Source organism: Hippopotamus amphibius, chromosome 6 (genome assembly GCF_030028045.1).
Source record: "Hippopotamus amphibius kiboko isolate mHipAmp2 chromosome 6, mHipAmp2.hap2, whole genome shotgun sequence".
NCBI lineage: Eukaryota > Metazoa > Chordata > Mammalia > Artiodactyla > Hippopotamidae > Hippopotamus > Hippopotamus amphibius.
Window position 1 is genome coordinate 4,333,768 of NC_080191.1, and position 144,179 is coordinate 4,477,946.

The window sequence follows — 144,179 nt, forward strand, 5'->3', positions numbered from 1 at the left end:
AATGACATGAGTTCTGAAAAGAAAACCACTAGCCTACCCTTCTCTGACAATCAGACTGCATCTCTATCACTCCCAGGTACGGCTCTGGAGGGTTCTTCCAGATCAGTGAGTAACCCGAAATGACCTGCTACAAATTCTGCAGGCGCATTTATCTTCATGCTTTCCCTCCCCCACCACTGCTGCAGCTGGCCTTCATTTGCATCCAAAATTTACCTTCCTTTCTTTTTCTTAAGTCTAGCCCTGCTTCTCTTTAAGGACATGGTGGTTAAAAATTGAAATTGCCAGACATGTTGTATTTTAAATGTATACAGGAGCTCCTTAGGAAAATGCTCTCTGCTTGCCTGAGCGCTAGGAGGGCAGAGCTCTCTCATGGCTCCTTGTTCAGACCTTCTCCTTTGCTCCTGAGCTTTACGACAAGATCCCTGGTTTCTGTGGGAGCTGAGAAAATTCTGGTGTAAATGCCATCAGCCAGGAGAAGGTCTCCCTTAGTTATAAACCAGTCATATGAAGACAGAACCCCTCCTTGGCCAATGCTGTGGCTACATGATAGATGTGCCCCCTGCCCCACACTTTAACTTTCCATTCCAGATCTCTCTGCAGAAATAATAGCAGGTAAGGGCAGGACTCCCAGCTTCACCTGGCTTGTGCCTGTAAAGACTGGTCCTCCAAAGGATGCATCAGATAGTAAGGTACCAAAAGGGGTGAGTGGGGACTGCAGGAGGGAAAGGGGTCACTCAGCATATTCAGCGAAGAGCTTTGTGTCTTTTCAGCAGCTTTTCCATTGTGTCGGTTTATAAAGTCTTTCATTAACAAACAAAACAAAGCAAAACGAGAACCTAAATCACAATTAAAGACTATCTTCTCTGGTGCAGGCAGCCAGAAAATGAAATAGTTGGGCACTTCAGCTTCTCAAAGAGAAGTACTTCCAATTGGAAACCGCCTTATTTATTTACTGTTTACAGAGACCTCTTGCTCCTCTGCTGACATTAATCTGAGTTAATTCCATGTATGAGTCATTGGCAGGTTCAGGATGCCACACAGATGCACATGGTCTGTGGAATATCTACAAAGAAGCTCGCCCATGCTGCACAGTCTTAAAGACAGGCTGCTTTTTCCAATGAGCTCAGAGTATTCAAAGCAAGCTGTAAAATTGTCACAGTTTATAAATCAGTGAAATTAGTGTTGCAGCTCATTGAATCTATATGAAAGCAGCATCTGTAACTGACACACATATATTCTATAAGGGGCAATATGGAGTTATTTGTGTGACCAAATGGTATGCCGCAGCTTGATTCCAACAACAATTCACTGTGTAAAGACCACCCAACTTTACATGAGTGCTTTAGCCGGACAACCAATGTTTTCATTGGAATTTAAATTAGAATTTAACCAGATGTGGAGCTGTAGGTACCTAAATGTATTAACTCTAATACAAAGAGATATAAGCAAATTTAACATATTAAAAAGTAGATATAGTTTCCATTTTTTCTTATTTTTTTCATATTTCTATAATTTTAAATTTAAATTTATAATTTCTTGATTTTTTTTGTGATTTCACCTTTATTTGCTTCTCACTTATATCTGGTTTGATCAGTATGTCAAATGGTGGGCCCCCTATCCTCTTAAATTTTACCTGTATTTAAAATCCAACTCAGATACTTAGATGCTTAAAAACTACGGTCTCTGGAGCAATCATGCAAGAAATCTTAGTGGAATCAAGCTGTCGACAAGGAGGAATCACAGATGTTGAATTGGTTGCATACAATTGACTAAACCACAGAAGTGTCTGATACGTGCCTGCTTCTCTGTATGGGACTGATTTAAGCTTAAAAAAGTTGTATGTCTCTAAATTTTATATTGACTACTTCAGTTTTTAGACTCGCAAAATAAAATTAGAAATAGTTTTACCATAAATTTTTTTGTCTGCATAAAATTCAAAAATGTTTAAAAATAATGCTTCATAAAATATCGACTTAAAGAAAGTGGATGTTGTTATTAAAAAAACATTGATAATTAAAACACATCATAAATGTAAATGTTGAGATGATCATTGTGTAAGGTGATACAATAGCAAGACATGAATCAATTTCTTACTGTTTTAGGCATAATCGTCAAGAGGGATGCAGGTGTGGGTAACAGGTGATATATTTTTGCTCTTCTATTGCTTTCAAGTGTATCAACAAGTTCTCTCTCTCTCTCTCTCTCTCTCTTTCTCTGTCTCCTTTTAAAGACATGGTTTCTATTTATTGCTCACTTTGTTTTGGTAAAATGTGCCTTAGCACATCATCGTTTATATACCATTTTATTGGTAAGTCACTAATATAGATTTTTCTATAATTTTAAATCAGTAGATTATAAAAATCTAGAAAATGAATCTGCTTCTTCACTCTGCTTACTATTCAGTCTTTTCTCCTATCATTGATTCATCACCCTAGGTATGGCCCATCTTATTGGTGTAGATTCTTCCTATGATACAGAGTTCTAAAAATTAACAAGTTTCTATGAAAATGTTTCAAGGTATTCTAGAACCAGCTTTTGTACATTTGAATGGTCTTGACATTTTTTCCTGCCCTAAACTACCTCTACATTGTGACAAATGTAAGTTGGGGGATTGTATGCATTATTAAAGATTAGGCAGAAGGAGATGTGCAAAGACCTAGAGTGAAAGCCTACATTGTAGTCACTTGGCAAGCCCCAACCCGCTTAAATGCAACTGCCATCCTGTGCCTGTGTGTACACATGGAGATGATTAACCTGGGGAAGAGCCTACAGCCCTTAGAACTGGCACCACGTTAAATTAAGAAACAATGACCTAACAGCATCCTTAATCTAGACTATTATTTTCACATATTTCTTTAGTTCATTCACGCTTCAATTCTCTCCAAACAATATTCCAGACCTTCTCTTCAAAATGTCAATACTGTCACCCTCTCATCCTCAGCTAATGACCTTACTTCCTGATTCACTGAAAAAAAGAAATAGGATGATTTCCACAGCCTCCCACTACCACATCCACCCATCTTTGCCCATCTATCCAACCTTCTCACCTCTTAGGGTGATTGACGTATCCGTGCTCCAGACTACAGTCAAATTCTCTCATTGTGCACTTGAGGCCATTCCTTCTCAAGTCCATCACTTCAGCTGATATTCTCAGCCTCTCCTGCATGGTTCATTTTCCTATGTTCATTGGATGTTTCCTATAGCATTCAAAAATTATTTCCTTCAAGTTAAAAGCAAATAAACAAAATCCTTACTTGACTCCATTACCTTAGTAACTTTCATTTCTTCCCTTCACTTTAGCTAAATTCCTCAAAACGGTTGCATATATGTGCTACCTCTAATTCTACACCTCTTTTAATCCTTGAAACTACTCCAACCCAGCTTTTACCAAAGTACTCCATCAACTGATGACTTGTACCTGTGTTAATCTTTTGTTTATACCAATAGTATAACTGTACCTATATTTAATATCTATCTTTAGAAGCCACATTTCTACATATGTATATATATATATAATATTGACCTTTTAATATTTTAATGTTTGACATTTTAATATTCCAAATAGTATTTGAATTATTTGAATCTAGTGTTCAATATTCACCTTCCTTAACGCCTTCTTCACTTGACAGTCATGACACCAAATTCTCCCAGTTTATTCTTATCTTGCTGGCTATTCTTTTTCAGCTACAAGTTTCTCCTCATCTTTCTAGCCATGTCATTGAAATTATCAAGGACTTGCTTCGTTCAACAATCTCTTCTCTACCAAATTGCGATGATATAATCTAATCTCATATCTCTGAATACCACCCAAATTTCTGTTTCCAACCTGAATCTCTCTACTGAAATCCAAACTGCAGCTGGCTTTTCAACCTTTCTATTTGAAATGTGAATATGATTTTCAAACTGAGCAAACCAAAAACTGAACTATTGATCTACCTTGTATCAAAATATTTCTCCCACAGTCTTCTCACATTCTGCCAGTATTTTTGGACTAAACACCTTAGTAATAATTTACTGATGTCTTTCTCTTACTGCCACCAATATTAGCACACAGGTCTGAACTGCCATCATTTCTCAGTTAAATTATGGAAGTCATCTTCTACCTGGATGCCTGGCTTTCCTCTTGCCCCTTTACAGTTTATTTTAATGACATTATCCAGATTATCATTTTAAAACATAAATTTGTACAGACCCTATGGGTATCATAAAGGTAGTAAAAGAATACATAACCTACTCTATGCCCCCAAATTTGATAACATAGATGACAAGTTCTTGGAAAGACACACACAAAAAGGCAATCTAAATAGGCCTATATCTATTAAGAAAATTGAATCAATAATTAATGACCTTTTAAAAAAGCACCATGCCCAAATGGATTCACTAGTAAATTCTACCAAATATTTAAGGAAGAAATTATACCAATTTTCTACAATCTCTTTCAGAGGATAGAGGAAGAGGAAATATACCCCAGCTCATCTATGAGACCAGCATTAGGCAACTACCAAAATCTACAAAGATGTTACAAGAAAGAAAACTATAGCCCAGTATGTCTAATGAACATAAATGCAAAAATCCTAAAAATAGTAGGAAATTGAATCCAACAATGTTAAAAAGAATTATACACAATAACCAAGTAGGATTTATCCAGATATTCAAAGCTTGTTGAGCATTTGACAATCAAATAATGTGATGTACTTCATCACATCAACATAAAAAAGTTAATCATACCAATAGATGCAGAAAAATCATCTGAAAAAAATTCAACACTCATTTATGATAAAAACTCTCAATAAACTAGAAAGACGGGAATTTCCTCAATTTGATAAAGACTACCCACAAAAAATCTAGAGCTAACATCATTCTCAGTGGTGAGAAATTCAGAGCTTTCTCATGAAGATCAGATACAAGGCAAAAATACCCGTCATCATTCCTTTTCAACATTGTACTGGACATTCTAGCGAATAGTGCAAAAAAAACTTAAGGAAACAAAAGGTATACAGTTTGGGGAGGAAGAAATTAAACTATATTTGCAGATGACATTACCATCTATGCAGAAAATTTGAAAGAATTGACAAACAAACAAACAAGCAAACAAACAAAAAAACCCTCCTGGATCTAATAAGTGATTATAACAAGGTTGCAGGAAACAAGATTAATATATAAAAGTCAATTGTTTCTTATATAACAACAATGAACAAGTGGAATTTGAAATGAAAAATCCAACCATATACTTTATCACCTCCCAGAAGTGAAATATTTAGGTATAAACCAAAAAAAAATGTACAAGATCTATATGAGGAAAACTATAAGAATCAAACAAAATCAAAGAGCTAAAATAGAAAGAGAGTCCATTTTCATAGATAGGGAGACAATATTGTCAAGGTGTCAGTTCTTCCCATCTTCATCTATAACTTCACTGAAGTTCTAATAAAAATCCCAGCAAGTTATTTTTTGGACAAACTAATTTTAAACTTTATATGGAGAGGCAATGTTCCAGAATAGCCAAAATAATACTGGAAAAGAACAATGTTGGAGGACTGACTCTCTCGGACTTCAAGACTTACTACTGTAAAACAATAGTAAATAAGTCAGTGTGGTATTAGTGAAAGACCTTATACATAGACCCATATATATTTAGTCAGCTGATCTTTGACAAAGGAGCAAAGAGAACACAATAGAGCAAACATGGTCTTTTCAGCAAATGGTGCAGGAACAACTGGACATCTACATGCAAAAAATAAAATAAACATAGACACAGATGTTACATCCTTTACAAAAGTTAACTCAAAATGGATCACAGATTTAAATGTAAAAGGCAAAGCTATGGAACTCCAACATAGGGCAAAACCTACATGACCTTGGGTATGGCAATGACTTTTTAGATATAATGCCAAAGGTATGATCCATAAAAGAAATAACTGATAAGTTGAACTTCATTAAAATTAAAAACTTTTGCTCTGTGAAAGACAATACCAAGAAAATGAGAAGCCAAGTCTTATAATGGGAGAAAATATTTTCAAAAGACACATCTGATAACTACTGTTATCCAAAATATGCAAAGAACACTTAAAATGCAACAGGAAGAAAACGAATAACTTTTTTAAGTAAAAGGGGCCAAAGGCCTTAACAAACACATCACCAAAGAATATAGACAGATGGAAAATAAGTATATGAAAGGATGCTTCATATCCTATGTCATCAGGAAAATGCAAATAAAACAACAATGAGATACCACTAACACTTACTAGGATAGCTAACATTTGCAACAATGACACCATCAAATGCTGGTGAGGATGTGGAGCAAGGGGAACTCTCATTCACTGGCAGTGAGAATGCAAAATGGTACAGCCTCATGGAAGACAGTTTAGTGTCTTCTTACAAAATGAAACATATCCTTACTTTACAACCCTGCAATCATGCTCCTTGGTATTTATCCAAAGGAGTTGCATATTTATGTACACACAAAATCAGCACATAGATGTTTATTGCAGCTTTATTTATCAACATTATTGCCAAAACTTGAAGCAACTAAGATGTCCTGCAGCAGGTGAATGGGTAAATAAGCTGTGGTACATCCAGACAATGGAATATTATTCAGCCCTAAAAAGAAATCAAGCCATGAATAACATGGAGAAAAACAAATATTACCAAGTGAAAGGGAGCCAATCTGTAAAGGTTACATACTCTGCAACTCCATTTCTATGACATTCTGGAAAAGACAAAACTATAGAGACAGAAAAAAGATCACTGGTCACCAGGAGCTGGGGGTTGGAAGGAAGAATGAATAGACAGAACACAGAAGATTTTTAGGACACTGAAAATACTTTTTATGACATCATAATGATGGATGCTTATCATTATACATTTGTCCAAATGCATAGAATGTAAAACATCTAGAGTGAACCCTAATGCAAAGTGTAGATTTTCAGTAATGATGTTGTGTCAATGCAGATTCATCAGTTGTAACAAATGTACCACTGTGGTGGGGGGTGTTGATCATGGAGGAATCTGTGAACTTGTGAGGGCAGGGGCTGTATGGAAAGTCTCTCCACTTTTCTCTTAATTTTGCTGTGAATTTTAAACTTCTCTAAAAAATTCTTAACTAAAAGCAGAAACCATAAATTTAAGCATGGCATTTGATGATTACTGAAAATCTTCTATAGTTGTCCCATCTTATTTTACTTTATTTGAATTAAATAAAGATAAATAAATTGCCCTAAAGATGCCCATGTCCTACTTACTGGAATTTGTGAATATTTTACCTGCAGACTTGCAAAGGGACTTTGCAGATGTGTTTACATTAAACATTTTGAAATGGGGAGGTTATCCTGGCTTATCTAGATGGTCCTAACTTAATCACAAGGATCCTTACAGAGGGAGGTAGTTGGAGTCAGAGAAGGCTATGTGACAATGGAAGCAGATATCAGAGAGAGGTTTGAAGATGCTGTTATTGACCTTTAAGGTGGAGGAGGAGACCTCATGCCAGGGCATGCAGGCAGCCTCTAGAATCTGGAAAATGCAAGGAAATGGATTCTTTTCTGGAGCTTCCAGAAGGAACACAGCTTTCTGAAGCCTTGAAATTTTATCCCAGTGAAACTGATTTTGGACTGCTCACTTTAGAATTGTGAGATAATCAATTTGTGTTGTTTTAGGCTAAAACTCTGGTAACTTCTTTCAACAGCAGTAGGAAACTAATACAAATTATTTGTTGAAAAGTCATAAACTTCAGTCAAATTTTGTGACTACTCCATTTAAAACTACAAGTGCTTCTTCTTACCTTCCATGCCTTATTTTCATACCTTATTTTTCTCTTATCACTCTCTGACATTTTGTTGATTCTCTTATTCCCTCATCCCACTAGAATTTATGTATCCATGAGAGCAGAAATACTGTCTAGTTACTGCTCTTTTGTCAGCACCTAGGACAGTACCAGACTTGAACTTGCTCAGACCATGCTTCCTGTATGAATGACAAATACAGAAGAAGGAAATCGTGGACCATACGTGCATCAAGTGGAGAGATGTTGCTTTGCCCTCCTCTATGCTGCTCCGTCCCTTTATCACCACTGGTACCTTTCTGAGCTCTGCAACCTTTTGTCTGTGCCTTTATAATGGCACTTGGCACACCATTTTATATTTAGTTGTATTTTTTCTTCACATTAATTCTGGAAGAGCAGGGCCATGCTCATTTTTGTACTAAACATCCAAACACAATGCCAGGTACACAGTAGGGTCTCCAGGTGTGGCTAACTGGTACAAAGGTCAAGACTGTTACCACTCTTACAGAAAAGGCAATGCAGCTTATTGGAAACAGTCCTTCACCCTAGAAATCAACTATAGGTTCTACCAATTCCTAGTCATAATATCCTGGACAACTCACTAAACTTTTCTGGGCTAACCTTGCATTTAACTGTAACATGAACCCTACCCCACAAGTTTATTACAAAGTCCAATTGTAATAACTGAATAATAATTCAGTATATATATATATTCACAATTATTTATCTATGAATTATAAAGCATTATAACATTACAAGCTTATAGTATAATATCCCCAAATCAAGTGGGAAATAATTTAGTGTCTGGTGATGAATATCTAGTTTTTTTGAAACATTTCTAGATTCTTAACCAAACACATTACCATGGACTTATCTTTCACCTGTAAATTGATGACAGTCAAATCTAGATCTCCACCCTGTGTTTTCCCGTAAGTTCAGCCATAGACATGTAATTTCATTACTAAATGAAGCTATGAAGTTGGCACAATTGATATCTATTTACACCTAGCAGTTCAACACACTATTGAACAGATCTTTACTGTGTGACTTCAGTGTGCCAGGTAATCTGTTGTGGGCAATAGAATGTCTTAACAATGGAGTGCCACGGCCACTTGTGCTACGAAAGATGGCTCAATATCTTTGTGGAGGTTGAGTTTAAGGGCCAGGCCAAAGGTGTGAAGATCCACTAGGTGGCTCTCATAGTTGTCCAAGGAAGAGATGCTGGCCCTGCTAACTAAAGGCATCCTTAATATGGACTTAGCGGAGTTAACTGCACTTGAGAAACAGAAAATAAAATATACAGATTTATTGTTTAGTCATGTATGTGAGGCGAAGGGAGAAATTAAAAGTTGCTCCCAAGACTCCAGTGTGGGTGATTAGGGGTTAGCTATCTTAGTTATGACAGTGGTGGAGAAGGCATTGGTTTAGAGGGCAGATCATTCATTTAATATATGACACGCCACTTTGGCAGATTGACTTGAGGCATCTCAGGACTGTGTACAATGATCCATACATGTTTGGACTGTGGATAAATGGTAGGACTTTATTATTTTTTTGATGGACCATTGGGCTAACTTGTATCAGCAAGTCCCTAGTTTTGATGGGTGGAGTAGTTGTTTCCCTCTGTCATCACATTGAAACACCCAAGTGTTAGAGAATAAAAATGGAGCAGTGACCTTATCCTCTTGAATGATTTGTTAAAGTATGCTTAGTGCCTGGTGAAAGATTTTCATCTTTCTAGTTAATGAAGAAACTTAAGCACTAACACTCCCAAAGGGCCTTTCCAACAACTCTAGTAAGAACTAAAATAACTGTCCTCCATGAAACACTTCAAATAGAACCATCACAACACATCATAATGAAAAAGTGTGTCATATATTGACTTTTTTAGCTGCCACTGGATCTTCATTAACACACATCATAGATGCTTTTTCTGAAATTCCATGCCATTTTCCTAGGCTAAGTGTATTTTAGAGAGGAGCAGGGACAGATCTGATGTGACAAGCACTGTTTTGCAATTACTGTGTGTCTCTGACACTGACATCCTCTAATTCATGCTCATGACAGTCTTGTGCATGTAGGATTATTAGCAATTATTTTTTAGAGGAGAAAACTGAATCAATGAGTGAACTGACAATCATGTAAGAGTATTGGCTGTGAAGTCAGCAGACTTAAGTTCAGTTCTAGGCTTAAGCAAGTTGTTTAATATCTTTGAGCCACAATTTACTCATTGATAAAGTAGGACTATCTGTACAACAGAAATATCTTTTAAAATATTATTTTTTAGCTAATGCTCTTAATTAGTAACTGATATGTATCAAACGCTCGTCAACTTCTCTTCACACACTTATACTATGCTGCTTTATTTCACTTAAAAGCCATTAAAAATCAAAAATAAATTAAACAGGAAACCTGCTTCTGATTGTAACAAAACAGAGAAAAGTAGATCAATACAACTACTGAGAATAACAAAAAAGCTTGGAACACACATTCACACACACACACACGTACTGATATATGCAGTGGTTTTCATTGTTCATGGTAGGCAGGTTCTAGAATGTTATCACGAACACTGAAATAGTGACTACTGAACCATTTCTCCTAAGGGAAACATAGCATTATTATCTTTCAAGCCTCTGATCATAATATTTCTGTCAGCTGATCAATACATAACCTGTTGTATGTATATTTCTGCTGAAATATGCCTTATTTAATTGGTATTGTTGATGTATTGGCATTGAGCTCATGGTCAACAACACTACAACTATAACTGCAACTCATTTCTGAAAGAAGCTTCTAACATGTATTTTCTCTATGAGGCACCTCACAGTCTTATTGTGCTTAGAAATACTAGCTAACACTCCAACACTATTTTAAACAATGAATCATCAAAAAAGAGCATAAAAATGCAAAAACAGCAAGGTACTAAATGAACCACAAAAAGGCCACTTGTTTACAGTATGTGAGCTAAAAACGAAAAGGTAGATCATTTCCCTGTACATCTTCAGCTGGGAATATGTATGCCAACTGACTCACATTTTTTGCCATCCTATACATGTTTGTGAGTGATCTTGAAAGCACCATAAGTTTTAATTTTGAGTTACAAATTTTAGCAAGTAGGTGAGTTTGTAAATATTGAATCTACAAATACTGAGAATCAACTGTATATGTAAATATTTTATATCCAGAGAAAATGTTTTTCAAAACTGAAATAATAAAAGGCACTATCGGACAAACAAAAGCTGGAAGAATTTATTGATAGCAGAACTATACTGCAATAAATACCAAAGGGAATTCTTTAGGCTGTATATGAAGAATTACTTATGGAGTGTGTGAAGTATAGAATCACAAAGATAAAGCTAAAAGGATTAATATTTGATGACTTTAGAAGGACAGGCATGCTTATGCATAAAAAATATTTAACTTATCATCTGCCATATAGAACATGCTTAATTTTGATAAGTTATTATGTGGAATACAAAAAAATAATAGAACACAATCAGAAAAAAAGTTACCAGAAACATACACAAAAGTGGCACAAAATTAGAAATAGAAATTTAAAAAATAATTATGATTGTTACATTAAAGACTAATGGAAAAGGTAGGCAAAATGCAGGATCAGGTGGGTAATTTCAGCAGAGATTGAAACTAAAAATAAAATTAAATTGAAATTAGAAATCAAACACAGAGGCGCAGAGATGAAAGTCGTCCTCAACTGACTCTTCAGTAGATTCCACCCAGCCTAGGAAAGAACGAATGAACCTGAACATAGGCAAACAGAAGTTACCTAAATTGAAATTCACAAAGAAAAACAAAGGAAAAAGACAACAACTCTCAGGACTGTGAGGGAAAAATAGACTCACATACATGTACAGTTGACCCCTGAACAACAAGGGGTTGGGGTACCCACCTCCCACGCAGTTGAAAATTTGCATATAACTCTACCATTGGCCATATTCTCAGTTCTGGACCCACAGATTAACCAACCACAGGTCGTGTGCTGTGTATGCCAGTATTGAAAAAAATCCACAGATAAGTGGACTCCTGCAGTTCAAACCCATGTTTTTCAAGGGTCAACTATAATAGGAATCCCAGCAGAAGTAGAGAGAGAAAATATTTGAAAATATAATGGCCAAAATCTTCTTAAGTTAGTGACAAACCACAAACCATAGATCCAACAACTTAAGAGAATACAAAGCAAGGTCAATGGCAAAAGACTCACTAGCAGGCATTCCATAGTCACACTGCTGAAAACCAAGGAAAAGGAGAAAACCTTCAAGGAAACCAGAGGTTGGAGCAGCAGGAGGGGACACATTTTCTACACAGGACATAAGCAGACCTTTGGTGAGAAACTACACAAGAAAGACAACAATCGAAGGTATCTTTAAAGTGCTAACAGCAACAAAAGAAACTGTCAACTGAGAATTCTATGCTCAGAGAAGATATCCTTTAAAAATGGGGAAAGAAATACTTTGACAAAAATTGAAGATAGCAGACCTTATCTATAAGACATGTTAGCAGAAGTTTTCCAAGTAGGGGAAACATAATATATGGCAGAAACTTGCATCTTCACAAAGAAGAATATTATAAAGCAACTAAATGATGAAAAAATAATTTTTTATTTTAATTGCTTCAAAATATAAGAGCTACTTAAAACAATATTAATATAAAGTGTTGCTTGTTTACACCATATGTAAAACTGAAATATATAATGACAATGACATAAAGGATGAAAAGGGGATATAGGAAATATGTTATTATAAGGTCTTTGTATTACACATGAAATTGTATATTATTGTTTGACAGTGGACTCCATTTATTTAAAAATGTATGTGTTTTAAGTCCTAGGGCAAGTGCTAAAATTTTTTAAAAGATTTGTAAATAAGTCAATAAAATATATAAAATATATTCATAAAACTGCTCGATTAAAAACAAAAAAAGCCTGAAATAGAAAAAAAAATAAAGAAGAAATAAGAAGAGCTAAATAGATAGTAGATTGTAATCCAACTACATCCATCATAACTTTAAACGTGAATGGTCTAAATGCACCACTTAAGATACAGAGATTGCCAAATTGTATTAAAAAAGTAAAACCTACATGTAGTTTGTCTCCTATATAAAGAAAGCAACCTATTTTCCTTACGAAGTTAAAAGTAAAATAATAGATTAAGATATATCATGAAATCTTTAACCAAAGGATATTTCAAAGTAAAATTCAAGACAAGGAGGATTATTAGAGATCAAGAGGGATACTACATAATAGTAAAAGAGGCAATTCTCTAAGTAGTTGTTCTAATTACCACTGTGTTTGTACCTTATTACAGAGCTTTTCTTTTATGAAAGGTCATCACTGTTTGGATCTTAGTTTTATATTTTATTTTATTTTTATAAGTTTCTTTCATCCTAAGTTTTACAAATAGGTCCTTGATTAATTAGTATTGAGTTTTAATACTATTATTAATATTCTATATACACGTCCTTTATGAAAAATGTGACTTGCAGATATTTCTTCTTAGTCTTTTTATTCTCTTACCAGTGTCTTGAACACAGAAAGCATTTTTAATTTTGATACAGTCCAATATATTTTTTCCATTTATGGATTGTGCTTTTGTTCTAATATCTAAAAACTGCCCTCCAAAGCCAAGGTCATGAATATTTTTTGTGTGTTTTATATTTTCTTCTAGAGGTTGTATAGTTTTGCATTTCACATTTAATACTATGACTCACTTTGAATTAATTTTAACAAGATGTGAGTATGTGTCCTATTTCCTTTTCTGGCCTAGAGGTGCTTTGGGAGGGCAGTGGAAGGAGACAGACTCACCATACATGTTGGTAAAGAGAAACCATTCACGTTTCCAGTGGATGCTTCATGGCTGATGGAATATTGGGATCCAGAGGACCCACAGTCAGATTAGGGGAGCCTCTTCCTGTCAGTTATTTCTTGGGGGTGAGTGTGCTGAAGACTGAACACAGAGCAGGACAGCTAAGGGTGTTCCCCGCTAAGGGAAACACAACCTGTGTTATGTAAGAAGGCCCTTGGGAGGAAAGCTGGGAATTGAGGCAAGATTGCTGAGAGCCACATAGACATGCCCAAGGCCCTTATCAAATGGACGCTAGCATTCTGAAAAGGCTGCACACAGAAGCAGAGAACATAGTGAGATCCTTCCATTGCATCCTGGGGCTTCACCATGTGCAAGGGAACAGCTTACCAAATGCTGCTGGCAGGGCGATGGGCACAGAAGAGTCTGCAAGGCATCACAGGTCTTCCCTGAGTGCAGTGCAGCAGCCCTCCGCAGACAGAAGCGCACACAAATCCTTTGGGGCACACCAAGCCTTCACTGGGAGTGCAGCTGTGGCCCAGTGAAAAATAAGGGGGAGGGCAGGAAGTGGAGGAGATCTCCCAAGGCAGAGCCTTTGTTTGGGAAGAGGAAGGATGAGGAAAGGAGGAGTCCAAAACCTTGGACAGTAGCCGAACTCCCGTAGCATCTCCGGGTTGAAGTCGCTCAAGTGCTGAGATTACTTCATGGTAACATTTATATCAGGGGAACTTAGAAATGCTAAACTTAGAAATGGGGAAAATAGCTAAGTGATTAAAAAGGAAATTCAGAGAGGCTGGAAGTCAGTCAAGAACTCAGAACCTTGGCTACTTTGGCTGATTTAGTGAAAATGAAAGTAACTGAGAATGGCCCCAGTGCTGCCAGGTCCTGCAACTTATTGCTGGTGACGTTGTCTGTAAAAAGCATGGATGGGACATGAGCTGGGAGCTGGATGTTGGTTCGAATATGACCCCTGTCTGAGCAATAATCACAAAAAGAATACACATGTCTCTGAATCATTGGATATTCAGTCTGAGAGGAAAATCACTTAAAAAAATTAGGGGTATAATGGCTTTCCTATGTTATAGTCCTGTATGGGCTGGGAAAAAAGCTGATGGCTGCTGGAGATTCATTATAGACTCAAGAACAGAAAACATTGTGCCTTTAATAGTGAAAGCCATGACCATGATGGTTTTAAAAATTCACTTGGCAACTACCTAAGGAAGATTGGTATTCTGTGCTTTGAGTTGGCCAATGCTGAGTTAAGGAATGCTCTGTGGAGAAGTTACCTGGATGCAATGAACATAAAATATCTTCTTCATGTCCAACTTGTTATAGTACCTTAATCAAGGTAAAGAATATTTGGAATACAGAAAGCAATTTTAATTTGCAGATGACTTGGTGGGTTCACATATCCACCACTGATAGGGAATATATCTGCTAAATGTGTGCCTGTGAAAGGTCTTTGGCACACTCCAACTAAAATATTTTTGAGGATGACTGTGACCTATATGACACTAGCTTGGAGAACTCAAGGTTTTGGATCCAAATTATATTCTCAAGTTGCCTTCACACAATAAGCACTCAATTTCAACATATTTGTTGGATAAAGAAGCTTTGGCAGAAATGCTCTAAGAGACTTGGGGAAAATTCACCTAGATCTAGTAGTCCTAGGAAAGCTTAATTTCTCTTTAATGGGGAGAGAATGCTGAGGAAAACGACTTGCTTGTCCGTATTGTTTGCTTAGAAGAACTATTATTTCAGAAGCAAGGGAAAGAATGGTGAGTATCCCGGGAAAAAGACTTAGAAAAATAGATAAAGCAAACCCGGCAGATGCTTAGACAGCATGACATGGAGAAAAGATGATAACGTCCATCCACCCGGACCCAGGAAAGGCCATTATGTTTGTTCTTCCAGACGAAAAGGGAGATCTTGGCATGAAAGGACTGGCATCGTGTGTGTGGTAGGCAAGATTATAGAGATGCCACTTCCTCTCACTTCACTCCCAGCGGTCTTCTCTCCTAGTTATTCTGTCAAGCACTAATCAGGGTACTTCTGTGAAGGGGTTTTGCAGATGTAATTAAAAGTCCCACATCAGTTGACCTTAAGACCCAGAAATTATCCAGGCGGGCCTGATCTAACAGTCTGAGCTCCTTATAAGGCGGACAGAGGCAGCTGACAGAGTCTTGCTGCCCTCCTGGAAGAGCAAACAGCTGTGCTGTGAACTGCTGGTGGACAGGGAGGCCTCTGGAGGCTGAGAACAGCCCCTGGCCAATGGCCAGCAAGAAAACAGGGACCCCAGCCCTACAACAGAGGAAATGAGTTGTGCCAGCACCAGTGAGCTGGCAGATGGGCCCAGAGCCTCAGGGGAAGACAGCTGGATTTCAGCCTCAGAGCCCAGCAGGTGATCCGGCTAACTTGAGATAAGACTTGTTCCTTGGCTCCCCTGAGACCAGGGATCTGGCATGAGGCCGGTGGCACAGATTTGAAGAAGAAACACGTGCTGTGCACTGGAAAAGGGCCCTAAGCTGGAAGATGGGGGCCTCTCTGATCTCTGCTTGTGCCTTCCTTCTCCTGCTGTTCTGCATCACCTATCTTTGTTAGAGCTGTACACAAATGTCCTCTGAACTCTTGTAGTCCTTTGAACGACCCGAGTCTGTATGATCGATAGAGTTCTGGTATTCGAGGTGGGGTGGCACAGGCTACAGGACAGATGTATCCATACGTGGAGCACAATTTACAGTCCAGAAACAGACCCACACGTATTAGGTCCTTGACTTATGGCATCACTATCACTATAATTCCATGGGAAAAGGATGTCGTTTTCAATAAACGATGCATGGCCAAATGCATTCATATGGAGAAAAAGGAGTATTGATTCATTCCTCACACTATATACAAACATAAAGTCTAAGTGGGTTGTTAATCCAAGGGTGAAAGTTAAGGACAAAAGCCGCTTCTAGAAAGTGACAGTCTTCACAGTCTTAGGTACGCATCTCTCTCAGGTAGAACCCCTACCTTTTAGAAAAGAGTTGATAAACTGGGCTACATTAAAATTAAGAACTTCCGTTCATCAAATGACACTGCTATCAAAGTACAAATACCAGGCACAAATTGGAAGATATTTGTAACACAAAAAATGAACACCATCCAGAGCTGAGTTCCTACAAATCAATAAAAAACAGACAGGCTACACAACAGAAAAATGAATCCAAATAATTAAATACACACTTTTCAAAATAGAATATGCAAATGGTAGTGCATGTAAGAATAAAAGGTTTCAATCTCACTAGTTACCAAAGAAAAGCAGATATATTATTGCCACACAGGCTTAAATTTTTATGAGACTATCAATAATATTAAACTTTGGAAAGGATGTGGACAATGTAGAATTATGTTATACTGTTGGTAGGAGGGTAAATAGGTAAAATCACTCTCGAAAACCATTTTGCTGCATCTAATTAAGCCAAGTATTTTAGTATCATATGTTTTCACATTTATACTTTTAGGTATATGCTCAAGATGGATGACCACGTATGAGCAGCAATGCAAAAATTACCCTAATAGCACTACCCATTAGATCCCCAAGCTAGAAATCACCCAATGTACATCACGTCTAGCAGAATATGTAAATATATTATGGAATTTCCACATAATATAACACAATATAACACCATACCATGCAACGTTATAACACCATACCATGCAACAGTGGCACAACATATAGATGGTTCTTGCAACTGTCATGTTGGATACAACACCAAACACCAAACACTGGCAAGTATGCCGTGCAATTCCAGATGTGTAAAGACTGAAAGAAGGCAAAACTAATCAGTGGTGGTAGAACTTAGGAAAATGGTTACTTCTGGAGAAGGTGAGGGGTGACTAGGAGGAGACATGACAGTGACCTCTGTAGTGCTGGTGTTTTCTTCCTTGATTAGGCTCTTGTGTTAATGTTTAAAAAAACATGTTTAACTGTACATGTAATTTTTGTACTTTTTGTTATGTACACATCAATTAAGGTGTCTTTAAAATATTCACAAACTACAGTCTGCAAATATGTAGCTCTTTAATGTTTCTAAAGTAAAACTTCATGTTTTTAACTTCTGAATAGGCTGCTTCTTCTACAAAGATCCTGATTATCTTTGAATCTATGTCTCTTACTGAAAAACAATTTCGGACTATTTTATTTGATTTTATTATGTATACAGTATATATTTCAATGAGTATTTAGAAACTTTAATAGCAAGTTGACAGCACTTTTGTGTCTGTTGAATCTAAGACAAAATATGGGCTTGCATTCTGTCTTTTAAAAATCAACCTTATTTACATAAAATGAAATGAGCTGTAAATTTACATGAAATGAAATGCACACACTATCAGGGTACAAGTTGATGATTTTGACAAATATTTATACCCACCACCACACATGGATGAACCTCAAAAACACTAAGCAGAGCAAAAGAAGACAGATGCAAAAGACTAGATTGTCTGATTCGATTTCAGATTATTTTAAAACCTAATTTATGAAGTCATCAAAAAAAAACTGTAGATCAAAGAACACATGGTTTGTTACCTGGGAGACTCCTGGCATCCTGGCTGGCCTTTGTCACTGAACAAGCAGCCCTGCGGCATGAGTAGGCGGACACTCCCTGACGCTACGTATGTCCCCCAGAACCTGCCTCAATACTGTTCTTTCCCAAGTTGCAAGGAAATAATGATAGAACCTAGAGGTTTAAAGAATCCCCAGGTTTATTGTAAGTGTCTCTCCCTGGAGCCATCAAAGCACATCTTGTACGCTATTACAGAACATAGGTTTTTTGTCTCTTCTGTAGAGAGTGAGCGGATGAAAGACTAGATACTGTCCTATATAACTGTGCTCACATCACCACGATAGCGCAATGCATGACGGACTGCGCAAGCCCCATCAGCGTCTGAGCTGAGGGCTAGGTAGATAAATGCAAAAATTTTCTGTGAAACAATCATGTCTAATGTTTGCTTCACAATTAACATGTCTGGGAACTCATCAATGCCAAGAATTGCCCAATTTGCGTATCTGTATTAAGTTTAAAAAAGTTTCCTGTATAGTGTGGCTTTCAGTTGTCTTTTAACACCTCCATATGTAATGTTACAGATGGCATTGTGCTCTTACAGGATTAGTTAGTTTTTCTGAACATAAAATGCAAATACTTTGTCATTGGAGAAAATGTTGAGGAAAAATTAAGAAATGAATAAAAAGTAAGATACAATTTACTTGTAATTCTCACACCCAGAAAGAAGTATCATTCACAGATTCCTAAGCCATGTCTCTTTCCCTTGAGTATAGATGTCTTCCTTTATGATTATATAATTTGATGTTTCAACCTATATTCAGGACAGCCATGTAGCCCATTTGATTTCTAGCTATTGTTTTGGCCTGTAAATCTCACTTCAAATCTTGACTCTGTCACCACCTTACAAGCCCAGCCTTTGCATCCTTCTCTGTGCTGCTGCTGAGTGTGGGCTGTTGGTGAGTCAAGGTCACAGAGGCTGCCCAGCTGCTCTCTTCAAAAGACTCTGCTCTTTTTTGCCCCAACCCCACCTACTCTTTTGGGCGTGATTCAGGTACTTGGAACGGGCTCAAACTTGCACTGCTGCAGCTCCTAGCAGCAGAGTCTCTAAAAGAGAGCAGAATATAGAACACAAGAGATGGGAAGAGACTCTTGAGGGCAGGAAGTTTGGGTCTAGGGAGAAAAGAGGGAGTGTAAAAGGGCAAAGACAAAGAAATGGGTGGTTTGGCGTGGTGGGTGGGTGGGTATGGGAAGAATGGCTGGAGGCACATGGCAAAAAGCCATGATGATGGGATGGGCTAGGAGGGCAGAGAAAACATTCACTGTTCACATTTCTGCAGACTTGCTCCACGTGGTAGGTTTCCAGGCATCAACCTAGACCAAGTACAGTGACTTAAAATGATATCCACAAAGTGTGGTATTTTGGTTATAAACATAGACTTGAAGCCACACTGTGGTTTGGATCCTGGTTTCATGTCTTGCTAGTCAGGTGACTTTAGGCAACTTCCTTGGTTTCTCTGCACTCGATTTTCTCATGAGTAAAATGGGAAAAATATCAGAATTGACCTTATGGTCATTACAAGGAATAGATAAGCTAATAGATGCAAAGGGCTTGTAAAAGTGTCCAGTATCTATAGTGAGAACTTTATAAGGGATTGCTGAATATTGTAAAAGAATGTTAATTTAGAAATGTACTTAACTTAGAAATTAACTAAATTAACAAAGAAACTGTAAAATAGAGGTTTAGCTGTTTAATAGGCTCTGCTAATCACAGTTCCTCTTCCACTCATTTCAACAAAGCACTGGTAGTTGAAGCATCATCTAAAGCAAGCATTTGCAGGAAAGGAAACCAGTTCTTTTGATGCTCAAGGCAAATAGACCACCTCAAGGAATCTGCTTGGTCTGTTATCAACACTTGCTAAGCCTGCGGTTGTGCCCTGGGACCCTTAGTCGGGGTTCTGCAGGTGGGGCCACCTGTAGACACCCATCAACGCTGCTTTCACTCGCTTCCTGGGCACCGACTGCCCAAAAGCAGAACATACTACACCAGGTCCCCTTGAAGCAAGTGCTGGGATGGAAGATCCGTTGTTAGAGCAGGCTCCACTAAGAAAAGAAAAGGTTAAATTTCTTGCAGGAAATTGTAGAAAATAGACTGGAATTTTAACAAATAAAACAAATTCTTATTGAAAGATTTCTGCAGTAAACCCTGTAGCTATTTGCAACATTATTTTTAAAGTTCATATTGCATGAAAAATAGATATTTGTGTTATCCTGGGAAATTGTCTTCTCTAATAGATCAGTCTGTGACTTGCAGGTACGCTGTCCCCGCACAGTGTACCAGGTTCTTGCACTAGTCGGTTTAATAAGGACCACAGAAGCTTGACTTGCCATCAACCCTTCAACATTTTAGTTCTCACAGATCCCAGTTTCAGGGTGATTTTTTTTTGAAACATAAACATGTTTTAAAATGCTATTTTAAAGGTCTTTCTATTGTATTTGCAATAGTCTCTATTTCATATGGCCATTAAAAGGTTGAATTCAAAAAGAAAATTAAAAGCATTAATTTTAAAAACGTGAAACTACTTTAGAATGAAAAAAAATCAATAATATTCAAGTGGCAAATTCCTCCCGTGCTGGTCTCCACCTGCCCCCCTCTTTGTTTCTATTGTGCCCCCTTTCTCTGGTCTGTGACTCTGCTGTACTGGAGCCATAATTCCCAGGCAGAATTAAACGTTTCACTACCAGTTCCTATTCAGGAATGAATAAGATTTAGAATTAAAAAGGAAAGTATTTTTTAACCTGTGTGAAAGAATCAGGATAGTTCCAGGGTTTTGACATTAAAAATGAAAGACATGAAATACAGGAGAGGATGAGACAGTTAAATATACGTAGAAATGGTTAATGAGAGAACATGTTCTGAAAGGACCTTATCAGAGGCAATGCAATATTCATATCTGTTCCTGTGAGTTTTCTCTGTATTTTCCTGTTCCCTTTCAATCCAGCTAAATGATGCTAAAAGAACTTTTTTTTTTTTTGCTCAGTTCAAAAGTCAGAATCCTATGAAGTTTTAAAACTGAGAAAATCTCGGGGGACAAAAAATTAAAAATTGCTCACATGTAAACTTTCTGAAGGGTGTCTTTTTGCAAAGGAGTTTGAAAATCATAGGCTCGAGACTTGAAATCAGAAGGCATCATCCTCAGACACGGGAAACAGGAGACAGTGATGGTGGACGGGTGGGAATTCACACCATGTGAGGTCCAGGCTGGGTGAATGGCCATCCAAACTCCCCATGGCCCTGAAGACTGGGAAACTCCATTTCGGCAATTCCCCTTTTCATTCACCTGCCTGCTCAAAACCCTTTTAGGGTTTCCAGCAGAAGGTCGGCCAGCTGTACTCTGCAGCCCCCATGCAAAAAGCAATTGTTTACCAGAGACAAAAGTGGGGGAAATGGTCTCTGTTGCTTCACCAACCCTGTTCACTCAGTGACCACCCAGGAGTGTCTGTGATCTCCCGGGTGAGGCCCCTGATGTGGGCACATGTAAAGGAACGTGGCACTGCTGGCTGCTCTGCCTGCCCCTTCCGCACTCTGCCACGGAGGGCCTGAAGGCAGAGTGGTGGGTAAGAAAGTTCCTGGCATGGCCATGAACTGGGGACATCCACTGCTAAGAGATTACAGTGAGTAAGCACATCCCAGCGCTCCGGGGCCTCGCGCTAACCCCTGCGCCCGGGGTGGGATTTGGTGAGAAGAGAAGGGTAAACCTAACCAGTCTTTACTATACCCGGTTCTTTTTTTACTGGGAAAAGAGAAGACCACCAGTTCCCGTGTAGTCGGACGGGGCGTGTTACTAACTCTTGCCAAAAATAATAAGTGGATGTGATGCTGGCTGTTCTTTCCTGAGGCAGAAAAGGCTCAACGTGATTCCCCCGCCTCTCTGTCCTCTGCCACATCGCTCGGTGACGCTCTAGGTGATGGAGGTCCACCTCCTACCTCCCCCTCTCCATGGCAACCTAGATTCCCAGAGTGAGAAAGTAAGTGCTGTGCTGAAAGACACGGAGCTGCAGGCTGTTCCCCACCGTCGCCTACACACGGACTTCCCCGATGGACACAAGTGATGAGAATAAAGTCCTCCCTCCTGCTGAGATCACGGCCAGGGTACAGACACTCACAGACAGGTGCGTGGCCCTCTGGGGAGCCCTGGCTTGGGGCCTTGGCACACAGCTTCCACCTATCCAGTAGGATTACTTGAAATCATCATTAGCTAATGTCAGAGATGAAATTCCATCCATGAGAGAGATTATAATAATCTTATAATGTGCAAAAATATGGCTGTGGAAAGACTGAGTGTCGCCCACACATCTGTGCCGGAGCAATCACAGCGTGAACCCCAATGGCTTAGAGTTTGTTTTCTCAGCTTTGCTGCTGCGGGGCTGGTGGGCGGGGCTGGAAGCGGCTGGGGTTGCAGAGGCAGACCGGGCGTCCGGTGCCTGGCAAAGCCTCCAGGGGCTGCTCGGCTGGTACCACGTGGGCCTTGGGAAAGCACCAGGGAAAGGATGTGCAGGAACCCACACACAGTAAACCGAGTCAGCACATATTTGCAGGGTGCAAAGCCTCCTGCTGGAGGCAGAGAGAACAGGGGTCTCTCAAAGGCAGGAAAATGGCACTGAAAAAAAACTCCACAGATGTGGACCTTCCCTAATTCTATGGTAAAGGGGCCTAACTGTTAGGCCATTTTGCAAAGAGCAGCGCGAGGTTCCTATGGATGTGGTGAGAGCAGGGAAACGTTAATGAACACACATGGTTTTTTTTTTTCAGAGATTTAGAATCAAGTCTTGCGTGTGCATGGTGTTTTAGCATGTACAAAGGGCTCCCAAGGTCACTATCATTATAACAGTCTGCAGTACGGGCATGAGAGATACTGTTGTTCTTCCCGTTCTATCAGTGATGTCACTGAGATGCTTAGATGTGAAATAGCTTTTGACACCCAGCCACTGAGATGTTACTTAAGTTGGGGTTTTTAAATTTCTAAGTCTGTCACTTCATTTACTAATTTATATCAACTTTTCCTAGTTAAAGATCCGTTCTGATTTTATGAAAAGAATTGCTTGCCTAGGAGTGATCAAAATAATTAGAAACTACGTCCCACAAATTTTTATTTACTGCCCCATAGGTATAATATTTAAGCTTAAAATGTTAAATCGTTTTCCTTGAAGTAAGTATTATGCTGTCTGGATTACCCAGGAACAATTTGTAAGCATTTTATAGATGATAATGGAACTTGGTATGCAATGCTGATTAAAGTGAAGCACAGAAAATTTCTCATGCATTACACTTCTCCATAACATATGATGAAGCACATGTTGTATTAATTTATTATGGGAAGAGTCGTCACAATTAATCAGATATTATAAAGTGAGTTTCCTTAATCTATGCTGTGGTGCTATTTTATTTTATGTAACATTACTCATGCAAATGGTATAAATCACCTTAGAGAGTTAAACAACAGCTATAGACCATAATGACAAATAATAGGAGAGGAAAATATTAATGAGTGGAAGGAAGTGAGAAAAGATACATTATCAAATGAGAAAGGAGAAGGGATTGGAAGTGTAATTTGAAGTCTTGTTGAAATGGATTGATTGTTTCCAGGAAGAACATTTACATCAGGCTCCCAGAACATTTACCAGCCAGCGGTCTGCATAATATTTCACTTTAGTAAGAATAACGAAGATGCGGCACAGAGTGCAGCTATTTTAAAGGCAGACTTGAGAAAATTCAAACTCTAGCAAAGAGAAAGAAACCTCGAGCTATTTTTCTCATGGAAAAATATTTGAGGTTCTGAAGTTCTGTAGCACATAGTAACCAACAACAAGTCCCCTTATCATCATATTAGGGCAAATCCCAGGATGCGTTTTTCTAAAACAGAAGGGGATGATTATTAAATTTCTTGAGAGGTATTGTTCAGAAAATGTTGAGCTGAAGGATAAAATGCTATGAACACACAGATTCCCTGCAAAGGGGACCATAACCACCATCTGTTTGTATTCCCGGATTGGTATTGGGCTAAACATTCACTAGATGCAGAAGGATGCCATCCAGACACCTGGACCACTGGAGGAAGCCCCACCACCAAGAATTAGCTAAAGACCAAGACTAGGGGCTTCTGTTTCACCAAAGGTAGGAATCAGAACTTTCTCCTTCTCAAGATGACGGTGACAGTCTGGGTAAACTTGAGTAACGCTGACTCTAAAAATGATATAGATTTTCCTATGTGACATTTGGAAAACTGTCTTAATAATTTGTAGTCAGAATCAGCAAGGATGTGAGCACGTATGAATCAGTGGATATTTCTACAAACTTAAAGGATAATTCTACCAAATCAATTAATTTTTGTCTTGAATAATCAATGGTCAGCCAGTAGGAAAATAGTAACTACCACCACCCAAGAGTAACAAAACAAAACAACAAAAATACAAACCCAACAAAGAAAGGAACACATGTTTAAATAAAAGGTAAAAATAAAGAATAAGAGAAAGTGTTTGTTGGAGATGCTCCCTTAGTCCAATAATCTCAAAAGTAGTTTTATAAATAGTGGATCACATAATATGAGACTTTTTTCCTCTTATTCATCGAGTTCTGTTTTTGTGAACTTATCAGCCAACCCATGGCTTTTCCAAAACATTTTTCTGTTTCTCGACCTTGCTGCTGGACAGTGACTCATTTCCCACAGGAAATAAAGACGTTGTAGAATTCACTGAGGACAAGAGTGTAGCTTCTGGGGGAAGTGGTGCTGAACCAAATCAGAAACTTTGCTGACCCTGGGGAAATGACGCATCAGATGAAGAGTCTGCAGAGCCCAAACTGAGGCCAATTCTAGATTAAAAAAAAATCAAGAAATTATATAGAAAAGAAATGACATTAGTTAAAAGCCCTGAAGTGAGTTTGCATTGTGCCACATTTCTGCATATCCGTTTATTCCAGCAAAGATGTGGATGGTATATAATTCACACGAAGATTTAATGATGTGCAAAGTCTACTGTAGAAATTCAAGAGGGCAGATTCCTTGAGCAATTTGTGCACTGGGGAGTTTAATAAGAATTAATAATCGTAAATTGAAGGACAACCTTAGTGAGGACGTCAATTGCCTTTTGACATCAGAAAACATATGTGGTCACCGTCACCTGGTAGAGTAATCAGAATACCAGAAAGATGCTCCAGCTGAGCACTGCACACCTGGACACCAGACAGTGGTTTCCAGTCCCCAGCGAATAACTTGCTGTTGAACTGCTTCTATTTTTATCAGCCAACTCAAACCAAGATACAATCACTTTGCATTACGCCCTCCTTAGTTACCGAAACTCCTTTTCCTTCCTAAGAGAGTTTTTTTTTTCTCCCCCAGGTATCTACCTCTTTTCCTTGCTCAGTGCCTCAGGGGAAGCTGACCCACCCTCCTCCAGGAATTGACTGAATTGGCTTCAGGATAATCCCATTCTTGAAGGCAATCGGTTCACAAAGTCACAAAGGACTGGAGTCTAGGCAAGGCTACCTGAGAAGAACTCTGCTGAAAACAAGACTCCATGCTTGAGAGAGGTTTACAAGAAGAGATGGGCTTCGCATTCCCTCTGCACGCATCGAATCCTTGACCTCAGGCACGGATGCAGCCCTCCTGCTACCAGCCTGAGGAGGAGCCCACCCTGAAGTATTCTTCAAGAACAGGGAAGTGAAGTCAACTGATGTTTTAGAAAACTAAGGAAACAGGATGAACAACCGGAAGTCAGAGGGCGGTCTGGGCAGCTGTTTCTGAGGTGGAGACCCCAGGGGCCGGCTGCCCGCGCCTCCTGCCTCCTGGGTGGGTGGTTCATTAGCAACAAAAAGAACTTGGGTCCTTGAGCCACCACTGATCCTGCATCATCTCTGAGCTTCTTCGTTGGAGACACAAATCCTTTCCTCCTTCAACCAGTTGAGCGGTGCTTGTGTTCTTTCAGCCAAATGCATTTTATTGAAAATTGAGGAAGAAAAAGTTGGACATGGAATAGGCATGCCTTACTGTGTTCAAAGTATTCCCTTCCACCTCTCCAATAGTTCACTACAGAGGTTAAAAAACAATGGTTTGACCCAAAATTCACTGAATTTTAACTAGTATTTTCGCTTGAAACATAGTTGTCATGCAAAAAAGGGACATTTATTTGAAAGTTACTCTTTGTATATCTTGCACTTTTGAAGGTGAACATTATACAGGCAAACATGAGTGTGTATAACACACAAATCTACATTCACTGATCCCCAGCTAGGTAGTACAGAGCACTCTGCTTAATGTGATACTGCAGAGGTAAAATTAAAATTAAAAAGAAATCTCTCCCAATGTATACAAAATTTAAAGGCTAGCCCATTTTTTGTCCCCTTCTAGATCTGCCCTTTTCCTGATCCCAGCTAAACTAATGATGCTAACTTTGATCGCTCGTTAACCGCAAGGACTGACTGCTTCACTGGAGAGTTGGGTGCACAGGAACATGTGTATCTTCTCCAGCTTTGCAGATTCAGCCTCTAGTGAGTGTTCACCATGAAGTGAGTGCTCAAAAATATGTGTGGTTAATGAATAAAACATCACCACCTTCGCTGGCTAAAATCAACTCAAAACCTGATCTCCAGCCCAGGTTTTCATGTAGCAGCTCAGAAACAGATATGGAGTCACGTGAATATCCAACAGCCAAGTAGTATAAATACAGGTCTCAGAGAAGAAGCACTAACTCCTGCAGAAGACCAGAGTTCACGTTCCTGGAAGTTGCCTCTCACTAGCAACCTGCTGCCTAATGTCTCTGGCAGAAACACACCATTCATGCGTGCCAGCCTGCCCTTCCATAATTTATCATTTGTAAATAATTTAGCGGATTCCTTTTTTAACCAGCATACTAACACATGTAATTAAAACCAAGTTTACAATCGCATTCTCTAAGGGTACACAAAGATTACTACTGGGCTTTCGAAATGCCAGCCAACACAAATCTGAATTAATTATCCGTTTTCCTCTATGCATGCAGTTCTGTGGCCTGTATTGTACTTTCTCTGTAATATTCAACTATTCTAGGCTGCATCAAGAAACTCATTATCCCAGCATTGGAAATTTGTAAGATGACTTCCTTTTCCAAGCTGGTCAGTTTGTATCGGGATTTCTATCAGCCGTGGATCTTTATTTAATAAGCACCCTAATTAGTTAACGATGGGAACATATTTTATTTCATGGTAAGATGCCAGCCCTGACAACCAAACAGGCACAGGGCGTCAATATGAACTATGCTAATGACCAGGGAGTATACCCAGGGCCCTGTGTTTGTCCTACTCAAGTTTCTCCTTTCCAGCTTCCCCCAAAAGCTCCACGTAGCATGGTGGTTCACAGGCATGGTCACACCCTGATTCAGACTGTGGGTTCCAGGAGCACAGGGGTAGCATCCTGGCTTTTTCTCTCACCAAGGGACCTTAGACCAGTCACTAAGTGTGTCTAAATTTCCGTGTATCACCTGTGGAATGGGGTTGATGGTAATATTCCATCACTGAGACAAGTATAGGGAACACGGGAAGCACAATATAAGTGTTTCCTGCTAGGAAAAGCAGAAGCTTGGGGCCCACAGAACGGATGGGTAGAATTAACACTTTCTGTCCATGCAATAGGAGAAAGTTACTTCGTCTGTTCAAGTTCCAGTCTTCTTGTCAATGAAATCGAGTAACTATACATATTTTATGTTTTGGAGCTAATTTAAATAATGTGTACAAAATAATCTGAATATGCTTCATGTTAAGTAAATGAAAACTGCTATTTTGGGATTTTAGCGCATTGTATTTTTTTTATATATGTACCATGTGTTAATTCTTCCTGCTTAATTGTTGTTACATTATTTCATCTTTCTCTACACTGACTACTTCAAAATATTGGGATTTTACTAAATGGAAACTAATGACTGTGTTATTACCTTTAAGCGATCTGTGGACTAGACTTCTGTATAAAGAAAGGACCATAGGAGCAATGGTATTATTTTTAACAAATCTGGCCAGTCTCCAAGGACTTTGCCTTCTTTTAGAAATGAACCTTCTCCTGATTGGAAATCTCTGGTGCTAAGATTAGCTGAGAGCCACATTCCACCGGCTCTCCAGGAGTCAGCAGTTCGAGGCTCTGACCTTTCGTCTCCCCTCCTGGAAAGAGTGAATAAGTAACAGGGGCAGGTTATTCTTTCCACCAACCACCGACAGAGGCAAACACCTAGGAGAGTGTGCAAAGTGCTGCCAGCTGCTCAGACAAAAATGCACACAGAAAGCATTTTGTTGCTCACTTCACATTAAGCCACATAAATTTTAGCCAGGCTGATTTGCCTAAATGATGTAAATTGAGACTTCTGTCTCTTTAAAAAAAAAAAATTGTACCTCAGGTACACAGAATTTGATGAATCATAACTCGTACTTCACATTGTATTTTCATAATTCACCTGTGCATTAATCACATTTTAAATTTACTTTTAAAATATACTCAACACCAATGAAACCACCGCTAAAAACAGCTATTAAAATAGTTGCCACCGATATTAAGGAAACTTTTAAAACTACACAGTAAATGTACCAAAAAGAAGAGGAGTGTTTTTCAAAAGAATCCCTGACATCATGGAGCATGTCAGGTGGTTTAAAAAAAAGCTTCCTATACTCCTCATTAGGGCATCTGTTAAATGAAACAGGAAATGACCAGAAAACATACATAAGTGTGTTTGGTGAGGAAGACTGATGGCAAAATTGAAAAGAATATTACCCACGTAAATTTAAACAAATGTTTCTGGAAACCTGGGGTTCATAGAACAACTGTGTAAGAATGATCTAAAATACACATTAGACGTGGCCATTGACCTACCCCTCAGTTATCAAATCAGAATTTTTGGTTATAGAGCAAGTGAAATTGTGTTTGATTTTTGTTTGCTTCTTTGCTTTGTTCTGTTTTGTTTTTACTAAGCCCCAGGTGACTTATTCGCCACCATTGAGAGAGGCACTGAAGACGCAATGATCAACTGCTGGTTAAAGTGTGACCACAGAGATACCTAAAATTAAGGATACTTTAAGATATGAGAAGATCAGCTAATGGATGCCCTTCGGAATTGATTGTCTTGAAAAATACACAGTACCAGGTAACATAGTGAAAGATCACCAATACCTAGGAATAGGACCAGGGTGTTGCTACATTTCCAAATGTTGAAATATATTGCTCAGTAAAAAATTAAATGTCCATATAAAATATGATAATGTATGTATGTTTCCAAGTGATGTTTTACCTTAGAGTTGGGAGAAATTTCTGACTTCTAAAAGAATGCACAGAAAAGTAACTTCTAGACTTGATTCACCTGAAAAGTAATTTTGTCACAATTTATCTGAATTTTCACAATTTATCATAAAAGACACTATCTTGGGCTACCAGAAGAGGATAAGTACTTTATATTTTGTTTTGTTTTGTTTTGTTTTACTTCTGGTACTTTTAAAGGCTTCTTCATAATAAAAGTCAATTCATTTTAGAAGATTACCAACATACCCTTCTTTTTTGCTTAGAAACATATTAATGTTATGTAAAGATTATTAAAATAACACAAATCTGCCACGAAAACAGGTAGAAATGAAACAGATGAGTTATTGCACAGTGTGTTTATACCCAAGCAGATTTTCCAAGGTGAAAAGAGTACTAAGAAGACATTATGTTTTCTTGTTTTTCAGAAATGTTACATTTCAATCATTGACAAGGTACATGAAGCCAACTTTTTTCATTGAATGAAAAACTTATAAAAGTCTATGTTTAGATATCATAAAATAAACTTTTTGACATGTTTGACTTTATTTCTTATTTTTGTTTTATAATTGTCTGGAAGTTGGCTTTAATTTAGAGAAAAAAAAAGGGTAACCAGCATCTAAGTCTTGGTAGAAGTAGCCATATTAAGAAATATATGTGTATAGAATTTAAAAAGCTTAAATTAGAAATATTTACTTAACACAATGACCTCAAGTTTCACCCATGCTGTCACAAATGACAAGATTTCCTTCTTTCTCATGGCTGAATAATATTCTACTGTATATGTATAGATACCTCATCTTCTTTACCTGAACTCGTAGAAACACAGAGTAGAATTGTGATTACCAGGGTCTGGGGCCTGGGACGAGTAGGGGATGTTAGTCAAAGTGTACACACTTCCAGCTATAAGATGGACAAGTGCGGAAAGTCACATGCACAGCATGGTGGCTGTAGATCATAATGCTGTATTATACACTTGCGAATTGCTAAGAGAATAGATAGATCTTAAGCATTTTCACCACAAAAAAAAGGTAATTATGTGACATAATGAAGGAGTTAGCTAACGTATGGTGGCAATCATTATGCAATATGTAAGTGTATCAAATCAACAGGATGTACATCTTAAATTTACCCAGTATTATATGTCAATTATATCTCAGCAAAGCTGGGGAAAATTAAATATTCTGAAACTATGTTCATATAATGATCCTTCAGAATAATTAATTCAATAATTAATAGAATTGTAAATGCCATTTTCTGAGATTAATTGAAAGTTTGAGCATAATTGGTAAATTTTTAATTATCAAATGATTTCATTCTTAAAATTTTCAGGCGTATGTATATTAAAATCAGGATACAATTGTAGTTGAAACAAAAACCTTGGTTTTTAAATTGTGATGGTGCTGTAACATGTAAACAGTTTCAGTGTTTTTAATTGTCTCACTAATTATCGGTGGAAACGTATTCATTATTACTGGAACTGCAAACTAGTTTGAACAGTTGACATGGGCAAAAAGTTTTAATTTATAGCAACAGGCATTTTCAAATATATTCAATTGTATTCTATGCACTTATCAAATTCTCTGTATTTATATAGAACACTACCATAGGAGTCACATAGATATATTACCATTCACTCACGAATAAATACAAAATGCTAATTGAGCCTACGATATACCAAGATTTGAGCTGGATTTTGGAGTAATGGTGACAAAGTTAACAAAATGAATGAACACTGAGAAAGTAGGCGGATAGATAAATAGATAGATAGATGTTCTAAATACTTTATATTTATACACACACATATATATATAAAATGTAATATCCTCAAATAACGTAAGGAGGGCAATGTCATTTCTCTTTTACAGAAGATTAGAAAGAGAAGTAACTTGTTAATATTTTTGTTATCACTTGGTGTCGTGGCGGTCTAAAGAGAGCCTTTTTTCTAGAATCCTGTATTGCCCAATAATACTTAGTAAATAAATGAAAAAGTAGGAATGATGAGATGCATTCAGAGAGAATCTGCAGAAATGGACAGCAAGGGGACGTCAAAATAAGAAATATTTCAGAGGTCAAATGAGACCTGGAGAGAGATTTGAAAGGGAGGATAAGAAAGGATAGAGAGAACTGCCTCAAAATAGGAATAAAAGATTAATATGTATGAGTGAATTTGTTTAACAGAAACAGAACAGCAGTTGGAATGTAGCAAGAGAAGAGGCCAGTTGACTACAGTAAAGTACAAAACTGTTCTGGGTCTTAATATAAGAGGTTTCAATTTAGTGTAAGTGGCTATTGTGAGCCATCAAGGGCTCTTACAGAGACAGTGATGATTAATCCAGGGCAGAGGAAGAGAACTCTTAGTGTGAGTGTAGAACTGATCAAAGCAGGGTGAGGTGAGCACAGAGAGGCCAGGTCGGGACTAGAGAGCGATGTGGGGAATCTCTCTAAGTCAGAGCCCAGGGGATGGAGAACCAACATCACTGTGAAAGACTGGACCCAGAAGTGGACTGCATGGAAGGGATGCTTCTTAAAAGTAACAGGTGTGAAATGACCTTCATCAAGCTTACGAATTATGAAATTTAGTATATTAGCGATACCTTCAGTTCTATTAGATAAGTAGAATGACAGAAATCTGAGCATTGCAAAAAGCAGTTATGTTTGTGAAAAAAGAAAAAGAAATGAAGGTCATTTTTTTTTTAAGGTGTGGACACTCTACCATAGTTTAGAGATGTTTGTCCAGCACACTCTGCCTCTAATGAGGCATCTTAGGACAGACCATCAAATAACGTGAGTTGTCTGGGCTAGCTTTACACGGAGAGGGGCCAAAGGAGCAAACAGTTGTGGACCTGAAATTACTGTGAAAAACATTACAAACACACGGACACTTCAACTTGCATTCAAGCCCCTTCCCCTGTGCCCGTGGTCCTGCCCATTTCACATGAGGTGCAAACACACAGACACAAAGAAGAATCAAAGCCTCTGGAACTTTTGCAAGGCTAGGTGTTTATATCCAGTGTCAGTACTTTTCAGCCAAACTGGTCATTCATCAGGGATCATAAAAAGTAAAGACAGTGTGCAGATCCCACTAAAACACCGAAAAGCATAAAAGAGGGGAGCTTAGCAAAATGATACTAAATCTCATCTGAAAAATTTTGAAAATATATAGCATAACAATGGTGGGCCAATACTTCCCAAGGTTAAACCTAGTATAAAGCTACAAAAATTAACACCATTTGGTATGAAAAAAAGAAACACATTGTTCAGAACATATAAAAACCAAAAATGCAGAAATGCAGATCACGATGCAATCTCATTTTGTAAGAGAGGAGAAATTATGTTTCATAAATTAATTATTTGGGGATAAATCATTATTTGGAAAAAATAAATCTAGATGACTACCTTATCACTAAATCAAATTGCATTCCAGTTTGATCAAGAGTTTAAATGTAAAGAATAAAACAGTAACAATTTAAAAAAAAAGCATGTGAATTTTTTATAACTGTAGTGTGCAAAAGTATAAACAGAAGTCAAAAGCCATAACAAAAAGCTGATAGGTTTAATTTTATAAATATTTAAGTTATTAAATTTTAAAAAAGAGTGTGATAATTTAAGTTAAATATCCATTGGATAACTAAAAATATAGTTCATAACCTAAATGTGATAGCAAACACAGAATTTCTTAATTTATAAAAAGTCCATATATATCATGATGAAGTGATGAATAACTCAGCAGAAAAAGCTAATTATATGCATAGACAATTTACAGAAAAAAAACACAGTTCAAAAATAAATACATTTTTAATCTTACTTGAAATAAAGTAATTGCTGGTCAAAATGAAAAAATTTCACACTGAAAAAAATATTGGGAATAATAATATTTTCAAATTAATGATAAATATATGTCCTACACTGTAGCATTTTATATTATTAATTCATTTAATCCGCCCAACATCCCGAGGAGATAAGGAACCTGGCCAACTTCCCAAAGTGAATAAGTGTAGGAGACGTGGTTCAGATTCAAACTGGATTGGCTCCAGGGTCCATTCCTCACAAATAAGCTGCTCGAATTAAGAGCATTTTTGATACTTCACGCTTGGACACAGGGGAGAAGCAGAAACACTCAAAATATGCTGGAGGGAGTGTGGGGCTTTTTGGAGGCTATTTTGGTTGCATTTGGTTGTTTTCTTATAAATTTATCCCAGGAGTTTTATTGCCAAGAAATTATTCCTCAATAGTCACTTACATAAATTTCATATATATATATATATATATATGGAAAATTCGTTTAGTTTGTAAGAGCAAAACATAGGTCAACTGAACAATTCGCCAATTGGAAAACTGGTTGAATGATGAATCATGACAATCCTCAAAAATTTTAATCAGCTTATTGTATGAGAATCATAGAATCTTATTTCAAAACAGATAAATCGGATAGTATAAGAAAAAAAAAGTATAGGTCTATTTAACTCACCAATGCAGATATAAATAAAATATCATGTGTTAAAATCCAACAGTGTGTGAGATTAATAAATCATGACCAAGTAATGTTCATCCAAGAATGGAAAAATAGTTCAATAATACATAATCTATCAATGCAATTTACCAGACAAGGGAGAAAATTATGTAATTATCTCAGTAGATTCAGAAAAAGCATTTGATAATGTTCAATATCTATTTATGATTTTAAAAGCCCTCAGCACATTAGAAATAAAAGAGAATTTCCTAAACTTGCTAAAAGTTGCATATCAAAAATCTATGGCAAACATTATTCTTAATGGAAAAATTATAGACTCATTTCCTCTAAAAGGCAGAACAAGACAAGCATGTGTATTTTCAACACTACTGTTCAACAAAGAATAGAATTCCTAGCCAATGTCATAAGAAGAAAAAAAAAAGGAAAAAAAGGAAATAAAAAACAAGCAATATAGTGATTTTTATGTAAGAGAAAAACAAACACCATTATTTGCCTATGAATTTCTCATCTACGTATGCAACAAACATAATCATCAGACCAGCTACAATAATTAATGAGAGAGTTCACCTTATTTATTGAATAAATGAATAAATTACAAAAAAGCAGAACAATTTGTCTGTAGTGAAATAAGAGAAAATAAAATATTTATGATAAACATACAATAAAATGCCTAATAATGATTAAATATACACTAAGGCATAAAAGACAATCTGAGTAAAGGATCAGGAAAGATCTAAATAAATTAGTGAGATGACATATAAACAGCAATTTACTCCAAATTAATTTTCAAATTCAATGCTATGTTAATTAAAATTTCAGCTGACTTTTTTTGAGGAACTCAAGAATCTTATTTGGAAATGTATACAGGAAAATAAAGATCCAAAGACAGCTAAAAAACATGGAAATTGTTAAAATGTCACTAATAACCCTCATCATTTAAATGCCAATTTTATGAAGGCAGGGGTTTTTGCCTTTTTTGTTCCCTGCTAAATCTCTATTATTCAGAATCAAGCCCAGCACATGACAGACAGTCAACAAATACTTGTTGAATGAGGGAAAGTTGCAAACAGCATGCTCCTGGTGGAATGATAGATTGCACTAGGTCCTGGGAACTTGAAGTGACGATGAATGGTCCCTGACACCATGGAGATTACAGACCAGAAAGATATATCAACTGTACACAGCAAACGCTCAGATAAGTTCAGTGAGTTCTTCAAAAGGAAGTACAGGGTGCAGTGAGTTCTCGTAAAAGAAATAAACGTGCTGTGAATTCTGAGACTGGCACTTACTGTAAACAGGGGATGGACACTGTGAGTGAATCTTTCTTTACCATTTAGCACAGGGAAGGCTCTGGATGGGCATCATTTCATGAAACTCAGAGAAGAGTTATGGGTAAGGAAATGAGGTCTCCCGTTAAGCCATGAATCAGACTGTTTCCATGAGACTTCATCTTTAAAATACTGAATGTGATTTTTAAAGAATATCCAGATGTCTTAGAATCCTAGGTTCCAAGATGAAGTACATAAATAAATAGAAATAAAGAATGAGCAGGGACTACCTAGGGGCCACAGTGGTTAAGAATCCGCCTGCCAATGCAGGGCACCCGGGTTCAATCCCTGCTCAAGGAAGATCCCACATGCCACAGAGCAACTAAGACCATGTGCCACATCTATTAAGCCTGCACTCTAGAGCCTGTGAGCCACAACTATTGAGCCTGTGCTTTAGAGCCCGTGAGCCACAACTACTGAGCCATGTGCCAAAACTACTGAAGCCCACGCGCCTAGAGCCTGTGCTCTGCAACAAGAGAAGCCATGGCAATGAGGAGCCCGCGCACCACAACGAAGCACAGCCCCCTCTTGCCTCAACTAGACAAAGCCCATGTGCAGCAACAAAGCCCCAACATAGCAACAAATAAATATTTTTTTTAAAAAGAGAGACAATGGAGTAATATTTTTTAAAAAAAGGAATGAACAGATATTTTTAATTGGAATTCTACATGTGTAACTTTGAACAAATTTTGCTATTTTTAGATGTACAACAATTAGTGAAGTAGAACACCTAAGTGACATTATTCATATTACTATTTTAGAATTGTAGATCCAGATATAAATAAGCTCTATGATTAAATTCCAGTTAATATAAAAGTTAGATAGACCTTGAGAGGGAAAAAAAAACTAAGAAAAAAAGGCATACTTTTTTTATTAAATCATAGTCAGAAGTTATCTTTATTTTCCTAAGAAAAATATGTACAGTGAGCTACAATATTACACCTATGAGTCTTGGGAACACAGTCTTTCGTAGATGAGATGCTTTCACCAAGTAGCCACATAAAGGATGCTCCAAAGGTGAGGACAGGACTCATCACCAGGTTTCCAGACATCTGGCTACTAATCTCTAGAATCATCTGTACTTTCTTTAAGTTTGAGTATTCACAATGATGGAAGTGATATTCAGGAGAAAGATTGTGAACCACTGCCTGTGGAAACTACTAAGTAGACAGCATGCTAGACTTGATACTATTACTTTGCAGGGGGAAAACTCTCAATATATCCATGTACGTAGCCCAAGTTTTAAGTATTAAGAAAAAATGTTCATATTTCCCTGCCCCCCAAATCAAGACACTGAACAATACTCAATATAAATTCATGCACCCCATGTCCTACAGTAGAGATATTTAAGATCTTGGTTTAACTTTCCGGCTTTTCAGTTTAGATTTCAAATGCACCTTTATTGAGAAGGTCTTTATATACTTTATCTTGGCAAATTTCTAACAGGTTTTCCTTTATTATGTCATCTGCAAAATTAATTACACAATAATAGTGTTACCTGAAAAAGCAGAAGACTTCATATTTGAAGTGGAAGACAAATGCCTACATGAAAGATAAAATGAGTTGTCAGCAGCTTGTTATGGCCATGCTATATTTAGAAGATATTGGTATTCTCTTGCAGTCTCTTTATAACCATCGCTGGGATTTATGGCAGTTAAAGCATTATCTAAATGAGCAGACGAAAAAATAAAGTGAAAGTCTCTTCCATGACTAACTGTAAAATATCATAAAACAAATAAATTAATTCAATTGCATGCTCCAAATGACATTTTCAGAGCATTGCTTTTGGTTAATGTCTTTCTGAAAGAAGAATTGCTAAGCTCTGTGGAAAGGAGTGCATTTTGAAAACTCTTCCTTGATAATTGTCACTGATATGTTTCCAATTTACAAAATGCTCTGCCTAGAAATGGAGAGCGCCCTTTGCTGTTCTGAGGGTGGCAGAAAATGTTTTATTTGGGCTATAATTTCTGAAATAGTGAAAGTTTATCTGAATCATTTGTAACTGCAGAGAAGGCAGAATGTGTGAAACAGGTAGGAAGTGAAGCCACTATACATGGGTAATTCTAAGAATGTTCAAATATTCTGATCTCAAAGAATAATTTCACATTTCAAATCAGCATATGATGAATCAGTGGTGTCACTGCAGCTAAGGATAAGAAGAGCACACTATCAGATCAGGGATGTTTTCATGGGTTGTAAACCTCACAACTGAGAGAATGGATCAGAAAATCTTCTTATATGCTTTCACTATGGCATGTTTCAAGAAGAGAGTAGTAACTGGAAGAGAATTGTGTAGGTCAACAGGCTGAGGCATAATGAGGACTGGGTACCAACGTCTGCCATCCCATCCTATAATGAAAGGTGTCCAGGTGTAAGAAAGGTGCAAACCTGTGTGCTGTGTGTGAGGGGCAATACCCCTGTGTTTTCTGAGAGCCAGGCTAGAGAAGGCTGGAGAAATCAAAGGCACAGAGCTCCAGAGGTGAGTTAGTGCAGCCTGGGAACCTGCATTTGTTGCAATGTTGAGATTGCTGATAGGTGGGAATACTTCAGCAGTTTTCTTTTCTCTAAAATCTTCTAAGGAAACCTGCCCGCTTAGATCATTAGCAGAATGGCAAGAGGAAAAAAAAGTGTCAAAACGTTAACTAGTTATTTCAACAAATATGTATTGAGCAGCTATTATGTGTCTGGCACTGTTCTGGATTTTGTGACTGTAACAGTAAACAGAGCAGATGCAGGACCTGCTCTCCTGGAATTTATCTTGGACTTGAGAATGACAGAAAATAGTAATAGAAACTAGTAAGCAAAACATAATCCCAGATGATGGTAATGATGAAGGAAAGTGTGGTGATGTGCCTAGGTCCTGGGAGGAAGAGGCTGGCACAGGGTGGTATAGGTCACTCAGGAAGGGCTTCTCTGAGGAGGTGGTGTTGCACTAAAAGCTGAGTGATGAGAGTGAGCAGGCTGTGCTCAGGTGATGGAGAAGGGCCTCTGTGCAAAGAGAGCAGTGAAGGCAGAGACACTCAGGCAGACACAAGGATGACTTGTTTGAGAGACATAAAGGCCAACGTGAGTGGTGGGGAGCAGGTTAGGAAAGGCGCAGTCTTGCTCTGCATGCACTAGGCAATGCAGAGTTCAGCAAGCTCGGGTGGGGAGTGTGCATTCTTATCAGGATAGTAGGAACATGGGAGGGTTAAAAGTAGGGAAGCAGAGTGGTCCCATTAAGATATTGAGAAGGTCCATCCGGCTGTGATGTGGAAATTGAATTCCAGTGTGGAAAGAATAGAAGCTGAAAGACCAGTCAGAAGGTGCATTCGTTTCCATAGTTGCTCTAACAAAGTGATACGAGCTTGGTGGCTTAAAACAAACACTACTGTTACCATACGGTTTTGGAAGTCAGAAGTCCAAAATCAGTCTTACTGGGTCAAAGTCAAGGTGTTAGCAGGGCTACATTCCTTTTGGAGGCTCCAGAGGGGAATCTAGTCTTCCCCGAGATGGATGCTCTATCCATTCCTGGTTTGTGACCCCACATCCCTTGTCCTTTATTTTTCCCTCTGCTTCCATTATTTCTTCTCCTTCTCACTCTGATGTGCTGCCTACATCTCTTAACAAGCCAGAACAATCTCCAGACCCTTAACATAATCACATCTCCAAAGCCCCTTTTGCCTTGTAGAGCAGCATTCAGGCTTCCCTGAAGTCCGCTACCCAAAGCCCTTCCTTAGCCTTCTGTGGTGGGCAAGGATTCACATAGGATTGTCTTGACATGACAAGAGTGGAAGCAGCAAAGGCTGAATTAGAGAGATCTGGGGTATATATTTTTGGAGCTGACAGGAATTTCTGATTGAATGGTTATGGATGGGTAAAGAAAAACCAGACATAATATAAAATTTCCAGCAATACTTCTCAAAATGGGTCCTGGGCTTTCAGACCAGCAAAGTCAACACAATTTTTGTTAGAACACCATGGGGTTATTTGACCTTTTCACTCTCATTTTTCTCAGGAGGTTACAGCAGGATTCTCCAGAGGCCATATGCCTTGAAGTGAGAACTTCACCCCAATGACTAATGGAATACATGCTTGGGCTTTAAGTGTTTTCTGTAATATAGTAAATTTAAAACATGGGTAATTGAAGACATGATCTAAATACACAAAAGTTCTTGGAAATCTTTAATATTTTTAAGAGTATAAGGAAATATTTAGACCAAGAAGTTTAAAAACTGCTGGCATATTCTGTGTGAATAGGAGTAACATTTATGAAAAGGAAAAGACTAGGTGAAAAACAACTATGGGAAAAGTCAAGAGTTCTGTTAAATATCATCAGACTAATATATTATTTAACAACATGTTCCAATGGACTTTAGACAAAGCCTTTGCTTGATATTAAAATGCAACATCCCATTAATGTCACCAATAGAAACACATCTTTGTCTCCTGAGTAGACGTAGCAAAATTGCCTGGGGAAATTACATAGTGGGTTCCACCTAAAATACAGTCAGCACTGCTAAGTATGTGTCAGGCATATGCTGATTTCCAGGGACAAAATAAGGAATAACACAAAAGACCATCGTAAGCCCTGCCCACATGGAACACCGACTCTGGGAGCCATCTAGATGAATAAAGAAGCATCTCTGGAACATGATGATGTGAAGTTACAGTGATATGATTCTGAGATGCACTGAAGGAAGCAGGTGAGGTCAAAGTCCTTCCCAGAAACTCGAAATTCTGCAGATGTTTGGAGTGATGAGGTGTTGCAATGGAAGAGATAAGACAAAGCAAACTTTATATGAAAACTACCCTGTGAGCTACGATAAGGAGTTTGGACTTCATCCTCATATATTGGAAAGCTGGGGTGTCTTAAGTACACTGGGATTGATTATCATCAAATGAATGAATGAGTAAAGGAAATTCCCATCCTTGGAAGAGGCAACTTTAGGAAACTCCTAAGGACTAGGAGTAGATCTCTTCATTTTTGAAGGAACAATAACATGGTATTGGTACATAGAATTTGTTCAAAGTGTTTGTCATAATGTTTGTCTAAACTGAAAGAAAATGTATGTCTAAAATATCTCGAATGCCCAATTTTATTTTCTAGTCAACAAGTGGTGATTTTGCATCAGAGAACAATAAAGGAATTAACTCTAACCCTACCGGGACTCTAACCTAATTATGCATAGAGACTTCCTGTTTAGCAATAGCTATTCTCTTTTCATGCCCATAACAGATAATCAGACCTTCAGCTGTAACAGATATATAAATAAATGTTTGTAGAAACTTGTAATAAATTGATGCTTTTATCAAGTTGCTAGGTTTTATTTTATTTTTAGAACCCACATTTACATTAGCATAATATCCTTGTGCAGGAGTGACTGTAAGGAACCGTCTTGTATACAACACTGAGGCTGCCATGTTCCTGAAAGGGGGAGTGGCAACACTGAGTGTTAATGACTGTTGTATAATTACTCTACCTACAAAAGGCAGAGGATTTCTTGGAGCCATCCTAGCAAAATGCCATACAAACTCTCCCTTTCTTTTCATGTAAATGTCAACCACTCTCTGTATGTTGCTCTGTCTAAAACATCTCACTTAAGTGATCTCTCTGCTCACATGTGCCTGGAGTTCTGAGCTGAGCCCAGAAGGCACCTAAAATCACTTTCTCATGCATGCTGCTTTTCTGGTCTAAGCAACACACACCCGTCATGAACGTGACTCCTAGTCAAGATTACCTGTGACCGAAATACCTGTGACCAGGTAGGGCAACATAAAAATCAATGAAGTTCCAGATATAAATTTCTTTGGGTAGTTTTGAAGGATAACTACCACTGACTGAATTTGGAGGTGAATTAATTAATTCCCACATTAATTTGCACTCGTCCAACAACTACTTATCAGAATTCTACATGTGCAAGAAACAATTCTAGGAAAAGCGAATAGGGTCATAAACAAAACAAGTAAGGTAGCTGTTCATATGTTATAGGGAGATCTACATCAGTAATTGTGCACTGGAGTATTTAATTATGCATGTGACTGGTGTTGCAAAAGAGAAATAAAGGATGCCATCAGAAAGCAAAACGGTGGAACTGGCGCTGCAGACCCCACGAAGCATAAACCTGCAGTACTGTTAAAGTTACCTGCAGATTTCCGCAGGCCAGCAGGTGCCCTCCTGGTGAAGGTAATTGCAGAGTGCCAGCTACCTCTGTGGGCTCCGACCTTCACTTAAACTGTTGTTATGACTCACTATTTTGCCAGATTCTGTGCTATTTGAAAACTGTTTCAAAATATTTATCCATTTGATTTTAAAGAAGTAGATTTATCCAAGTAAAACTTTTCATATTGGAAGAAATGGAAGGCTATGTTCAGGGAAATAAACAGAACCCTGTGTAGCTGGGACAAGCTGTCCTGGGAGGCAGAGCGCAGAGCTGCAGCTAAGGGATGCTGCATTCCCAGACCTGATGTGTAGGCCCTTGCACCTATTTGAGGATTGTGGTCCTTTTCCTGAGGGTTTCAGGGAACCACTGAAGGGTTCCATGCCTGTGAATGACAATCAGATTTGTGTTTTGAAATGATCATCTTGGGGATGATGCATCAATAGGAAATATGTTGGAAAGGGGTGGAAGGGTCCTGGTCAAACCAGGAGGGAGAATCTTGCAGTCAGCAGGTAGAGTTGCTACTGGCTTTCACTAAAATGGTGACAATGCAGTGGGGGGGGGGGGGGGGGGGGGCGGGGGAGTCATAAGACTTGATAATGTTTTAGATATGGAAAGGTTGTAGGTGTCCTTAATTATTTGCTATTTTTCCCCATAGTGTATTCTAGAGCTCAGAACAAATGTAAGGTTATTGGAGGACATCATATTTTTTTTAGAAGTAAGGCTTTTAATCATGTCTAGGAGTAACTAACATTACAATTTTAATTTTAGTGATTTGATCCCATAAGAGTTGTACTTTCACCATCTGAAAGTCCAGTTACAAACTCCTGAAGTCAGAAATAACAACAAAAATTGTACATACAATATTTTTGCAAACTTAAGAGAAGAGTGGATATGTTTGAATTTCCTCTTGGTGTACCATCACATCCGGAGCCTGACAGCTGAAAACAAGATTGCCTTATTAAGACATCTTTGCTTTCAATTTTCTTGCATATGTGCATGCCATTTTAATAATTTAAATTATTCTAGACAGTTATCAAAAATACAGAAAATTAAACTCTACGGACATCTAATATAGCAAGGAAAATAGATTTAGATGATGAAATTTTTAAATGATATTTAAGCATCTGATTGGAGGGTATATTTTATCAAGATACGTTTCAACATCCTTAGACACTTTTCTATCCCAAATCTCCTGAAATAATTGAAAATATATTGCAAAGCTGGAAAAAAGAAAGAGTATAATTAGCAAACTAGAAATTCTGAGTAAAGTGTCAAAGATGGAAAGCTAAGTAATTCAGTCTGGAGGAGAAATGGAAATTGAGAAGCTCTAGCTCCAAAGACTCCTGGGAAATTGCTGCAGGAAAGGCCAGGGGACCTAAGTGAAGGCTGAATCAATAAAAGAGCCAAGGGGGGAGGGAAGCTTTTGGGGGAATTACCTGGACTGACTTACTTTAAAAACAACATTTAGTTCAGCAGGAACAGTGATCTATGGCTTTGACCTCGTGTTGGGCAGCAGGTGGCAGAGCCATTTGCCCACATGGTTGTGTAAACCAAATTGGGTGGTTGGCTGGAGAGAGAATAGAGCTTCGGAGAAAAACGTAACAGTGGAGCTTGAAGTATTTCTAGATGCAGAAAAGAGCAGAGAAAGAAGAATAGGAAGAGAGTATATAGCTGCACATTAATATTCAGCTATTCATCCTGAGAGGCAGTAACAAATTCCTCTCTAGTTTAATGATAAATTGGGCAAAAATAAGTAAGAATGTGAGGTATCGGTATAGTGCAGTAAGTATCCTTGAGCTTATACACATACCCCTGCCAGGCACGTGCGCGCGCGCGCGCGCACACACACACACACACACACACACACACACACGCAAAACAAGGTATGCAATTAACAGAGAATAAAAATGTTTTACAATAAAGTTGGAAAGTGTAAAAAATTAAGTATATATTAGGGCTGTGAAGAGTCACGATAAGTCAAAAAATCATAAACCACACAGTATCATAATATAATTGACTACAAATTAAAAAGAAAAATTTATGGCTTGACATATGTATTATAAAATTAAAAGATTGAAAATAATTGAACTATATGTTCAAATCCTGAAGATAAAAACATAATAAATTTAATTATGGAATGAAGGAATTAATAAAAATCAAAGAAGAAATTAATTAAATGCAAAACACAATAGTTGACCTGATTAATGAATCTAAAATTTGGTCCTTTGAAAATAATCAATTAAGAAAACTTAGAGAAGTGTGATAATAGAGCTACACACATTGCATGAGAAATAAGGAAAAAAAGGCACAAAGGTGACTGAAAATTTTAAGAAAATGACATGTATAACAAAAAATTGAAAATGTGGAAAAATATAAATTATCACAAATTATTCAAGAAAGAATTGGAAGCTTAAGCAATAATATTACTTGTTATAAATATTTTTGCACATGTATATCTCAAAATATGCTATTACCTATTATAATAATGGTGGTATTGACTCAAAATATTGATATCTTAGAAAAAGTAAGTGCAGAAACGGATCTATATATATATATGAATTTAGTCTGTGATAAAGGTGGCTTTTCAAATCAGTGAAGAAAGGATAAATCTCCACAACTTAAAAAAGTAAATGCTTTTTTCATCATGTGCAAAATTTAATTCTTGTGGTTTTAAAAATGTTCTTAAAATGTATACGTGTTAGAAAAAAATATGCAATTATTTTTTTGACATTGATGTTGGGGTGTTTGGCATTGGAAAGTCCAAACTCAGAAGCAGAAAAGTTTAATTGGTTTGGTTACATACAAATTAGAAACATATACCATAGAAGCCAACATAGATAAAAGCTAAGTGAATGACTAGGGAAAATAGTTAGAGTTTATATAACTGGGAAAATATTAGTACCTACAATAATTAAAGACATTACCTAGGGACTTCCTAGGTGGCACAGTGGTTAAAGAATCTGCCTGCCAATGCAGGCAACACGGGTTCAAGCCCTGCCGTAGGAAGATCCCACATGCCATGGAGCAACTAAGCCCATGTGCCACAACTATTGAGCCTGTGCTCTAGAGCCTGTGAACCACAGCTATTGAGCCCGTGTGCCAAAACTACTGAAGCCCACGCGCCTAGAGCCGGTGCTCCACAACAAGAGAAGCCACGGCAATGAAGAGCTTGTGCACCACAATGAACAGCAGCCCCCGCTCGCTGCAACTAGAGAGAGCCTGTGTGCAAAAATGAAGACCCAACACAGCCAATAAAATAAATAAATAAATACATAAATTTATTTTTAAAAAAAGAAATTACCTAAAATTTAAAAAGACAAAAAATGTGAGCAGAGATATCTTAAATTTATAACAAAAATGACAATTGTAGTAATATGGAAAATTCTGTCTAAATTAAATACTTTACCCCAAAAAGTTCATTAAATTTATTTTGGGCATTATGACCCTTTTTAGAATAAGCAAAAATAACAGATAATATAAATGCTGATCAAGAAGGATTTTTTTTTTAATTAGGCCATGTCTATTCTACAAAATACTATGGAAACACCACTTGAGTTATTTACAATTTTTCTTACTGTAAATACCTTTGTACAAACATCTTAGTGCAAATGGCCTATTTTTGCTATGAATACATTTCTGCAAGTCAGTTTGGTAAGTCAATAATTATGCACATTAAAAGTTCTCATTCAAATTTTAAATTGTTTTACAGAAATAAATTTGGCAAGTGATATTCCCACAAACCACATTAGTACATAGCTGCACATTGTCCCTTTTTACTGACATGTTATAACTTCTCATGCTAATACTTTCATATTGAAAATATAGGTCTTATTCAGTTTCTTTCAACGAGTATCTTTGTTCATATACCATTTTGCTCGTGTTGAATTCTTTCCTGATGGTAATGTTGGGGAACACAACTACTGAATCACATGTTAAGTATTTTATGTCTCCTGCTACACATCCTCATATTTGTTTCCAGAAGTCTTATGGCACTGTTTTTCATCTCAACATCATTTGCCTCACCATTAGTTGCCAACTTTTCTCTCTTACAGATCAACGTACTTTAAAAAAAGAAAATGTATATGTAATAAGAACAGCATCTAGAAAACGTAGAAATCAGAAAAATACAAGGAAAAAGATCAACAACTTTGCTACTATTTAGGGATAACCACTCTCATGCTTCATGAATAGGCTTCCCAATGTGTTTGCCTATGGACACGTGTGTGAGTATATGTGCAATTTCTCCTCAAAAGCGAAGATTGTCCAGCACAGACTGTAGTGGACTCAAATCTGTGATACATTGTAAATATTTTTACATTTTAGACACATCTCTATTCATAACTTAATGTCTCGTTGAGGTTCTACCCGTGTGTCACATACTTTACTCAATGGCTTACCTAATTTGGAAAATGAGTCAACATTTGTTTGTTTGTGGCATCTTCTTATTTACAACCACAACAAAAAAATCTTCGCAAAAGAAAAATGAATAAGAAAAAAGTCAGTGAATCAAATTAATGACATATTATGTAGCCAATAGAAGAGTATATATCTAGATTATGCTTCATTGAATAAGATATTTATTACAGAATATTATAGTATTCTATTAGTTTAGGATATAATAAACTAAGTTGCTTGTGCATCTGATTTTATTTATTTTAAGCTGAGAATGCCTCTGTAATGCCAAAAACCTAGAAAAACAAAAAAGTACATTGCTTAAATATGGAATGCGTTTCTATTTGTAAGATTTCTGTCATTTTAGTTATAAGCACTAACTAGTTTCAGAAGTATTGACAATTATTTAATATTGTTCATTTTCAAGTATAAATATTGAAACATTAAAGTTAAGGGATTTTTTTTCATGGCCTAAACCAAAGTAGCAAACTTGAGGCAAATATTTGAGAGGTATAGAAGTGTCTTTTAAAAAAATGATTAAACAAACATCAGAATAAAAACCTCCTTTACAGCAAAGAAAATCATCAGCAAATGAAAAGGCAACTTACTGCATGGGAAAAAAATACTTGCAAATCATATATCTAACAAGAGGTTAATATCCAAAATATACAAAGAACTCAGACAATGCAATAGCAAAAAAAAAACCTAAATAATGTGATTAAAAAATGGACAAAAGATCTGAATAGACATCTTTCCAAAGAAGACATACAGATGATCAAAAAGTAAATAAACAGTTGCTCAACATTATTTATTGAGCTATTTCCTCACATCTGTTAGAATGGTGACTGTCAAAAAATCACGACATAACAAGTGTTGGCGAGGACGTGGAGAAAAGAGAATCCTTATGCAGTGTTCATTGATGGATGAGGGGATAAACAAGATGGAATCAATGGAATATTATTCAGCCATGAAAGTAATATTCTGCCATTTGAGACAACATGGTTAAACCTTGAGGTCCTTATGCTAAGTGAAGTAAGTCAGAGAGAAACACAAATATCATACGATCTCACTTACATGTGGAATTAGAAACAACGAAAATAACAACAACAAAAACTAAGCTTATGGATACAGATTGGTAGCTGCCAGAAGAGGGGCGTGGAGGATAGGAAAAACAGGTGAAGAGCGTCAAAATTAGTAACTTCAAGTTATAAAATAATCAAGTTATGGAAATGTAATGTAAAGCACGGCAACCATAGTTAATAGCACTGTATTGTATATTTGAAAGATGCCAAAAGAGTAGATCTTAAAAGCACTCATCACAAGAAAAAAAAAATCTGTAACTATGAGTAGTGACAAGTGTTAACTAAACTCACTCTGGTGATCATTTCACAATATATACAGATCTTAAGTCATTACAGTGTACAACTGAAACTTGTTTATGTCAACTATACCTCAATAAAAATAATAAATACCTAATAATCTAAAATACATGTAGAATATTCTGCTTAAATAAATAGCTTTGAAATCACTCTCTACTAATATTTCTTTAACTTTTTTACAACCCCTATGCTACATGTCTTGGAATTGCACCATATGTAGAATTTATTAGAAACCTTTTCTTAGGACATTTTATTTTTTCATGAGTCTTTTAGACTCTGGTTGAGTTCTGGAATATTCCAGATGATGAATACCTGACCTACACAGCTTCTAATTAGCCTCATGAATTTGAATACAAGCATGGCATTTACATGCAGAATTTTGGCATCAGGAACCATTAGTGATTTAACAAGTAGAGTAGTTCTACCTATAATGTGAAAGGACAGCCTGAAAATGCTAGAAATTCTTAAGTCAGAAATCATATCCTTCATTTGAGAGCTACTATTATATTTCTGAAACTAATAAAAAAGATTGCTTTCTATAGGAATTTATTATATACTAGGCATTTACAAATATAAGTATCTGTTTTATGGCTTCTAATATGCTGAGAAATTTCCATGTTGATGATGCAGATTTTTGTTCTACAGTGATTTTGAAGCCCTTTTGTTCTGTCACAGGGCCCAGTGGTGGGGCCAGGCAAGAATCACAGGACTGGAGATGTACAAAGTACAGCCAATACTCAGTTAACCAATTACTCAGTTTATTGTACACAATTAGCCCACAAGTTAGTCGAAGTTGTAGAAATAAAAACGTTGCTAACAAACCACTCCAAGGAGAAGTCCAGGAAGGAGGCTTCTTAGTGGGAGCTGCATCTCTGCTCCAGCAACAGGCCTCAGGACATGTATGAGCAGGAAGTCATCCTCTTCTCCCACAGGGCTTCTGGCAGCATCTGTCTGGAACAGCTCCTGGAGTCCGCTCCTCCAGCAAAGAGTGGTCTCATTTTAGGGAGTCTGTCAGTAGCATGTAGGGGTTATGTCCCTAGCATTCTTGTCTCTGTCAGTTGCTCTTCCTGTTCCAGTAAAGTCTTTCCATGGATGTTACCAAACAAATTTCTTATCTAAAGTAATACTCTTGATTTATCATGCTAAGATTGGCTGTCCTGAAACCAATATTTCAAAACAACTAATATTGAAGTTCACCTTGGCCACTGTGACTCTGTTTTGAATTACTTGGCATACCTGAGCTTCTATGAGTTTCGCATGAGATGAGTAGGACTCGTAATACACAGAAAAATTACACCATAACACTTTTGGAGAAAGTAACTTAGTTAACTTTATTAAGAGTAATTGTATAACAATCAAAGAGGGGGCTGTTCATTAATTGAAAAATTAACTCCATTTTATTACATTCAGACTAACAACCCTAGTAGTCACATGTATTTCAAAATAGGAAGCGTAAGTGGAGGAAAGGTTGAGTGAATGTAACTTTCTCGGGCCATCTCCTGAAAATGCTATGACATGAGGCCAAGTCTGCCCATGTGAAATGGAGACGTGTCTTCTTATTCCTCGCCTTCAGAGTCACTGTGAGTCACCTCCAAAGTCCCACTCGCCATGAACAATAGAGCTAATGGATAAAACTGAAATAAATAGACTGACCACATTATGAGCTACTTTGCCTGCATATCCTAAGTATAGTCTAGGGGGAAGATGACCGACCACAAATAAAAAAGGATTGAGCAGTTATTGATGGCAAAGATTGGCAGCTACAGAATATTTTTTTGTGTGTAAAAATTTAGAGCTTTTATTAACTAATACATTTTAAATCATCTTATCATCTTATATGTTCTTGCTTAAAAAATTTTCCCATTAGAAAATTATTATGAAAAGTATAGAACATTATTTTTATTATTTTTTTTCTTTTTTTAAGAACTTTTATTGAGCTACAGTTAACAGACAATAAACAGCATATATTTAGAGTGTACAATTTGGTATCCCAATTTCCCAATTCATTCCCCCCCAACCCTCCCCACTTTCCCCACTTGGTGTCCATGTGTTTGTGATCTACAACTGAGTCTCTATTTCTGCCTTGCATTTCCCCTTTCATAGTCGTTAGCATCTGCCTTATGTATTGAGGTGTTCCTGTATTGGGTGCATATATATTTATAATTGTTATCTCCTCTTCTTGGATGGATCCCTTGATCTTTATGTAATGTCCTTTCTTGTCTCTTGTAACATTTTTTATTTTAAAGTCTATTTTATCTGATATGAGTATTGCTACTCCAGCTTTCTTTTCATTTTCATTTTCATTTGCATGGAATATCTTTTTCCATCCCCTCACTTTCAGTCTGTATGTGTCCCTAGGTCTGAAGTGGGTCTCCTGGAGGCAGCATATATATGAGTCTTGTTTTTGTATCTATTCAGCCAGTCTGTGTCTTTTGGTTGGGGCATTTAATCCATTTACATTCAAGGTAATTGTTGATATGTATGTTCCTATTACCATTTTCTTAATAGTTTTGTTGTTGTTTTTGTAGGTCCTTTTCTTCCCTTATGTTTCCCGCTTAGAGAAGTTCCTTTATCATTTGTTGTAGGGCTGGTTTGGTGGTGCTGAATTCTCTTAGCTGTTGCTTGTCTGTAAGGCTTTTTTTTTTTTTTTAATAAATTATTTATTTTATTGGCTATGTTGGGTCTTTTTTTGCTGTGCGCAGGCTTTCTTTTTAGTTGCGGTGAGTGGGGGCTACTCTTCGTTGTGGTGCACAGGCTCCTCATTGCCGTGGCTTCTCTTGTTGCAGAGCATGGGCTTTAGGCACATGGGCTTCAGTAGTTGCAGCACTTGGGCTCAATAGTTGTGGCTCACGGGCTCTAAAGCACAGGCTCAATAGTTGTGGTGCATGGGCTTAGTTGCTCCATGGCATGTGGGATCTTCCTGGAGCAGGGATCGAACCCATGTCCCTTGCATTGGCAGGCGGATTCTCAACCACTGCGCCACCTAGGAAGCCCTGTCTGTAAGGCTTTTGATTTCTCCATTGAATCTGAATGAGATCCTTGCTGGGTAGAGGATTCTTGATTGTAGGTTCTTCCCTTTCATCACTTGAAATATATCATGCCACTCCCTTCTGGCTTGCAGAGCTTCTGCTGAGAAATCAGCTGTTAACCTTATGGGAGTTCCCTTGTATGTTATTTGTTGTTTTTCCCTTGTTGCTTTTAATAACATTTCTCTGTCTTTAATTTTTGTCAGTTTGACTACTATATGTCTTGGCGTGTTTCTCCTTGGGTTTATCCTGCCTGGGACTCTCTGCACTTCCTGGACTTGGGTAGCTATTTCCTTTCCCATGTTAGGGAAGTTTTCAACTATAATCTCTTCCAAGATTTTCTCCAGTCCTTCTCTCTCTCGTCTCCTTCTGGGACCCCTATAATGCGAATGTTGGTGCGTTTAATGTTGCCCCAGAGGTATCTTAGGCTGTCTTCAGTTCTTTTCATTCTTTTTTCTTTATTTTTTTCTGCATCAGTGATGATCACCATTCTGTCTTTCAGCTCACTTATTCACCCTTCTGCCTCCGTTAATCTGCTATTGGTTCCTTCTAGGGTATTTTTCATTTCAGTTATTGTGTTGCATATCTCTGTTTGTTTGCTCTTTCATTCTTCTAGGTCTTTGGTAAACTTTTTGATCTTTCCATCCAGTCTTTTTTCAAAGTGCTGGATCATCTTCATTATCATTATTCTGAATTCTTTTTCTGGAAGGGTGCCTATCTCCTCTTCATTTAGTTGTTTTTCTGGGGCTTTATCCTGTCCCTTCATCTGGTACAAAGTCCCCTGCTTTTTCATTTCCTCTGTCTTTCTGTGGCTGTGGTTTTCAGTTCCACAAGACGAAATACTGCTGATACTGCTTGATACTGCTCTCTGCCCTCTTGTGGAGGAAACTATCTAGGAGCCTCCTGTGTGCTTCCTGATGGGAGGGACTGATGGTGGGTACGGCTGGGTGGGTGGAGCTCAGTAAAGCTTTAATCTGTTTGTCTGCTAATGGGTGGGGCTGTGTTCACACCTTGTTGGTTGTTTGGCCTGAGGCCACCTAGTGCTGGAGTCCACAGGCTCTTTGGTGGGGCTAATGGCGCACTCTGGGAGGGCTCACACCAATAAGCACTTCCCAAAACCCCTGCTTCCACTGCCCCTGCCTCCTTGGTGAGCCACAGCTGCCCCCCCCACCTCTGCAGGCAACCCTCCAACACCAGTAGGTAGGTCTGGTTCAGTCTCGCATGGGGTCACTGCTCCTTCCCCCTGAGTCCTGGTGAGCACATTTTTTTGTGTGCCCTCCAAGAGTGGAGTCTCTGTTTCCCCCAGTCCTGTGGAGGTCCTGCAATCAAATCCCGCTGGCTTTCAGTGTCTGATTCTCTGGGGATTCCTCCTCCCTTTGCTGGACTCCCAGGTTGGGAAGCCTGATGTGGGGCTCAGAACCCTCACTTTAGTGGGTGAACTTCTGCAGTATAACTGTTCTCCAGGCTGTGAATCATCCACCCAGCATTTATGGGATCTGATTGTAACGCAGTTGCTCCCCTCCTACTGTCTCATTGCGGCTTCCCCTTTGTCTCTGGATGTGGGGTGTCTTTTTTGGTGAGTTCCAGTATCTTTCTGTCGATGACTGTTCAGTAGTTAGTTGTAATTCTGGTGCTCTTGCAAGAGGGAGTGAGCGTACGTCCTCCTACTCTGCCATCTTAATCCTATCTCTTATTATTTTTTTTAATTAATTTTTTTATTGGTTGCATTGGGTCTTCGTTGCTGTGTGTTCAGGCTTTCTCTAGTTGCAGCCAATGGGGGCTACTCTTCATTGCAGTGCACGGGCTTCTCATTGCTGTGGCTTCTCTTCCTACAAAGCACTGGCTCTAGGCAGGCGGGCTTCAGTAGTTGTGGCACATGAGCTCAGTAGTTTTGGCGCACAGGCTTAGATGCTCTGAGGCATGTGGGATCTTCCCAGACCAGGGATCGAACATGTGTCCCCTGCATACAGAATATTTTAATACTGTAGGAACTTGCCTAGCTCACACTAACAATTCATCCCTAGTAATTATGATGCATGCCTTAAACTGATAGTATGCTAAATTTCTGATATATTTAATGAAGAAACACAATCACTAAATTAAAATCTGCACCACACAGAGGGCGGAATCCAAAGAATATTCAATTCAATGCCATGCAGTAAGTTAGAGACAGGCCATGCATGTTCCTGCTTCAGTAAAACTTTCATGTTGCCTTCCTAAGCATGTCACATTTAATTTTCTTTTCAGTCAGTCCATTTCCTAGTGTAGAAAATAGAAGGTCAGAATTCATTTTTTATTTGACATAAGACATTATATTTCTTGAAGTCAGGTCTCCATAATTGAAAAATGAGAACGCCAAGGTGTCAGACTGCAGATTACGTTTTTCTTTCTCAAAAGAGAATTCAAACCTTTTTTTCCCATAAAATCTAGGGGTTGAAAAGAAACTCAGATGTCATCTAATTGTGAAACCTGTGTTTAAATGATCTTTGGTGATAATCATGCTTGAGCCCTGCAAGTTTGGATACCAGCACCCCCAGTACACTTGCCTGCATAAATCAACGCTGTTTTTATGGCTCAGAATGTGGCTGATAGGTCTTTAATTAGGTTCCCAGTCTATGTGAGAAAATGCTTCTGTGATAGTTAATCAAATATGTAGAAAGGTTTTTATCTTTACACGTTCTGGAGAAAAACAAACTACATGGCCTCACCCCTACATACCAGCAATTTGAAATTCCATAAGTAGGTATGTTAGGTACAATTCATTGGTAGAAAATGTAATATCATATAAGTAAACACATATACTGTACCTGATACTGTCAATTTTCTAATGGAATAGCTATTCCTAACCCCACCTCTCCTGCTACCTCTCATCATAGAGGCTGAAAAGTCATGCTTGTTTACCAGCCTTTATAAAGGGAAATATATTCTGGGAATTCAAGAAATGCTTTAATTTTTTTAATAAAACAAACAAACCTTAATGAATCTTTTCTCTTCTTGAACTGGCTACAGAAGCAACATTTAGAGCTGAGGCAGCTATTTTGTGAACATGACTTGAGGGCAGGGACGTGCAAAGAAAATAACAAAATTGTGAACCCAGACTCCTGATACTGTGGTGACACCAAGAAGGAAGTGAGGTGAACAAAATCTTTTGTTAAGTCACTGTTATAGATTTCTGTTCTTTACAGCTGAATGAACACCGATATACACGCAAATATATTAAATGTTTCTGGTTTGATATAGACTCTACAAATGAGCATTTGTGTTAATAATATTAAATATCTGTGGAGTGTCCTATATATAAGCAATCAAATCAATGTCTAATGAGCACAAGATAGTTTCCCTGCTATTTTTCTTGCTTTGTTTCATTCACAACAGTATAATTTACATGAAGTAAAATGAGCACATCTTGTATTCAGCTCAATGATATTTTATATATATATATTTAGAACTATATATCCACCAACCTTATCAATATGTAGAACATTTCTGTTGCCTCACAATCATCATTTATGTGATTTCCATCACTGTCTTATTTTTTTACTCATTTTAGAATTGTTATGCCAGTCAATTGTCATGCACCAGTGTATGTGATAAACCAGGTAACACCAGTACCTAGGATGCCAGGAAACTAGCTTTTCCCACTTCCCTTTTAAATTCTAGTCACACTCCCCAGAGGGTTACTCTTTTTTTCACTGCTCCTCTTTGGGCTTTTCTGCTAGTTTCTTTCATAACTACAATAAACAGCTTGTATTAAATTCTAGATTGAATTAATATTTATTATTTTAGATTATAGAAGATGAGTTTAATTATATCACTTGCTTCTTTACCCTTTATCTTACCAATGTTACTGATATTACTTTAGTTCTTCTATAAGTTTCTTTAATATTTAAATACTCTTCTAAAAACTTAATTTTCCTAATAGTGGTATTGAGGAAATGTCAATGCTCCTAACCTTTCTTTGGTTTTTCTTCCTCATTTCATTATTATATTTTTATTAGCTATGGTTTGCTTTTATCTTGTGAAAGTTAGCATTTAGTCTCATAATCATAGCTAAGTTTTATGTTTTATCCATAGCTTAACTCTTAAAATTGAAAACTAAAAAAAAGCAGGATTTACAGAGTAATGTTTATGTAAATTTTTTCTCAATTCCAGGACATATATTATGCTAAAACTACATTTCAACTCCTCTACTAATCATTGAAAAATATTCCAAATAGTGAAGGTCAATTGCTTTGAATCATATCACATTTTAGGGTACATCCTGTTTCAATAAGCATTTTTTGTTTCTTTATTTCCCCTACCGTTACTAACTTCAATTAGTTTTTCTTGTAATAGTTGCCTTCTTATAATCACTTTTTAAATTACCTTAATCCTTTGAAAACTTTTGGAATTTTCTTGTTGAAATTAGCTTTATAGTCTAGCATACAGTTAGTTTTGGAAAGGGTTCTAAGTCTACTTGACAAGACTTTGTATGCTGCAGTATATTAATAAGTATATTATACATACCAATTAGGACAAGGTTGTGTTATTCAGATCTTTAATACTCTTACTAATACCTGTCTGCTAATTCTACCAATTACTAATACAAATAAATTTAAGTCATCTGCTATGAATTGTGTTTTTCTTTTAATTCAATAATTTTCTAGCTTTATTTTCAAGTTGTATTAGAACTATATAAATTAATAATGGTTATATTTTCCAGTCAAATGATCATTGCATCATTTTGCAAAACCTTTTTTATCACTAGTGATGCTTCTTGATTTAAAGTCTACTGTGACTGGGCTTCCCTGGTGGCACAGTGGTTAAGAATCCACCTGCCAATGCAGGGGACATGGGTTCGAGCCCTGGCCTGGGAAGATTCCACATGCCATGGAGCAACTAAGCCCGTGCACCACAACTACTGAGCCTGCACTCTAGAGCCTGCGAGCCCACACGCTGCAACTACTGAAGCCGACAGGCCTAGAGCCCATGCTTGGCAACAAGAGAAGCCACTGCAATAAGAAGCCTGTGCACTGCAACAAAGAGTAGCCCCTGCTCTTCGCAACTACAGAAGGCCCGAGCAGCAATGAAGACCCAATGCAGCAAATAAATAAAAAATAAAATGAATTAATTGATTAAAAAAATAAAGTCTACTGTGACTGACATCAGTATAACTATGTAAACTTTCTTTTGTTTAGTATTTGCATAGTATATCTTTTATTTTCCATTTTTTAACTTTCAACCATTTTGTGTCCTTATATTTAAGGTTTATCTCTGAAAGCAGTATGAGGTTGAGTACTACTTTTGTAAATCCAGTATAGCATTGCTGTCTCCCTTTGGGTTCCCTCTTCTACATCACACCAGGAAGCTCTGGCCATCTCAGCCTCATTCAATGGGGGTCATTGTTGAGTACCAGTCAAGCACCTTCAGCTGAATGAAGTAATGTGATGTGTCCAGAACATCCTGCAGGTGTGCCCGCATCAATGACTTCAGCCTTATCTAGTGTTATCTTCCTCCCTCCTTAGCCTAACACATGTATAATCCTAACCTGCTAGGATGCAGTGCTACTGGCTAGCATCCTCTTAAGTCACCTGCCCAAGGGTAAGTAGGTTATCACAGGACTTTCGAACACAAAGGGCCAACTGCTTCCACTGACAAAAGAGACAGAATGACTTGAAAATGCAGTGTTGTCCATTTAATCAGGTTCAAACATGTATTCCTTGTGTAAATTTCAGGATCCCATTCTTCCTCAAAGGATGCTCCGTATTTCACAGGAGAACACTGGCAAGACTGAATTCAACTGCCTGCCATTGCAAATCAGCCACCCACATTATTAAATTTTGTGTTTGATTTTAGCAGTATCAGCCATTTGGATAGAATAAATAAGAGATTCTTTCAGCACTGTAATGGAAGCTTTCTAGCTCTCAGACCTCAACGTGAACTGATACTTAGATGTCTGAGTTTGTCATATCCTATTTGTAATCACCCAAGTGCCCTCAAAAGAATCCATCCCATGCTCTTTATAGTCACCACTACTGCTGTAGCAGTCAAGTTTAACAGCCTCTTGGGGTCCCAAGGCATTTTCTGCAGCTGTCACTTCATCACAATTAACCTTAGGTGATAACTTGATTAATTATGATGCTAGTGTATACCATCGACCACTAGCTTCCCATTTCCCAAAGAGTTTAGCTCTGCATTCATCCTCAGAGCATGGCCAAACCAATTCTGAAATTCCATCTTTATGATCAATCTCATGGGACAGCCCCTGATGCTTATTCTGTAGTAGATAGGGTCCAGTAAGGAGAGAAAAACCCTACAGTAATATGAATATGGAAATATTAATATAAAGAATTATTAACAGGACACTAAAATAACAGGGGATTCCCCAGTAAGGAATACAGGAGTAGGAAGGGTAAAATTTAAATATATGCAATTTATTGTATGTCAATTGTATCTCAATAAAACTTTTATAAAATTAAATTAAATTAAATAAAAAATAAATAATAAAAAATTAAATTAAATTTTTTCAAAAAGGAATATAGGACTAGTAGGCATATGGAGTAACCACGCCTAAGGCTGATTGATAGAGCACTAGAAACAAGATTGCCTCCACCAGGGCTGAGACCCAGAACTCATTGGGAGGGTGCAGCCATAAAGAATAGATGCTGGAGAAGTTGTCTAGGTGCTGCTCTGTTGGGACTCTGTGGACGTGCTTTCTGGAATCCTGTAGATTCACCCACAGGAGGTACCATGCCCTGAAACTCACTGAAAACTTCCCAGGAGGTCCCTGGGGAGGTGTCCAAGGGAAGGCATGCAGACAGTGGTACAACACTGCAGAGGGGATACCAGGTAAATGAGTCATGAGGAGGTGTCCAATCTCAGCACTCCACTGCCCAGGGGCTTGAAGGCCATGAGCTGCGAGTGGTCACAGGAGGTCCCCGAAGATGGCATGCTGCTACCAGGCTGCCTGAGGGGATGTTGGCAGCAGCTGCCATGGGAAAAGGCCAGGTGCTAATGGCTTGCCAGTGTGGAAGGAAACTCCACACACACTGCAGGAGCCTGAAGGAGAGGCATCCCAGACCAAGAGGAGAAAAGCCCTTCCTCCTTCAATGTCCCTGCTTTCTACCAACCAAGGATAACATCCGCCAACTAGCAAAGTAAAAACATTTAAAGAACCCATCTATATTTTTCCAAGGCAGACAATGAAGGATGGATTTGCAGCTGAGAATTAATAAATTGATAATTGTCACAATGAAGAAGAAAAACTGAAAGAAAAAGTTAAGAAAACTTATTAGAAATTAAAGATAACGTAAAGGATAAGATTGAAAGTGCCCATTGAATAAAGAGTGTAAAAAATAAGTTAAGGAACTACCTAACTGAACACACACACACACACACACACATACACAAATATGCCTAGACACACCACAGTAAAAAAAATTTAAGCATAAAGACCTAAATGTAAGGCCAGAAACTGTAAAACTCCTACAGGAAAACACAGGCAGAACACTCTATAACATACATCAAAGCAAGATCCTTTTTAACCCAACTCCTAGAATAAAGGAAATACAATCTAGAATAAACAAATGGGACCTAATGAAACTTAAAAGCTTTTGCACAGCAAAAGAAACCATAAACAAAACAAGAAGACAACCCTCAGATTGTGAGAAAATACTTGCCAATGAAGCAATGGACAAAGGATTAATCTCCAAAATATATAAGCAGCTCATGCAGCTTAATACCAAAAAAGCAAATAACCCTAACCACAAATGGGCAGAAGACCTAAACAGACATTTCTCCAAATAAGACATACAGATAGCTAACAAACACATGAAAAGATGCTCAACATCACTAATCATTAGAGAAATGCAAGTCAAAGCCACAAAGAGGTATCATCTCACACAAGTCAGAATGGCCATCATCAAAAAATCTAGAAACAACAAATGTTGGAGAGGGTGTGGAGAAAAGGGAACTCTCCTGCACTGTTGGTGGGAATATAAGCTGGTACAGCCACTATGGAAAACACTTTGGAGGTTCCTTAAAAAACTAAAAATAGAACTACCGCATGACCCAGTAATCCCACTCCAGGGCATATACCCAGAGAAAACCATAATCCAAAAAGAAACATGCACCATAATGTTCATTGAAGCACTATTTACAATAGCCAGGACATGGAAACAACCTAAATGCCCATCAACAGATGAATGGATAAAGAAGATGTGGCACATATATACAATGGAATATTACTCAGCCATCAAAAGGAATGAAATGGAGCTATATGTAATGAGGTGGATAGACCTAGAGACTGTCATACAGAGTAAAGTAAGCCAGAAAGAGAAAAACAAATACCATATGCTAACTCATATATATGGAATCTGAAGAAATGGTACTGATGAACCCAGTGACAGGGCAAGAGTGGAGATACAGATGTAGAGAATGGACTTGAGGACACGGGGCTGGGGTGGAGGGCGAAGGGGAAGCTGATATGAAGTGAGAGAGTAGCATAGACATATATACACTACCAATTGTAAAATAGATGGCTAGTGGGAAGTTGCTGTATAACAAAGAGAGATCAACTTGATGATGGGTGATGCCTTAGAGGATCGGGACAGGCAGGGCGGGAGGGAGGGGATATGGGGATATATGTATAAATACAGCTGATTCACTTTGGTGTACCTCAAAAACTGGTACAAGAGTGTAAAGCAAATATATTCCAAGAAAGGGCTTAAAAAAATTTTTAAGCATTAAGTATTCAAAAAAAAAAAAAAACCTTAAAGTCTCCAAAGATAGAATTAGAGATTACCTATGAATAAATGTCAACCAGATTGGTATCAGACATCTTGTCAGTAAGAATAGATGTAAATATAGAATAGAGAAATACCTTTAAAATATAAGAAAAGAAGCCTCACCTAAGCTTCTATCCATGTCAAACTATCATTTAAGTGTTAGAGTGATATAACAATTTTTAGACATATGTAAAGATAAAGTAGTTTTGTTTTATGTAGATTCTTTTTCAAAAAATCTCAAGACAATATATTTTTGCAAGAAAAATAAATGAGTCAGAAAGAACAGGCATCAATAATGGGAGAGAAAATAATAAAATAAAAATTAAAGATTGAGAGTTAAAATTAATAAATTATATTACTGACCATATCATTACATAAAATTACAGATCATATCATCTCAGAAGTAAGAAAGAAAACTAGAAAGACATAAATATGTTAAGCTGTATCTCTTGATTAGCATCAGATATTGTTAGAAATTTAAAATTTTAAGTAAATGATAATATTTTCAGGGTAACCACCAAAAAGTTGAGGTATAGTGTAAAATGATAAATATTTACCTGAAGAATGGAGCATAGAAATCTTGACAACTTCAACAAATATCAGATAAAAGAAGACAAGCAAACCACTAGAAAGCACTATCAATAAATCATATGAAAAAATATGATGGGAAAACCTACAAATATATGTCATAACAATAAATATGAATGTATTAAAGTTATTTATTAAAGACAGGTTCTCAGAAAAATCTTCCTAAGTGAAGTACACCCAAATCTCAATGACAAATCTGTAAATAAAGGAATGTAAAAGATACAGGCTAGCACATTGACAATATTAATAAAAAATAAAATAAAATCCAAGGTGACAATTTTGTAAGATGAGGGAAATTTACTTTGCCAAAAGGTATAATTCTTCAAGATTCAAGTCATGAATTTTAAGCACCTAAAATACTACTTTGATTTATGTAAAAGAAAAACTGATAGAGTTTAAGGAGAAAAGGAATCCTTTATTTATGGTGTAAATTTACAAGCCACATCTTTCAGAAATTAGAAGACCATGCAGAGAAAAAGGACACAAAGATAGAGAGCTGAATTTCATATTTGAGAGTTCCTATCGTATGTGTAATTGCAAGAGCATAAAGATGTAGAAACATTTATATATGGCTGCTATCTCATAAGCGTATCATGTAAATAGCATTGGCTACCTCAACAAGGTGGGCATATTTCATTGTGGAATTTTTAGAATTCCATTGGTTACACATATTTTAAAATTTAACACAAAAGCTGTCAAGAATAAAGTAAGCATCTCTCTAAAAACTTTGGGCAAAATCAAGCAGCCTTCGGACTGATTCATTTGTCTACTGGAGTCTTTTAATTTTTCATAAAAATGTATGTAAATATTTATGTACGATGAATTTCTAATATTGGAGAATCTCTTCATGTTATCCTGCATGTTATCACGCATGCATGTGTGTGTGCATTTATTTATGTGCATGTGTGTGTGCATGTGTGTAGCCCAAGCATGATCTGAAAGCTCTCTGGTGACTGTAACACACAGTCAAGTGTGAACAACAGCAATGCAACATTTGTTACCGAGTGTAGTGCAGCTGAAGCAAGTGTGAGCACTGGTATACACAGAGTCCGTTTTCAGGAAGAATCTAAAAGTTTAGGTTCTAGTCATTGGTACGCCACTAACTTAAAAGTGAGAAGTCATGATTTCTCTCCTTTGGTGTCTACTTTTGTAGATCTGGGGTTACAGAGTTAACCTTGGAATCAGATGTAACATTCTATGTGAAAGTACCTGGAAGATTATAAAGCAGTCGAGCTTTATTGCATTGCTATTAAGTAATCCAATTTTATGGCCTAATTTAAAATAAGCAAATTGCTTTTGAAAGAATTATCCCCTAAACTGTTTAGATATTTTAATACAAACAGCACAAGGACACAGGATGAATATTTTTCCTAATCAATTTGTAATTAAATTACAGATAAACTTAACATGATATGTTAATGAAATAGTAAATAGCTGAAATTGCCAATAAGAAATCAGTCGACTTTTTTTCCACATGGAAATTTTTTTGCACGTGTATAACAGAATATAATCCCTTAAGAAAAAGGATGGTAGCTTGGCTTTCTTTAGAATTGTAGGGAGGAACGTTTGCACACAGATTCCTGGAAATCGCTTAGCATTCCAAGGTATTTATTTATTTATTGCATACTTTTTTTGAGATAAAATTCTCATAACATCAAATTAACCAGTTTAACCATTTAAAAGTGTACAATTAATTGGTTTTTAATGTATTCTCAATGTTAAGTGACCATCACCACCACCTAATTTCAAGACATTTTTATCTAAAGAGAAAGTATATCAATTAAGCAGTCACTTCTCATTCCCTCCTCTTTCTAGTCCCTGGAAACCACTATGCTGGACATTTGCTATGAATGGACAGTTTGTGTCTGGCTTCTTTCACTTAGATATTGTTTTCAAGGTTTATCCTTTTTGTAGCAAGTATCAGTATTTCATTCCTTTTTATGGCTGAATAATATTTCTTCGTATGAAATACCACATTTTGTTCATGTATTCATCAGTTGATAGACATTCCGGCGTTTCCACTTTTATGAATAGTGAATACTGCTGCTTTGAACATGTATACAAGTTCTTGAGTGAACGTAAGTTTTCAGTTTTCTTGGGTATATACACTTAAGTCCCGTGAACAGAAGCCAGGTAGTGCAGGGGAAAATACAAGCACACCATCTCTATCCCTTCACAGGTACTAGGAGAGGCTCCTACTCCCTTCCCAATGCCTGGGGCTTCTCTCCGCACGTGCAGGGACTCTGCTCCAAGGACAGTGTCAAATCATCTCTTACTCCAGAAAGAGTTTGGAATTTCCAGCCTCAGCATCAATTTATATAAACATTGTATAACCACGCATTCTTTAGGATCTCAATTGGGATAAGTGGTCTGAAGTTTCTGAACTGTCATATTTTTGAGAGAAACAAGAAAAAAGATTTGCAAGCAAAACTTTCGTCCCCATTGGCCTCCCACTAGCGCACCCAGATGTCCCCTTGTGCCAGCTTTAAAATTCTCCTGAGACTGAGTTCTGGGCAAGTTGCTGTGCCACTTACATTGCAAATCCATGTTCTCAGTATGACCAGCACAGTTTACAATCACATGCGATATATTTGGCAATATTGTATTCAGTTATGATTGAGTATTGTCAAAACACACCATTTAAAAAATCACATTGATTTAATAATCACTATCTGTGCATAATGTACATATCTTTGTACCTGTTCTATGGAAGTCCTATATCAAAGTCACCTTAAAATCTGCTGCAAAGCTGATCTTACTTTTTGTGAGTTTTATCTTATTTTCTATATAATGGAACTCATATTTTCATCTTAATACCATGAATCTACTTCAAATTAGCCTCCTATTAATATATTAACCTACATTTCTCATCTTAGATGCATAAATTGGCCATAAACTTTTATTTGAAAAAGCAAAATTATTTTTTGTGGCGTGATGTAAGGAGCAACTATACCATACTGGAAAGATTTATCGAAGTTGTTTCTGCCTTAAAATTCAGGGCTTTCTATAGAGCATTGCCTCCCAAGGGAGCAGAGAGGAGGGGTCCCTCTAGGATAAATTAGCAGCCAGACGTATTAGACAATTTTGAAATGTATGCATCAACATGGAATGCAACTCAGGTGAAATCACAGGCAAAACTCCTTATGACAGCCTTACAAGAACTCCTATATCCTGTAACAAATCTTTCTGTGAGCCAGGGTTTGCACAAAACACTTTGTGTGCACTATATATCTCATTTGATCTTGAGAGTAGATGTAAAGCCCATTTTTCTGTTGGTAATCTGGACAGACTGAGGTGACTATATTTAGCCAATGTCACAGCAGTGGAAGTCATAGGATAGAGATTGGACGTCTTGCTTTTAATCACTATTTTATGACTTTTTTTAAAAAAAATGTTTTATATTGGAGCATAGTTGATTAGCAACATTGTGTTAGTTTCAGGTGTACAGCAAAGTGGTTCAGTTATACATGTAAATTTTTTAATAGGAACAAAAAAACTTGAATTTTGCAAATGGAAAATAAAGACTCTAATTTGCATCCTGCGTTTCGGTTATTTATCACCCTTGAACCTGGGACATGGGTCAGTAGGGTATGAAGTCGTGTGAGAGGTAGGTTAATGACACACTGATAACAAAACGAGCTGTTCCAAGAAGATGGCATGGAAAAGGCCAACCTGGACGACACTTGCCTTGGTCACTTTTAGTTAAGGGAATAGCAGTCCGTCTTGTGGAAACAATACATCTCTATATAAATTATGCTTCTTATTAATATTTTGAAAACATATCTCAATTTCATAATTGCATTCTTTATCTCAGATTCTGATTATATATAATACGTAATTCAAGTGTATATGCACATACCTATGTTTACATCTATAGATTAAATGTTTACTAAACTATAGGTAATCTTTGTGACGTAGAGTGAACTCTGTTTTGTTTATTTTTGTAGTTTCCATTCAAGTATTATTAAAAATATCTATGTGAAATAAGTGAATCCAATTCACAGTTAGTGTCAGGACTATGATGACCATCTTAACAGAATGTATAGTACAAGGTTCCTGTATTATTTGAACTCATAATCTGCACTACACTGCAATAATGTACATTTTTCCCCAGAGTTTACCATCTGAATTGAAAACCCATATGATAGATATGCTTACGCACATCAGGGGAACATTCAGTGTACAAGTCTTGGTGGGAAGATATACAGTGAATCAAGTCACAGCTCTGCATTTGTTGTGGTTAAAATACAGCGATTTCTCCTCATTTTTAGAGAGGTTGTGCATTACCTATAACGTCTTCCCCACATTATTAAAACAAGATATCTTCTAAATTAGTGGCATGGTCTCTTAGGCTTAAGTTCATAGGCTTAGCAAAGGCTATGCATCAAAAGGATGTGAAAGTGATAGAATGATTGAAAGAGCTGAACGGTGAAGAGTCATAAGTCTTGCCATGTATACTTCACCATAATTCATGTAGAGGATTGTTGAGGATCAAAGAAATTTAAGTGAATTATGTAAGTTTTGTGGATTCTGGAAAGCTACAGAGGGCATGTAACCTTTTAATAAATAAATACCTTTTACTGTGGAATGGTGGCTTCGATCAGCATGGATATCGTTAAGACCATATGGATACCATGGAAAGCATTGATCGTCATAAAAGATCTGGTGAAGATGCTGATGGAAAAAGAAGATGATTTGGCAAAAAAAAAAAAAAATGAATTTTAAGCAAAGCTAGAGTATGTGGAGAAATTTTAAAACTGAGCAAAAATGAATAACCTGAAGATCACTTGTAATTAATTTGCAGCAGTCTTCTTCGGTGAGTTGCAATAATCTATTGACAGAAAGGTTTTACTGCAAAGCAAAACTTTAATCTGAATGAAGTTGGGTGGGCCTTTTTCTAAATAATGCTACCTAGTACGTTCATTTTTACAAAAAGAACCAGGATATAAGGTATTCAAAAATAAGCTAATGTTGTGTACATATGGGCATTATGGGGATGATATTTCTGTTGAAATCTTTCTTGGTGTATTGAGCCAAAAACCTGAAGTCGATGAGTGTTCTTTGCATTCCCCACCCCCATCTCATTGTTGCTGCCTGAGGAACCAATGACTTCCAGACATGGTGCAGCTTTTGGCGCAGTTGTCCACTGTAATCTGCTAAAGCAGATTGCACTCCTTTCACCATCATCACCATTTATAGAAAGTCTTTGACATCAAGAAAATGAATTTGTTGATCATTTATAAAGTATTACGACAGTAAATAGAACGTGGAATAACTGGACCTCCATTTTTGTCCTGACTTCCAGACTGCTGAGGAAGCAAAGAATAAAACACAAACAGTATGTAAGCGTGGCTCTCTTGAAGTGGACAGTAAAATCGCTGACCAGATTTCAATATCATATAGCAAAGAATTTACTCTCAGGTAGCTCTTTAAACTTAGTGTCTTATCATTATTCAGAGAATAGGAAAAAAGATCACAAATACTCATTGGATGCTTATTACTCTAAATCCTTTATATTTTATTTTTATAAGGAAAGAAACATTTCAATTAACAATTATATACTCCTTAGAGAGTTTTAGACATTTTAGAAAAAAAGGGTTTTGTATGGTTTAAAAATGTGTGAAATAGACAGCGAGTGGGAACCTGCTGTATAGCCCAGGGAGCTTAGCTCGGAGCTTTGTAGTGACCTAGACTGTGGGATGGGGTGGGTGGGAGAGACCTCCAAGAGGGAGGTGATATATGTACACATATAGCTGATTCACTTTGTTGTACAGCAGAAACTAACACAACATTATAAAGCAACTATACTCCAATTAAAAAATAAATAAGGGACTATATAGGGACAATAAAAATGAATTTTTTTCTCATTTAAATCAACTTATTGAAGACGCACTATCTAAAGATTCAGTATAAAATAAATATTTAGGAAAATATTAGGTTCATATAAATGACTTTATTAGATCTTATTTTAATCATATTTAATCACTTCAATAACCATTCAGGCCAATTTCTCAGAAACAGGCTTTGAATGTACAGAATTCACTGATGGCTGTGTTGGAAATGAAGGTTGAAAGCTAAACTCATTTTATTTCAGATTCCTTATCATGGTTTCTCCAAAATCAGTTTCTAAGGTAAAAGAAGGTTATGTTTCTAAACCAAGTCCATACATTTAACAAGGACCAAGATAGAAATGAAACGTATATTAGCTGATTTTCACCTCAGTGCTCTTAATAATCAGTCCTTGAGAACATTTTTATCTGATTGAAGAGAAACTATATTACAACTAATGACAGTTATGGCTGCTCTTTGTAATTAATTGGTGGCCCTGTTGAAGTCAATGCCTCTGGAAGTCACTGCAATCCACAGTGAGGTTATGTTAGAGTTTGAGAGGACTTAGATAAGAAGACTTTAAAATATTTGTTATGCAACCCAAGAAAATAAGGTTATCTCAATCTCACAATTTTGTGCCCACCTGAGACCCAGGGAGACACCGAGACAAAGCGTTTGTCAGCAGGGAGATCAGAGATGCGTGCTTATATAGTAATGTTTTCACAATATTCATGTAAGTAAGATAATGCCTCCTCAGATACTTGGTTACATTTTTGGGTGAATTTGCAGGTGTCTAGCAAAGACTGTTTAATGAAGCTTACACAGACAAGTGGTAACACATAACATTAATATTAAAGATTTTAAAGATATTTGCAGTAACTGAGGATAACAATTTTCTCTCATTCCAAATTAATTGCTTTGAGCCTATGGTCCTTTTGGAATAATTGCTGGTATCTTGCTTCTTATAAAGAAGCTTATCGTGTTTTTTTCTGATCTTTCTGACACATTTTACGACATGCAGGTAATGCTTGAAACAGATGTAAACACAAAAATATATCCTATGAAACTGACTTCCTTAGACTAAAGATTTCAATTGCACCTCCATTTTGGAATAAAAAGTATTAGAATAATAATGTGTAGACATTAATAATATTAGAAAAACTGAAACGTGGCATAAAAAAATTACACAAAAGTACCTCCTCACCTCATTAATCCCACTTCACAGTAGTAACAGCAGGTAAACACTTGGTGTATATCTTTCTAATTTCATGGCACTCTCTCTATCCAACATTTTGTGCATCAGTGAGATAGATTCTGTGCTGCAACCTGTCTTGTTTTGTCGTTTTGAGGGATGAGGGTTGGTATGTCTGCTGTTTCGTTTTTTGTTTCACCTCAAAGCCTCTTTTGGACCTATATTAGTGTATGTTCACATACAACTATTTGTATTTTCTTTAGAGATCATTGCAACACATTTGACATCACACGTCCTTCAGGTGTATGTCTTTTACTATTGATAATTGGCCCTTGGTTAATTTTATTTTGTTGTACTCTATGTATTTTGATCAGGATAGAAAATCTTTAAATTCAACTCGAGTAGCTTTAAGCCTACAATAATGCCAATATGTAAAATTGCAGAGCCATATATATTTTTGTTAGTGGGTTTCAGTGCAGTCATCACAGGAAGGTTACACGGTGTCAGCCTACAGTGGTTTTCCAAGATGCCTTGAAAGAAAAGACATCTGATCTGAAAACTAGAGGACTCTGGTCCTTAGCCTTGTCATTAAATTCTCTTTGTGAGCTTAGGCCTTGATTATCTCATGTGTAAATTAAGGGTATTAAACTAGATGATCCCTAAAATAATATTATTCTATGTGCTTCACACAGCTAATTATTAATTTTCTCTTTTTTTAAAGTAACTCTTTTGCAGATGGGTTTCCGCAGTGCCAGATTGTATATAATTTTCTTTACTAAGGCACTCTGATTGTTGAGCAAGAATACAATATTACGTATTCAAATAGATAAGCTTATTCAAAAATACATACGTAGTAGAGGTTTAGATTCATGACCTTTAATTCAAAATGTTCTTCTATTTCTAAAGCAACAAAAGCTGTCTGGTTTACTAGAGCACATATACCTAACTCTTCCTGAAAATAAGGTCAGCAAAGCTTATCAAAAACCGTGTTTAATTTCATCACAGTCAAAGCTTTCAGTGCCATCTTTACCATCTGTGATCATTTGGTGTGATGTCCAGGACTTCATTACAGTCAGCTCTCAGGATGCTCCTTTCAGCATCAGAATCTGCCTTGCTCACAAGTCTGACACCTTACAGAATTTGGAAAGATGCCATGTTATATAAGTTGATCTTAAATCAGCAAGTGTTACTTAATCTTTCATTATCCGTCTATACACCACAGATGATTTTGAATGGGTTAAGTAGTAAGATACAAAAAGACAAATGGTTTTATTAGTTATAGAGAGCATTTCCAGGAATTCTTTTAAAATGTGTTAGAATCTGGATAAATTAAAAAAGGAAAATTATGAGTTTGGGGCCTCTTTGAGGGTCTCCTTTGGAATGAGGAGGAGACAACTTTATCTGCTATACTTATTAGCTACCCATTTATCTACTGTGCCAGCTGGTAGTTCCCAAGAGTCAGGAATCAATGCACTACATCTATTCTGGATGTCATGCCAGCTGTCACAGGAAGGAATGCATGATATATTAGCCAAGAAATGTTGTGTGAAAAAAGAGTGATGAACACCACTGCTTAGAAGAAAGTGTTGGAAATGATTTTATCACAATGGCCCTAATTTTCACACAAAATTAATAAAAGCTAGCAAACCCAACTCAAGTGTGTTCTACGTGTAATGCCCTTTAGCTAGCAGTGTGGTTAGGAAAAAATTGAATAGAGCATTACCCAGCCACAAAAGAGATTACAGTCGGGTAAGTCCAACAAAGCTTGTACACACAGAAATAGGAGACAGCATTTTGTAATTCTACACAGAAGACACTTAGAGAAATACTTGATAACAGAGAGAAGTAAAGCATTTGGTTGTCACATTGTCTCAGATGTCTGTAGTTTAACACATTGTATAAGAACATATTCATGTGTTTTTCAAATAATTCCTAGTGGAGGAGGAACAAATATTTTCTGTGTTTATATTATTGTGTATTTAGTTTTATTTATTTTGCAACATGGTATCAGTATATTTGCTGTCTTTGAATATCAGTAACCTAGAATAAATCATTGGAGAATGACTTTTTCTAAGAAAACTGTCATTAAGAACCATTAATCCTGCTAGATAGCTTCCTCTACAAGAGGGCAGACAGCAGTATCAAGCAGTATCAGCAGTATTTGGTCTTGTGGAACTGAAAACCACAGCCACAGAAAGAGAGAGAAAATGAAAAAGCAGAGGACTTTGTACCAGATGAAAGGACAGGATAAAGCCCCAGAAAAACAACTAAATGAAGAGGAGATAGGCACCCTTCCAGAAAAAGAATTCAGAATAATGATAGTGAAGATGATCCAGGACTTGGAAAAAAGACTGGATGCAAAGATCAAAAAGTTTACCAAAGACCTAGAAGAATTAAAGAACAAACAAACAGAGATATGCAACACAATAACTGAAATGAAAAATACACTAGAAGGAACCAACAGCAGATTAACGGAGGCAGAAGGGCAAATAAGTGACCTGGAAGACAGAATGGTGATCATCACTGATGCAGAAAATAATAAAGAAAAAAGAATGAAAAGAACTGAAGATAGCCTAAGATACCTCTGGGACAATGTTAAATGCACCAACATTCGCATTATAGAGGTCCCAGAAGGAGACGAGAGAGAGAAAGGACCTGAGAAAATCTTGGAAGAGGTTATAGTTGAAAACTTCCCTAACATGGGAAAGGAAATAGCTACCCAAGTCCAGGAAGTGCAGAGAGTCCCAGGCAGAATAAATCCAAGGAGAAACACGCCAAGACATATAGTAGTCAAGTTGACAAAAATTAAAGACAGAGAAATGTTATTAAAAGCAACAAGGGAAAAACAACAAATAACATACAAGGGAACTCCCATAAGGTTAACAGCTGATTTCTCAGCAGAAACTCTGCAAGCCAGAAGGGAGTGGCATGATATATTTCAAGTGATGAAAGGGAAGAACCTACAACCAAGAATCCCCTACCCAGCAAGGATCTCATTCAGATTTGATGGAGAAATCAAAAGCTTTACATACAAGCAACAGCTAAGAGAGTTCAGCACCACCAAACCAGCCCTACAACAAATGCTAAAGGAACTTCTCTAAGCAGGAAACATAAGAGAAGAAAAGGACCTACAGAAACAACAACAAAACAATTAAGAAAATGGTAATAGGAACATACATATCGACACTTACCTTGAATGTAAATGGACTAAATGCACCAACCAGAAGACACAGACTGGCGGAATGGATACAAAAACAAGACCCATATATATGCTGTCTGCAAGAGACCCACTTCAGACCTAGGGACACATACAGATGGAAAGTGTGGGGATGGAAAAAAGATATTCCATGCAAATGAAAATGAAAAGAAAGCTGGAGTAGCAATACTCATATCTGATAAAATAGACTTTAAAATAAAAAATGTTACAAGAGACAGGAAAGGACGTTACATAAAGATCAAGGGATCCATCCAAGAGAGGAGATAACAATTATAAATATATATGCACCCAATACAGGAACACCTCAATACATAAGGCAAATGCTAACAACTATGAAAGAGGAAATGCAAGGCAGAAACAGAGAGACAGATGTAGAGAACAAACACATGGACACCAAGTGAGGAAAGTGGGAGGGTTGGGGGGGAATGAATTGGGAGAAAAAAAAAAAAAACATTAATCCTAATTATAAGAACTTCCCTGGTGGTGCGTGGTTAAGAATCCGCCTGCCAACGCAGGGACACAGGTTCGACCCCTGGTCTAGGAGGATCCCACATGCTGCAGAGCAACTAAGCCCATGTGCCACAACTTCTGAGCCTGTGCTCTAGAGCCCACCAGCCACAACTATTGAGCCCAAGTACTGCAATAACTGAAGCCTATGTGCCTAGAGCTGGTGCTCTGCAACAAGAGAAGCCTGCACACCACAATGAAGTGTAGCACCCACTCGCTGCAGCTAGAGAAAGCCTACATGCAGTAACGTAGAGCCGACATAGCCAATAAATTAATATTTTAATTAATTAAAAAAACAGAAAAAAAATCCTAATTCTACCTCACCCTGTGAAAATAAGTGATAATCAGGGATGGTTATTTATATCTAGTTGTTTTACCATAATATGAAATGCAGTGTGTTTTATATGTCCATTATCTTTCTCTTTCAAAAGAATTTCCTTTTTCCCTGTGAAGGATACTGTAAGGTTATGAAAAAATAATAAAATGTATTTATCACCCAGATTCAGGCTTATCATTTCTTTTATGACTCAGACCTGACCCTTTATCATTTATACTGTCACCATTTTAGCAAGTACCCTTACTGTATCAAATATAGATTCTTTTAAAAAGTAAAGAGTGCATCTATATCTATATCTAGAACTAGATCTAGATCCACACCTCTATCTAGAACTGAATCTATATTATTTAAAGGAAACATCCGAAAAGTATATGAACCTAACTAAAAAGTTTCAAAGTACGTGAAGCAAAATCTCATAGACTTGAAAAGAGAAACAAATCCACGATCATATTGGGAGACTTTTAGCTCTTGTTCATAATTGATAAAATAAGCAGGTAAAAAAATCAGGGAATGTCTACAAGGTTTGGAGAAAATTATCAACATATCTTACTTTATTTATGTATGCAGAACTGCCCAAGAAACATAGAATGTTATAGCCATTCTTTCCAAGGGTACATGGAACAGTCACCAAGGTAGACTAGATGCTGTATAATAAAACACATTTCAAGACATGTAATATATTAATATTATCCAAGGGTAATATGACCACAACAGAATTTTGTTATCAATAGTTTAAATATACTTGAAAAATCCTCAAATATTTGAACATTACATTAAAAAATGGCAACCATTCTGAATAAGCCATGAATTAAAAAGAAATAAGAAAAATTAGAATATTTTGGAATTGAATAAAAATAAAACCTATCATATCAAAACCATGATATATGCTTTAAGTTTAATTTACTGATTTACAAACTTATATCAAGCATGAAAACAGATTTTAAAGCAATGATACCATCTTCCACAGTTAGAAGCTAAGAAAGAACAGCAAATTGAAGCTAAAGTAAACAGAAGTTTAGATGTAACAGCTGAAAATACTGAAACAGTAAATAGATAATAACAGAGAAAATAAATGAAACAAAAAATGAATTCTTATAGAATACCAATATAGAAATAAAACTCTGGCAAGGACATCAAGTGTAAAAATGAGAAAAAATTACCAATATTAGGGATAAGAAATAAATAGAATAATGCCTTCATTTGTAGCACAAGAGAATATTAATAGAATAATAAGAATTAATGGAATAATCAGATAATATTATATCCATTAATATAATAAGTAAAGAATCTTATTTTAAAAACTTTAGGCAACAAATATGGAGACTCAGATGTAATGGACAAATTCATTAACAACAGTTTATGAGAGCAACTCAAGAAGGAAGAAGAAAGCTGACTATCCTTATGTCTATTTAAAACATTGAAAATAAAATTCAAAAACCTTGTGATAAAGAAAATTTCAGGGCCCCATGGCTTCACTGTTTTTTTTTTTTTCTATCAAATGTTTAAAGAGAAAATAAAACCAAAGCTACAGAAAATCTTTCAGAAAACAGAAGACTTACAACACCAGGTTTTGAAATCAGTAATACTCTTAAAGTTATACATATGCAGAGCGACTACTAATCTGAATTTTCATAAATACAGACAAAAAATCCTTAGTAAGATACGAGCAAACTGATTCCTGTTATTTATTACAAGATCATGCATCGTAACTAAGTTCAGTTTGGGGCCAACTAAAATTAAAATCTAGACTCCATCCTAGACACACCAAAGGAAGTTGAATAGAGGACTAAAGTTTGCCTCAAGTGAAAATTACCTTCTCAACCTCAAAGTCTGCTAAATTTAATTGCTATTTGGCAAAACAATGCGGATTCAAGTACTGAATTTTGGTGAACTCCTTTAATTTTGTTTACCCCCACCCATGACTATTTCAGCCATGTGTATGGTCCCTCTACAACTGTTCAGCACTGGGAGTTTGTTCAGGGAAGACTACTACTCAACAGCCTTCCTTTCGAGAGCCTCCACGAACTTAGCCACCTCCTCCTGGACGTGAGCTGCACCTCATAATTTTGGTCTGGGCCTAAGAGGACAGAGAGGAGCAATCTCCACGTGTTGTATTAATGTCCTTGGCAAGCACGGCTTAGTAGTTTTAGCAGATCCTCTGTTCTCATCATTCAATATTAGTTTTAAAAGAACTTCTAAATCTCTGTTTCAAAGCCAAGATATCTCCAAACAAAAGAACTTTGATTTTGATTTTTTGAAACTTAGAGTCTATTAAATTTTATCCTACTACATGAGATTATTGTTATACTTGATCAGTGTATTTTGCATTATAGTCTAACATCTATAATACTATCCCTGTCAACATTATATTGTTTCTTCATTATATGCCAAGTTTGAGAAAAATGGAAGAGATTTCCTTTGAAGTTAGAAATGATTCATCAATCTGCACTCTTTGAATATAGTTGTTCAACCAGTTATATATATATACATACACACAGATATATTTTATTTATGTATATATATATATATATTCAATTTGTATACACAGACATCAGTGAGGCATGGTGCTAAATGACTTATTAAAATTAAGATAAACCGTACCAGCCACAGTGGGGAACTGTATAAGTCACATAAACAATTCTTTCCCCAAATACGCATCTCCTAATAGTTAGTGTGGTATTTCCAGAGTGAAATTCAAGTTATAAATAATAAAAGTATTTATCTTTGCTTGGCTTCTGAAAGATTTGGCTAGTTTCCCCCACGTTTATGGACCATTCCAAAGACATTAACATGGTCTAATGATAGAGCTTGGAATGAGTAGAAATTCATCAGTGTTCAGTTATATATGCATCACACAAATACAGAACGATTTTCCTTCTGTTTTAACTTTGTTATGAAATTGAAATAGCTGCCTTTAAGACTTCCCAGGGAGACATTAATGGCTGTGTGATCAACCTTTTAACTGGTTCCACCCTTGCCTTGCGTCTTGTTCCAAATTCTTGCTCTATTATTTCATACAGTCTAGGTCTCAAGTCATTATTCCTGTGGTTTATTAGGAAGAATCAGCCAACTGGCTTTCTGTGAAAATCAATGTCTCAGTCACAGCTGAAGCCAGGAAAAGAGCTGGGAAGAAGACAGCGCCCATGGTCTGAAGATGGAAGCCACTCGAAGCAGACAAATTCCTGCAGGGACAGCTCCTCTTCACCCCATGGTCTCTCCACTATGTCATCAGAGAATGTGTGACATGATTGGCATTTGCCCTAGATTCAACCATTGCTGAAGAATAGCTCTGCCACAACGTAAAGAGAGTACAATAAAATGTGATATTTGCAGTTGGCAATTGACTTTGTTCCCTTGTTATTTTATGTGTCAGATGTAAGCATTCTCTGGTACTTTGCAAGTAGAGTAATCAGAAGTGATCGATCTTACCAGCCTGTAGGGTTGACATCCTGTCATATCAATCCTGGTTTCTACCACCACATGAACAACTGTGTGTATTCCCAGACAGTTTTATACATACATAATTTTATTCTTTGGGCTTAAGTTTATTTTTAAGTGATAATCCAAGGTCCTTTGCTTCCACTAAACTGTTCCAAATATTCCTGGGTACTACGGGGAGGGTGGGGGGGACTCGAGGGAGGGTGGGGGGGGAGTCGAGGGAGGGAGGGAATACGGGGATATGTGTATAAAAACAGATGATTGAACTTGGTGTATCCTCCAAAAAATAATAATAAAAAAAAATTCCTGGGTACTAAGACTGATTTTTTTCTTTTATTCATCAGCTACATTCTCTTGATCTTAAGAATCTGGAACTGCACGGTTTAATATGGTAGCCAGTATCTACATGGGATATTTAAATTTAAATTATTTAGAATTAAATATATTTTAAAATTCAGTTCCTCAGTATCCACATGTGAATAGCAGCTAATTTATTGAAAATAACATTTACATCACCATGGAAAGTTCTATTATACAACACATCCAGAATACATCTTGATATGTAGAAATTAATGGAACCTCTTCCCATCTTATTATCTACTTTAATTGTAAAAAAAAAATGAGTTCTCTTTAGGTAAATGCTATCATCTACATACTGCAGTGAAAAGGTATGGAAGTAGAAGAACTGATTTCAAGTCACTATCTCCCACCTGAAAAAGTCCCTTAACCTGTCTGAGCCTCACTTCTGTCTAAGGAATTAATATTATCTACTTAACAGGATTCTCAGGAAGACTTATGTATATTGAAGTATCCTAAATAATAATCAGTGATGAAGAAGAGGATGCTAGAAACAGGTAGCCCTGACTCTAGCACATCACAGGACTAGCTAGAACATAGACTCCCAAGGCACGCACCTGGCATTACAATTTCACTTTCCAACTGGAACCCACAAGTCTTCTTGATTTGTTACAGATTTGTTTCTCAGGACATCTGATTTTTTCCCTGAACAGGCATCTCCAAGTGGAAGGAAAAATGGCATCTCCAAGTGACCTCAAGTGATCCATCTGTTTGGGTAGATTCCAGCCAGTACTAAATAAAAGGAGGACAGTCACACACGGAATGTTGCAGGCAGGGTCAGGTGGACCCCTGCAAAACAGGTCTCCTGGAGTGTGTCAGCAGCTGTCAGTCGGAAATCCAGGCACACAAACATGTGGAGCAAAAATAACGGTGGTGGAAGAGGCGAGAACATTTCCGTATCAGATACAAGCAATATATATGTATATGTGTTTCACAGATGTGTGGTCAGGCCACCCGAGGTGGCTGCTCTCCGGCTCTCTGTCCATCCTCTGCCTGACCCGTCCCTGCTTCACCTACACCTGCTCACGGGACTGACCTTCCCTCTTAATCACAGCACCTAATCCGTAAATGCCTACATACCTGCTCCTAGCTCCAGCCAGTGATTATTCTGATCTTCACACGTGTAAAGGGTGTGGCTCCAGGACCCTGCTTCAGGCATGTCAGCTCCCCTGTCCATTCAACCACTGGTGTCTCTGTCACTGACTCCGGGCTCTTTCTTAGGTCTTTAGGGTGGGCTCGCAGGCCTGTGGGATGCAGTCCAACAAAATGCAAGTCTGTGTGTGTGTGTGTGTTTACACATATATACACATGTAAATATATATTCACATACAAATACATATGCAGTCAAAAGTCTTTTAGAATTCTAAATAAAGAGGTAATAGTAATTTTATTACAAGACTTTTTAGTGTCTGTTATATGCTAGTATGCTCTGTATGTCTTCAAGAAAAGGAGAATATTTATAATATTTCCCAACTACTTTGGAATCTAGAATCCTCTTTTATCACAATGATCCATCACACATACCTCGAGACACACTTAACACTTGTTCAAAACAACAGAATAATTTTTTATGAACGTCTGTTATTATTGAGGCTTTTCATACAAATGTTCAATGATTCACTCATTAAAGGAGCGACAGGTAGACACATTATTAAAATAAAGGCCATGGGAGAAGCAGAATAAAGTGGTTCAAAACAGTGCAATAGAAACTAAGCAAATGAAAACCTAGTCGCTTTACAGACATTCAAAGAAGGAAACGATACACATCACTGCTGGAAAGTGGTAGAACAGCACAACATAAACCCAAAGAGAATAAACTAAAAACTACATATTAATCTGTAGTAATAAAAAAATGGAGGGGAGAGAGAGGACATAGAAGGAAAAGAGGAAAAACAGTAGCAAGGAAGACATGAAGAAGCCAGAAAGAACGATGTTTTTGTTTTATTAAAAACAGAGAAGGAAGGAGGGAAAGATACATGTACAAAACTTGAGGATAGATGCAGAGACACCTACACAAAATTGTATAGTTTTTTAAAAATTATAAAACTGTATAGTGGGCTACAAAAGATACAGATTAATATAATTTGTTTAATTCTTGAAATAAGAGTTTTGCTGGAATTTCAGCCAAAATTTCTATGAAGATTGTTTTGTCGTTGTTTAGTTTTGGGACTTGATGAAAATTTTTAAGTTAATTGAAAAGAATAAAAAGTCAATAGTAGCCTTTTCTTTCTCTAATTTCTTTTTTTTTATGAAGAACAAGGTATGGGAACATTTCTTTTGAGACATAATAATTATTATAGTTTTGATTACATACAGAGTACTGATAAAATAGGCAAGAAATGTTAATGGAAACACAGTACATAATCCAGTAACAGTTTAAGAATGTACAACGTGATAAAGGTCTGATGAAAAATCCCTGGGAAAACAGATGCTTATTTAGTAAATACTTTAGTCAAAATTATGATGTATCTTAAGTAAAATTAATCTTTAAGCTGCAAAAGAGATAAAATTTGTTTTTAAAAAGATGCATTTTTAAAACACCTTATAACAATGAAAAGATATTGGTAATTTGTATTTAAGAAAGGAGGGCTTTCTAATGACAAAAATTATGGAATAATATATAAAAAAAGAAATACACAATACATAATAGTACTTAAATTCCAAATGTTCAAATGCATTTACCAATTTAAAAGACAAACAACCCAAAGAAAATTTTTTTCAAGACATTTCACAGTGAAATGATTCATTTTTTAATATGTAATATGTGCATAGGGAAAGAGAATCAGAAAAAAAAACTTATATAAGACTCAGGAAAAGACACATAGCTTAACGGAAAAATGAACAAAAGACGGGCTAAGGAAGAAATACAGAAGACTAATACATGTGAAAATAGGTTCAATCTTACTTCTTAATAAAAATGTCAAATAAAACAATAAGATCCAGGGAAATGTATAAATTTATATAGTTTGATTTGCAAGTAGGTTTCAAGAATTGGAAAAATCGTCCTACACTCTGACCCAGCCATCCTGCACACGAGAGTCTGCTCCTGGTCCCAGGTCCCCTGTCCCGCCTTCCTTTTTAACCAGAATCATCCACCAGCAGGCCCAATTTCAACAATGCACATAGCACCACCCAGAGACTGCATTCCCCAGCCTCCCCTGGTGCTGTGGCCCTAAAACTAAATGCTGGCTCATTGGAATGGAACGGAAATCCCATGTGAAAATTACAGGACACATTCTTAGGAAAGGAAGATCTGTGTCCTCCATGCCCTCTGACCATGTGATGTGTTGACAGGAGGAGCAGCCAGTGTGGACACAGAGCAGGAAGGCTGTGCTGACAAACCTGCCCGCCCCCCAGAGCCACCGTCTCCGTCCACACTCTGGTGGGAGAGAAGTAAACTGTCATCTCGGTTAAGACACTGTACTTTGGGGAGTCATTTTTACACAAGGTTAGTCAGTAGCTGAATACAACATCCTGGAGGATATAGTGTAAGGAAAAATAGAATATTAATAAAAAAATATTGACAACATTAGTATAATTGAAAAAATGGAGGGGCAGGGAGAAACTGAATCATGTAACAAGAGAATATTTTTAAATTGCATTGTTTTCATAGGATAAGATATTAAGAAGCTGGGATATTTAATTTTGAAAAATAATAACTTAAAGGGTCAAAATAATATTAAGTGACAACTTCAAATGACATTATATATTTCTTATAATCCTTACTTTCTAAAAGAACTATACATACATATTACAATTTATATGGTTGGAAGACAGCACACCAAAACAGTACTCGTAAAAAGAATTAGGGATATGTGATAGGATTGTGGGAACTCTTGACCTTCCCGTTCACTCTTGTCTTTATTTTGTATATTTTCCCTAATGAACTTGTGCTTGTTTACAATCAGTGATGTAATTTTTACGGACTTTCTCTGTATCTTGTAGTTAATAAAATGCAGAAGGAGAAAAATAATATGCCTGAGAGCGAGCCCCAGGAGCCCTGCCAAGAGAGAGGAATGTCTCCCTTAGTAAAGCACCTGATGGACCAAGAGCTGGTTGCGCTGGAGGTGAGAGGGAGAGACAGTGAAATTGCTCCAGGTGAGACATGGTCACCACTGTGGGGACTGGGGGTTTCGGGGTCTTGCAAACTAAAGGGGGGAGGTCCAAGAAGGGAGAAATGAGGACTTGGCCACATGGTGGTGGCCAGAACTGGAAGCAGGAGTGGTGAGCAGCTCCTGTATCAGGAAGCAAGAAAGGGCCCCGAGAGGCAGCATCCCTGACCCAGGGCAGGAGTCTCTGAGCTGCGAGGCCTGCAACCCCGCCTGCAGCCATCTCGCCCCTCGAAATCAAAGTGGTGGCCCTCTAGCCGCTGCACAGGTGTTCAATGCCTGACAACACACCAAAACGGTCAGGACGTGTAGGAGATGAACTGCAAAAAGGGAAAATTCTATAGAAGCAGGTAATGAGAAACACAGATGGCTGAGAGAAACAAGTGTGCCCCGCACTCCTGGACCCTCAGCCCCTGCCTGGTGTCAGGCAAATACCAGGAAGGCTTTCCTCAGCTCATCTGGGAACTGGGTGAAGAATGGGCAGGGGGTGTGCCCACCTTCTGTGTGAGCTGAGACTTCAAACAGAGGACTTGAAGACTGTTGGAGTGGATGTATGTAGACGGTTTACAGAAATACATCTTGGGTGCCCCTGTGCAGTGGGTCCTGGGCCAGGGGCTGCAGTAGGATAGGAAGGAAGAGATATTTCCTCTGAACAAGCTGCTCACAGGCGAGCAGACAAGGTAACAGTGAGGGTCATAAAGCAGGTAGAACGTATTCAAATGCTACGCTCCCACATGCTAGAAAAAACCTTTCCAGTTCCCTTGGCACAGCCTCTGTAAGATCCACCTTCAGATAACAAGGGAAGTGGTATAGAGGCAGCAGGACACCGCCTCTCTGAGCTTACTGTACAACCTGCCCTCCCATGAAAGTCTTCAAACGCAGTCCCTGCTGTTTCTTCCTTTTATTAACGTCATCTCCCTCTGCCTCTTCCTTTAGATGTCTTTGTGCCTCGTCTGGTAATTGGACCACATTAGGCCAGGGGTTTAAATTACTGCTAGAAATATGGGAGTCTGTTAGGTCAATTTTCTACCGGGCAAGCTGCACTCGGGGGCTCTTCTGCACCTCCCCATAAACTGCAGATGCAAATCATGTCTTCATCTCCACCAAGACTGTGCTGAGTCCTTATCAGTGCGGGGGGCACAGGCAGGCCCGGGGCTCCGGCACCCCAGGCTCTCCCGCGCGCCCAGCGCAGAGGACGCATCGGCCCGCGGCCCCTGTGCAGAAGGAGCTTCTGAGCACTCGCGCGGCAGTAACATTTAGCCCATTTGATTGTAGCTGCCAACCCTGTGGCAGGTTTCAAACGGAGGGGGACCGATCGCGAGGAGAGGGAGGCCGACTTCACATGGAAAGTCTCTTTTCATTAAAAAATAGTACAGTGCGCGGAGGTGTCAGGCAGGAAAGGATACTTGCTACTCCTTTCTGCGCCATCCGCGCTTCCTCTGCTTGACTCACTCCCGGATGGTAATAGGCAAAGAAAAGGCCGTAGAGGAAGCAATCCTTTGCCTGATAATAGAAACGAGATCTGGGAACTTGTTATAAAATTAACCTGCTTGATAAGAAATAAGGAAGGCTAATTGTGTAACTCTTGTTTTATTAAAATTGTGTAACTTTTGAACCTCTACTAAATTTTTCAAGTTTAGATAAAATGCTTGTTCTACATTAAATGTGCAGAGTAAGAGAGATAATTAATATAATCAGAGAGAGAGAGAGGCCACTGACAGCTCTTATTACTCATGGGCCAGTTACGTCAGTGAAAAGATTTCAGAGAAAATTCAATCTAATATTGAGTTCATGACTTGATTACCTAAAAATAGAGTTTCTAAGATTAAAAATGGAGCTGTTTCAATGGCATTGGGCCTCCCACAGAGGAGGAAAAAAAGCCTAAAAATACAAGAATAAATAAGAAAGGGTTATTTTGTCTCAACAGTTACTGTGACAAAAACAAGTCAAGAGTTGCATCAAAGCGGACTCGCTAAGAATTGCTGCACTGAGGTATTTATATGTTTGTAAAGTTACTATTCAAAAGGAAAGATATTGATAACTCTGCTGCATATTTTAAAAGGTCTTTTCACCCTCTGTGTGTAGATCTGCTGTGAAGTGTGTCTCAAGTAATCCGTTGTCATAGACGCAGGTATTTGGGAATGATTGACGCGTGTACTTATACATTAGAGCAGATTCAGATTTCTAAATGATCTCATAAACATTCTGAAAAGCTTTCTGAAATGGGAGAAAATGGGTGGCGTTAGCACCAGGGTGGCCAGGAATTACCCCGAGGAGTGTCATCTGTACCAGGGAGACTTCCTCAGAGGTGCAGCTGGTGGGAGAGTGGAAGCTGTGACTGCACTTGATTGGGTATCAATTCTTTACAAATTACTTTGACTGCACTTACCTGTAGTGCCTATACGGGAATGCTTTCTGTAATGGGAAACTCTTATTTGACATCTCACGTTTGGCATGGTCTTGGGAACAGAAAGGGAAGTGTCTCGTTGCTGACGTGCACAGGACTCACAGATACTCATTGAATGTCTAGTGTGTGTTATCCAATCTCCTAGGCATGAGACATACATCATTTTTACTCAAAGGGATCACTGTTCTCCACTTGTATCCTCCTTGTTTTATAATGGAGACAAACATAAACAAAACAAACAATCAGACCCCCTAAAAATAGTGTCCACAATGTATTAGATCTGCTGGCAAATGTAATAGAGAAACATCAGGGGCCTCGAGATGGAGAGAAATATACAAACAGTTTAGGAGTTTGGAGCTTCTCTGGGAGGTGGCACTTCATAAAGTGTGAGTTGTCTGTGAAACAGTGGAGGGGGCATGTCAGGTAGACAACGGAAACTGCAGTCACCAACATGTAGATGGGAATAAAGTCCTATGGACCAATACGTATCCACCAGGATGGCAAATATAAAAATCGCAGAGAAATGGGTCCATTACCAAATTCCAAGAAAGGCCAGCCTTTAAAGGACAGGAATTGGCAGACAAGGCTGAGAAGAAAATACCCAAAGAGATAAGAGGAGAGTAGATGACTGTGATTTCTTAAGCACTAAGAAACGATTGGGTGTCCGGGCAGAAGAAGGCTCAGCTCAGTCCTGCCAAGAGAACAGAGTGAAGCCAGTCAAAGTACCCTCCAGACACGGTCCCCTGGATGGTGTGGGGACCTTGGCAGAAGTGTGCTTGTGTGCATGCCTGTGTTTGTATGCGTGTATTTGTGTGTGGATACTTGGAGGGGAAAGTAAACAGGACAGTGGGAGGCGGCTGCACAGGGATTCAGGTAGAAGGAAGAATGTTATTTAAGATGGGGCACAACTGTAACATTTTACATAATGACAGTAATGATCCCACAGAGACATAGGAACTGATGGTGTCAGACACACGGGAGCTATTTGAAAGTGAGAAGGGGTTGGGGAGGATGGGGCTGGAGCATACGTGAAGGGTTTGACCTTTCCAGGAGGAGTGATGCATCCATTTCACAAGTGGCAGAAAGGAACAGCTTGGTGTATATGCAGGGGGCATGTCTATTTGTGGGTGGAAACATGCGGGTGTTACCCTTGGTGGCTGCTATTTCTCTGCTGAGCACGTTGGGCTGTGTTGAATGCAAGCTTTGAGGCTTGAGGAGTCCTTGCAGCCTGTGAGAGCACAAAATAATTGGAACATACTGAAAGTTTGCCAAGCAGAGTTGAGTTCCCATTTCAGGTTGTAAATCATAAATTACAGCCCCATTGATATGCATCAATGTGTAGTTTTCTTTGCATTGCTGCAGATTCCAAGAGAGGGAATAGTTTGGTCTCACCAGGAAGGGAGAATCTTAAAAGAAAAAAAAAAAAAGTGGTGATAGACATCTTGTGATTTCCTGAAAAATTAAAGTCCACATTTTGCAGAAAAGAATAAAATCAAAATTTCACCAAGTCTTTTGTTGAGAATTGTGCATCTATGAGTGGCGGACGGGAAGCTAGAGCCCTGCTTGTTGTCCTGCCACTGGCGCAGTGCTCATCGGGGGTGGTGTGGGACCATCTTACCTGTAAAGGAAGTACCATGGAGACAGGGATAGAACAGGCTTCACGTTAAGTTGTTGATGGAAAACAAAATATTCAATTGGATGAGGACACAGAGCGGGAAAGAAATAGAAAACCTGAGGCATTTCTCATCCGACAATGAGCCGTTCAAAAAAGGAGTTGATTCCTAACATGAGTGAAGTAAACGTGAGTGAGGGGCCCTCCTCACAGACTGGACGAACACTTAGCTTAAAGTTTGATTTCTTTTCCTGACAGATCTCATGTAAATTCATCTTTCTCCTCATAGATTCAACTGAAATAGCAATAGCTGGAATAGCAGTGGGGTGCAGAGTGTGATAGTTTCCTTCCACTGGATGAACAGAAGAGATGCCCGGAGATTTTATGCACCGTGTTTATTCTAAGTGATCTCTGGAGCTGACGTCTCCCCTGCTTTTTATGCATCTAAATTCTACTTCAAGGAAGGGGAGAGGAGGTCTGTGGCTTTCAGATATGAGCCCTAAAGGTAACTGATTAGGAATGGCTGCAGTGACTGATCGGACCTACTGACTAATTAGCAGGGACCAGAGTTGGAACAATTATTTGTGCTGTGCCCTGAACTGAGAAGAAATTCTTCAGGATGTGCGAGGTAACCCACTCCACTCAAACCTTGCGTATGCCTGATCGCCCTTCCCATGTAAGTGCCTTGCGCGCGCCTCAAGAATGAATGTAAACCAAGGGATGTGCTCCCTCCACATCTCCCTCTTCTAGCTGCTCCTTCCTGCTTTCACATTCGCTGTCATCGGTACCATCTTTCTCCAAGCATCCCAAGTGCACAGCTCTCAGATATTACCCTATATCCAACACCACTCTCCCAGGTCACTCCAACATGCAGTGATTGCTTCTGTCTTTTTGTTTCTCATTCGCCATTTCTTCTTTACACTGATTGACAGGTTTTTATTTCCTGTCTCCTAATACTCCAGTTGTTTCCATATTATCCTCGGTACCAATACTGGCATTATTTCTCAAACTCAAATTTCATCATGGGACTCCTGTGAATCAGAAGCCTTCAGGATATCTCTAACTGTCCACAGGGTAGAGTCATAGCTTCTTAGACTAGAAAATCAGGTCTGTCCTATGCGCATTTTCAAACTGACGTCCTACGAGTTCCAAAAAGAACCCTCATTTCTGCTCAGGCCTGCTTTCCTATCCACAGAGCATGCTATTTGTTTTGTTTTGGTGTTTTTCTGTTTGTTTATTTTTAAGCCTGTGCTTGCATGCCTTCCCACCAGCAGGATGACCTCTCCTGGTTTTCCCCAATGACTCAGATTTTAATCCCGCTTCCAAGGCTGGGCTCTGATGCCGCGTGCTCCCTGAAACCTTCTTTGAATACTCCAGTCAAGAGGCTCCCTTCTGCCTTTGATATCTTTCAAACATTGTATGTTTCTTTTATATGATACTGCCCCTTCTAATGGTTTTTTTTATTTAATTTTCAACATATATACCTCTTTTTTAAGCCCAGGTTTTAAACTTCATAATATTAGCTACTGCATTTTTTGAGTTCCATGGTATTTAGTACTCAATAGGAGTTTAAAATATATGGTCATATTTTTATAAGCAAATGAACTCTTCTTTTGTAATATATAATTGAGACTAAAATTTAAGTCTCCACACACACACAAAAAAATGATATTAGCAAAGCAGTGTGGTCCTGTGCAACAGCAGACTTTGGGGAAAACCATCCTCGGACCCTGAGTGAGAAGTCATTTCTTGGTACTGACATTCTTACAAGAGCTTGCTCTTCAGATTTACTCTTTCATTGCATTGTATGAGAGGGTGAGGTCATTTGATTTTCCCTGGTAGATCTGATAAAAAAAAGAAAAAAACTTACATAAAATCTGACTGAGACTTTATGAATTCTCATAAAGGTTGTGAGGATAAGTTCACCCGATCACCCCAAACCAACACTGCGAACTAAAAACAGCATTTGCTATCAAGGAAAACATGGCAAACTTTTGCAAAAAGTGCAACAGCTTCCAAGCAAAGAATATAGGAAAGAATAAAAGTTTGGAAGTTGAGAGGATGGATCCAGTCATCCTGGACCTTCTGTTCCACGGTAACCATCAGAATATTTAGCAAAACTCGGTTTTCATAAGTTAATGGAAAGGCTCGCTGAGATTGTGATGAAAATTACTATATTCGTGAGTCTTAATTGTATTACGCGAAAACTGAATAAATGCCCTGCATAATATTATATTTGAAATGTTAGGCACATAGTCTTAATTTATGGAATGTTAAAATTTTACTGAACTAAATCTTATGCATACGAGTGTAAAACAAAAACACCTCAGGCCGTGCATTAATAAAGTTGGAAATATTCATTCCACAGCTAAGTATGGAGTGGAGTTTGCTATAATTAATATTTATGACCCTAAATAACTAAAATTTTGACTTCCTTTTTTCCCTATACACTGTAATTTAAAAATTATATCATTCTAATAATTCTTCCACTGCTAATTGACATTCTATGGGCATGGGTTAGTTTTCTTCAAATCTGCCTCTCAGATGGGTTTCTTGACCATGTCAGTTTGATGGAGTGACGGCATATGTACTGTGTAATGTCAAAATTTTTTCATATTTAAGCTATGGCAGGGAGATTTAAGATAGGACCTCTTGAATAACTGCAAACAAGAGATACCCCAAACTGTACTTTTAGAGTACAGTATTTAAAACAACTAGAAAGAAAGAGGAGATATGAAATATTTAACAGTCACTCATAATTGGTTCACACCAAATTAAATATTTCAAGTGTAGAATTCAAATGACTGTACTCCTACAGCTGAAATGCCCACCAAAACAGGCTTCACTGACATAAGGTGGTTTGTATCACACAATGGAAAATCGTTGAACTCTTTATAGAAAGTTCTAAAGGGGCGTGGAACCATGCAGGAGGAAGTGAATCATCTAATTGATAGTAAATTATAGGAAAAGGATGTCAGAAAGGACAACTGCAAAGTCTAAATTTGTCATGTCCTTCAAATCATTGCTTCAAGTCTGTGCTTCTGTTCCACAAAGTGAAACATCAACCTTGCTTTTTCCTATTGAGGTTCTATACTTAAATTGTAGAATATTTGGAACAAGAGCTTAGAAAGCAGGGTAGTGTTTTTACTGTTTATTTTTTTTTCCTCTTGAACAAACATTGCATCAGCTTTGGCAAATTTGACTAACGTGTACTTTACAGCAGGAGAGTCTCATTTAAGCCATCTATGGAAAGTGTAAAAGAATATTTCTGAAATATTTGCTCTGCAGTATTCCCCTGGTGGGCCCCAGAGATCAACCCTCCACAATCAATGGAAGATATCGATCACTCTATAGACAGAAAGAGGAATGCTGGTGTCATAGTCAACATAAACACATCCTTGAAAGTTTTCTAAGTGAGTTTTCAAAAAAAAAAAAGACGTATTGTTATTCACTGATTTTAAAGCTTTCAAGATAGACATACATTGGTCTGTTTCAGCTATTTCAAAATTAATCAGGGTAAGTGAAAGAAGCCAATCTGAAAGGGCTCTGTGCTGTAGAATTCCAACTATATGACATGCTGGAAAAGGAGACAGTAAAAAGATTAGTGGTTGCCTGGGGCGATGAGGAAGGGAGGGATAAACAGACAAAGCACAGAAGAATTTTAAGGTAATGGAACTATCTGTGTGCTAATTATAATGGTGGGTTCAGGCCATGATTCACGTGTCCAAATTCACAGAATGTACAGCACCAACATGAACCCGCATGTAACTATGGACTTTGGGTGCAAGTGACATGTCAGTACAGGTGTCATCAGCCCGAACAGACACACCCTCTGATGGGAGTTGTTGGTAATCGGGGAGGCTGTGCATTGGTGAGGTGGAGGGTATACAGGAAATCTCTATACCTTACTCTGGATTTTTCCGTGAAATCTAGTAAAAGATTAATTGGGGGCATGGTGCCACCACAGTTGTCCTAGGAATCTGTAGATGTCCCTCTGGACAGGCTCTCCTGACATGTCTCCCTGACATCGTGGCCCAAATATCCCATTTGTCTCAGAAGACTTTCCATTCATGTCAACAATGAGAATGTTCTCTGTTCACTTTGCAAAACCACTCATCAGATTTATCAGCCTTTATTTATTTTATAATGTTGACCTCAGATCTCATATATGTTCTCCAGAGTGCCTGGCTTGCGTTTATATTTTAGAAGTGGTTTCTTTATACTTCTTGGCTTTTCAAAATTTCCCCCCACACTCTCCCCACTAATTCCTTGACTTAAACTCAGTTGAAGAAATAGCAACAAAAGATTTCTTTACCTTTAAGCCTACAAATCTGTAGTTCATCTGTCTCGGTACTCTTTCTCATGGGGTGATGAGGGAAGTGTTCTCTCCTTCAAGCTGATCTTCACCTATGTGCCTGAGATTCCACACCCTCACCTGTTTAACGCCCTCTGTCCTTTGCATCTTCAATTTCTACGCCGCCTCATGATTATTCCTTCCAGGGAACATATATGCTCTGGTTTTCCCATCTTGAAAACAACCCCTTTTTTGACCTTATGTCTTTGTTACGTTATCACCTTCTTATAGTTAAATGAGTCAAAATTGTGTAGGCATGGTGGTTCTCGTTTTCACGTCCCATTATTCTGCGAAGCTTCCATATAGTTTTTTTTTTCTTCCTGTTGTGTTTACCATTGTCAGTTGCTGGATCCCCAAAATCATCATCAAAACAACCTATTGCCCAAACGAAGCTGAATTTGTCCCTAACCATGGTGAGGAAGAACACCACCTCCAGTTTCACTAGCATCTCAGAGAGGAGTGAGCACAGCTGGGACATTCACTGACACTTTGCTGTGTGGCATAGGCGGATCTATCAATGTGGAAGCTTTGTTAGGATCAAGTAAGCATCATGATGTAGTAGGATTGGTGAACAGAGCAGGGCAAGGTTTGGGGGTAATGCATTCAAAGAATCCTGGGGTACAACTCATCCTATGTTTTGTTGAAGATTGTTGGATCTTTCAAGAAATTTATGGAATAATCAGTGAAGTTACTTGCAACTGTTACTATTTTCCTGGGAAAACTTTTCTGGAATAGCCAAGTTATGTTGTTGAATAGACTGATATATTAAAATCATGTTAGTGTATGCAGTTAGTCATTTAGAAGACTTAAATTCTCACCATAATTGCCCTCCTTGAGGTCATCATTTGTCCTTCATATTACCAAGGGCAATGAGTACTTTCTCTCCTCATCTATCCAACATATCAATGTCTTTAACTACGACCTGGCGCGACTAAGTAAATAAATAAAATATTAAACAAAAATGTCTTTAAACTTAGTTAACCATTGCCTCACTGAAATCCTTTCAGCTTTGGGCTTTCATGATGGTATATTCTCCTCCCTGTCCTTGACCTTCCTGGTTATTCCTTCCTATCTTTCTTTTCTGGACTCTCCTTCGCTATTTTACCTTTAAATGTTGGTGTTCTTTTGAATGCAATCATGGGACCACTTGTCTTTCCTCCATGCATCTTTTCACTGAGCGATCTTATCTATGTCATTAACTTTAAATAAAACCTACATGGTAATGACACCTGAATTGATGTCCAGAGTCAGATCAGGAGGAACAACTGAATTTCATTTCCACCTATGGCTTCTTTGGACTTAATATGTTCAAAGTAGAATTACTAAACCTATGCAAATCTTTTCCTTCCCCAATTTTTATTACCTCAGTATAGTTTATAAGAATGTACTCTGTTGCACTAACCACTGCACTACACCACTCACAGGGGTAGCACTCACATTGTACTCTACTGCTGTGAATGGTAAATGGTATCTTTTGGCCTCAGCCATTCCTCTGGTCAACTACATGCCCTGACACACTCAAGGTTATGTGTCTGTTGCTAAGTTCATTGCTAAATTTTGTGCAAGCTGAATCTATCTTTGCAGTCTCAATTTTCTCATTTCTTATTTTCTTCCAAATTACTACAATCAAATTTATATCCTTACCACTCTACTGATAATACATGGGATTCTGGCAAATAACATCAGCCACATTCTTGGTAAATCCATTAGGTATGTTTCATTCACTCTCTTATTTATTGACTTCGAATTATTCAGTCACATTGAAAACTCAGTATTTTTAGAATTCTCTCTTCTTTGGGTTTTTATCCATAGTGGGCTAGACTTTGACCTAAATATTGGTCTTCCATAGGCTCTCTCTTTTCACCTTTCCTTTTTTAAAAACAGTGTTTATTTGGAACAGCTTGGGGCTCACAGCAAAACTGAGGGGATGGGACAGAGATTGTCTTTATAATTTTCACCCCACACACAAGCATAGCCTTTAACAACATCCCCCACCAGAGAGGCACATTTGTTGCAAATGACAAGCTTACACATCATTAGCACCTAAATTCCATAGTGTACATTATGGTTCACTCTTGGTATTGTACCTTCTATGGGTTTGGACAGATAATGGTGTATATTACTATTATAATTTCATACAGAATAGTTTCATTGCCCTAACTCCCCCCCCCCCGCCTCCAACTCTTGGCAACCACTGATCCTTTTACTGTCTCCACAGTTGTGTCTTTTCCAGAATGTGATGTGTATTGGAGTCATACAGTGTGCAGCCTTTACAGATTGCTTTCTTCCTGTCAGTAATATGCCTTCACAGTTCCTCCATGTCTGTTCATGGCTTGATAGCTTATTTCTCTTTATTGCTGAATAATAGTCTGTCGTCTAAATATACAACCTTTTTTTTTTTTCATTCCTCTACTGACTGAATTGTTTGCTTCCAAATTTTGGCAATTATGGCTCTTTTCTTTGTCGAATTATCCATCCCATTTTCTGAAATAGTATTCCCTCCCTCAGCTTCAGCTACTGTCTTTGTAGTGCTTCTCAACCTTGCCATTTAGTTGTGAAAGCATTAAACCCATAATTGCAACGTGCTGCTAGGCAAATTATCTAATAGCAACAAAAACATTTCAAACACAAAATGGCCCCAAAAAAATGAAGTGTTTTATTTCTGTCCAACCTAAAGCCAACTCTTTTTTTCCTGAGTTTTTCCTATGTAATTGCATCATCTTTGACTCTGTTTCCCAGTCTGGAAGAGGATAGTCCTCATTGATCATTCCATATTCTTTTTTACCTGTCATATTTGAGTAGCCATCGAGTCCCATAAAAAATATTTCAGAATTATCACAGGATACTTTCCTCCTCACTAGGAAATCAGCAACTCCAGTTACTTCCATAACATGTTATGGAAAAACCCAAATGAACTTTTTGGCCAACTCAATACCTCTCACATCTTAGCTGGTTGACTTCAATCACTTTTAACTAGGATCTCGACTTTTACTTATTACTTCTTCTGGCCAACCTTCTCTTCTACTTATGGCTTTAATTTATAAAATATAAACGTGACCATGAAATTCCTCAACTTAAGGACCTGCAATGGTTCCCTGTATGAGCTTCCTCACTGCCTAGCTGTAATGTTCTTCCACTTCTGACCACTCCTTCCCCGGACACACTCTCGTCCATAAGTCACGCTGTGCATCGATCTCTGAACTTGGTGTGTGGCTTAATGCTTCCAAATTTCGCTCACTGTTTCTTTCCTTCTTAAATACCCTCTTGCTCCTTCTCTGTTTGATAAACTCATATGCATTGTCAGCAGCTCATTTACTATGTGTCCTCTGGGAAGTTACCCTCTACTCACCTGGGCTTTCTCATTCTTAATGCTCTCACGTGACTTTTCCCTCTATGTTGGTGCCCGTTTCATTGTACTAGAAGTATTGGTTCACATATCTCTATCACCTATTGACTGTGAGCTCATATGCTCACTCATCAGGTTGGTAATTTTTCTCAGAGGATATCTCAGTGCTCAATAAATGCAGGATAATTATAATAATATAGGTAATGCATTAAAAGTAATGGATAATAGTGACTTCTGTGGCAGTCCAGGGCTTAAGGGTCCACGCTCCCAATACTGGGGGCCTGGGTTTGCTTCCTGGTCAGAGAACTAACATCCCACATGCCTCACAAAGGGGCCAAAAAAATGTAATGGATAATAATTAAAAAGAAAACTTTCAGAGATGCACATAGCAGAACACCTCAGAGCCAGGCTGAGTATTTCTATAATGTTATTATAAGCAGTAGCAGGTCTTTGAGCAGAAAAATAACTGTCATTGTGCCAATTTTTATAGCATATGATTGATGGACAGGAAGAGAGAGATTTGGAGAACAGAAAACCACCTTGATAGATATGTAAGCAAAACACTTTAATTCTTTAAAGAATATGAGAGAGAAAAAAAAAAAACAGATTGAGGAAAATACTTTCTGTAAACACGTTCATGCCAGTGGCTGAGTGATGGTTGGACTCACTCAGGTAAATTCTACGGGGTGGAATGTGCTGTTACTGTGCTAAGTGCAGTGGGACGAGTGAATAGTTGAGTACACGGGTCCTACCCAGGTGCATTTCAGTGTCTAGAGCTTGCCTGTTCCTGTGTTAAAAGCAGTGGAATAAATAAAAAACAGGTACTGTGATGGTCACTTTTGTGGGTCATCTTGACTGGGTGAAGGATGCCTGGATAGCTGGTAAAATATCACTTCTGGTTGTGTCTGTGACAGTGTTTCAGAAAGAGATTAGTGTTTCAATCTATAGACTCAATAAAGGTCACCTTCACCAGGTAGGTTGGTGCATCCAACCTGCTGAAGGCTTGAACAGAAGAAAAAAGATAGAGGAAGGACCCGTTTGTTCTCTCTGCTTCAGCTGGGACATCCATCTTCTCCTGTCCTGGGACACTGGTACTCCTGGTCCTCAGACCTTTGAACTCAGACTGGGACATACACCATCAGCCCCCTTGGTCTCAGGTCTTCCGGCTTGGACTAGAGCCACACCACTGGCTTTCCTGGGCCTCCAGCTTGCAGTCAAGAAATATGGGACCTTTCAGCCTTTGTACTGCATAAGTCAGTCCCTCATCATGAATATCTATCATCTATCTATCTATCATCTATCTATCATCTATCTATCATCTATCTATCTATCTATCTATCTATCTATCTATCTATCATCTATCTATCTATCTATCTATCTATCTATCTATCATCTATCTATCTATCTATCTATCTATCTATCTATCTATCTATCTATCATCTATCACCTCCCACTAGTTCTTTTTTCCTGGAGAACCCTGAGTAATACAGGAACAGTGTTTGAAGTGCTATTAAAGGACAAACCAAAAAAGGCATCTAAATCTGACTATGGTTGCAGGTTAGATATCTGGAAACCAAACCCCTCGCTTTATTCAATGACTGCTTGCTTACATTTCAAAAGCAAAACTTTAAATTGCAAACTAAACAAAAATAAGCAGTCTTAAATATGCATCTCATGATGATTCAAATGAAAAGTCTAAAGAGTTACTTTCTGTATGTGTCTTTCTGCTGGGAAAGACGTCAGGGAAATGTGCTCAAGTGATACCAGATTGCCATCTTGGCGCATCTGGACCCCTCATAAGTACCCGTTCATGAAGCTCAGATTCTTTCTAAAAAGATGCTGATTTTGTAATCTTCTTTTGAAATGTGTAGCACTTCTTTTATTTGAGCTCCGTTAAATTTTTTCTGAATTCTCTTTAGCTTTATAAGTTAAGGTCTGACCATGATGTTTATGAAGGCAGGCATGGTCCAGGAGTCATATATTCTTAAAGTCACACTGTTCACACACAATAATTAAATTAAAGCATTAGATTCATAGACATGTAATCTTAATAGGCTGTACAAATTGAGTTTCTTACACTCTCTGTTCCTCAGTGGAATGAAGCCAGGGGTCTAAAATAACTGAAAACTACAAAAGATGTTGATTTCATCAAAATTAAGTAGGGAAGGGACTTCCCTGGTGATGCAGTGGTTAAGAATCCACCTGCCAACGCAAGGGACTCCGGTTCAATCCTTGGGCCAAGAAGATCCCACATGCCTCAGAGCAACTAAGCCAGTGCGCTGCAACTACTGAGGCTGTGCTCTAGCGCCTGCGAGCCACAACTACTGAGCCTGAATGCCACAGCTACTAAAGCCCATGAGCCAAGAGCCTGTGCTCTGCAACAAGAGAAGCCACAGCACTGAGAACCCCGTGCACCACAACAAAGAGTAGCCCCTGCTCTCCTCAACTAGAGAAAGCCCGCCCACAGCAGTGAAGACCAGACACAGCCAATAAAAAGAAATGAATTAATTTAAAAAAATTAAATAGGGGAAAGTATATCTATAGGAGAACTCCCGGTGGGATTTCTGAAGACACACATGTGTGCGTTTCCCCCACAGAGATAGACAAGGAGATGGAAGGAAGAAATAAGAATAATAAGAATGTCAAAATCATTTGGTTTGGAGGAGGAAGAATAATTTTAACACCTAGAGACTGCATATGTTTCTTTACCCTCACCTCTTTTATACCTGACAGGTTTGTATTTAAAATGTTTTCTCTACTGTCCTTCCCACCAGCTTCAGTGCTATGCATAAGAGTGGTTAAGATAAGGGCTACCTACATCCTTGAATGTCAGCTGGGATGCTCTGATCTGCTCTGAGTGAATTGAGCATAAGAGAGGATGACTAGGAATGGGTTGGCCAGTCTATCAGCTGGTGGAGCTTCATAACTTAAAGGAACTACCTTGAATGATTACAGAAACCAAATGGGAAACAGACAGGAAAAGGAACTGGAGTGCAGTGGCGCTCCTCCAGCCTTATTGGATTATTGATTTTGTTTGTCATCTTGGTTTATTTTGAGAATGTGTCTTAAGCCCATAATCACTTGGGAGAGAGTGGGAGTGTTATTTATTTTAAATAATGAAAAATTGTAGAAAATTTATGAATCTATCCTATGGAGTGGGGCTCATTTCAGTATAACAAGTACTGAGAAGACTTTCTCACTGAACTTTATTTGAACCTCACAGAATGTGGCATTAATTTACATTTCATTATGGGCTGGTAATTCCCTCGGCACATTGCAAGTCAGCTCCAGAATGAACAAACTATGTATATCCTTGGACTGCTGCAAGGTCCTATGAACACCAATCCTAAAATCCCAGCCAGAAAGGTCAGACCTGAATTGTTTAATCAATAAGAGCCTCACTCTCTACTTTTGGAGAGAGTGAGCCTTCTGCAAAGAAGAAAATTTTGAAATCAGTTACTGGCTACCTTTCGTTACATAGGCAATTACTTCTGACCCTCCCCCCCAAAAAAAAAACAAAAACACAGTAGGTTAGATATTTACTAATTCATTATCTAGCAATTATTTCATTAACAAGGTAAAAGAAATTTGAGTTGGCACTAAAATAGTAATGTTAATATTATTCCCATGTCACTATGCTCCCTGCTACCTATAATCTTAGCTGTCACAGGAGAACTGCTATGTCCCTACTCTTACTTGGTGAATGACTTTTTAAGAATTTGCTGTGCTTAAAGATTTCCTAGAGCTATTTACATTTCCTCAGTACTTCTAGGGTGATTGTTTTTTTTACCTCTAAGGATTCACCAAATTAGGTTTTGACATTCTAAATTATAGATGACAATAACTGATATGATATAGTATTCACTGTCATTTTCTGGGACAGGAGCACATATTAAATTATAATTTAGGCAAATGACCTGACAAGGCCTGCTTCCGTATATCTCCATCTCCCCAAATCCTGGAGTTCATCTTCCTTAACCCAGCTTTTAAGGGTTCTAACATATCTCTTCAAGCAATTTGACTTGAAGTTACATTTGTGTAAACATCCTTGTTGTTTTACAAATGATCGTAATTTGGAGGCTTGGCACTCTCCGATATGGAACTGGAAAGTGTATTATACACTGAGAAACAGCCACATCAACATCCATTTAAGTCACACTAAAAATTACACTAAATTCAATTTAATTGTGAGCATCAGTTCCAAGCCCCAAAAGGTAATATTTTAGCCACCAACAACAATGCTTGCGAGACCATATACAAAAAAACTAGTCAATAGTATGATGTTGCTTTCTGCGGCACATTGAACTTTCAAAAGATAACCCAATAATAAATCCCATCCCATAAGCTATTCAACAGTGTGAACCATGCTCTCCTCCCATGAAAAGTATGGGTCCATGTCATTTATCTTTGAATCTGGGCTATGACTTCCTTAAATGAATAGCTTACGACAGAAGTGATGGCACGATATTCCTGAGGCTATGTCAGAAAAGGGGATGCAGCATTTACGCTGGTGTTTGAAATTCTCATTGTGGTGACCTAAATCAAACGGTAGGGAGTCCTCCGAAGCCACTCAGCAACAAGATAATCCAAACACGCTCATGCAAAGAACCCACTTAGAGAAGTCCCGAGACTTCCTGAAGAAAAAGGGAGAGAGCGAGGAAGAGAGATGCTTGGGCAGTTTCCAGCTCACTTTGGGTAAGAAGCAGGGTAAGAAAACTACCCAGTTACTTCCTTAGAAAAGGAAGGTTCTAAGGGAGAAATCAAAGACCCAGAGAATGAATCCCAAAGGGCAGTACTGCACCCTAATCAACTGTAGTAGACTTTCCAAAGCCCTCCCAGGAATAAACTATTAAAACTTTACCATCTTTCTTACATAAGGAACATATATTAATTATAAAATAGAATTAAAAAATATAAAATAATCTTACTTTAATTCCATTACTCAGAGATAGTCACTTGTAGTTAGGAATCTCAGCTGCTGACTGTATAATCCACTATAGGTAGTTTAGGCAAAACTCTTTGGAAATAAGACATTATTTTGATGGGCTAAAATATGTTGCTTTTGATTTATTATTTTGAGAGGTATAGAAGCCCTAGAAGTACCCACTTACACTTCTTTCTAAGTATTCCTTACTACGTAGGTGAAGGAGCCAATATGGGATTTACACCAGTTGTTTGGTATATTTATTGTAATTATATACTCATGAACTGCAGAAATGACCACAGGTTATTTACAGTAAGTTTTGAAATCAAGAATTGTGAGTTCTCCAACTTTGTCTGTCTTCTGTGAGATTGTTTTCACTCTTCTAGGTGATTGCACTTCCATACAGAATTAATTTGTTGGGCTTCCCTAGTGCCACAGTGGTTAAGAATCTGCCTGCCAAAGCAGGGGACACGGGTCCAATCCCTGGTCTGGGAAGATCCCACATGCTGTGGAGCAACAAAGCCTGTGCACCACAACTATTGAGTCTGTGCTCTAAAGTCCATGAGCCAGAACTATTGAGCCCACATGCCACAACTACTGAAGTCCACACACCTAGAGACTGTGCTCCACAACAAGAGAAGCCACTGCAATGAGAAGCCCACTCACCACAGCAAAGAGCAGCCCCCACTCACCACAACTAGAGAAAGCCTGCATGCAGCAACAAAGACCCAACACAGCCAATAAATAAATGAATAAATACATAAATAAATAAATAAATTTATAAAAAAAAAAGAATTAGTTTGTCAATTTCTATGAAAAAAGCAGCCTGGGACATAAGTAGAAACTGCACTGAATTGTAGGTAAATTTGAGAAAGAATAGCCATTTAACAATTAGGTCTTCTGATTGATGAACATGGGATATTTTTTCATGTATTTAGCTCTTCTTTAAATTCAACCTTGTTTGTAGCCTTCAGAGTGCAAGTGCAAATTTTTGGTTAAATTTATCCAAGTATTTTATATTTTAATGCACTGTGAACTGAATGTTTTGCTAAGTTTACTTTCATGTTGTTTACTAATGTATATACAATTATATATACATATTATATATATGTATATATATATAATTATATATATACAATTAATTTTTATCAAATGATCTTTATCCTGAAATACTCTAACATTATTAACTCTAATAGTCACAGATTTTCAAAGCCCTTTGTGGACATCTCAATTGACAGATCTTTCTTTTAATTTTCTCTCCAGGATCTTTTTTGCCCCAGCTGGTATTATAGGCTCAGGCATCTGCAGTGGTAAACAGTTGCTGCTGATTGTTTTTCCAAAGGCCTGTGGATAAGACTTTTCCTGAAACGACTGCTCTGAGTTAATTTGAGTAACAATAATGGAGGTTTATCTTAAGAAGCTCTTCAAATTCAACCCTAATCATGATTCTGCCTGTTAATAATCACTGATCTTGCTTTCTTTTAAGAGTGTTGATAGGCAAGAAAGCAAACATTAATAATAAAACATAAGAAATATTAAAGGAATCATAGCAGTATATAGCAAAGGCCAATATATTAGTTTGGGGTGGAAATCGAGAGATTTTAAGGTGATTTCCTTAGAAAAAATGTTATTTAAATGCAATTCTGAAAAATGAGAAGGGATAATCTTGGCAACATACAGGGAGATTATCTTTTAGACAGAATCCAAAGGCCTAAATGTGAAAAAAATTATTCATTATGTATGGAAAATACAAAGCAGAGGAAAGTGGCCAGAGATTGGGCTGGAGAGGTAGGAGAGGTGAGAGGACACCTGGAGTGACACAAACAAACAGCCTTTTAGAGGAGCAACTGAGGGTAGAAACTGGGCAAGACTGCATACAGAAAAGTGGAAGCGTAAAAGGAGGCATTTTCAGTAATACTAATGGAAAACAGCATTGGTTTTGGCCAATGTAATGAATCTAAAGTGAAGATATAGAGGAGTGGACCAATTCAGAGAAGCACAGTCGTAGAACTAGGTGATGAGTGGAGAGTTGAGGACAGAGAGAAGTCAAAACTGAGTCTCAGGGCTTTTGGTTTGCAAAAATTGAGTTGATTGTCATTTCAACCCCAGGGAGGCAGAGTTTAAGAGAAAAATTATAAGTTTATTCTCTAACAAGTATAACTTGTGGTACCTGTGAGCTATCCAAGTTTAGATACCCAGTGAGGATTTGGACAAATCATTCAGGACCTCAGAAAAGCAATCTGGGCTAGTAATAAGGGTTGAGGATTCATTCATATAACATTCATCATTGGAACCACAGATGCGGATGAGACGATGCAGGGAGTGAAAAAGAGGAGACAACACTCAAATTGCGTACTGATAGCTAGAGGCAGACCCAGGGCAAGAAGCCTGCATGGGAAGTGGAAGAAGTTGCCAAAGATGCGTGAGGCCAGCTGGGAGAGTGAGGCATCATGGGAGCTAAGGATGCCTAGAGGGAGACACTGACTGTATTGGATGCTGCCGAGGGTGAGTAAGATCAGGACTGAACGTTGTCTTTTGGGTTTAACAACAGGGTCATTGTTGATTTGGTGAGAACACTTTCGATGGAATTGTGAGCATAAAAGAATACATTTCTATGTGAGTGGGATGTAAACAGGTGGAAAGGACAACCTTAGGCAAATCTCTTAAGAGAGCCCGGCTGTGGAGAGGAGGGGGAGAGAGCTATAGACGCTAAAGGGAGAAAGGTCAGCATCACGCCAGTGCAGAAGTTAGTTTCTTCCTCTCTTCCTCCTCTTTTCCTTTTGGATACCTATTGTTTGTGTTGCTTTTTAAGCTTGTGGAGATTCGAACACATTTACAACTTGATAGAAAGGAACTAGGAGAGAGAGAGAAAACCTGAAACTGAAAACACTGGAAAGAAGTCAGTTGATGGAAGGAAGGCAGAGACCATGGATAGTGGTCTTTGCATCTCTGTGTTCTTCACCTGAGCTGATGTATCAGAAACAGAGAAAGTAATGGGACAAAAATCATCCACAGCCCTGTCCACAGTCAATTAAAACTAGTTTCACCAAAGTCAGTTGCTCAGTTCACCAAAAACCTAAAAATCTGGGTTTTCTTTAGTTCTGAGTTTCCCTAAGGGAAAGGAAATGCCTAATTCTGGAGCTCCAATAGCACTCAGCCATTTGCTCTGCCTCCCAAGTGTCTTTTTGGTCAGAACGCATTCAGGATCAGCCAAGGCCAGCAGATTCCTGATGTGAACTTAAAGCTTGTTAGAATCTAGCTCTTTCCCTCAGGACGTAAGCCCCAGGGGTTAGGAGAAGTAGATGTCTGTCATTTTTCTTGTATTCAGAGAAAATCTGGCTCATTTTCTGATGCCAGTACTTTACTGTGTAATCATTTCTTACTTCCCTATAAGTCTTACCTACTCCTCAAGACTTACCTTGTCATACAGGGGAGCTCTTTATTGCATACAGGTATCAAAGGCAACTTAATCTACAGGCAACTACATCAACTGGTGCTGCAGTAGCATCTTTTGTGGAATCACTGAAACCCAACCGGAAGAAGTTATATTCTACTTGTCTCCTCCTGCCGCCTCCGAGTCAGTCTAGTCTGGGAGTCTTCTAGTCTGTCAGCTCTTGATCTTTTAGGCTCCAAAGTAAAATGAGTAAAAAGCGATCCCTGTGAGAACCTTTAATTAGCAACATTCTCAGCACATCACAGGATGAAAGCAGCAGTCGGTCAGGGACCACCACTATCAGAGTCTGGATAGGCAAAGTCACCCGGGTAACCATGGATTCCCTGCAGGCTAAAGTCTCTTCAACCACTGTCTTCTGGAGGAGACATTCTGCTGGCTCTGCAGAGGCCAAAGAAGACCGGAAAGAAGAAAATGAGACAGCCGTCAGAAAGCAGAGTCGCATATTGAAGCTACTTAACAGCCCAGTGAGAGAACATTTATTTTTAATGCTCTAGGAAGAAAGCTGAGACATATAAAGTCACCTTCTTGTACGGCTTACATGGCATGTCAGAAAAGGCTTGGAAATGTTTGTAGCTGTGTCAAAAAATAAGCAATGAATAAATCGTGAGCACACAGAAAACAGGACGGAATTTCTCAGAATGATGTAGTTCCTGTGCTTCTTCTTGTAATCCTTAGCCCTGGTGAGAGATGGCTGAGCAAAAACAAGAGATGTTCTTAGTGCCCGCTTTGAAATCACTCAGCCTAGGAGATAATTATGATAATGTACAGAACAGCTTTGTCTTCTGCCAACTCTCCTCTTCATCAGTCTCTCTATTGTTTTCCCCAACAACGTGATGGGTAGGAATATGATGCCCCATTCTCGCTCTCTCTTTAATACCATTAATGCTCACTGAACCACACTTAATTAAGGAAATGTATATTGATACGCATAACATAATCAGGTCGGGGACTGGAGCTGAAATTGATTGAGGATAGCTCTTTCACACTTATTTCAATTTATGAATGCTCAGATGCAGACAGATAGTGAAAAGGGTTTAATTTCCATTTGTGTTGCTTGCACATTCTTTATAATGTAAGCGTTAATTGAACATGCTCGGAGTCAGTGCGGCGCAGTCAAGCATATCCATTTTTCATAAATGAAGGTCACAGGTCAATCTTGAGCAAGTTCCAGGCAATCTAGTTATAGAAATGTATTTATATTGGATCAGCTATGATATGAAAGATTAGAGATCTGGAAAATTAACACCAGGAAAGCAGGGCAGCTTCGGCTCTGCACTGGCACCTTCTGGGAAGGGGGCACTGAAGGTTTGCTACTCTTTGCCTCGGACTGTGGGTGGGCGCTCGTCCTGCGTGTCCGAGATGCTCTTTATTTTGCTTGTGGATGCCCGTCTTTGCAAACAAGTTCAGGCTACTGAGCTTGTGGGGAGGGGAGGGTTAATTTGGTGAGGAGGAGGAGGCTGCTGTTACAAATCCACAAGGCATTCTGCCCAGTTTAATCCACTAATATTTCAATGAGCACTGTGAGAGGCACCCTTTAGGGAAACTGGCTACCGTATCGATACTTTCCGGATGAATGCATGGCTATTTTTTTCAATTGTATGAAGACGTCAGATTTTTATTTAAATGGATGGATCTTTTGTCGTTATGCATTTCCCTGATTTGATTTTAAACCTTTTTTTTTGTTTTTTTTTTAATGTTTGCTGTGGATTAGATTATTTTGTTCATTTCTGGGATTTTAGCCAAAGACTACAATTTAAAATTAATTCACATATTTCTTAAAACACAGTCCAAATTCTCATATCTTGATCTAATAATCCTGTAATAAAAATGGATCAAACTTGCTGCTTTTGTATAAAAACGTGCATGATTTCTCATATCTAGAATAATATTCTCCCCATATTAAGCTCACAGTAACAGGAAAAGGAAGTGGAGGATGCTTTCTGATATTCATCTTTTCCCCTGAGAGTAAGCACTTTACCCACATAAGCAAACTATTTGTGTCTTTATCAGCAAGTGTAATTTTGCTCATTGCCTAAGAAACATTAAAATATGCACTCCTTCTTGAATATCCTTATTTTGGCCCTAGAATTTTCCAAGGTTTAATGTCCAAGGGTTTTGAATTTTATATTTTGTCCTTAAGCAGTGTGTGGCCAGTAAAATAGGCATTATATCACTAAAATTTGCATGTGATTTCAAGTTTTTTCAATCTTCTTAAGGACCCAATTGAAAAGTTAGAAGGAATGATGCTTGATATCACAGAAGCTATTCACATCCAATGTTTGTACCTGGCCTGACCCAGAAAAAAATAAGGAAAAACATTTAGAAAAATTAGGGTCAGACAAATATTTTAAAAGTTACCTACTAGTTTGATTGCAGAAGTCAAAAAAGGAAAATAAAAGATATGTCATGAATTGAAGAAATATGGAAAAAAGATAACTTACATTCATAAAACCTATATTCCTATATTCACCTTGTGAAAATCGTGACTAAACTATGCCTTAAAAAATACCCCTGAAATAGGATCCAAAAGGAAAAAAATTAGATCTATGGAAAATTTTCATTAAGGAGTGTATTTGTGGGAATGAAAGTCTGTTTGGCCCCATTCTCTAGCCTAAAACATAACTGAAAAGAGGGCAGACACCTTAAAATTCTTTAAAAACAAGAACTACTGTTAGAAGGAGAGTTTGGTGCCATCATCAGAAGAGAATGAGGATTATCTAGTCTTTCTTAGTGGGTCCCATCCCCTTAGATAAACATCAAATACTTTCATATTTAGTCACACTAATGAGGAAATTCTCTGACCTCCTTTCTCATGTGGATTTCTGTAATCAATTAAGGTTCAAGGTCTTTAAATTCCAGGGAATGAGATGTTGTAGCACGTCCTAAAGAAAACATGGATATACTTATTGTTGAGAGGTTAAGAAAGAAAGCCCTAGAGACAGGAAAAAATAGATGACCTAAATGTCCAGGCTCAAAGAGGAATAAAAATGCATGTTGGATGTGACTCTACTGTCTGTCAGCCTGAGACTCTCACTCTGAGAAAGAAGAAATCCTTAACCTGACAGTTTCAGGAGGATCCATTGGCACAAATTCTAATTGGAAGGTCCGTCGTGGGGGACAATATGGACAATGCCTCAACATTTTAGATGGAAAAAAAATATTGTGGATGGTTTCTTCTTGGAAAAATGGAACAGTAGAAGGAAATGTATGAAGGAAGTGTATGAGAATTGTCCTAAGGGGACTTATTCAAAGATACGTAATATAGAAGAGTCCTTATAGGCTGCTTTTTGATCTGGAAGAATGATGTGTCTCATCACATATATGTGATATAGGTCAGAAGCATAAGACTCCAATTCCAGAGTCAGGCAGGTAAGCAATGGTTTCTTAGAATAAAAGAAGAACAAAACAAAAAATGTTAAATGAAAGATGATACATAAAAATGAGAGAATATGTTAGCAAACTTAAAGATTAAACGTTTTAAACTAATTTCTTTTTCCTTTTGCTGAAAAATAAGCAGAAAAAAAAATACAGAGCAGACTTCTTGTTTCTTTGTGGTAGGTGTTGTAAGATTAAGTTACCAACTGGGAGTCTTACTGGATGTTTCTTATTGAATTTTGAAACAATTGATCGATATAAACTATCTGCCTTTCCAAGCTATGAAATTATTGGAATTTACTTCTCTTTCATTTTCTTTCCAGCTATTTGTTCCCTAGAGAAAAAGAGTGATGATCAGTCGAAGCCAGATTTCTGTTTTCCTACATGTATGACCTTAATTTTCATTCATTTTGAATGTTTTTGTAGAGACTTCCTTTGGAACAAAAGACAATTGATCTTTATAAGAGTCACTTAAACTCATAATTCTCTCTAGAAAGATACTAAAAGAGCATGTAACCTTATTTCCAAAACATAGGCAGTAACCAATCTGAAAAAATTACCAATAGGATGCTAAGTTTTATTAAACCAAAAGAAAGAGAATGTAAGAATTTCTCTCTCAAACAGTCTGAATCATATTTGTACCTTCTAATATACCAGAGGTTTACAAACTATGGCCTGTGGGACAAATCTGGCCCTTGGCCTGGTTTGTAAATAAAGTTTTATTGGAACACAGCCATTGCCATTCATATACACATTGGCTGCTTTTGCCCTACAATGGCAGAATTGTATAATTATGACAGTGGCCCTATAGCCTTCAAAGCCAAAATGCTTATTTGGCTCTTTACAGAAAAAGTTTGCTGCCCTCTGTACTAAATGCAAAGGGTTTTTGGTCATATTAAATTTGAAAGGTATGGAATTTCTGATTTTTCTTTTCACTCTTTTATTCCATCATTAACTGCAGTGTGAATTTATTTTGAGTGAAGTTTTCTGACAGTACATGATACATATGTTCTTACATATCCTTGAGAACTTCTCCATGAGGGAGATATTTTTATTTAAGATAAAATAGATTCAGATAATTTAGGAAGATTTTCCTGTCACATAGCTAATGGCAGGAACATTTTCCAAATATTTTCTGGTATTTTCAGTGAATCAATACTCAGTGCATAAAAGAAGAACTGGTTATCAAAGGTCAAATTATCCCCATCCTTTTTTTCCCCCGTTTTTGTGTTGTTTTCTTTACTCTATAGAACTTTATTGAGAACACTGAGCATTCATTTTGACTATTACATCTATTTTTAGAAAAAACAAAGCCGTGTATTTTAACTTCAATTCTGTGTACAGAGACTATTAAGGTGCAATTCTAGATTAATCTTACATGTTTCTTGTTTTCCAGTGTGGGTGTAGTAAGTATATAGTTATTATCTTTCCAATGTTTTCCCCATCAACTCTTCTTTCAACATGTACATTTTCTTGTAGAGTGGATATTAATGTTTCTCACCATCCCTAATTTTGTAACAATGCCTCATTGCAGGGAAGGGAGAGAGTGGATACAGACAAACCTCCTAAGAAGTTAGACTGAGCAGGAAAGGAGGAAATAAGCTCATTGTTCTGAGGGGATGCAATATCACAGGAAGACCCCCACCAGGATAATGGTTATTTGAATATAACCATCTGCATGGACTGATGGAAAATCGCCCAGAGGGAGAAAGGATAAAAACCTAAGGAATGAGAGAATATTTAATTAACCAACTTCCCAGCAATGGTGAAATCAAACCCTGGGGGAAGAGAAAGAAGAATCTCTGCCTTAGACTGGTGGAAGGGCTGGGCAGGGGAGAGCCCCTCAGTTTGACTCATGGAAGGTGGGGGACATAAGGTCTGGCCACCTCTGCTTTCCTTAATGGTGGAAGAGTGCGTTAGGACTGGGTTACAGTGAGTTATAAAGTGAGTTTGAAGCAACTGTTGAAGGCTTGGAATAATCTCCGAGAAAATTTGTGTAGGAGCTGGCCAAGGATAAGTAAAAGTTTTCTTAATGACAAAAAAAAAAAAAAAGAATTTTTTTGAAAGACTTAATAGTTTAAAATATTTCCTTCTTGTGGAGAGATACTATTTTGAAATATTATTTCAGGTAATCTCCTGAAATTCCTTTTATTGCTTGTCCTCCCCAAGATAGGCAGTGGGGCAGAATTGCCCAAACTTTAGTCATTTCCTCACCACATGCACAATTTTTTACCATTTTGATGAACAACGTATACTCTTATTTGTATATTTTTCCCATATTTTTCTTGTAAGGTCATTTTGACATTTAACAAATAGAACACTATAATCTGAAAAATAATATGGGGTTGCAAAACATGTAAATACAACCATGAGTACTTTATTTTTTTTTAATTCTAAAAAACTTTTTACTGGAGTATAGTTGATTTACAATGTTGTGTTAGTTTCAGGTGTACAGCAAAGTGAATCATTTATACATATACATATATTCACTTCTTTTTTAGATTCTTTTCCCATGTAGGTCATTACAGAGTATTGAGCAGAGTTGCCTGTGCTATACAGCAGGTCCTTATTAGTTATCTATTTTATATGTAGTAGTGTGTATATGTCAATCCCAATCTCCCAATTGACCCCTGCCCTCTGCCTTATCCCCTGGTAACCATAAGTTTGTTTTCTACATCCGATGTATTTTTTAAGAAGTCGATTATTTCATGGAAAATTATTTCCAAGAGGAAACTTTATAATCCGAACTGAAAGGAAAAGCACATCTTACATTGCTGTAAGGAGAGGTTAAGAATGAAATATACAAAATGGAAACAAAATTGAAAGTGTTAAGGTCTGTCTAAATTCTATTCCCTGAGAAACCCTGAGTGTGCCCCTAACCTCTGTTAAAAAGAGTGGTAGTATGTGTATCAGGGTAATTTTGTGAACATAGGGCACCAGGAGGGCATTTTTCTCTTTGATGTAATCAGGAGGGATAGAGAATTAACAGAGAATCATTTTTCCTCAGTGTGATTGGATGCTACTTAACGCCTTGAGTCTGAATCCCTTCTGAAGCCGTTTAGTATCACACGATACTTGTCTTGCACTTCGTAAAATCTGAGATGGGGAATTCTGCATCCATTTCCTTGGGGAAGGGAAGAACCATCAGAAATGCAGAGAGGATTATGGAGATGAGGACTGGCCTTTGACTGTCAGGTTTGGGTACCATTTAGGAGTCAGGTCTATAGTCAGGACAAAGTTGCCCACGAGGCTCCCTGCTGCCGCCTGACCCCCTCATACACACAAAACCAAGGGCATGGGGCCCCAGGGTTGAGGATGAGGATTCTGAGGGGGAGTTAGAAATGTGTGGATACTAAACCATTTGAGAAATGGCCTGGCATCCTGGTGCCTCCAACCGGACCGAACCCTGAGGGAAGGGATGAGAGGGAGGGAGCCCAGGTCAGTCCAGGAATCGTAGGACTGATTGACCTTGTGGGCCTGTCCTCAGAGAAGGGTTCTGAACACAGGGCAAGACTAAAAGCAGAAATGGCTTTGTTGTCATAAGAGGCCAGCTTTCCTGACTTCAACCCCTAGTCTGAAAGTATCTGTTTGTTTAATCTTGATTTTTTTTTTAGGGAATGTGAAAAGAGTAAAACTATTTTTATTTGGATAATTTTGGATATAGAAAGTCCAAAGCAATACACACATAAAAACAAACGCAAGCAACTATCTGAACTAACAGTGGGGTTGAGCACTGTGGCAGGATCCAAGATGGATTTACAACATCAGCTGTGTTTCCATATACCGGCAATGAACGTGTCTGAGCTTGATTTCTGAACCCATCCAGGTTTGCAGTCTCATTTTCACTCTGTCCTCTCATTCCTGGCATCACCATCATCCATTTCTTCTTCCTCATATGCCCACTTGACCTGTCTTGCTCCTGGAGACAGCTGTGCCTGTAACCCATGGCTCACTCAACAAGCCTGAAAGAGCCTCAGGGGATTCCCAGGGTGCCAGACCACCTAGGGGACAGAGAAATGATTACATGAAGTCCCAAGAGAAGGGACTGAATTGAGGTTATGCTTCTGCCACCAAGCAGAATGCATACAGGAAGTAAATAAAGTTTAGTTAAACTTTACTCTTCTTTCCCACATAGTTTGGGTAGGTGTGAACTGTGAATAAGAAAGTGACGTATCTGCAGGGCAGATGTTGAAGGCCTGTTTTTAAAGATGTGGCTGAGACAGCACGGAGAGACAGGGCAGGTCCTGAGCTCAGACTCACTGGAGCAAGGCCAGGGTGAATGTTGTCTAGTCACCATGGGGTTGTTTTATCCAGTTAAAAATTAAATCTTGAGGACCAGATGGTGATGGGGGCTCCGACTGCCAGCAGCTGTCAGAGTCCCTGAGTGAACAGAGATCGGAAACAGACCTCAGCATACCATGGAATGGGGCCCCCGCGGGGACAGCTGTGCCACTTCTGAGCCTCCGCTGGGACCACAGGATTCTTGGCTGTCTCGTGTATCATCCCCAAAGCCTAGCACATCCTCAGCTGGACGCGTGGTAGATGTCCAACATGTGTTTCATTTGGACACAGAAGGATAGTCAAATATGAGGAGAAAAATAGAACATTTAGTGTATTAAAATGTGATGGGATTCACCAAAACTTTGGGGGCACGGTAACAAAGTTCTATTTAAACCTTCGAAGAAAAAGTTTTACTCAAGCTAATCTTATGAGACCTACCATGATTGCCCCCCGATTTGAAACTGCAAACCCTCTTTCCTCCTGCCCTACTTCTAACCCACATTACCTGGATCAGCTCCTTTTTTTGTTTGTTTGGTTTTTTAAGAACTATTATTGAGATAGAGTTAACAGACAATAAACAACATATATTTAGAGTGTTCAATTTGGTATCCCAATCTCCCAATTCATTCCCCTCCAACCCTCCCTGCTTTCCCCACTTGGTGTCCATATGTTTGTTCTCTACATCTGTGTCTCTATTTCTGCCTAGCAAACTGGTTGATTTCGACCATTTTTCTATAGCCCACATATATGTGTTAATATACGATATTTGTTTTACTCTTTCTGACTCATTTCACTCTGTATAACAGTCTCTAGGTCCATCCATGTCTCTACAAATGTCCCAGTTTGTCTACTAACTTTGGGCTTTGTTTGCTCTCCTTTGTCTAGTATCCTTAGGTGTAAGGTTAGATTGTTTATTTGGGATTTTTCTTGTTTCTTGAGGTAGGATTGCATTGCTATAAACTTCCCTCTTAGAACTGCCTTTGCTGCATCCCATAGGTTTTTTATTTTTATTTTTTTAATTTTTAATTTTTTTATTTTTTACAATAAACTGCATATATTTAGAGTGTACAATTTAGTATCCCAGTCTCCCAATTCATTCCCCCCCCAACCCTCCCCGCTTTCCCCACTTGGTGTCCATATGTTTGTTCTCTACATCTGTGTCTCTATTTTTGCCTTGCAAACTGGTTGATTTTGACCATTTTTCTATAGTCCACATACATGTGTTAATATACAATATTTGTTTTTCCCTTTTTGACTCACTTCACTCTGTATGACAGTCTGTAGGCCCATCCATGTCTCTAAAAATGTCCCAGTTTCATTGCTTTTTACAGCTGAGTAATATTCCATTGTATGTATGTACCACATCTTCTTTATCCATTCATCTGTTGATGGACATTTAGGTTGCTTCCATGTCCTGGCTATTGTAAATAGTGCTGCAATGAACATTGGAGTGCATGTGTCTTTTTGAATGATGGTGTTCTCTGGGTATATGCCCAGTAGTGGGATTGCTGGGTCATATGGTAGTTCTATTTTTAGTTTTGCAAGGAACCTCCATACTGTTTTCCATAGTGGCTGTATCAATTTACATTACATGGATTGTTTATTTGGGATTTTTCTTGTTTCCTGAGGTAGGATTGTATTGCTATAAACTTCCCTCTTAGAACTGCCTTTGCTGCATTCCATAGGTTTTGGATTGTTGTGATTTCATTGTCATTTGTCTCTAGGTATTTTTTGATTTCCTCTTTGATTTCTTCAGTGATCTGTTGGTTATTTAGTAGCGTATTGTTTAGCCTCCATGTGTTTGTGTTTTTTACAGTTTTTTTCCTGTAATTGATTTCTAATCTCATAGCGTTGTGGTCAGAAAAGATGCTTGAAACGATTTCAATTTTCTTGAATTTACCAAGGCTTGATTTATGACCTAAAATGTGATCTATCCTGGAGAATGTTCCATGTGCACTTGAGAAGAACGTGTAACCTGCTGTTTTTGGGTGTAATGTCCTATAGATATCTATTAAATCAAGCTGATTTATTGTGTCATTTAAAGCTTGTGTTTCCTTAGTAATTTTCTGTGTGGATGATCTGTCCATTGGTGTAAGTGGGGTGTTAAAGTTCCCCACTATGATTGTGTTACTGTCGATTTCCTCTTTCATAGTTGTTAGCATTTGCCTTATGTATTGAGGTGCTCCTATATTGGGTGCATATATATTTATAATTGTTATCTCCTCTTCTTGGATGGATCCCTTGATCTTTATGTAGTGTCCTTTCTTATCTTGTAATATTTTTTATTTTAATGTCTTTTATCTGATATGAGTATTGCTACTCCAGCTTTCTTTTGATTTCCATTTGCATGGAATGTCTTTTTCCATCCCCTCACTTTCAGCCTGTATGTGTGTCTGGGTCTGAAGTGGGTCTCTTGTAGACAGCATATATATGGGTCTTGTTTTTGTATCCATTCAGCCAGTCTGTCTTGTGGTTGGTGCATTTAGTCCATTTACATTCAAGGTAGTTATTGATATGTATGTTCCTATTACCATTTTCTTAATTGTTTTGTTGTTGTTTCTGTAGGTCCTTTTCTTCTTTTATGTTTCCCACTTAGAGAAATTCCTTTAGCATTTGTTGTAGGGCTGGTTTGGTGGTTAGGGTCCATCAAATCTGAATCTCCTTTGTCTCTGGATGTGGGGTGTCTTTTTTGATGAGTTCCAGTGTCTTTCTGTCCATGATTCTTCAGCAGTTAGTTCTAATTCCGGTGCTCTTGCAAAAGGGAATGAGTAAAGTACATTTCTCATAGAAAAATCTAGTTGGATATTGCTTTCATATCCAATATTATTGTGTTGCCTTGTCATTAGAGAGTTTAGACCTTTTATATTAATAGAATTTTTGATAATGGCTGAAAATTTGTTTTCTATTTATTCTAAATGTATTTATTTCTTCTGCATGTGTTTTCTGCCTTTTTCGAATTAATTGAATTCATTTAACCATTCATTTTCATCTCAACTATTGGTTTATTCATACACCATTTTGTTTTATTATTATTTTTTGTTTGTTGTTCTCTGTGGTTTACAATATATATCGCTAATTCACTGCAGGCTACATATACATATACCTCCTCAAGTAGCTTGTAAGAAACTTCTAAATGTACACATTTCCATTTCCACTTTATTACTTTTTGGGATTTTTTTTTTCATACATCTTTTTTTTTACTCTACATATTGTAAACATAGAAAAGTCTTGCTGCTATTAATATTTTAGATACTCATTTTTCTTTTAAAGAGATTACAAATAAGAAAAATGCCTTATGTTTACCCACCTATTTATTATTTCTGGTGCTTTTCTCTTTTTTTTTAAATTTTTCTATCTGGCATCATACTTTTTATGAAGGACTATATTGTAATTTTCTTGTAGTGTAGATCTGCTGGCAATGATATCACTCAAGTTCTGATTTTCTGAAAAAGGCTTTGCCATCACTTTTGAAGGATCTTTTCACACAATATGGTGAAAGATTATAGGTTTTTAGGTTTTTCATTCAGAACTTTGAGTGTGTGGCTCTATTCTCTTCTGATTTGCATGGTTTCTGATGACAAGCCTGCTATTATTCTCATCGTTGTTTCTCTGTATCTACATTTTTATTCTTTTATCTCTGATGTCATCAAAATTTTTCTCTGTATCTTTAATTTCTATCAAATTTGACTTTGATGAGCTTAGTGTTTTTGAAATTCTGCTAGAGGTTCTTGAGATTTTTGGTTCTGTGGTTTGTTTCTTTTTATTAATTCTGTAAATTTCTTGGCCTCTGTATCTTCAATAATTCTTCCTCTGTATCTTCAATAACTCTTCTCCCATTTTCTCCCTCTTCTCCTTTTGAAATTCCAGTTAAACACAGATTACAACTTTGGACAGAGATTTTTAGATTTTTTTTTTTTTTAATTTTTCTTTCTCTCTCTGTTTCAACTGGAAAATTTCTAGTGACCTGTCTTCATCAGTTTTTTTCCTCTGCTGTGTCTTGTTTTTCAGCATGTATGTCAAAGGAATTCTTTATCTCTGGCATTATTTTTTTAGCATGTCCACCTTTAAATAGCTTCTCCCTCTCAATGCTTAAAGCCCCCATCTGTACAGAAACATTTTCCCATAGTAGACCACTGTTGCTTATCACTCAGTGCAAAGTTTCAATGGGGAAGGGATTTTGGTTTCCTTGTTTGCTTGTGTGTGTGCGCGTGTGTGTGTGTAGGTATGCTCCTGTCTATCCTTGGCCATTGTCAGGTGCATCCTTTTGCATCTGAGCTTCAGAAGTAGGACTTTCGCACCATTCCATCCCCTCCTCCACAAGATTACAAATCTCCAGTTGGTGTCAGTGAGAGTTTTGAGCACAAGTTATCTTTTTGTCCTTCTCCAGTCTCAACCAGGCTCTTCTGTGTCAGTGCAGGACTGTGTTCATGAGTGGGTTTCCCTTGCTTCCCTTAGTAGCAGGTAAGTTTTACTTTGTGTACTTGAAGGACAGAGATGTGCAGGTTTTCCTCCCTCCTTCAGCAGCTGCTGACCTTTTTTTGAGACCATGAGGCAGGAGCACTTCCTGGCTTTCTCTGGCAGTAAATGGCATCTATTTCCTATGAGACAGAGGTGCACATGTGTACAGTTTTGTCCTGTCTTTCAGCAGTGGCTGGTCACCGTCTGCATGCATATGCGATAGAGAGCGGGTCTTCAGGCTTTCTCACATGAACCCAGCAGTGGCGTGGAAAAGAGATGACGGGTAATGGTTGCCTCCCTTTATGTCTGGGATTCCCACAGAGTCTAAACCATCACACAAGTACATACTCTGCCTTTAGAAATCTGTTAATGCTGAAGAAATTTTTGTTGCCTAATGTTATGGTTGCTACCATTTCCTCTTATGCCCCACCAAAGATGAAACAGTTTATATATTCCTTCTGTCCTCTGAGGGGCTTGTTACACATTGGGATTCAGTTTACTTTATTGCTTTATGACTTCAGCTCTCTGACAGGCTGAAAAGAAGTTATAATTTTATAGTTTATCTGATTGCTACCCATTGTTATGGTGAACACAATGTTTTATGGTAGTTTTCTACGTCCTTTGTAAAAGAGGACCATGCAATGTCACCTTTATAGTGTATAAGTGCAATAATACCAAAATGGCAACTATTCTAAGGAAACTGCCTCACAGTAAAAGTGACGGCTTTGACACTGTTCTACATTTTTAGCCTCTTCAAAATAAATCTGGTATAAGAAATGTTCTGTCTGACATACCTCAAGTGAAACTCTTTTGGAGTTTGATACTATCAACTTTTTCAAACTTCCTTATGTTTTATTCATTCCAAACTTGGGATTATGAGGTTTTAAATCAGTTCCTTGACCTCTCTGTTCTTGCTTCTTTCTTTTTGTTTAAATTTTAAATTTCAGCTACCCATTCACATCAATCTATTACTAAAATATCTCTAATTGTTATGCTGAATTAAACCTTGGTGCTCAATAGCAGGTGATCTTAGATGCATGCCACAGTTTCTCATGAAAACAAAGCTCAGAGTAAACACAAAAGACAACATGCACCATCTAAGCCTCTTCATTGATTCTGAAAAGTCCTGGGCATGACATCCCGTGATGATTTTCATTGCTAGTACAACATGTTAAAAATAACATGAAAATGCTTATTTCATAAATACCCCACAAATGCCATTTCTATACTAGAAATAAATATTTGAAAACTAAAGAAAAAAGTTTCTGCACAACTTTAAAAATGGGAAACTGGAGTTAACTGGTATGAGATTCAAAGGAAATGTAGATGGTCTCTCATATGATATGAAAAATGCGTGGAGTTTTATGATGGAATTTATAATAACTAACAGAGGAACAAATTTTCAAAACATACTTCCCAATGTATTTGCCATTTCTTGCTACTAAGAAACATCGGGATCTTAACTTGCTGGGGCAGTTTGTGTTTTGTCCTGATTTTGAAAAAGGAGGTGAGTATCTTCAAAAAATGACATCCTGTCATATGACACTAACTTCTTATGTATTCATGCTTAACTTGACATCAGCTAAAAGTTATTGGTAAGCACACAATTCTTTAATTACTACCTTCTTCATTTTATTCCATTAGAAACATAGTCATAAGTGCATTCACTGGTACTTTTAAATAATACATGAAGAATCAACAATATTACTTGAATTGTCAGGAATGAAGCAATTTTTTCAGCTTTTTAATTTAACTTCTGTTGTGGTAAGTCCTTTCCTTTATCTCATATGTGTTTATAAATATGTTTAAAAAGAAGAGATAGCACTGAATATTAGGAAATATCTTTGAAGTGTTTACGTTTATAAAACGAATACTCTGTTACACTTTTAAAATTTTTTCTTTACTTTTATTTTTTAGGGGTGTACTGATGTAAGTAATAGTAAGGATGATTTAACTAATGCTACTTTCAAACGATGAACATTTGCATAGGGAATAATTGTGGAAATTAACTTACTTTATATATTTGCATGGAAACATTCTATTTCTGGAAATTTTTTTATTGTTTTAAGTGGAAAAGTAAATTTTTGTGGACGATATGAGTTAAAGCAGTTTAGTCAGTTCAACATTGTATGAGATTTAACTAAATATAAAGGTCTCAGAATAAAATATCCTGTGGGTCATGGTGACATAAAAACTGTATGATATGTGACGAATCATGTGAACTTTTATTATTACTGATACAACTGTTCTTTTAAAAGACCTGGCACATGAAGTTAAGGAAAACAAGTAAACTGATATTACCAAAAGAGATGTACATTTTTTACTTGGCACTCATCATATAAAATTTATTTTAATAGTACTTGTATAAAAAACTGACTATAAGTCCATCTTCTACAATCTGATGCATTGTAGAAGAAAGTCATAATTTCTTCTACCCGTAACAGAAAGCACATCATACTCTTGAGCACGAGAAGACTTCCTCCTGGCCTCTCTTCCTGTGCTAGAGATGCTGTCATTTGAAGCATTTCTGTCTGTTTTGTTTAGTTTTTATCACCATTAGCTTTGAACTTATTCCTTAAATTGAGTAATATGGCAATCTTTTGCAGATCAGCTATTACTAAAGCAGATTTTCCTTCCCTTAAAAAAAGTTTATATTGAATTACACTTAGGTTTACAGACGTTTTCAAAAATTGTGCAATGATGTCTCATGTACCATCAGCCACATAGTTGAGTCCCAGTTGCTCTGCATCCTCCCCAGTATTTGATATTGGCAGGTTTTTAAATAGTAAACATTCTAGTAGATGTTTAAAAGTATCTTTTTGTAATTTTAATTTGCATTTCCTTAGTGCTAATGCTGTGGAATAATTTATATGATTTTATATGACCACTAATATACCTTCTTTGGCAAAATATCTATTTAATTTATTTAATTTGGGTCTTTGATTTTGTACTGTTGAGTTTGAGAGTTGCTGATACAGTTTAGATACCAGTCCTATGTCAGAAATATGATTTGCAATTAATTAAACATAGGAAACAAAGGGCAGATTATTTTAAAGGTTGAGAACAATCTAAATTCCAAAAAAAAAAAAAAACCCAAAAAACAAAAAAAAAACTTTAAAAATGACTGTAGTTTGGTCCTTTTTGTTATTGGAAGACTCTAAGGTTGTTAAACTGTGTTGTGGACCCTATGATATTGATTATCATATCACGTAAGCAACCAATTTTGCTGTGTAAACTTTGGGGAGTTCTGTATGCCCACTCTGCTATATTTAAATGCTTATGAGAGGGAGACTGGGATTACCACATATACATTACTAATAAGAAAAAATATCAAATTGTATGCTTTAAATGTACGCAGTTTATTGTATGTCAATTATATCTCAATAAAAGTTCTTAAAAAATACTTATGAGAAACAGATCAAAGCCCTAGTTTCTATAAGTGGGGCTTATAAAATCATATAAAATATAATTTTATTTATAAATTATATAAATGATTCTATCTTTGGGAAATTAAAAGGAAATAAAGTATTTCTGAAATATCTTACAATAATTCAATCAAATATACTGAGAACTAAACCTTAAATCCAGTCTTTAAAACAATGAGACTTCTTGCTCACTGCAAAAGTGAGAGAAACAATAGATTACATTTCCCATCTTCTTAGCAGAAATCCAGGCAGTAATAAGAAAATTCAAATAGAACACACTTTATCATAGCTTCAATACCTATTTTTTCTGTATTTTTTTGACAAAGGGACAATTGCAAGAAAATAATAGTTTTCAGACAGTTGCAAAGGCTTTAATTAACTTAGTATTCCCCATTTAGAATTCAATTGTAGTCACTACAACCTATGTCCACATCTCATTGAAAATCAGATGGATTGAAAGATGAGCTATGTGCTGTAATATAAAAGTGCCCTGTGCATTACACTTCTAATAACTCTTTCATTCCTTTAGCGTTACCAATATCATTGGAACATCTCCTTATAGGACATGAAAATTCTGTTCCCATTCCTCATCAGTGTTTTCATTTTCTTCTTTGCAATTGTGTAGTTACTTTATAGAAGACTCATCTTCTTCAATTGAAATGCCACATTCAAAGAAGACTTAGATCATGAACAAAAAGCTGAAAAAGAATAGCAACACTTAAACCATGCTTTTCAAGGTCTACCTCTGCATGAGTTTATGAATAGCAGAATGATAAAATGGCAGAGAGATGGAAGCTCAGAGATATTCAGATTTCCTTCTTTCCTTTGATAGAACAGGAATCACAGACCGTAGCAGGGGAGTGCACTCCTTGAAGTCAGAAACAGGTATCTGGGATCATTATCTGGTTTTGTTTCATTCTGATATGCAAATCTTTCTAAGTCATTTTCAATAATCCCCAACAGATAGATGTTGTTGGCATAACTTGTCATAGGTGGCCACAGGAAGTGAAAATATACTAAAAATGTACAGGGTATCAGTAGAGACTGGACCTTCAGATCTTTGAAGGTAGAAAATTGCCAATTAGAAAGTTTCAAGCAGCTTCTGCCTTCTTGGTCATGGGTTGGCATTTTACTATAAGGAAGATGACTCCTTGCTTTGGGAAGACGGAACTGAGCGTTCCTTTCGGCTGGAAAAATTTAAGGGTATTTTAACCTTGTCAGGGACCTGGGTTTATGGACTGTCCATGAATATGGCAAGTGGCCCTTCAACCCAACATCTGCCTCTCCTTTCAGAGAGGTGTGTGCAACAGACTCACGTGGGAGCAGAGTGGCGGTGACACTGAGGTCTCCTTGTGACTAAAAGAAGCTAGGGCACACCTAAGGGCCAGTAGCTCCAGTGAAGACCATATGACAGGGAAGGAGAACGAGAGAGCTGAGAAGAGAAACTCCCTAAGGGAAAGAGGAAACCAGGAACGGGCCAGGGAGAGGGAAGTTGGTTCTTTGCAATTTTTTACTTTATTGATGCTGGACCCTGACTCTGCTTGACCTCTCTTTGCTGGGTTTGGAAATGTCCTGGAGAAAATGCTGTGTGCAAGCATGCTGAAAGTACCTGTGCAGCACTAAAAGCTGTGACACTTGATTCCCCTGCTGTGTTGCTGTAGGACCCACCTCACTGAACATGGATTTGAAAGGAAAATGCTCTCACTCTGCATCCGGGTGGGCTGGCAGCGTCTGCAGAGGTGATCAATTAGACAGCAGGATGCATTGTCAACAAGAGCCAGCGGCAGCTGGCCAGACCCTGCCCGAGGAAGATGCCCAGCTTCAGCACGGCCGTCACGACACCAGGGGCCACAGCCAGTGTCACAGGAGTGGGAGAAATGGCAGCGGAGGCCAGCCGTGTGGTTTGCTGAGCTCAGCCATTGTGGGAGACCACCTAGTTCCTTCTTCACTGACTGATGTTGGCTGGTACTCAAAGATGAATTTGGGACTTCCTAGGTGGCACAGTGGTTAAGAATCCACCTGCCAGTGTAGTGGACATGGGTTCACTTCCTGCTTCAGGAAGATCCCACAGGCCGCGAAGCAGCTAAGCCAGTGCGCCATAAAAAAACAAAACAAAACAAAATGAAACAATAAACACAATGAATTCATGAACAAGTTTAAGTAATCCTTGGGATTTGGGAACGGAAGATGCTGTCTAAGAGCTGGATTTCCAGCTCATTTATAAGATGAGAATGATTATCATAATATTTTTAGTTCTTAAGGGGAAAGTGATTTTATTGCCTTTTCACCTTGGGTAATGAAGCCTAGGATGTCTATTATACAACACAATGACTCTTCTTACTTAATAATTTTTCTTATGGCAGCTTTACCACAGGTGAACAACCACATGTACGCAGGCTGCCCCCAGAATGCAGAAAAAGCTCACAGTTTTGGCACAAATAGCTGTAAAAATTAGAAATTTGGAAATGAATCAGAAACAAATAGTTATTGAGAACCTGTCCTCATGCACGCTATTGTTGCATGTGCTTGGGGTAACTGAAGGCACAGAAGACACTGGTTCCTGCTGTGGGGGAGACTATCTCACTGTTTACAAACATTTCCTGCTCTTTCCATGGGCAGATCACACTTCTCTCTGCACTCAGCACGACCTCCTCTCCGTGGCACCTGAGATCAGGGTAGTGTGGTCAGCATCGAGTCTCCATCAGTTTCTGTCCCTGATTGACATTAACAAGGACAGTCTCCTTATTTGATTTTCCTGCAGAAAAAGAAACATGATTTGAGAGAAGGTGAGTTGTGTGTGCTCCTCATTTCCACACCCTTTGCTGACCAGTGCACTCTCAAAGTGGAGAGAACATTTTAGCAGAGATACACATGACAATAAGAAAATGAAAAGGAAGATAGGAATAAAAAAGAGCTGATCCTGGGAGTTGGATCAAGAAGGCAGAGTAGGAGGACATGCGCTCACTCTCTCTTGCAAGAGCACCAGAATTACAACTAACTACTGAACAGTCAGCGACAGAAAGACACTGGAACTCACCAAAAAAGACACCCCACATCCAGAGACAAAGGAGAAGCCACAATGAGACGGTAGGAGGGGTGCAATCGCATTAAAATCAAATCCCATAAATGCTAGGTGGGTGACTCACAAGCTGGAGAACAGTTATACTGCATAAGTCCACCCGCTAAAGTGAGGGTTCTGAGCCCCACATCAGGCTTCCCAACCTGGGAGTCCAGCAACGGGAGGAGGAATCCCCAGAAAATCAGACTTTGAAAGCCAGCAGGATTTGACTGCAGGACCTGTACAGGACTGGGGGAAACAGAGACTCCACTCTTGGAGGGCACACAAAAAGGTGTGCTCACCAGGACCCAGGGGGTAGGAGCAGTGACCCCATAGGAGACTGACCACACCTACCTTCTGGTGTTGGAGGGTTGCCTGCAGAGGTGCAGGTTGGCTCTGGCACACCGAGGAGATGGGGGCTCTGAGGCAGGGGTTGTGGGAAGTGTTCATTGCCATGAGCCCTCCCAGAGTCTGCCATTAGCCCCACCAAAGAACCTGTGGGCTCCAGTGCTAGGTAGCCTCAGGCCAAATGAACAACAGGGTGGGAAAACAGCCCCACCCATTGGCAGACAAGCAGATTAAAGTTTTACTGAGCTCTGCCCACCCAGCCCTACCCACCATCAATCTCTCCCATCAGGCAGCACACAGGAGACTCCTAGGTTGATTCCTCCACAAGAGGGCAGGCAGTAGTATCAAGCAGTATCAGCAGTATTTCATTTTGTGGAACTGAAGGCCACAGCCACAGAAAGATAGAGAAAATGAAAAAGCAAAGGACTTTGTACCAGATGAAGGGACAAGATAAAACCCCAGAAAAACAACTAAATGAAGAGGAGATAGACACCCTTCCAGAAAAAGAATTCAGAACAATAATGGTGAAGATGATCCAGGACTTTGAAAAAGACTGGATGCAAAGATCGAAAAGTTTACCAAAGACCTAGAAGAATTAAAGAGCAAACAAACAGAGATATGCAACACAATAACTGAAATGAAAAATACCCTAGAAGGAACCAACAACAGATTAACTGAGGCAGAAGGGCGAATAAGTGACCTGGAAGACAGAATGGTGATAATCACTGATGCGGAAAAGAATCAGGAAAAAAGAATGAAAAGAACTGAAGACAGCCTAAGAGACCACTGGGACAATGTTAAACGCACCAACATTCACATTATAGGGGTCCCAGAAGGAGACAAGAGAGAGAAAGGACCTGAGAAAATATTGGAAGAGATTATAGTTGAAAACTTCCCTAACATGGGAAAGGAAATAGCTAGCCGAGTCCAGGAAGCACAGAGAGTCCCAGGCAGGGTAAACCCAAGGAGAAACATGCCAAGACATATGGTAGTCAAGTTGACAAAAATTAAACACAGATAAAGGTTATTAAAAGCAACAAGGGAAAAATGACAAATAACATACAAGGGAACTCCCATAAGAGTGACAGCTGATTTCTCAGCAGAAACTCTGCAAGCCAGAAGGGAGTGGCATGATATATTTCAAGTGATGAAAGGGAAGAACCTACAACCAAGAATCCTCTGCCCAGCAAGAATCTCATACAGATTCGAAGGAAAAATCAAAAGCTTTACAGACAAACAACAGCTAAGAGAATTCAGCACCACCAAACCAGCCCTACAACAAATGCTAAAGGAACTTCTCTAAGCAGGAAACATAAGAGAAGAAAAGCACCTACAGAAACAACAACAAAACAATTAAGAAAATGGTAATAGGAACATACATATTGACACTTATCTTGAATGTAAATGGACTAAATGCACCAACCAGAAGACACAGACTGGCGGAATGGATACAAAAACAAGACCCATATATATGCTGTTTACAAGAGACCCACTTCAGACCTAGGCACACATACAGACAGAAAGTGAGGGGATGGAAAAAGATATTCCATGCAAATGGAAATCAAAAGAAAGCTGGAGTAGCAACACTTATATCAGATAAAATAGACTTTAAAATAAAAAAATGTTACAAGAGACAAGAAAGAACACTACATAAAGATCAAGGGATCCATCCAAGAAGAGGCGATAACAATTACAAATATATATGCACCCAATATAGGAACACCTCAATACATAAGGCAAATGCTAACAACTATGAAAGATGAAATGCAAGGCAGAAATAGAGACACAGGTGTAGAGAACAAACATATAGATACCAAGTGGGGAAAGTGGGGTGGGTTGGGGGGAATAAATTGGGAGATTGGGATACCAAATTGTACACTCTAAATATATACTGTTTATTGTCTGTTAACTGTATCTCAATAAAAGTTCTTAAAAAAAAAAAAGAAATGTATTTTAAATAGAAATATATGCATAAATTAAAAATAAAAGAATGGGAAAAGACATAGCATGCAAATTCTAAACAAAAGAAAGCTGGTGAGGCTCTATTAGTTTCAAGCAAGGTAAATGTCAGAACAAGAAATATTACCAAAGATAAAATGGGGCATTCCATGATGATGTAGAGATAAAGTCACCAAAAAGACATAACAATCTTAATATAAATGCAGCCAATAATAAAGATTCAAAATATATAAAGCAAAAGCTGACAGAACTAAGAGGAGAAATAGAAAAATCCATAGATATAGTTGAAGCCTTCAATTCTTTCTCAGTAACAGAGGGAGGAATAAAGGACTGGGCATATTACATGTACTAAAAACATTAAAAGGATAATAATAGACTATTAATTTTTTTCCACTAAACTTGATAATTTTGATGCAAAGAATAGATTCCTTATAAAACATGAATGCCTAAACTTTGCTCAAAAAAAATTAACAAAACTTTATATCCCGTTGATATTGATTTCTTAGTTAAAATCTTTCCTACAAAGATCCTGGTAAAGATGATTTCACTGACTAATTCTCTCAAATATTTAAGGAATAATGCCAATTTAACACAAACTCTTCCAAAAAAATTAAAAAGGGAGGTAAATCTTTCTTATGCATTTTATGTGACTTTCATTACTCTGATACCAAAACAAGGTAAAATATTTGCAAAATAAAATTAAACATAGGAGAAATCTTTGTGATAATATGACAGGCAAAGATAGATAAGGCATTTGTAAGGTAATTGGCTTCAAAGTTTAAAGTACTGCTCCTCTGAAAACACAGTTAGGAAAATGTGAAGACAACACAGAGCCTGGGAGAAAATATTTTCAAAATATATAACTGACATAGGACCTTTATCCATAATAAATAAAGAACTCTTACAAATCAATAATAAGATAATCTTATAATGAAATGGGAACATATTTGAATGAATACCACAGCAAAGAAGATACAGGAATGGAAAGTAAGCCCGTGAAAATATGCTTAATATCTCAGGTCGTAACTGAAATGACATTATAAGATATCACTATACAAACAAAAAAGGCTAAAATGAAAATGGTTGACAGAGTCAAATGTGATATGGATGTATAGCAATTGGGAAAGCAAAGTGGTACAGCTTTTCTCTTGAATAACAGTTTGGCAGGATTTTGTTAAATTCAACACACACTTCATATGATCCAGCAATCCTATTCCTGGATATAGGCTTTCCGAAGAGAAATAAAAGCATATTTTCCCACACAATGGTCTATACACAAATGTTTACAGTTGCTTTATTAACAATAGCCCCCAAGCTTTATGAGTATCTCAACTGCTCATCAATAGGTAAATGGATAAACACAGTAAGTCCATGCAATGAAACACTATCCAGGTACTTCAAGCACTGAAATCCTGACACGTGCAACAGTGGGAGTGAATCTCAGAACTACAGGAAAGAAGCTGGACACAGAAGATAACATAATGTATTACTCCATTTTTATTTAAAAAGGCAAAATTATAGGGACAGGAAGCATATCAGTAGTGGTCAGTGACTGTTAGTGAGAGGAGGAGATTGACTCTAAAGGACCATAAGCTAACCTTTTAGGTGACAGAAATGTTCCCAATCTTGATTGTGGTGGTGGCACCATGACAGTAGATATATGTCAAACTGATTTAACTAAACAGATCTGGATCATGAGTTAATCATGTTAAATTGTGAAGAAATACGTGTACAAGAAATAAATCAATAAAACTTAATAAACAGGCTGATTTGAAAAATAACCAATTAGAACATATAGATTTAAAAAATATAATCTCATTAAAATAGAAAACTCAGTGGTTCGGGTACATGGAAAATGAGAAATGAAAGAGTGTAAGAGAACTAGAAAATGGGTTTGAAGTGGAGGCATAAAAACCCAGGCAGCAGGTGTATAAACACATCTATAGTTAAACCTAGTAGCATGAAACTGCAGGACATCAGAGTGAAAAATCGTAAAATTAGAAAAAAATCTAAGGCAGAAGGAGAGAGAGGGAAAGAGATTAGCCACAAAAAAGCAGCAATTACTCTGACAGCAGATTTCTCAACAGCAGAGTAGAAGCCAGAAGACAACGAAATCATAGCTTCAAATTACTGAAAGAAAATCACTATCAACCTAAAATTCTACACAGAGCAAAATAATCATTCAAAAACCAAAAAAAAACATTTTTGGATAAAAACTGAGACAGTTTACTACTAACATATGGGCATAAAAGGAACCTTTAGAGAAACATTTTAGAAAGAAGGAAAATGATATTAGAATAAAGGTCTGAGATGGGGGGAAAATGGTGAGAAATAAATTAGTAAATAGGTTTTAAATTGAAAATAATTGACCACAGCAAGAATAACAATGTTTGATTTTTGGAATTAAAAACATACTGTCCTGGAATATTAGAAAACGACTTTTAAGCAAGATAGATGGAATGGAGTTATAGTGTTCTAAGATCCACAGATTTCTTGGGAAGAGAAAGATATAATGATTAATATTAGACGTTTAGTGTGCGTGATAGAAGGTTAAGAACACACACTGAAGAAATGTGATTAGCAATATAATATCCAGAAGACAAGCAAAAATGGAATTTAAAAAATAATAATAAAAATAAGACCAAACATGTTAAAAGCAAAATAAGGAAAATAAATACAAAGCATAAAACAATATAATTAAAGCTAATTTTGGATATTAGTAAAGACCATACACACATTGTTAAAGGAACACATCACACTTTCTCAACACAGAAGAATTAATATTGAATTAAAAAACAACTCTCCAAATACATGTAATACATTTTACTAAATAACTCACAGATTAAGATATAACATTAATAAAAATTTGAAAATATATACATAGATAGTAATAATGATAAAATTATACTACATCCAAGGCTTGTATAATAAATTTATAATGGTATTTAAAAATCCTCATAAAGTGTTATTTATTATTATATATACTTAAATGCTTATAGTAAAAGAGGAAGAAGGAATATAAAGTCTATGACCCAACCATGCAACTCAAAAGAATTAGAAAAAGAACAAAAAATTAATCCAAAGACATTAGAATTAAGGGAAAAAAATTAAAAGCAAAAGTAGAAGAGAGAATCCAAAAAGCCAAAAATTCATTGTAGGCAAAGATTAGTTAATACCCAATATTTGTCAAGATTGATTTTTTAAAAAATAGAAGGCAAAAATAATGTAAAAAATTTAAGGTAATACAAGTACAGACAAAGTAAATTATTTTAAGAGCAAGTGAGTAATACTAAAAAATCTATGATAATACATCTGAAATGTGATAACTACAGACGTATTTCCGAAAAATACAACAGCAAAACTGATATGTAAGAAAGGTAAAACCAACTAAAATTATAATTATTTAAGAAATTATTATCCAAAAGCTCATTCATTGAAAGTCCAAACATTAAGTCTAGTTTTACAGGTAAGTTCCACCAAAGTATCAGAGAAAATAAAATTTCAGTATTATACAAATTCCCTGCGAATAGGGAAAAATACATTTCCTAAATAATTTAAAGAATCGAGAATAGTTTTATTACTATAATTGGTCAAAGGCAGTTAAAAACAAGATTACATGCATATTCCATTTTCATGTATATATAAATACTTAATACTGGCTGCTAAAATCCAGTAAAGTACTAAAAATTATATACATTATGACCAAGTTGAATTTATTTCAGGACTGCAAGCTGTTTCAATATTTTAAAATATTCTAACTTACTTCTTCACTTATAAGATTAAAAGGGGAAAGAAATTACATGATAATCTATATGAACTCTGAAAAATTAATTGATAGAAAGCTATTCATTCTGCATAAAATCTCTTAGCTAACTAGTGATTTTTTTTTTAAACCCTGTAAACTGTATCTTTAAAAATCTGGTAGTATATTACTTACTTTATGGTTAAGTGATAAAAATATTGCTTTTAAAAATCAGAAACAAGAACAAGATTACTGCTATTACCTTTTAAGATTAACAGTCTGTTTGGTGGTATTACAACTGCTGAGAGACAAAAGAATGAAATAAAAATTATAGGAACTGGGAAGAAGAAACAAAATTACCTTATGTACAGATAGCATGATTGCTTATTCACATTTTTTAAAGCTCTGCATCTTTTGAACTTAAATTTTTTTAGATTTAATGAAGGACTTTAACAAGTCTCTGGATATGAGCACAATATAAAACCAATTTTATTACTATGCTCTGCAATGTATACATTTTTTAAATAATTGTAATTAAAAAACAAATACTGTTTATAGTAACAATAAAAATATTTAGTACATAGAAATAAGTCCAAAAAGGCACAATATTTCCTTTAAGAAAAATAATAATATAAAGCTTAAGAACAAAGGAAGAAATGATCAATGAATAGACCTAACATGTCATGTATACAATATCTTAATATATCATAAAGGTGTCAATTTTCTGCAAACTATAGTTTCAGTGAAGTTCCAAATATAATCTCAAAAGGATTTCCCATAAAATGTATTAAGCTTATACTGAAAACATAATTTGAGTACCAAAAATAGCCAAAATTGGGGGGAAGAAGAAGACAGATGATTTAAATGCCAAGTATCTAGGATTAATGTAAAAATATAGACAGTATAGCAATATACTATAGGCACAGATATAGACAAACAGACCAGTGGAATAAAATTAAGAGCCTAGAAACAGGGTACTGGTTCACAGAATAAGGAGAAAGATTCATCTCTGGAAGAGAACATCAGTGTTTTCAACTGTATTGGTAATGTTTTATTATTCAATTTGGATAATGGACTAAATCAATTTTATTTTGTTGTTTTTTTTGTGCATTATTATATGTTTTATTTATGTGATAATAAATTACAAACACAAAACCCAATTATTTAATTATAGCCTTCTCAATATTTGAGAAAAAATTTTGTCAAAGGAAAAGCGTACTACTAGTCTCCAGAAGGCTGGACATTTCTGGTAGTATAGAAACCTAGACTATCAACCTGTCAAATGTTTTATTTAACCCATAAGACATTTAAACATTCATATTTGCCACTTTATCTTCATAATCATAAAATCACCATACAGAAATTCAGGCAGTTTTATTTTTATTATGCAAAATTAGGTAAAAAATTTTAAATGAACTACAAAGCTATTAAAGTCCATAAGTATAAAGAAAGTTCAAAGCTATTTCTCAATGGTTCACAATGTTTGTTCCTTGAGTACTCAGAATCCTTCCATGTCGATTGTAATTGGTATCTTAAATATGTTTTCAATCTTTCAAAGAGCCAAAAAGAGAATGTAAATTTATCAGCATTAAGATTGCATAGACTAATTAAAATTTCTTCTTTTTTTTTGGTTTGTCTATTACTATATCAGTTCAGTGAGAGTAACTCTTGATGTTCATGCTAATTAGCAACTTTAATTGGAAATTGTAAACGTCTCTTTGACAATAAGCAATTATTTCATAAATGTAGTCCGTGTAGTAATCAGCATAGTTTTTACCATAAGGTCCAGAAGAGAATGTAGATTAGAAGTTTGCTTGATGATATCAGTTTTGAGAATCACCAAACTATCAAGCACAAAACACAACTCTTAATAGCTTCCAATAGGAATAAATTGAGAGAATTTATTTCTGAATTTTCCTACCTTTTCACAGAAAACGTGTAAGACACAGAGACAAGTCAGCAAGAGCAAACCAGAAAAGGCATGTTCAGCCAATTAGGAGAGAGAGAAAACAGAAATTACAAACAGTATGACAATGCCATCAAAAGAAACAAAGACCATTACAACTAGTGAGAAGGCATAAGCAAAGCAACAGGATATTGGGACAGAGAAGTATTGGAAAAAGGGAGAGTCCCTAGTAGTAAAAGACGGCAGAAGTTTCCAGGAGGCGTACAAAATCTGAGCGCTCAGTCTGTATTTAGAACTGCTGTGAGCTGGGCTAAGATTGAACAAAGGCAAGTACTTGGAAAGCACGACAGGAAAATAATAAAGGTGTTCAGAGCCCCACAGGTGACAGCTCAAAAGGTGAATAAAAACACAACTCCTGAAGCATGTGGGTTACCCTGGAAGGCAGTGACTACTCTACCTGGTCACAGTGGCCATTGAAAGAGTAAGCACACAGGACTGATGGTAAAGACCTCCAAAATTTGTAAGGTTCTAAGAGATAAAGTAGGAAAGGGTTTCTGCATTTTTAAAAACAATAGTCCTCCCCTGAGGAACAAAAGTTTCTGCCTCTGGAGGAAAGGAAATAAGCCTTATCAACCACAGAGTACATGTACATGAAGACCCACAGTGACCTGTGGAAGGGCAAGAGAAAACGTTCACTAATCCTGGGAAGCACAGAAAATCACCCTTAGCCCAGACAATCAGAGATCCTCCATCACTGGGGAAGAAACAGGATCACTTAGAAAGCTCTATGCTGGGGACTTCCTTGATAGCACAGTGGTTAAGAATCCACCTGCCAATGCAGGGGACATGGGTTCGATCCCTGGTCCAGGAAGATCCCACATGCCACGGAGCAACTAAGCCTGTGTGCCACAACTACTGAGCCCACATGCCACAACTACTGAAGCCCATGCGCCTAGAGCCCGTGCTCCACAACAAGAGAAGCCACCACACTGAGAAGCCTGAGCACTGCAACAAAGAGTAGCCTCCGCTCACCACAACTAGAGAAAGCCCATGCAGAGCAATGAAGACGCAACACAGCCAAAATATAATAATCAATCACTCAATCAATTAATCAATAAAAGAAAGCTCTGGCCCTGAAACCCAGGGACTTAGGATGTTATACAGAGGCTGAACCAAGAAAACAGAATCCCTTGGCCCCCCTTGCCAAGGCTACCAAGTGCCAAGTAACCAAGTATTTCTGTTGCTGAAGGAGGGGAAGGAATAAGAAACTAGATCCTCTCTGAGGTAACATCTAAAGCTGTGGTCGGAGGGCAACGTTGAGGTAAAACTCTCTGGAAAAGTATCCAGAACCTGAGCACAAGGTAACACTGGGGGAATTTGAAGTCAGTGATGTACTGAAGGCAGACATGGAAACAGCAAATCCCAAACCCAGGTCAGCCCCTGACATGATTTATTCAACCCCCCATCACCACCAATAACGGCACAGCTAAAAATAAGCATGCCTATCTCCAGGCACAAATACTACTCACCATAATCTGTAACAGACGCTCACATACACTATGAACATCAGCCAAAAATGATAGGATCAGGGAAAAAGGCCTCCAATAAATAAAGCTGTCAACAGAATCAGACACAGAAATAACACAGATATTGAAACTATCTGTAAGGAATTCAAAATAACTATGAAAAATACGTTCCTAGTGGAAAAGGTAGACAATATGTGAGAACAGATGGAAATTTTAAGGTGGGAACAAAAAGAGTCAAGTGGAAATGTGATGTGTATGAGTTTATTGCTGCGGCAACAAATTATTGAGAAATTGATGGCTGAAGACAGCAGAAAATTATTATCTTACAGTTCTGGATGCCAGATGCAAAATGAGTACACTGGGTAACAACCAAGATGTGGGCAGAGCTACATTTCCTTCTGGAGGTTCCAGGGCGAGAATTGTTTTCAAAGTCAGCAGTGGCCAACTGAGCCTTTCTAAAATTACATCTTTAGGACACTGACTATTCTACCTCCCTCTTCCACACTGAAGGACCATTTGGCCCACCAGGTTATCTAGGATAATCTTTCTATTTTATTTTATTTTTTTAATCTCTTTATTGGAATATAATTGCTTTACACTGTTGTGCCAGTTTTTGCTGTACACCGAAGTGAATCAGCTGTATTGATACATATATCCCCATATCCCCTCCCTCCCATGACTCCCTCCCAACCTCCCTATCCCAGACCTCTAAGTCAATAATCTTTTCATTTTAAACTCTATTAAGTTCATTAGCAACTTTATTTCCAGCTGCAAAAGTAATCCCCATTTACCATGACAATATCTGTGCCCCCTCCATCCCAGATTCACATGTTCAAATTCTAACCCCCAGCGTGATGCTATTAGAAGGGGGACCTTTGGGAGGTAACTCCATCATAAGGATGAAGACCTCATGCATGGGATTAGTGCCCTTATAAAGCACAGCACAAAGAGCTTCCTTTCCCCTTCACACAGGTGAGGACACAGTGAGGACACGGCCATCTATGAAGCAAAAATTATGCCCTCACCAGACACTGGATCTGCCAGTGCCTTGATCTTGGATTTCCCAGACTCCAGAACTATGAGATCTATTTCTGTTGTTTCTGAGCCACCCAGCTTATGGTCATGTGTTACAGCAGCCTGAACAAAGTAAGACACCATGTAACATTACATATGTATAAGTTCCAGAGATTAGAATGCGGATATCTTTAGGGGACGTTATTTTGACTACCACACAAAGAATAAACCCCAATAGAGGTGAAGAGTCCCTTTGACAAGTTCATCCATAGACATGATAGGAGGAGGAACATATCAATGAATCTGAAGATTGTTCAGTAGAAATCGCCCAGGTTGGAACACTAACGGGAAAGAAGAGTATGTGTGTGGGGTGCAGGGGAGAGGTGAACAGAGCATCACAGCACCATAAGCTGTGGAACAATATCCAAAAGTACAACTGCTGCGTAATTGCCAGCCCAGACACAGGAGAAAGGTCGAATGGGCCAGAAGGAATATTTGAAGAGATAACAGATGAGAATTTCCAAATATATGAAAATATAAAACACAAATTCAAGGAATTTAGAGAACATTAAGCCAGATAAATTAAAGACAAGAAAGAAAAATATCTGAACACTTAATGTTCAAATTTCTGTTTGCCAAAGTTAGCATATTACAGCGACTAAAGATAAAAATAAAGCAGACTTTCCATCATAAATTATACAAGCCAGAAGAAAGTAGTATGGCATCTTTACAGTGCTGAAAAAAATTATAATTGTCAATCCAGAATTCTATACCTAGCCAATTGCATTTCAAAAGTAAAGGACAGGTAAAAACTTTTTCAAACGAGCAAAAGCAGAAAATATATTAATTAAACCTTCCCTATAAGACATGTTGAAGAAGTTTCTTGAGGCAAAAGGAGTTTTATACCACCATAAACTTTGATCTACAAAAAAGAAGGGATGATTCCCAGAAATTGTTAAATGAAAATATATAGTATAGTCTCTTCATCTTAATTAGCTATAAAAAAAGTATTGAGTATCTAAAACAAAATTGGTAGCAATGAATTGTTTGTCAATAGCATGAACAATATTAACATATGACAAGAATAACAAGAAGGATGAAAGAAAGAAAGGATAATTCTACTGCTGCAACGTGCTTGCATGACATCTGTAACTATTTGAACATAGAATGTGGTTAATTAAACTTTTTATATTTGTACTCTAGGAAAAACATTTACAAAAACAGATTTCTAGCAACTTTCCTGGCGGTGCAGTGTTTAAGAATCCTCCTGCCAATTCAGGGGACATGAGTTTGATCCCTGGTCCTGGAAGATCCGACATGCTGTGGAGCAACTAAGCCCATGTGCCACAATTACTAAAGCCCACGCTTTCTAAGGCCTGTGTGCCACAACCACTGAGCCCACATGCCACAACTACTGTAGCCCATGTGCCTAGAGCCCGTGCTCTGCAACAAGAGAAGCCACCATATTGAGAAGCCCACGCAGCACAACGAAGAGTAGCTCCCATTCGCCACAACTAGAGAAAGCCCACACAGCGACAAAGACTCAATGCAGCCAAAAAGTAGTAACAATGAAAAGAAAGTAAAATAAAGATTTCTAAACAACTATAAAAAATATGCCAATAGTGAAGATAAAATGGATTATTAAAAAATACTCCCTGTTTCAACCAGAAAATATCCTGCTGGATAAAATGATGACAAAAATAAGGAAATAAATGTGGAAAAAGTAAAAGAATAAAGTTTATCTCTGTGGAGCGGCCACAGAAGCAGCAACTAGAAAACCTCTGATGCTTACAAGATAAGCTTGCACTCCACTTTTGACTCTTCTCACACAGACTGAGAGCTCTTGCTCTATTAATATTTGTATTCTCATTGCCAAGAATAGTTTCTGGCTCATAGAACATACCTGATAAATTAATGAGCTTTTACCTTCCAAATCTTAACATCTTCAGGTTTTCTCTTCAGTCTACCATATGACATGTTCCTTCCAGAGTCCCTCACATTCTATTATATGCTTGTATGTTTTCTCCAGATTCGAGAATCATCAGTTATAGCTTGGTTCATTGAGTCATACTGTGTCATTACTCATTCTTAAATATTTCCAAGAGAGAGGTTACTAATGCAGATAAAATTTGATTTATATGCCCAGGAATAAAGAGGATAAGCCACAGTGGAACAATCAACAAAATATCCTTTCAGAGGATTCATAACATTAAGAAACAATAAAAAGTAAAGTGCTTAAATTTTGCATTAGAAACTCTAATACTAGCATGGAAAATATCCACCATCAAAAGTGATTTATTGAATGAAGGTTTACATGCAAATTCTATATCATTATTTAAAGGAATAGCTAGATTTGTATAAAAATCATTTTGGGAATCTTATTATAGGAAAAACTATACTGGCAGTACAACATCTCAGAAACATAACTCTTGCCAGGAATGTACATTAATCAGAATTCCCATAAGTTTCAAAACATTAGAAAATTACTTCCTGGACTTTGACTCTCTCAAGAATTCTTGGGCAGAATTGTGAAGCTGCAGGAGAATTCTTGAAGAGGATGGACAAGGAAGCTGGCCTAGAGCAAGTAAATAGATTGTGGGTCAGTGCTAAAGACTGTGCAGAGCTAGAGTTCACGGAAGGATTCTATTGGGGCATTCTGTAAATTGTGAATCATATTAGTTAAAACACTTTTCTTCTTGAAACTAATTGAAATCAGTTCAAGTTCATTTCAGCGCACATGAGGATTTTATTGTGATGATACACTGTATCTCAGAAACTAAGGCAAGAACGCAATGAGATTTCGGGGGAACCTGGGGGAAGACAGCTATCAGCGTTCTCTTCCCCACCCTCAGCTGCAATTTCTGTGCACCTGCTCCTTTTGCTGTCACTGGTCCCCAGTCTGCATGACCATCAGAGCCCTGAAATATGTCTGCTACAATTCAAATCCCATGAAAAGACTCTCTCCTTGAGGTGCAATTGCAGACTGCCCAACGTGGAACAGAAGGTACCTCAACTTCTGTGAGGTGTCCTCTCTTGGCAGAAGACCTGCCATGAGAAGGGAGGGGTTAAAGTGCTGAGTCTCGCTTTACAACACAGCTCAGGAAACTACCATCCGAAGTGAGAGGTAAGAGGGTCCCTAAGGGGGTCCGTATTAACAACATCTCTTCACATAGAGTGACACTACTCACTAGGAAACTTGGTGTCATCTGTGTTCTGCTGTACAGTGAATCAGATGGACCATCACTTGTAGAAGCAATGAAAGAGAAGAGGTGAGGATGCTGGTAGAGAGATGTTGTAAGGACCACTGTCAGGAGGCAGGGACCTTTTCCCCAAACTTCCCCTCTTCTTTTTCATTCTCCCACAAGAAGAATATCCAAATAAATATTCCCAGGAAGGATACTCCTGGAACTCTAAACTGTGTATTCATTTACAAGATTTTCATCTAGGCGTATGCAACATGGTGCAATGACCAGAATCACACGGACCCAAGGACAGATCCTGAAATTCCCACTAACTGCTTCCGTGAACAAGGATGGGGTTCAACCTCCATCAGCTCCAGTGTCTGATCTGAGAAACGGGGGCCGTGAGAGACTAGATGACATCACCTCTGTGAAGCCCTCGCCCAGGGCCTGACACGTGGTGAATGCGTCCCTGCTGCTTGCGTTATCTGTGTTAGACTACCAGTTTAGGGAAATTGTGGCTTTTATTTCTCTAGATTTTGTTGTGTCCTATTAATTATGGTTTGGAAAATTGCTCAAATTTACATTACTCCTAATTATATTAACAACTGAAACTGGAAAATTATACCAATAATTGAATGACCCTTATCGGATGACCTGTCACGTGAATAAGTAAATTGAGTGAGAAAGCTATAAAATAACCACGGCGCCAACAATTACTTTGTTCATCTATGCCAGCAAATGGAGATGTGTAAACAGCTAGTAAGAGCATTTATATCCTCAAAACTCAGTACACTCTACTCTTGCTCGCATGCTTTTTTTTTTCTTTTCAGGGAATAGTAGCTTTAGAAGCTTAGTTACGACACTGTAGGGTGAGGGCCTAGGGTGCTTTGTGAGCATACATCTGTGTTCCCAGGAGCAGAGGGTATAGGAGACTTGGAGAGTGTTTTTCTTTTGCTTCATTTGATGTGCAAATAATGTGTATGTGTGTCTTTAAGATTTTATTAAAATGGAGGTTTTCTCCAAATACAAGGATATCATGGTGATTCCTAGCATGGAAAGCAAAATTTTCTGTACTGAGAAAACAAGCTAAACTGTATCTATATCAATAGCTACTGTGACCTGTTTCAAAGTGGAAAAAAATCTATTGCCCTGGAAGCTTTTCATTGGTAGGAAGCAAGTGATTCCGAGGTTTTATGCTAAGAATGAAAGGAAAGTTAGGGCTACCCTAGGGCTGTGAGGCCCCCAGGACAGGAGACATTATCATATCAATGATGTGCAAGTGACTTCCACTGGAGAAAAACAAAGGTCTCAGAATTTGAATTAGAACAGATTTTCTTCAGTTTGGAGGCTGCAGGGTCATTGGAGATGGGAGTTCTGCTTAGACAATTTTCTCCCAGAGTCCAGAACAGATCATCAAGGGGTTTAACCCAGGAGAGTGGCAAATCCTTTTTCTGATGTTTTGGCTTCCAGCTCCCGTCCCCTAAGCTACAGTCACAAAATAGGGCCATTTTCCTATTTTTTATTATGTCAGTAACCTCCCACGTGAATCCCTTAAAATAAAGACCAAATAAATAATTTCTTTGTGTGCATTTCACTAGTTCCTCAGGAAATAATGAGGGAAGGAATCACTGATTCGTAATAAGAGACTTTTTGAAACGTCTTGAGGCAGGAGATGATGGGCTCCGGATTAGACATTTACAGCCAGTCTCCCGTTTACATTTCCAGATAAAAATAACAACAGGAACAGGGTAAGTAGCTGGACTTTGTCTCCGGTGGACACCTCCAGACAACAGTACTTGTGGGGCAGAGAAGCTGAGCCCTCCCGAGATGAAAGATAAAAAGACCACATATTCCTTATTCTCGAGGTCAAGGACACCGTCCCAACTACACATGCGCAGAAAGACTCTTCTGGAGTCAGCAAGGGAGGGGCGCCACCTACAGTAGATGATGTCAACCTACCCATAGGCCTCGTCACTAAACCGTTCCTGGCTGAGAAACGCTCATGCACACAGGGATATACCAAATACAGACTCAGAGCCAAGCCAAGCAAGATGACTGACCAGAGGAAACCTGGAAGAAATGCCCCATGTAAGTGATTCAAACCACCATGAAGGCGCAGCTCTCTCTCTAAGTCCGCCCATGGGTCCATCCACACGTATCCTTTTTCCTCCTAAAGAACACTCTACTTGTTTCACTACTTTCTGTCTCTTTGTGGAAATTCATTTCTACACAGCTGACGGGCCAGAGTCTTGTCACCGGGCATGGTCTAGACGCGAGGATTCAGGGATCTCACTGCCACGGCCTGACTTCAGTCTCTGGCTGGGGAACCAAAATCCTGCTTCAAGCTGCTGCAGGCCACGCCTCTTGAGATCAGTATTGACCTGCCCTTGTTATATGTAAATTTCTAAGCCAAGGAAAACACTGTTCTTTCAATTTCTTGATGAATCTATTTAGTAGAGACAAACCCACATATAATAGTGGTTTCTATGTTAGATGTTCTGCAAATAAATCCAACCTTTGATAGTTTTTGTACTTCAGGGACTATCAATGATGTTTCACCCTATAGTTGTTAGTATAAAAAGCAAGTCTGCCTTTTGCTTTTGACATGTTTTCTTTACAACAGTCATTATTCTAGAGTTTAGGTCTTGAGGACATACCATTGGGCAAACCAGGGCCGTGAACTGTCTGCCTGTTTCTGCCTGTTTCTGTTGTGGGAACGCTGCTCTTTACACATCCTCTATGGCTGCTTTCACATTACAGCGGCAAAGTTGAATAGTTGCAAACAGAGACTGCGTGGCTCTTTAAGAAAAGTTTGTCAACCCCTGCACAGCAGAGATGGATAATTTTTTAAATTTCACATCTTTATAATATTACTCGAATCTTCAAATTAGCATTTGAACACTCATCGAGTCCAAAACTTTGTCCTTGGAACCATAAGTCTGATGAGTGTCCACAGAGATAACTGTCATGAAAATATCCCATTAATTACTTTTCAGTCAACAGTGCCTAAGCCCTTCCTATCACACTAGTGAATGGGTGACCACAGTAAGACCATCTCTTTCCTTTTTAATTACACTCAGTTAATTGCAATGATGTCCAATCTAGTCCTAAAAGAGCTCAAGATGCTATCAAGTGAGTGAAAAATATAGTTTTCTTTAATTCTTTTTTTCTTGGCACCTTCTGCGAATAAGTGCGTTATAAGTTTCATTGGTTTAATTATGCTGAACAAAATCTATAAGGAGTATGGTAAATGCAATTAAAATTTAATCAGTTTATGTAAAGTAGATAGAATCCAGGTTTCTTCAAGTCAAATAAGCTCAAAATAATACTGTTGACCCTCTCAGGACTTGAAAGGGGTCCCATATAATGTGGGCAATTATATTCTCAGTTAATGCACACAAATGAGAAAATAGGAAATAGTGTGCTGATTAAATCATTTGATTCAACTAGTGTAGCTCAGGGAAATCATGAAAAATGGAACTGACTGTTGAATAATGACATATATTTAACACTTATAGGGAACTTAAATTTTTTTCACCTTATTGCATACTTTGGTGAAAGTCATTAACTTACCTATGGAGCAAACAATTTTAAATATATGACTTTCTAGAGAATTAAATTAAGATTTTCCCTGTATATTTACTTACACACTAAGGATTAGAAGACTCAAATCATATTTCTAAATTTGCCAAAAGTTAAATTTGTTCATTTGTTAAATTTGATACTATATAAATCGATGAAGCATTTATCCAATAATGATTTTAAAAATAGAGATCACCTTAGAGCAGGCATCAGCATAGTTAGAATATAATTATGTTTTGACCTGGACCAAATTACTGGTGATAATTATAATTATTTTTCTTATTATTTATTTTTTATTGAGTTTTAAAATAAGTTTTAAAGTAATATATGAGTTGAAAAAATTAAAAACAGAGATGTATTGCTAGGTTGATTCCTTTTTACTCCTAATGCCACCACCACGAGGTGATCATTGATAACAGTTTGATTTATTCCTTGCACAACTTTACCTAAGCCAGTAGTTCTTAAATATGTTCACAGCGTCCTGGGGTTCCCTGAGGTCTTCTCAATGGTACACAAAATCAAAACTACTTTTATAACAATATCGAGATGTCAGTTGCCTTCTTGCTGTGTTGACATTTGCAATGATGATGAAAAAGCAATGGTGGGTAAAACTGCTGGTAACTTAGCATGAATCAGGGCAGTGGCACCAAAGTGAACCCACAGTCAGCGTATTTTTCTTGGCTACAGCAATGAGAAAAGAAGAAATTCTCACTTAATAACATTTGCACTAGAGCAGTAAAAATTAATTTTATTAAATTTCAACCCTTATTTACATATTTTTAAAAAACATTCTGTTTCAGGAAATGGGACTTATGCATAAAGGGCATCTGGTACATGCCGAAGGATGGCTGTCCCCAGGAAAAGCACTTGTGTCGTCGTTTCATTTGCAAGATGAACTACTTGCTTTTTTCACATATGTCGCTTTTATCTGAAAGACTGACAAACTGTAATTATTCAGATATGAGTGTTTGACATATATTTTGTCAAAAAATGATAAAAGTGAGCCTGTTACATACAGGGAAACAATTGACAGCATTTGTAGTTAATTATAAAATTCAAACTTTCATGACAAATTCCAAATTTTGGAAAAACTATATCCACCACTTTTGAGCTCAACAGCTTCGCATTATTCCAAGACCTTTTCTGATGAGTCTGCTGGTGATAGTAATGCATCTGAGCTCTTGGATACTAGTTAATAACATCTGGTAACTTTTACAAGATCTGCATGACTCAAGAAACCACTAACTTCCAAATGACCCACTGCACGATGTTACAAAGTTACACATGGGTAAAGCATCCTTTGAGAGTGTAAGTACTGACCAATGGATTTTAATGTAACAGAGTATGAAAAAAATCAGTGATATGAGAAGGTGACTTAGCAAAAGGCCAAGGAACATATATCAATGAAAAAATAAACAAATGAAAGAGTAAGAAACAAATAAATGTCTTCAAACTTCAATACATTGTAAAAATACTCATGATGGTTATTTAAAAAGTCCTCAAGAAAGTAAGATGTGTTATGGAAATGAAAAGTATACCAGCGAAAATGAGGAAATAGTGGACAAATAATACATCGAATCATTATAGAGATGAAAACTGCTGTAGAAGTAAGAAAAAAAAAAGTATGATAAAGATGCCAGGAATATGTTAAGTTAGAAGAAGTAAGTGCTATGGAAAGGTAGTGAACATAAATATAAAATGATTTTCAATAAGGTGATTGGATGGTAAGAATTTTATAAATGGTACATACAAGTAGTATAAGACATAATAGTAGGAAATTCTCCTGGTATAAAAAGAGACAAATCTGTAGATAGAAGAGGCAAAGACGGTCTTAGAAAAGAGACTGATGCAGAGAAAAAGAGGGGCAAGACAGTCTAGGGAAATTCTGAGCTTCATTAATGAAAACATTATGTTAATAACAATACCAAAAAAATGTTGCATAAAAAAAGTGATTTGAGGGACTTCCTAGGTGGCACAGTGGTTGGGAATCTGTCTGCCAGTGCAGGGGACATGGGTTTGAGCCTTGCTCTGGGAGGATCCCGCATGCTGCGGAGGAGCTGAGCCCATGCAGCACAACTATTGAGGCTGCACTTTAGAGCCCATGCACAACTATTGAGCCCATGTGGTGCAACTACTGAAGCCCAAATGCCTAGAGCCCATGATCTGTAACAAGAGAAGCCACTGCAATGAGGAGCCCGTGCACCACAATGAAGAGTAGCCCCCGCTCATGGCAACTAGAGAAAGTCCATGTGCAACAACAAAGACCCAACACAGCCAATAAATTAAATAAACAAATAAATAAATGAATAAATAAATAAATTTTATATTTTAAAAAAGTGATTTGAAAAATTTATACCAATCAAATTATCCTTTAAAAAGAAGACAACATTTAGGTAATCATGAGCAATTTTAGAGAAAAAAAATTCTCTAATCTGATGTTCAGCCGAAGAGAAAGTGAAATGCAAATTAAGAAAAATAAAAACAAAAGCAAAAGTGGTAAAAGTGACTGCTACTGCTACTGAAAATTGAATCCTTATAAACATAAAACCTAAAAGAAATTTAAATTTCATTTAAATTCAAATGAAATTACAGTTAATAATGTCCTTTTAAGAATCATACATATTATCATGTAGTTTTTGTAAAATGATTTCATACATATAACCTTTCAACTGCATGTAAGAGATATATATATAGAATAAAGTTTGTAAAATATTGACAATGTTCTTTTTCTGGGTGATCTGATTTAGGAAGATATTTCCTTTTTCTTTCTTTTTGTCTTTTTTAAACTCTTCTGTGTTGGCTGAGTTGTTGTAATTGTTTTTATTAATAAATTTGTCTTCTTTTCAAAAAGAAACATATTTCCTGGAAGTTCTCATAAGCTTCTTCATTGCTCAGCTGCTTCACTCTCAGGATATTTCTTTATTGAACTGTTGCCAAAATGAAATTCTAACACATGTGACATATGGGCCTTGGGATAGGGCAGGAGGCAGAGGCAGGCAGGGAACAAGAAGACTGTTATCTGTGGCTGGAAAAGCAGTGGGAGAAATGACAAATGTTGATCTGCTGTCAACCATTATGCCACTAGCACACTGCCTTGATTACTGAAGCTTTATATTTTTTGAAATCAGATATTGTGTGTCCTTCAACTTAGTCTTGTTTGTTTGTTTGGCTTTTCAGAGTTGTTTTGTCTATTATACTTTCTTTACTTTTCTATATAAATTTTAGAATCTGTGTGTAAACTTTTACAAAACAAGCCTGCTGCTATTTGACTGGAAATGAATGGATTTTATAGCTTACATTGGGGGAAATGGCATCTTAACAATATTGAATCATTGAGGTCCCTAACATTTGGAATATATATATATGTATATACACATATATATATTATTTTTTATGTGTTCTTTAATTTCTCCCAACAATGTTTTATAGTTTTTCTTTTTCTTTTTTAAATTTGTTCATTTATTTTGTTTACTTATTGGCTGTGTTGCATCTTCGTTGCTGCCCACAGGCTTTCTCTAGTTGCGGTGAGTGGGGGCTACTCTTCATTGCAGTGCACAGGCTTCTCATTGCAGTGGCTTCTCTTGTTGCAGAGCATGGGATCTGGGCAAGTGGGCTTCAGTAGCTGTGGATGTGGGCTCAGTAGTTGTGACTTGCAGGCTCTAGAGCATAGGCTTAGTAGTTGTGGTACATGGGCTTAGTTGCTCAGTGGTATGTGGGATCTTCTCAGACCAGGAATCAAACCTGTGTCCCCTGCATTGACAGACAGATTCTTAAACATTGCACCACCTGGGAAGTCCCTGTTTTATAGTTTTTTAGTGTACAAACCCTTTAAAACTTTTGTCAGATTTATCCCTAAGTAGTTCATATTTTTATTCTACTGTGAAAGCATTTTTGAATTTTAAATTTTCAAGTTTTGTTGCAATTATACAGAAGTATAATTGAGTTTCATTCATTGATTTCTTTCCTACAACTTTGCTATTATTTGCTCCAGTGGTGTTTTGCAATTTTCCACAGTTTTACTACATAGATGATTATGTCCACAAACAAAGACAATTTTATTTCTTCCCTTCCAATCTGGATGCTTCTTATTTATTTTTCTTGTCTGATTGCATTGGATAGAACTGACAGTACAAAGTTACCTAGAAATGGTAAGAACAAACATCCCCGACTTGTTTCTGTCTTAGTGAGTGTATTGGTTTCCTACGCTGCCATAACAAAATACAACAAACTGGGTGGGTTAAACAACAGAAATTTATTTCTCATAGTTCTAGAGCCTGGAAGTCCAAAATCAAGGTGTTGGAAGATTTGCTTTCTCCTGAAGCCTCTCTCCTTGGCTTTCAGATGGCTATCTTTTTCTCTTCTTGCTGTGTCTTTTCTGTGTTCCTACATCCTGATATGTCTCCTCTGTTCTAGAGCCCTCTTCTCATAAGGATACCAGTCAGATTGGATTAGGGCCTGCCTTAACAAACTCATTTTAACTTAGTTACCTCTTAAAGGCCCTATCTTCAGATAGAGTTATATTCTGAGATACTGGGGGTTAGGGGCTTCAACACATAAATTTGAGAGGCAGGACACAATTCAGTCAATAACAGGGGGAAAGCATTCACTGTTTTACTATTATTTAGGATGTTACAGATTCTTTTTATCAGATTGAGTAAGTGCTCTTTTATACCTAATTTGATGAGAGTTTTTAAATCAGGAATGGGTGATTGGTTTTGTAAGATGCCTCTTCTCCATCTATGAGTGGTGACTTTTCTTCTTTAATTTGCTAATATGATGATATAGGCAGGATTCCAATAGATTCCCCAACATTCCCCACCACCCTCCTCTGCAATGTACATACACTGCATAAACCTGAAGACCGTGAATATGATGGATGTTTCTCCTGTGATTATGTTATTTTACATGGCACACTTGACTTAAGAAGGGGAGATTATCACACAAGACCACTGAAAGTCCAGTTTCTTCTAACTGGTTGCAGAAGAGGAAATCAGAGAATTGACGTATGAAAGGGTTTGACTCGCTGTTGCTGGCTTGAAGGTGGAGTGACACATATTTAAGGAATATGAGCCATCTTTGGAAACTGATTGAAGCCAGACTGAAACAGGGGCCTCAGACCGACAGCCACAAGGAACTAAATTCTGACAACAAGAATGAATGTGAGATCAGAACCTCCAGGTAAGAACTCAGTCCACCCAACACATTTATTTCATCCTTGTGATAACCTGACCTGCAGAATACACATTAGGAAGTGGGTGCTGTTTTAAATGGATAAGTTTATTAAATTTATTAGGCAGCATTAGAAAACAAATACAAAAGGTGAAATAAATTGTTTGATATTGAAATGTTAAATTAGCCTTGAATTCTGGGATAAATCCCACTTGGTCACAGTATGTTAATCTTTCTAAATATGTATGGATTAATTTGCCAAATTTTTTATAAAAGGTTGCATCTATGTTCATGACAGACATTGGTCTATACCTTTCTTTTCTTGTAATGTTTTTATCTTGTTTTTCATATTAGGGTCATATTGATAGCATACAGAGTTGGAAATTTTTTTTCCTCATAAATTTTCTGGAATAATTTATGCAAATTACTATTCTTTTTTTTTTTTAACATGTGATAGAATTTACTAGTGAAACCATCTATGCCTATAGGTTCTCCTGTGAGAAGGATTTTTACTACACATTTACTTTCTTTAATAGATATACAGCTATGTAAATAATCAATTTCTTCTTAAATGAGATTGCTAATGTACATACTCCAAAGAATTTGTGCACTGAATCTAAATCTTCAAATTTATTGTCATAAAGGTGCTTACAGTATTTTCTTATTATTCTCTTGATAATTTTAGAATCTGTGTATATCACCTCTCTCATTCTTGATATTAGGAAGTGTGCCCTCTTCATTTTTCCCTTTGATCATTCTTGCTGGAAGTTTATCAATTTGGTTGATCTCCTGAAAGAACCAGCTTTAGGTTTCATTGATTTTCTCTGTTGTTTCTTTGGTTTATATTTTATTTACTGTTGTTCTTGTCTTTATTTTTATTTATTTTTATTCTTTCATTGGAGTATCTTTGAATTACAATGTTGTGTTACTTTCTGCTGTGAAAAAGCAAAATGAAGCAGCTATATGTACACATATATCCCCTCCCTCTTGGACCTCCCTTCCATCCCCCCATCCTGCACATCTAGGTCATCACAGAGCACCAAGCTGATCTCCCTAGGCTATACATCAGATTCCCACTAGCTATCTAGTATACACATGGTAGTGTATATATGTCAATCCCAATCTCCCAACTCATCTCACCCTCCCTTCCCACTGCCATGTCCACACGTCTGTTCTCTATGTCTGTGTCTCTATTCCTGCCCTGGAAATAGGTTTGTCTGTACCATTTTTCTAGATTCCACATGTGTACATTAATACACGATATTTGTTTTTCTCTTTCGGACTTACTTCACTCTGTATGACTAACTCTAGATCCAGCCACATCTTTACAAAGACCCAATTTCATTCACTTTTAGGGCTGAGCAATATTTCATTGTACGTATGTACCATATCTTCTTTATCCATTCATCTGTTGATGGACATTTAGGTTGCTTCCATGTCCTGGCTATTGTAAATAGTGCTGTAACATTCTTTCCTCTTCTTATCTGTTTTAAATCTTTTTTTTTCTATAATTTGTGAAGGTAGAAGCTGAGGTTATTGATTTGGCACTTTTCTTTTTTTCTAATATAGGTGTTTGTTGCTATAAATTTTAGCATGAACACTGCTTTAATGGAATGCCACCTATTTTCACATACTATATTTTCATTCTCATTCAATTCAAAACACTTTTAAATTACCCTTTCAAAAATTCTTCTTTGACCATGGGTCATTTGGAAATGTGTTTTTTTGTTTGTTTGTTTATTTCTCAAGGTTTGAAGATTTTTCCAGAGATCTTTCTGTTATTGATTTTTAACTTAATATCATTATGGTTAAAGAAAATACCCTGTATTACTCAAATCTTCTTAAATTTGTTGAGATGAGTTTTATGGCTCAGAATATCACCTATTTTGATAATAAGGCACTTTAAAATGTTATTCTACTGTCTTGGGGTGGATTTGCATAAATGTCAATTAGATTGATAGCCTTGTACAGTTTTTCTATTTTCTTTCTGATTTTCTATCTACTTGTTCTATCAGTTATTCAGAGGTGCAGTGAAGCTTCTGAAGCTAATTGTTAATTTGAACATTGTCCTTGCAGTTTTATCTTTTGTTTGTGTATTTTGAAGCTCTATTATTAGATGCAGAAGTGTTTTATTTTGTTATACACTTTTAATGAATTGACATTTTCACTATGAAATGACTTTTAAAAATCATTGGTAGTATTCTGCTGTTAGATTCACTTTTTCTGATGCTAAAATCACCTCAAACTTTCTTTTGAGTAATGATAATTTTAGCATAATATATATCTTTCCATATTTTTTTTATTAAGGTATAGTTGATTTACAATACTATATTAGTTTTAGGTGTACAATGTAGTAATTTGGTGTTTTCAAAGATTATACTCCATACAAATATTATTATAAAATATTGAATATATCCTGTTCTGTACATTATATCTTGTAAATTGTTTATTTTATAACTGGTATTCTGTACCTCTTAGTCCCATTCACCTATTTTTCTTCTCCCCACCCCCTGCCCCTGGTAACTACTAGTTCACTCTCTGTATTTGTAAGTCCATTTTGTTATATTTGTTTATTTTGTTTTTTAGATTCCACATATAAGTGCAAACATACAGTAATTTTCTTTCTCTATCTGACATATTTCATTAAGAATAATACCCTCTGGAGAAGAATCAAGATGGCGAAGTAGGAGGATGTGCGCTCACTCCCTCTTGCAAGACCACTGGAATTACAACTAACTGCTGAACAATCATTGACAGAAAGACACTGGAATGCACCAAAAAAAAAAAAAAAACATCCAACATGCAGAGACAATGGAGAAGCCACAATGAGATGGTAGGAGGGGAGCAATCGCGTTAAAATCAAATCGCATAAATGCTGGGTGGGTGACTCACAAACTGGAGAACAGTTATACCGCAGAAGTCATGAGGGTTCTGAGCCCCACATCAGGCTTCCTAACCTGGGGGTCCAGCAATGGGAGGAGGAATCCCCAGAAAATCAGATTTTGAAAGCCAGCAGCATTTGATTGCAGGAACTCCACAGGACTGCGGGAAACGGAGACTCCACTCTTGGAGGGAACACAAAAAATGTGTGCTCACCAGGACCCAGGGGGAAGGAGCAGTGACCCCACAGTAGACTGAACCAGACCTACCTGCTGGTGTTGGAGGGTTGCCTGCAGAAGTGGGGAGAAGCTGTGGCTCACTGAGGAGAAACGGGCACTGGCGGCAGGGGTTCTGAGAAGCGCTCATTGGCATGAGCCCTCCCAGAGTCCACCATTAGCCCCACCCAAGAGCCTGTAAGCTCCAGTGCTGGGTCACCTCAGGCCAAATGACCAACAGGGTGGGAACACAGACCCACCCATTGGCACACAAGCAGATTAAAGTGTCACTGAGCTCCACCCACCAAATCAAATTACAATTTTACTGAGCTCCACCCACCAAGCCCTACACACCATCAGTCCCTCCCATCAGGAAGCACCCACAAGCCTCCTAGATAGCTTCCTCCACAAGACAGCAAACAGCAGAATCAAGCAGTATCAGCACTATTTCATCTTGTGGAACTGAAAATCACAGCCACAGAAAGACAGAGAAAATGAAAAGGCAAAAGACTTTGTACAAGATGAAGGGACAAGATAAAACACCAGGAAATCAATTAAATGAAGAGGGGATAGGCACTATTCCAGAAAAAGAATTCAGAATAATGATGGTGAAGATAATCTAGGACTTGGAAAAATGACTGGAGGCAAAGATCGAAAAGTTGCAAGAAAAGTTTACCAAAGACCTAGAAGAATTAAAGAACAAACAAACAGAGATATGCAACACAATAACTGAAATGAAAAATACACTAGAAGGAACCAACAGCAGATTAACTGAGGCACAAGGGCAAATAAATGAGCTGGAAGACAGAATGGTGGTAATCACTGATGTGGAAAAGAATAAAGGAAAAAGAATGAAAAGAACCGAAGACACCCTAAGAGACCTCTGGGACAACGTTAAACACACCAACATTCGCATTATAGGGCTCCCAGAAGGAGAAGAGTGAGAGAGAGGACCCCAGAAAATCTTGGAAGAGATTATAGTTGAAAACCTCCCTAACATGGGAAAGGAAATAGCTACCCAAGTCCAGGAAGCGCAGAGAGTCCCAGGCAGGATAAACCCAAGGAGAAACACACCAAGACATATAGTAGTCAAATTGACAAAAATTAAACACAGAGAAATATTATTAAGAGCAACAAGAGAAAAAAAAACAAATAACATACAAGTGAACTCCTTGTATGATTTCTCAGCAGAAACTCTGCAAGCCAGAAGGGAGAGGCATGATATATTTAAAGCGATGAAAGGGAAGAACCTACAACCAAGAATCCTCTACCCTGCAAGGATCTCATTCAGATTCAATGGAGAAATCAAAAGCTTTACAGACAAACAACAGCTAAGAGAATTCAGCACCACAAAACCAGCCTTACAACAAATGCTAAAGGAACTTCTCTAAGCAGAAAACATAAGAGAAGAAAAGGATCTACAGAAACAACA